Raw genomic sequence first — 144,179 nt, forward strand, 5'->3', positions numbered from 1 at the left:
AAAAGTGAAAGTGTACGACAACATCTCTGGGATTAGATCCCGCAGGGGGTTTAGGGGCCAAAGATCTGTGTGCTCGATCGAGACGCCTATTGATGTCCGGTATATGGGGTGTGAGAGTGACAAAAAGACCCAGAAGGTATGGGCGCAGTTCCTTATCAGTAACCGTCTCGGGCACCCCCCTCATCCTTAGGTTCTGGCGTCTTTCCCTATTCTCCAAATCCTCCTGCTGTAATTGGAGTTGGGACAGAGAATGTTTCATGGCTGCATTATCATCTTCCAGCACATGCACATATTGGGTCAGTTCATCTAACTTATTTTCAAGTGTGTCCGTGCGCTCTCCTATCTGGTCAATTTCCCTCCTGAGCTCCTGAGAAATTTTACCCACCTCCTTTGCGATGTTATGGGTCAGGTCCTGTAGAAGTGCCTGCAGCTTATGATCCAGTACGTCCACCGTGACCACATCCAAGCTTTCAGGTGGTAGAGCCTACTGGGATCTGTTGTCCGCTGGCGGGGCTGTTATTGCCGCTGATCGGGAGTCGGCGTGATCCGGCGGGGCGCCCGCACTACTCGAGGCCGGGGATTGCGGCCTGTATAGGAAGCGATCCATGTCGCGGTTAGGCCTCGTGGGCGGCAGCGGGGCGAATCCTCTATACACGGCTTTTTGAAAGCCGATTTTGCCCATAAGGTGGTAGGGGGAGTTCGGGCAGGTGCCGAGAGTGCTCCTGGAGATTTAGTGGCTGCAGATGCTGTGCAGGAGCGGTGGATGGCGAGACGGGGACTGGAGCTCTTCCTCTACACGTCCGCCATCTTCAGAAGCCGCGCATGCGCCCGTCATTTTTGATTTTATCTTGAATCTATTGTTGCGCTCTAAAATATTGAAGTATCGATGTTGTTCTCTAAAATATTGAAGTATTGATGTTTTTCTCTAAAATATTGAAGTATTACATATTTTGCAATTGTGATTTTTTTCTCATTAATCAATAACTGGTGTATTTTTCACTAAAGAGTACATTTTTCATTATATTTTTCTTTTTGCATAGTTCCAATTTTAGTGACAAAACAAACGTTCAATTTATTTCACATTGTTAACCACTTACTTACCTGCAGTATAGTAATGGCTGGACGTGTGAAATAGACATTCTGTTTCATTGTCATTTACACAAGGTTATTGAAGCAAATTGAGAATATATCATGGCACAAATGTCAAATGTACTGTATGCCCATATTTTGGGGGTATTTTTATTGATTTTCAAGTTGTTCATGTAACGCAACTGGTATTTTAATTTCATGTAAATATTCATATTTTTGTCAACCAATAAATGTAGCTATTTTGTATGATCATACGTCTCCATGAATAAGTTTCATATTATAGACTATGTCATATAGATTGACTTGTATTCAAAAATATCTTCATTAAAAAGAATTCAAAATAAATACTGTGCGGGCAAATTGATGTCCCTGGGACGTCCTCGACTTTGTGCGGTGATATCTGAATGATGCCTGCAGCTACAGGCATCATTCAGATATCGCCGTCTTCAGCCGCTGATTCTGTTCACGATAAGAATGATCAAAGCGGGGATCCCACCACTTGATCGTTATTATAGGCAGCGGGAGGGGACGTCCCCCCCTCCCGCCGCCATCCGGTGCTTCTCCGGGCTCTTCCGTGCCATCAGGGGGCCCGGAGAGCGAATCGGTCGGTGGTGCTGGAAAGCATAGAGATGACTGGTGACCAGATGGTCACCAGTCATCTCTATGACTGTCGGAGGCCCGGGAGTGACATTATGACATCACGCCCGGTACCCGGAAGTAAACAAAGCCGCAATCGCGGCTGTCGGCATTTTATCACCGATTTCATGCTTGTAAGCCTGGAGGAGAGATGTGGGGTCTCTCCATAAAGAGGACCTGTCACACTGATTCCTATTACAAGGGATGTTTACATTCCTTGTAATAGGAATAAAAGTGATCAAAAAAATGTAAAAAAAAGTGTAAAAATAAAAAGAATATAGTCAAATAAAAATATATATTTTTTTTTTTCAAAACGCCCCTGTCCCTGTTATCTTGCACGCAGAAGCGAACACGCATGCAGGTCCCGCCCACATATGTAAACGCCCTTCAAACCCCACATGTGAGGTATCGTTGCGTGCGTTAGAGCGAGAGCAACAATTCTAGCACTAGTCCCCCTTTGTAACTCAAAAATAGTAACCTGTAAAAAATGTTAAAGCGTCACCTATGGAGATTTTTAAGTACTGAAGTTTGGCGCTATTCCATGAGTGTGCGCAATTTTAAAGCGTGACATTTTAGGTATCTATTTACTCAGCATAACATCATCTTTCACATTATACAAAAAAATTAGGGCTAACTTTACTGTTTTGTTATTTTTTAATTCATGAAACCATTTTTTTCCCAAAAACAGGCGTTTGAAAAATTATTGCGCAAAAAAAGTTGCAATGACCGCCATTTTATTCGCTAGAGTGTCTGCTAAAAAAAATATATATACTATTTTGGGGTTCTGATTAATTTTCTAGCAAAAAAATTTAGATTTTTACATGAAGGAGAGAAGTGCCAAAATTGGCCAGGTGGTAAAGTGGTTAAAAAAGCACAACATATAGCATTGAAGAACATATTTAGCCGGATTCAGAAAGCACTTACTCTGACGTATCTTTATATATGCCGCGTAAGTGCACTGATGCGCCGTCGTATCTATGCGCCTGATTCTTGAAATTAGATACGCCTGAATTTTGGCTCCATCCAACCGACGTAAGTCTCCTACACCATCGTATCTTGGGCGCATATTTACGCTGGCCGCAAGGGGCGCTCCCATTGATTTACGATTCGAATATGCAAATGAGTGATATACGCCGATTCACGAATGTACTTGCGCCTGGCGCATTAATATACGCGGTTTACGTAAGTCGTACGTCCGGTGTACAGTTACGACTCATAAAGCAGGTGTAAGTCAGCAGCATCAATGCAAATGGCTGCACCAGGGAACACAGCCGTCGTTATTTACTGTGTTTATGTAGTACGTGAATAGGGTTGGGCGTAGGTTACGTTCACGTCGTAGGCAGTGATTCGACGTATCTTAGGGAGTATTTTCAACGTGATTCTGAGCATGCGCACTGAGATGTGTCCACAGGACGGCGCATGTTCGGCCCATCATTTGCATGGGGTCACGCTACATTTAAATGGATCACGCCCACTTCCACCTACTTTGAATTAGGCTGGCTTACGCCTACGAATTTACGTTACGCTGGCGCAACATTGGGAGAATTTGCTTTGTGAATTCCATGCTTGCCTCTCTGCATTGCGTCGATGTAGCGTAAAAGTGATACGCTATGGCGGCATATATATGCACCGATGTATGTGAATCCAGGCCATTCAGTTTGCAACACCTATGAAAAAAAGTCTTGTTTTATTGATGACCAAATTCCACAAAATAAATAATGTCACATTTTCATACACAGAAAAGTGTCAATGTGGAGGAGCAATCTGAAAGCCCTGTGTCGATGATCCCCACACTACCTCCTGTGGCCAAAAGAACCAGGAAAAACAAGAACCTGGAGAATGCTGCTACTTCCTTTTTAACCCATGCCTCTAGAGCCCTCCAACATAATCCCGATGAGGCCAATTCTTTTGGATCCCTGACCGCAAACAAATTGCTCCAGATGATGGAGGACCAATGGCAGATGTGTGAGGCCATCATACTCCAGGTGCACAACAAGGGGATCAAAGGGCAAATGACCAACAACACCCACCTGTCAGACTACCAGCCTCCATCTCCATCTCCACAGCCACCACAGCAGCATGCCACTCAGTAGCAATATCAGCCACGTGATCCCCACCCAGCATGGTTTCAAGACTATCATTATTTCCACTTATAATTTATATTAATTTAGGATTTGTTATTTTTACGTTTTCTATTGTGTTTATTTTATTAATTTTTTTTGAGCATGGAATGCACTTTTTGTTACTGTAAAATATGATTACATTTCTGACAGAGAATCTGGAAGTTTCTTTATGTTATTTTTTTTTCTATAAAATTGTGAATTAATTTACATTACAAGGAGTACACATGCCTTTTTAAATATGTTTTTGTAAAGACATCAGCATAACCAGCAGCAGCATAATTCTTATCACATTCACTAAAAAATTATAATGTGCTGGATTTCGTAATTTCATTTGCCACAAGATGAATATTCTTTCTTGATTCCAATTGCTAGTTTACACACCCAAATTCTTACAGGTTCTTTGGTTCCGATCATGCGTGTTTGTATTTTTGAGTTTGGCTTTTGTGATGATTTCTGTACTGACTATCCGAAAATTGGATTATATAGTCTGCACATCAGGATTTTATCGGACGAAAGGTCTGAATCGATTGTCGAAAGAACCATACTAACGGTAAGATTTCCGGACGATAAGTCCTTGTACCACAGTTTATGTACAAATTTTGCATTGTGTGTATGGGCCTTAAGACTTCCTTGACTAATTGGTCTAGGTAGGATTTTAATATTTTCCTCTTGAATTTTATAATCGGGACAATCTTGAAATGGTTCTTGTATATAGTTTCAATATCATTTTCCAACAGAGCAATACGTTTTCTATATTCTTCCATGAGTAATTTCATCATGGTCTTGCTACATTGTTGTAGGTTATTTTCCCACCTTTTTTTGAACATATCATCAGTATTCTCGAATCTCGGGAATATTTGGATACACAACCCAAAAGTGTTGATCTCCTCCCTGATGTAGTGTTTAAAGCCTTCTATGTGCCAAAAGAGAGAGGATTCCTTTCAACCAGCTTAAGAAACTGGGAAAAAAGGGCCACCGTCTCAGATTATTGTGCTTCCTTTTTTCCTTGCTCCCTATATTTGGTCATGAGGCTCTCAAAGTCCCTACTCTTGAACGTGGTAATGGCCTCACCAAAAGGAGTGGCACACAACAAATAGATGGTGTAGAAAATCAGTAGTAACATGTACAGTTTTAGAAAACCAGATGCCGATTTAATGGTAGACCATTATGTGATACTGTATTTGTCTGTCCAGTAAGACCAGCAGTTGTCAAATTTAATGCAGCTCAGCGAGTTGATCTGTAGCAGTCTTTCATATGTGTGGTTAAGGTGTACAGTACTGATAACCACCGATATGTTTAAAGTATAAAAAGGATGATTGCTGCGCTGCTAATATGGTAGGTGTGTGTAAATCATTACTGACATGATAAAGTGAACAATTATACACATCACAAGAAAAGTGCTTATGTGCTAATAAATACAAAAGTGAAATAGTGCACAGAAATATATAAAGTCCATATAGCTGTGGTCAGCTAGAGGTTGATTGAACGTGACAAATCTTCATATAAGCACCGAGTTGTGTTGGAAAGAAAATCCACAATGAGTGAAAAACAGCTGATTGAAGCACCTCCACCTTAGGTAAAATTTTCTGCTTACCGAACACCAATTAATAAATCGCATGTAGTACTGATAGGTAACCTCCGTTCCCCAGCTAGGTTCTTCCACACCAGATGAAAACAATGGGTAGTCCTTAGCCAGAACGCACTCATGCGTTAAACCCAGGAGTGAAGACAAGAAGGGCAAACATAGAGTAGTACTGCTAACACAGCGATTTATTGAAAAAATAAAGTTTATGCACTCACATGTCCAAAATAGTAAGTTGGCGTGTATTTAAAAATGTAAAAGCCGGCCGGCTTGTATAATCCGCTCGTTCCTTCCGGATGGTCGCGGGCAAACAATGATGACGTCAGGACGCCGTTCCTCCCTACGCCGTTTCGTCAGTAGAATGACATCTTCCAGGGGCATCTATGTTTGCCCTTCTTGTCTTCACTCCTGGGTTTAACGCATGAGTGCGTTCTGGCTAAGGACTACCCATTGTTTTCATCTGGTGTGGAAGAACCTAGCTGGGGAACGGAGGTTACCTATCAGTACTACATGCGATTTATTAATTGGTGTTCGGTAAGCAGAAAATTTTACCTAAGGTGGAGGTGCTTCAATCAGCTGTTTTTCACTCATTGTGGATTTTCTTTCCAACACAACTCGGTGCTTATATGAAGATTTGTCACGTTCAATCAACCTCTAGCTGACCACAGCTATATGGACTTTATATATTTCTGTGCACTATTTCACTTTTGTATTTATTAGCACATAAGCACTTTTCTTGTGATGTGTATAATTGTTCACTTTATCATGTCAGTAATGATTTACACACACCTACCATATTAGCAGCGCAGCAATCATCCTTTTTATACTTTATACCATTTGTTCATCTAACATTTTTTTGCTGCAGCAGCTATACACTAATAGATTTTGACATCACGTCATCATTTATTACATTTATAGACCTGCGCTGTACTCTTCACATACATTGCACATTATTTAGATATGTTTAAAGTATCTTGAGAATTCCATTTCTTAAGAATAGTATTACGTGCTGCTAGTAGTATATGAATCACCACTTGTCTCATGAGGGTTGGATATGTGTGTATTCTTAGACTTAAGGTAGCAAGTCCCACATTGGGAGGGCTGAGTATTACAGTAATTGAGAATAGTAGGTGGAATATTTGTCTCCAGAAGCTGGTAAGACTTGGGCATCCCCACAGGTTATGCAGTCGGTTGCCTACTTGCCCACAATTGCAGTTGGGGGATTTTTAGGGCAAAATTTGGCTAGCTTATATAATGCTTGTATAATGTCGTCTGTGTGTGATTTTAAGCATAATTTCCCAATGATAACTGCATTTTGAAAATGTGTTTGTCGAATGGAGGGCTATTTACCACTGTTTTAGAGGGTAGGATTTGTTCGGGTCATTTTCATAGGGGAGGGTGCTTTTGGAGAGAATTCATGTCATGCAATATGTTGTAGAAAAGGGAGATACCTTTTTGCTGGGGTATGTGGAAGGAGAGAAATTTCCAAGCTTCAGGGGGAATATGTATTTTTGGTTAGGGTTGTTTGCATAGGAAGTGCAGGATGCAGAAACAGGCAAAATGGGTGTCACTAGGAAGATGGAATTCTTCCCTCAGGTGTTCCCAAGTTTTAGGCTTGGCATTGGAGAAGAAGAAATTATTCAGGCTGTTTAATTGGAGTGGTTTTGTATACAAGAAGTGGATAATGGTTTCTATTGCTTGGATAGGTAGTGTTAGCAATGTTATCTGTGTGGGATTTTTAGCCAGTTTAAGTAGGAATCACCATGCCTGTATGGACACTGCCATTGGAGGGGGTAGGAAAGATGTGTCCCATGGCCTCCAGGAGTAAAAAATCAGTAGAGAGACAAGGTCAGGTGTAGGCGATAGAGCTGTCTTGATGTCCAATCATAGTGGTTCATCATCCTTTCTAAACCGATATTGCAATTATTGTTCTAATAGTGTTGCCCAGTAGTGATGTCGTGAACCTAAAATTTCGCGTTCGCGAACGCCGATTGCGAACTTGCGCATATGTTCGCGAATGCGCGAACCGCCATAGACTTTAATGGGCAGGCGAATTTTAAAACGCACAGGGACTCTTTCCGGCCACAATAATGATGGAAAAGTTGTTTTAAGGGGACTAACACCTGGACTGTGGCATGCCGGAGGGGGATCCATGGCAAAACTCCAATGGAAAATTACGTAGTTGTCGCAGAGTCCGTTTTTAATCCATAAAGGGTATAAATCACCTAACATTCAGAAATTGTTTGGAATAACATGCTCTAAAACATCAAGTATGATGTTATATCGATCAGGTAGTGTAAGGGTTAGGGTTAGGGTTAGGGTTAGGGTTAGAGATAGGGTTAGGGTTAGGATAACAGATAGCTTTAGGGTTACAGATAGGGTTAGGGCAACAGATAGGGTTACAGTTAGGGTTAGGGTTAGAGATAGGGTTAGGATAACAGATAGCGTTAGGGTTAGGGTTAGGGTTACAGACAGGGTTAGGGTTACAGACAGGGTTAGGGTTACAGTCTGTAACCCTAACCCTATCTGTAACCCTAACCCTATCTGTAACCCTAACCCTATCTGTAACCCTAACCCTATCTTTAACCCTAACCCTAACCCTATCTGTAACCCTAACCCTATCTGCAACCCTAACCCTCTCTTTAACCCTAACCCTAACCCTATCTGTAACCCTAACCCTATCTTTAACCCTAACCCTATCTGTAACCCTAACCCAAACCCTATCTGTAACCCTATCTGTAACCCTAACCCTGTCTGTAATAGGTTTAGGGTTCACAGTGACAGACCAAACTCTGACAGATCAAACTCCCCGTTTAACGCACCGCAAACACCTGCAAACAGTCCATTTGCACAACCGCAAACTCCCCATTTACACAAGGTTGGATATCAAGCTAGCCATGTCCCGTTCCTTGTCCTCACTGACGTCAATGAACGTTTTTGAGATTGCAGGCGATGGGGGGTTTTCAAAGCCTATGGTAGTTCAGTGACAGTTAAGTGACCCAGAAAACAATGATTCTGCAGTGTGGGCCCATTGTTGGCCTAGTAGGCTTTAATGATCACCTTAGATGATCACAAATAAATTTAATGGTTTTTCTATGCAAAATTATCCAGCTGATCGCTTTTGGTCTGATCACAATGAAGCAACGACCTTATCATCTGGGGTGTGCCAGCATTGTCATTGCCAACACACTCATAGAGGTGGCCGCTTCATTGTGATACGCAAGCCCCTTCACCACAACAAGGTAGCGATCACGAAGGGGAATTGACACATGTTTGTGCCTTTTTTTTGTTTTGTTTTTGCAGCCACAGTGCAGCACCAGAGGCCAGAAAAATTAGGCATGTACACATGTCTAAAAAATTAGGTATTGTTGCAGCTGCTGCTGTAGCAGCGGCCAGAAAAATTGACGTTTTCCAGGCAGAAAGTGCACTAAAACATTGAGGCTTGAACCCTAGTTGGTGGCGGATAAGCCACGCAAGTCATCCGGCAGAGATAAAATACAGCAGCGTGTGGACCATTTGTAGCCCAATGAAGCTCATCTCATCAGGCCTTTAGTCAAATGTATCGCCCACTGTCAGTCCCTTCGGGATCCATGCCTCATTCATCTTAATAAAGGTGAGGTAATCTAGACTTTTTTGAAACTAGGCGACTTCTCTTCTCAGTGACAATACCTCCTGCTGCACTGAAGGTCCTTTCTGAAAGGACACTTGAAGCGGGGCAGGACAGAAGTTCTATCGCAAATTGGGATAGCTCAGGCCACAGGTCAAGCCTGCACACCCAGTAGTCAAGGGGTTCATCGCTCCTCAGAGTGTCGATATCTGCAGTTAAGGCGAGGTAGTCTGCTACCTGTCGGTCGATTCGTTCTCTGAGGGTGGACCCCGAAGGTCTGTGGCGACGCGTAGGGCTGAAAAAGCTCCGCATGTCCTCCATCAACAACACGTCTGTAAAGCGTCCTGTCCTTGCCGGCATGGTCATGGTAGGAGGAGGATTACTTTCACCTCTTCCCCTGTTAGATTCCCGTTGTGCTGTGACATCACCCTTGTATGCTGTGTAAAGCATACTTTTTAATTTATTTTGGAACTGCTGCATCCTTTCTGACTTCCGGTAATTCGGTAACATTTCAGGCACTTTCTGCTTATACCGGGGGTCTAGTAGTGTGGCCACCCAGTACAGGTCGTTCTCCTTCAGCCTTTTTATACGAGGGTCCCTCAACAGGCACGACAGCATGAAAGACCCCATTTGCACAAGGTTGCATGCCGAGCTACTCATGTCCCGTTCCTCGTCCTCACTGATCTCACTGAAGGTCTGTTCTTCCTCCCAGCCACGTACAACACCACGGTACCAGATAGGTGACAATGAGCACCCTGGGATGCCTGCTGTGGTTGGTCTTCCTCCTCCTCAAAGCCACATTCCTCCTCTGACTCCTCTTCCTCACACTCCTCTTCCAGCGTTTCTGCAGGTTCAGCAAGCGATGCTGATAAGGCTGTTTCTGGTGGTGGTGATGGTGACCACAACTCTTCCTCTTCCTCTCACTCATCTACGGCCTGATCCAGCACTCTTCGCAGCGCACGTTCCAGGAAGAAAACAAATGGGATGATGTCGCTGATGCTGCCTTCAGTGTGACTGACTAGGTTTGTCACCTCCTCAAAAGGACGCATGAGCCTACAGGCATTGCGCATGAGCGTCCAGTAACGTGGCAAAACAATTCCCAGCTGCGCAGAGGCTGTCCTAGCACCCCGGTCATACAAATACTCATTGACGGCTTTTTCTTGTTGGAGCAGGCGGTCGAACATTAGGAGTGTTGAATTCCAACGTGTCGGGCTGTCGCAAATCAGTCGCCTCACTGGTATGTTGTTTCGCCGCTGGATATCTGAAAAGTGCGCCATGGCCGTGTAGGAACGCCTGAAATGGCCACACACCTTCCTGGCCTGCTTGAGCACATCCTGTAAGTCTGGGTACTTATGCACAAAGCGTTGTACAATCAGATTCATCACATGTGCCATGCACGGGACATGTGTCAACTTGCCCAAATTCAATGCTGCCAACAAATTGCTTCTGTTGTCACACACCACTTTGCCGATCTCCAGTTGGTGCGGAGTCAGCCACTGATCCACCTGTGTGTTCAGGGCGGACAGGAGTGCTGGTCCGGTGTGACTCTCTGCTTTCAGGCAAGTCAACCCCAAGACGGCGTGACACTGTCGTATGCGTGATGTGGAATAGCCCCTGGGGAGCTGGGGGGGTGAAGTTGATGTGGAGCAAGACGCAGCAGCAGAAGACGACTCAGCCGAGGAGGTTATCAAAGAGGATGGAGTAGGAGGAGTTGAGGAGGTGGCAGCAGACCTGCCTGCAAGTCGTGGCAGTGTCACCAACTCCTCTGCAGAGCCACGCATTACATGCTTGTCAGCCGTCAGCAGGTTTACCCAATGCGCAGTGTAGGTGATATACCTGCCCTGACCATGCTTTGCAGACCAGGTGTCAGTGGTCAGATGGACCCTTGCCCCAACACTGTGTGCCAAGGATGCCATGACTTCCTTTTGCACAATAGAGTACAGGTTGGGGATTGCCTTTTGTGAAAAGAAATCTCGGCCGGGTACCTTCCACCGGGTGTCCCAATAGCTACAAATTTTTTGAAGGCCTCAGACTCCACCAGCTTGTATGGTAAAAGCTGGCGGGCTAAGATTTCCGACAAGCCAGCTGTCAGACGCCGGGCAAGGGGGTGACTCTGTGACATTGGCTTCTTACGCTCAAACATGTCCTTGACAGACACAAAACTGTGGGCAGATGAGCAGGAACTGCTCAAGGTGAGAGATGGAGTGGCGGATGGTTGAGAGGGGGCAAGGAGGACAGCAATGGTTGATGTGACTGAAGATGCTGCAGCAGGAGGAGGATGGTGGCTTTGAGCTTGTGTGCTGCTTGTACTCTTCATCATGTGTTGATCCCATAGGCGTTTGTGATGTGTGATCATGTGCCTTCGCAAAGCAGTTGTACCTAGGTGGGTGTTGGATTTCCCATGACTCAGTTTCTTTTGGCACAGGTTGCAAATGGCATCACTGTTATCAGAGGCAGACACACAAAAAAAATGCCACACTGCTGAGCTTTGCAATGTCGGCATTCTGGTGGTGGCAACAGCATGTGTTGATTGGCATGCTGTCTGGCTGACCCTGGGTGCCGATACATGCTGTCAGACTGTGCCACTAGCTCCCTGCGATGACCTCCCCCTGCTTCCAACTCGTCTCCTCCTCCTCTCTGTCTCCCCATCTGAACTTTCCCCCTCTTCTTCTTCTCTTCGAGCGGGCACCCACGTGACATCCCCGGACACATCGTCATCATCAACCGCTTCACTTGTATCTGACAACTCAGCAAAGGAAGCAGCAGCGGGTACATCATCATCACACCATACGTCCATGTGTGTAATGCTGCCTGACTGAGTCATATCCCTTTTATCTACAACCTCTGGCAATAATGGTTGCGCATCACTCATTTCTTCCAACTGATGTGTAAATAACTCCTCTGACGGATCAAGTGAAGCAGCTGTGATGCTAGTGTTGGTGGTGGCGGCATGCGGGCGAGTGGTAACTTGAGAGGTGCCGAAGCTGAGCTGGAGGAGGATGGTGTGTCAAGGTTATGAGCAGAAGCTGTAGAAGATTGGGTGTCCTGTGTTAGCCAGTCAACTATGTCCTCAGAACTTTTCGAGTTCAGGGTACGTGGCCTCTGAACACTCGGCATTATTCTAGGGCCAAAGGGAATCACAGCACCACGACCACGATAGCCCCTGCGGGGTGGCCTGCCTCTGCCAGTCATTTTTTATTATTTGTTTAGTTGTACTATGCGTGCAAGCTACTGTGACACCAGATATGAGTGGCACTGTGCACTGGCAGAAGTTGGCAGAGTAGACGCTGTAGGCCTGACACACGCCTGCAGACAATTAACTGCTATTCTATTGCAGTCAAAATTTTGTTTTTTCTTTTTAAATTTAATATACTATGCCACCAGATATATGAGTGGTGGCACTGGGCAAGTGAGCACAGTTTACACTATGAGCCTGACACACGCTGGCAACTGACTACAATTCTATTGCAGTACATTTTAGGGGGTTTTTAAATGTTATGTACTGTGCCACCAAGACAGATGGGTGGTGGGTGGCACTGGGCACAGTGTACGCTGTACCCTGACACACGCTGGCAGACAGGCAACTGACTACAATTATATTGCAGTAATAAAATTGTTTATTTTTAAATGTTATCGACTATGCCACCAAGACAGATGGGTGGTGGGTGGCACGGGCACAGTGTACGCTGTACCCTGACACACGCTGGCAGACAGGCAACTGACTACAATTATATTGCAGTAATAAAAAAAAATATTTTTAAATGTTATCGACTGTGCCACCAAGACAGATGGGTGGTGGGTGGCACTGGGCACAGTGTACGCTGTACCCTGACACACGCTGGCAGACAGGCAACTGACTGCAATTAAATTGCAGTAATAATTTTTTTTAAATGTTATCGACTGTGCCACCAAGACAGATGGGTGGTGGGTGGCACTGGGCACAGTGTACGCTGTACCCTGACGCACGCTGGCAGACAGGCAACTGACTACAATTATATTGCAGTAATAATTTTTTTTTTTTTAATGTTATCGACTGTGCCATCAAGACAGATGGGTGGTGGGTGGCACTGGGCACAGTGTACGCTGTACCCTGACACACGCTGGCAGACAGGCAACTGACTACAATTATATTGCAGTAATAAAAATATTTTTTTTAAATGTTATCGACTGTGCCACCAAGACAGATGGGTGGTGGGTGGCACTGGGCACAGTGTACGCTGTACCCTGACGCACGCTGGCAGACAGGCAACTGACTACAATTATATTGCAGTAATAATATTTTTTTTTTATGTTATCGACTGTGCCACCAAGACAGATGGGTGGTGGGTGGCACTGGGCACAGTGTACGCTGTACCCTGACACACGCTGGCAGACAGGCAACTGACTACAATTATATTGCAGTAATAAAAATATTTTTTTTAAATTTTATCGACTGTGCCACCAAGACAGATGGGTGGTGGGTGGCACTGGGCACAGTGTACGCTATACCCTGACCCACGCTGGCAGACAGGCAACTGACTGCAATTATATTGCAGTAATAATTTTTTTTTTTTTATGTTATCTACTGTGCCAAGAAAGATAGATGAGTGGTGTATGGCACTGGGCACAGTTTACGCTGTGATCCTGACACACACAGGCTGCCTTCCTAGCAGGCAACTGCAATGAGATTACAGAGAAAAAAAAGCCACCAAGATAGATGAGTGGTGGATGGCACTGGGCACAGTTTACGCTGTGATCCTGACACAAACAGCTGCCTTCCTAGCAGGCAACTGCAATGAGATTACAGAGAAAAAAAAGCCACCAAGATAGATGAGTGGTGGATGGCACTGGGCACAGTGTACGCTGTGATCCTGACACACACAGGCTGCCTTCCTAGCAGGCAACTGCAATGAGATTACAGAGAAAAAAAAGCCACCAAGATAGATGAGTGGTGGATGGCACTGGGCAGTGTACGCTGTGATCCTGACACAGACACAGGCTGCCTTCCTAGCAGGCAACTGCAATGAGATAATATTACAGAGAAAAAAAAGCAGACTGATATACCAGCCCTAAAAAGGGCTTTTTGGGGTTACCAGCCCTAAAAAGGGCTTTTTGGGGTGCTGTCCTTACAGCAGAGATCAGATGAGTCGTTCAGGACACTGAAAACACTACTCTAGCTATTCTTTCCCTATCAATTCAGCAGCAGCAGCACTATCCCTCCTCTCACTAAGAATGCAGGTTCGGAATGAATCTAAAATGGATGCTGCCCTAGAGGTGGGAGGGTCAGGGAGGGAGGGTATGCTGCTGATTGGCTGGAATGTGTCTGCTGACTGTGAAATTGAGGGTCAAAGTTTGCTCAATGAAAAATAATAGGAGGCGGATCGAACATCGCATATGTTCGCGCGCATCGGCGAACGCGCAAAATTTGCCGCGATTTATTCGCCGGCGAACAGTTCTGTACATCTCTATTGCCCAGTAATATTCATGGATGTCAATCATCCCTATACCCCCAGCAGATTTATGTTTAACTAAGTTTGTGTGGGCTCATCTCAGCTTTTTGTTTTTCCAGAAAAAGTAGACCTTCCTGGGAATTTAGGTCTTGTGCTGGGACAAGGATCGGGAGAACCCTGAAATTGTATAACAATTGGGGTAGAATCATCATTTTAACACAGCTAGCCTTCCTGCCCATGGTGAGACATGTGTTGAAGTTGGCTTTTAATTTTTGGGGTCAGGGGAGTATAGTAAGCCTGAATTGGGGAGGCCATTGAGGCTGTCAGGGTTATACCCTTGTTGGAAAAAGATTTTGGCACATACTTTTAAATCATCTATATGTGTGATGCAAAGAGAGACTGCTATGAAGACCCTGATGTTATGGTACAGGACCCATGAAATTTTACATCATCATGATCCTACGGTTTCCTCATGTTGTCAGCTCTGTGGCACCTCCATTGGCTCACATTTCCATATTTTTTGGCAATATCCACAGATACAAACTTTCTGGGCCAATGTGCTTTCAAACCCTGTTCAATGTCTCCCTACCGTTACACCCACTACACTATTTATTGGGCCTCCCTTTCCCAGGTCTCAAAACAGACCAATCAATTGCTTTCTCACATCTTATTGGTCACACGGAGAGCTATCCCTATGTGTTGGTTGTCGGGAGAGGGAGAGGGAGACCCACCCACCCCGTCCCTTTATCTGAACACTATAACTGAGTGATCTATCTAAATATGAATCTGATTCTCCTACTCCTGATATTTTGTATGCTCCCTATGTCTCCTTCTTGGGCAATCCCTTTTGTTCCCCTGAGGGTTACTTAGATCCCCCCCACTCTACCCCACTCACTCTATGTTATCACATACTGTTTTTGTCATATTTTTACTATTCCCACTCTCTCATGTTTTAATTACTTTCACTGTCACTGTACTATGAATATGTTTGGCCTGACATTGTTTGTCAATTTCCTTTTGACTTTGCTTATTATTGTCCTCATTAATGCTTTGAATATGCATATTTCTCTGTATGATTTTTTCTATCATACTTGTAAAACTCTATTCTATGTCTCCTGTTTTGGAAAACTATTTAATAAAAACAAAATTATGGAAAAAAAAATCCAAATAAACTACCAACCTGGAAGCCTAATCCAAAGGGGAAAAGCCTAGGTTCTTCCCAGTTAACTTGAAAGCAAAAATAAATTCAAATTCAGTAATTTTCTGTAATAGAGAATTAATTGACTCATTGTAATCAGCGAAATAAACTGGGGTGTCATCAGCATAGAAAGAAATGTGTTCCTCTATTGTACTAATGGTGAGACTTGTAATGGTGGGGGAGTTACGGATAGCAAGAGGCTCTATCACAAGGGCAAATAAATGGGGAGACATTGGGCATTCCTGATTGACATGTTACTGTAATTCTGGCCACAGGATTAGTGTACAAGAGACATGTCCAAGCTATCATACAAGGTCCAAAACCATAAAGTTGTGGTATACAAAAGAGATATGGCCACTCAACACTGTAAAATGCTTTACAAGTGTACAGGGTAACAATAACATGAGTGGATGGCCAATCATGAGGGTATTGTATGTTATGAAACAGTCTGCAAATATTAATTTAAGTTGAATGACCAGGTATAAAACCTCTTTGATCTTCTCTCACCAACCGTGCAAGCAACTTGCTCCAAAACATTTGCTAGGATTTTTGCCAAAATTCTAATGTCTACATTAATTAAAGAAATAGGTCTATAGGAATTGCATTTAAGAGGATCTTAAGAGAACTTTTCTGCATGGACGGGGAGAGATTGCACACCTCAAGGCAGGGCCATTCAGGGAATGTACAGAGATGAAAATGTCTCAATTATTTTTTAAATGCAGCATACCATTCAAATTGAAAGCCATTGAGAATTTTTTGAGCAGGTAGATGCAAAATGGCAAGCTCAATTGCCTCAATGGAGATAGTTGCATCCAGGTCCCCACTCCTACAATGGAAGGGAGGAACAAATTAGCCAGATAGACAGATAATTGTTCATCAAAGGACTCAACCATTGAAGCATATAGCATGGAATAAAATGACATAAAAGATTCCAGAACCTTGAAGGGCAGCACTAACTTGACCAGTAGAGTAGGCAATTAGATATGGGGAATAGAAGTAGAAACAAAATCCTGCCTGGCTTAATATGCCAGCTTTGTTACCATGTTCAAAAAGTTTTTGAGTAGTATAAAGCATCTTTTTTTCAAAAGATCCAAAAGCGGTAGTTCATATTTTATATACTTGTAAAGCCATTCCATCCAGTAATGTGGAGAGTAGAGATGAGTCAAACACCCCCCCCCCCAGTCAGTTTTGTGCCAGAACTCTTGAACAACACAAAAGTTTGGACCCGAACAATGAACCCCATTGAAGTATTTGGGACCCGAACAGGAACAATTAAAAGTCCTGGGGGACCTGAACCAATGCAAAAAAAAAAACTTTAAGAAAAGATCATTTTGAAAAGAGCAGTGAATTTAATGATGCTTAAAGTGAAACAATAAGAAAAAAAAGCATAGTTTGACCTCCGCGGAATATGGCCGCTTAACTTGTGAGCTCCCGCTATCACAAGGATCTATCCCGGCTCTTTAGGAGGCTTTCACCACGCAACTTCACTCTAAACATGGGGACCTCTTCCCATGGCTCCTCCGCCACATGATTTCGCCCCCCCCCCCCCGCGAGTCTAACAGCGGGCTGAGCCAGAGTTTCCCAGAGATGTTCCGGACACAGCAGAGCAGCATTGCGGCATCACAGGGCTCTCCCGCTCCATCAGGTTCCGGCTGCTATGGCTCTAGCTACTGCCCGCTCGTCTCCCCCCAGTGTGGAGCTTCACCTAGCCCTGCAGCAGGAAACCAATCTGTCTGACCTCCACACAATTGCAGCAGACATTAAAGATGCCTTAATGGCTGCTATGGCTGACCTCCACATGGATATCCAAGTGATTACAGGCAAGGTGCAGGAGGTGGAGAAGGTTACTGCACACCAGGGTATGGCCATACGCCATATTCATCATGCTGTCGACACTCACACCCTGCAGCTCAGAGATATCCACAGACATATGGAGAATCTGGAGAATCGTAGAAGGTGACATAACCTGAATGTCAGAGATCTCCCAGAATCCATCGATGCTGAGCAGCTGCTACCTGCGGTTATGGGCCTTTTCAACAATCTATTAGATAGGCCTCCATCCACACCCATAAAGATGGAACGTATCCACTGTGTGCTCAGACCACGAGGCAGGGAGTCAGACCCGCGAGATGTGGTTTTCTGTTTGAACGATTTCAAGTTGTAGGAAGAGATCCTGAGAAAGGCGTGCAACAGAACCCGAATATCCCATGGCAGCAACGAAATCCACATATTCGAAGATCTTTCAACCGTCATTCTTCAACACCGCAAGGATCTATGTCCTCTACTAGAAGTCCTCCACACCAAGGGAATCCACTATAAGTGGAACCTCCTCTTCGGCCTATCAGCCTCAACCCAAGGATGCACTGCACTCCTCAGGGTCCCAAAGGACCTACAACATTTTTGTGACATTCCAAATTGGTACCCCGATTTTTGTCCGAAAAAAAAACTACAACCGACCAAATCCCAGAAGTGAACACATGGATACCCAAGAACAGAGATACTGCAGACATTGATCACCCTCTTCTCAGCAACTTCACCCACCTTTTCTGGGTCTGTAACAGGGCTCCAGCCACACGAAAGCACCACAACCGAGAAGAGCTTGCCGAGACTACTAATCAGTCTCAGGGACTCCACCAAAACCTCAGATGAGCAAACACCATTTCCTTTCTAACTTCCACCCTGGCCAGACCACCCTATCCCTGTTCCCCTGGCCTGAGTTCACTAAGGGCCCTACACAGCCCTTTTCCAATATGACACGAGTTCCGGCATCTGACTTTGAACTCAGGACTAATATCTCCATCACAGCCGGTAACACATCTCCCCTCCTCTCACTCCCATATTTTCTCCACATGGCTCTGAATAATTCCCCCTCGAGAAAGGCCAACATTCCAACCCTTATCTGGGAATGTCGTTTCTAGCCCTCTTCAGATGGGACTCATCCCTACATTACTAGCTTATCATGACCTGGCTCTCAATGGTCACTATTAATGTTGACACCACTATAGCTCCAAAGCTGAACTATACAACCAGACCCCTTCATCCATATTCATACTTGCTAGGAAAAAACAGGAGACATGATCTCAACATTGGATTTAACTGACCCACCAGCTTATCTGCAGAACGTTCTCCTTCTAATCCACCCTCCTTCTGCAGTGTATGTCTGTTCGATCCCCCGCTTTATAAACCACCTGTTTTAGATAGTACTGCTTCACATGATACTTGTTTTTTTTTGTTCTGTTTTACTTGTTTTAGGCATTACTAAATTTCTGGGGACATTGCATAGATGGGCGGGCATGTTACTCTTTACCCAGGCTACACTGTGTGGGGCTACCAGCTATAGAATAAAACAAAAGGTATAACACCTCCAGAACCATTATGGTGCAGGATGGCTTCATTTCAGCTACCAGAAACCCTATGACACACTAGTAATCAATTCGCTAACTACCCAAGTGTCCTAAGCTGCACAACGTGCATTAGACCTCCACCAATATAGTGTCCTCTACCAATCCATGATCCACACCGCAGAGGCGTCTACCGAGAAATATGTATGTCTAATGCACTCTTCATATTGATGTGAAACAAACAATTAACCTAAAATTATCAGGGTACATACAGGAGGGCTTGTGAAATCTCATAATCTTGCAGGAATCAACTAAAACACTACCATGATCCAGCTATAAACCGAATCTAAAAACTTGGAGTAGTGCAAAATTCCAGCATTGTTAATGCTCAGGAAATTTAACTGACTCATTTGAACCACTTCCTTGCCTACACAAAATGACACAAGCTAGATTCTCTCTGAAAGCACTGCAGCAGACTAGAGCAGATCTACTGGAAGAATTAAACAAAAAAATAAAACTTAATTACGTACTGTCCCAAAAAATATTCTACAAATAAGCCAATAAGTCAAGTAAACTCCTGGCCAGATCTCTTCAATCCAAAAAAGCACCTCTGACTGACCCTTAAGGAAATAAAGTGGTATCTAATGAAAGCATAGCAAACCAATTCATAAGCTACTATACCCAACGTTATAACCTTTCCGCTCCACACCCTAACAGGAAAGAAACCCCCAGATAACAAGTAATCACAGATTTCCTACAAAAATATAGCCCTGAAGCACTGACTATGCCGGAAGCGGAAAAATTAGAACTCACTCTTTATACTGAAGAAGCTACCATAGCACTAAAAGAGATGAAAGTGGGTAAAAGCCCAGGCCAGGATGGCTTGACATTTGGATATTTAAAATCGTTTTCAGACACTCTCCTATGCTGCTTTCTAAAAGCCTTCAATTCACTATCTTCCCAAACTCCACCTTCTCGCGACCTATTAGAAGCCCACATAACCGTGATTCCCAAACCTGGAATAGACCATTCACTAGTCACCAACTACAGGACAATCTCTCTACTAAATGTAGATCTGAAACTCTACCCCAAAATATTAGCCAACTGTCTTTTACCACTACTTCCTAAATGATTATCCCTAGACCAAGTAGGATTCATACCCGGCAGAGAGGCAAGAGACAACACCACAAAAGCAATTAACATTCACCATTGGATGACCTCAACAAAACAACCTGGGTTTTTCATGTCCTTGGACGCAGAGAAGGCATTCGATAGGGTGGCTTGGGACTATATGTCAGCGGTACTCAAAGCCATAGGCATCGGAAACCGTATGCTACACTTCATACTAGCACTATACTCCGCTCCTACTGTCAAAGTCAGGGTCAACGGCCACCTATCGAATGCCTTCTCAATCTCCATTGGGACAAGACAGGGATGCCCTCTCTTGCCCTTAATTTTCAACCTCACCCTAGAACCCTTGTTCCGCGACCTCAGATCAAAACACAACATCAAGGGCGTCTCTGTTTCCCAGCACTTTTACAAATTAGATATGCAAGTGTAGAAAATATAATCAGCGCAATAAAACACGTAAAAAACAAGCAGCTGAACACTGGGATTCAATTAATAAAATTCCTGAGAGTAAATAAAAAATAGGTAGTGCAGCGCTTAAAAGTCCAATAGTAGAAAGTCCATATAGAATCTTTTCTAAAAGATAGGGCCCCTGCTGTAAGACCTTTTATCATTGCTGGATTTCCCCTGTTTTGGAGATACCCTTATGGGAATGCTGTTTATGACCCTATCTAACAGAGGGTCATATCTGTGAGGTGAGCGGCCATTACTACCATTGGTGGAGGTGTTTCTACTTATTTCCACGCTACAGCACCTGCATGATTTTCTACTCATCACCAGTCTCTTTAGAAAAGATTCTATATGGACTTTCTACTATTGGACTTTTAAGCGCTGCACTACCTATTTTTTACTTTTACAAATTAGCAGCATTTGCAGACAACATTATTTTCTTTCTTTCAGAACCCCTTACCACGATCCCTAATCTACTCAAAGATTTCACTACATTTAAAACTCTAACCAACCTATAGATAAACTTTACGAAATCCCATGCACTGAACATATCCCTGGATAAAGAAACACTGAAACAATTTTGAGCGAACATCCTATTCAGTTGTAATGAAAACTCCATCACATACCTTGGAATCCAACTCCCCTCCAAACTTTCTGACCTCTATGCAACAAAATATCTCTCGGTTCTGCAAAATATCCAGCACGATCTTAAGTCATGGTCTAGGGGCCTTAATTATTGGTTTGCCCGAGCATCAATAATCAAGACAAATGTTCTGCCCAGATTACTGTATATAATGCAAACAGTGCTTATTAGATTACCTCCGACCTTCTTTTCAGCCTATCACGGAGCCTACATAGAGTTTATATGGGGCAAATCACTCCCAAGATTAAGCTTTGATAGACTAACAATTCCCAAAGGGAGGCATTAGCCTTCCAGACCTAATTAAATACCAATGGTTTTGCCAACTAACAAGAATCGCTGAAACATTCATTCGCAGGTCAAGGCCTAAATCTAGCTCGAACACTCAATGTCCACTCTACCCCTATACCATACGGAGTGAACAAGTCCCTCTTGAGACGAAACGTCGGGAGGCGGCGCTTCAACGTCACCGCGTTACACGTGTGAGGACCCGGAAGTCTCGGGGCACACGCTCCAAACCCAGGCCGGCCGGCTGTTTTACGCTTTTTATACTTCAGATTGATGTAAGTGCACAATCTTTTTTATTAAATAAATCATCATACAGTGTTACACTATGAGCTCTCCTTGATTTTTTTCATACTCTGGAGCTCTGCATCGGGCTGCTAATTGGGAGAGTCTCTTATTGCTGTGGTGTTTACTAAGTGGATGGATGCTTGAACCTGTTCCTGCTGAGGAGAGTGAAGGCTTATTCTATTTTGCTGTTTTACATTTTATCTCTGGTAAGAGTCAGTGTTACTCGTGGGTGGTGGTCTCCCGTCCGTCATCAATCACTGCGTTGTGGATTTGTCCAGCACACTTGGGACTCACTGTTTCTTTACCATTTACATCGGACTGTGTTAATTTTTCTATTCCTGTGTTCTATGTATATATATATTTATATTTTTATGGACTGTTTTGATGCACCTATTCACAAAGATTTAGTCCATGCCAATTAAGTGTATTTATTATTTGTCACACTGAACCTTTATTCCTAGGGTTACAGTTTACGCCATATAGGTGTTTACACATCCTGTTTGCTGAAGGGGTATGGTTCATGCCACACAGGTGTTCACATTTATTATTCATATTATTTAGCGCGACACCTTTTTTCTTTATAATATCCCATTGGCCTGCAAATCACACCCCTTAATAGGCTTCACATTACACATTTAGAAAAATGCGTGTAAAAAAAATTAAGATTTCTTCTTCGCCAGGTCCACTAACCCCCATACAATCGGGACTTTACCACAGGTCTATCGGAATCATTCCTCCGTGACATTTGGCCTCATTCCACCATCCATGCCCAAGCAATTCTTTGCTAAGTATGTAGATTCCTAATACTCTCCTCACTATACAAGTTGTCAGCGAACCAATCCTTCCCCTTCCCACTCAATTTGGTCTTGACAACACACCCTTATGCACAAGGATGGAACTTTAAAGAAATTTATTTTCAGATGTTTATGCCATCCTATTTTCTGACTACAACCCCAAATCCAACATAGCCTCTCGCAAATGGGAACAGGAGCTATCTGTGGACCTGACAGAAGAAGACTGGATGCACATCTATACATGCATTCATAAGGGCACTATCGATGTTTCGGCACAAGAGAATGGCTTCAAACTATTTTCCAGATGGTACAAAACACCTCTATGTTTGCATAAGATCTCTCCAACAATTTCCCACATATGTTGGCGATGCTCGCAAGAAATAGTCTCCCTTGTCCACATATGGTGGTCTTGCTCCCTTATCCAACCCTTCTGGAAAGAGATCCACCACCTCACAACCAAAATAACGTCTTTTCCAATGGATTGCTCCCCAGCCCAACTACTCTTACATCACTCTTCCACCTCTAGATCAGCATATATTAGGTCACTGGCTATGCATATGTTAAATGCAGCCAAGATGTGCATTCCTGCCTGTTGAAGATCACCCAATCCTCCTAAAATAACAGATTGGATCAACCGCATAAACAAGTTTGCCAAGATGGAGAAGCTTGTTCATTCAGCCAAGGAGACAACTTCAATTTTTTTTTAAATTTGGTCTTGCTGGCACCATTTTACGACAACAACTGAATACTCCCAGCTGATGACCTGATTAGATGCCAGAAAGATCTAGGGTGTCTTCCCCCAATCGATCCTTCTCCTCCCTTCTACTCCATTCTCTATTATCCCTTTTCTTCCTCTTTTGTGTTTCTTTATTTCTATTTATTTCCGTTTATTGGTTTTATTATTTTTCACTATCACAATAAATTTTTTGGTCAGCCAACATACCGGATCCCCCGGAACCCACCTTTAACCTTTTAGTTGCTAGGGGCCTGTTGGCCGTAACTGCACGGGGAGAGCCCGTCCCCCACACAACAGGCTGACCGATCTTGATAAGAAAGCAGGGAAAGTTGGACTGAGGCCATCCCTACAAATTTACCACACTGTTACATGAGATACCAAACTGAAGTATTCTTGCATACTTAGGCCCGGATTTAGAAAGGAGTTACGTCGGCGTATCTCCAGATACGACATCGTAACTCCGAATGCGGGCCGTCGCATCTCGGTGCCTGATTAATAGAATCAGATGCGCCTCAATGTTGCCTAGATATGAGCAGGTTTGTATCTTAGGGTGCATATTTACGCTGGCCGCTAGGTGGAGCTTCCGTTGATTTCCGTGTAGAATATGCAAATGAGCTAGATACGCCGATTCAGAAACGTACGTGCGCCCGGCGCATTTTTTTTACGTCGTTTACGTAAGGCTTTTTCCGGCGTAAAGTTACCCCTGCTATATGAGGCGTAGCCAATGTTAAGTATGGACGTCAGGCCAGCGTCGAATTTTGCGTTGTTTACTTTGTTTGCGTAAGTCGTACGCGAATAGGGCTGTGCGTAAGTTACGTTCACGTCTAAAGCATTGACTATTTGCGGCGTAATTTGGAGCATGCGCACTGGGATATTTTCACAGACGGCGCATGCGCCGTTCGTTAAGAACATCAATTACGTGGGGTCACGGCTAATTAGCATACAACACCCCCCCTACCAGCCTATTTTGAATTACGTGGGCTTACGCCGGCCAATATACGCTACGCCGCTGTAACTTTAGGCGCAAGTTCTTTCTGAATACAGGACTTGCCTCTCAAAGTTATGGTGGCATAGCGTATATGAGATACGATACGCCCGCCTAAAGATAGGCAGATGTTTCTGAATCCGGGCCTTAGACTATATTTCTATAATGTTATGACTATGTTAATGTTATACACACAATTCAAACAAGAACCAGGGGCCAGATTCTCGTACCTGCGGCGCAACGTAACGTAACCCGTTTACGTTACACCGCCGCAAGTTTTCAGTCTAAGTGCCCGATCCACAAAGCACTTACCTGTAAACTTGCGGCTGTGTATCGTAAACACGTCCGGCGCAAGGCAGACCAATTCAAATGGGGCAGGTACCATTTAAATTAGGCGCGCTCCCGCGCCGGACGTACTGCGCATGCTCCGTTCGCAAATTTCCCGACGTGCTTTGCGCGAAATTACGACGCACCGACGTGTTGAGAATCGCGACGTGCGTAACGTACTTATGCCGGGAAAACAAAAAAATTCAAAAGCGACGCGGGAAAGACGGCATACTTTAACATGGTGGAGTAATTTTTCACCATGTTAAAGTACCCCTAACTTTGTGACGGGAAACTAAGACGCCCAGGGCATAAATAGGCCCTGACATACGCCCGTCCATTGCAAAAGTACATCCATTTGTTTCCCCCCCTGAAGCAAGGTGCTTTTGTTCTGTTGTCTGTTGCTGTTTGTAGGTTTGTGTCGTGTCGGTATGTTTTTTGGATCGTGTGCTTTTGAGAGATGTCAGAGAGGAAGAGGAAGTTGAACTACTCCCTGCGGGAGAAGGCCATTATTGTGAGGGCCATGACCCAATTTGGTCAGTTTCTGCATGGGCCTGAGAGTGCCAACACCACCAAGGCCAGGAGGAGGGAGATCCTGCAGATTATTGCAGACGATGTTAATGCGTTGGGGGGTGAGACCAGGACCCCCAATGAGATAATAAAAAAGATCATGGATCTCAGGCACGTGGTCCGTGCGAAGCTGGCAAAGATTTCAGCTCATGCCAGGGGCACTGGAGGGGGACCTGCATCCACTATCAGGCTCACTGATGAGGAGCGGGTGGTTGCCCAGTGCCTTCACAGGCAGCAAGTGGAGGGACTGCCTGGCTTTGACTCCATTGAGGAGGTCTTGAGGACAGGTAAGTGTTTTTTTTTCTATCTGGTGTGTAGCATGTGTGGGGGGAAGGGAATATGTGACAAGTGTGTGGATCCTCCAACCTGTGAATGTTTTGTGCCATCCACAGATGTGCAGGAGGGTGCTAGGCCATCTGGCCAGTCCGCACCATCCCCTGGACATGAGTCTGATGCAGACCCCCAGGCAAGCCCGGAGTCCTCTGTGCAGGGGAGTGGCCCCAGCTCTCCTCATGAGGAGGTTGAGGAGGAGGAGGTAATGTCGGGGAATGAGGTACTTCTCCATTTGGAGGAGTCTCCCCCTAGGGCTGGCAGCAGTCAGACCTCCATCAGGGCTAGCCCCTCCCACTCCTCCCCCAACAGGGCTTCCCCCCCAAGGGGCTCCCCTTCTCCCAGGCCACAAGCCTCATCAGGAGGCAGGAAGGCGACCCGCAAGACAAGGGGGGTGGCAGAGGTTCTGCCGGAAAATCTAAGGAGGGACCAGGCCCGTCAGACCCGCCATCTGGGTCAGGTCACCCAGACTTTGGACCGGATGGAGGAGAGCCTGGCCTCCATCAAGGAGTCCGTGCAGGACATGAGTTGCAACTCCCTGGCTCTGATTACCTGCTTCAACGACCTGCAACATGGCAGCCCTCAATGTGGGCCTCATGCGCATCGCCCTGGCCTTGGAGAGCAGGCCGCCAGGTGGGAAGAGACCAGGGGATGCTCCTCCTTCCCCCCTATGAGTCTCCCCTGAGGAGCCGGTGCCGTGGCCGTGGCCACCCCAGGCGTGGGTCACGCCAGCGCAGTTAGGTTTTTGTCTTTTTTTTGTTTTGTTTGTTATTTTACTGTGATTATGATTTTTTTTATTTTTGTGAATGATGTTTGATTGTGGGGGAATTATACCTGCCGGAAAAGGGGTGTCACCCTCGGTTGTGGTGGAGAAGGGATCCCCAGGACCAGGGAGAAGTGATCCCCAGGTCCGTGTGAATGGTGTATGAATGTAGTGACATAATTGGAGCCTTGGCATGGCGTTGCTTTTCCCAAGTCCTGCATGGTGGGCTTGTGCTAATCCAATTTGATGAGGATGTGATGTGTGTGTGCTAGGGACCACAGTGGTGTTCGTGCATTCTCCTTGTGCCATGATTGATGTGTGGGTTTAACGTGCAAAAATGCCTACTGCGAGGCATCTCCTGACTGCTCTTCCCTCAAGAGACAGGGGAACCTCGGTCAAGGGGAGATTGTCTGGTTTGGGGGTCAGGTCATCACGTATGTCAATCTCCAGGCCCCTTCTCACGGCGAAGTTGTGCAGCATGCAACATGCAGCGATGATCTGGCACACAAAGTTTGGGGAATACAACGGGGTACCCCCAGACTTATCCAGGCATCGGAAACGGGACTTCAGGAGGCCAAAGGTGCATTCCACCACTCCACGGGTACGTGCGTGTGCTTCATTGTATCTTTCCTCTCCTGGGGTTTGGGGATTCCGGAATGGAGTCATGAGATGGGGTCCAAGTGCATATGCAGAGTCACCTGAAAGGAAAAGACAGGAGGATGTTAGTCATGCATGTGCCCCTCGTGATGTCTGCATCATGGGGGCGGACAGTCATGCCTGACACCCATGTCACTCACCAACCAGGCAGCTGACCCCATACACTTTCTGTTCGAATTCCATTGGGATGGGGCTCTGATGGTATATGTAGCTGTCATGGCTGGACCCTGGGTGTTTGGCACGTACGTGCCATATGAGGCATTGGGCATCGGCTATCACCTGTACGTTGATGGAATGCCAGTGCTTCCGATTACGGTATATGTGCTCTGTCTCACGGGGGGGCCGTAGTGCCACATGTGTGCAATCAATGGCCCCCACGGTGCGTGGGAATCTGGCAATTCTGTAGAAATCATGCATTGCCTTCACCCGCAGGTCCTCCTGGGTGGGTCTGATGATTTGGTTGGCCATGCGTCTGAGGATTGCGGGGATAACCTGGTTCACACATCTGCTAATGGAGGATTGTGCCATCCCAGCCACCACTCCACTTGTACGCTAAAAAGAGCCACTGGCAAGGAAATGGAGTGTTGCCAGGACCTTGACCAGTGGCTCCACTTCATGTGAGCGATGTGTCTGGCTGGTGATGTCATCTTTCAGGGTTGTGGTTAATTCCATGATGGCAGTAGGGGTGAATCTGAAGATGCGATACACCTCAGAATCACACATGCCAAAGACGTTTATGCGCGGTCGGTATATCCTCTCCCGTGCCCTCCTCCTCCTCCATGCCCTCCTCCTTCTGCGCGCATCTAAAGACAGTAGTATAGCTATGACCATGGATGCCCCTGGCATGCAGATTGTTGTCCTGCAAGTGTGGCTGCTCAGCTCGTCCCTAACGGTGTTGCTTTAGCTGACCTGCACACGTCTGGTGCAAAGTTAAAGCTGCTTTTATGAGGGGTAACTTTAGACCGAACATACAGCTTACGCACACAGCACCAGTGCCGGACAAACTTACTTTTGTGGATTGCCGTATCTCCCTCATGGTGCGTCTAGCGTATTTTTGCGCCCACGATGCGCCGGTGTAAAAAAATTACGTCGGTCCGAAAAATCTAGTTTTCAGGCGTATCTCGTTTTGGGGATACGGCGCATAGATACGCCGGCGCATAGTAACCCTTACGCCACGCATCTCGAGATACGCCGGCGTAAGTGCTTTGTGGATCTGCCCCGAGATCTACAAAAGTAATAAGTGCAACAAAAGCAACAAAAATGATAGAACCTAAAGTAGCGAGGGAAAGTCTTAATACAAGTAATATACAAAAATACTTAACAAATGAAAGCAGTTCTACGAGCCGTATACCTGGAAAACCGCAGGCAACTAAAGAAAAAAAAGGAAGAGCTGGCGAAAAAAAAGGGAAAAGCACAGGAAAAAGCTAAGGTAAATACTAAGATGGAGAGCGGTTATAGGAGAACAAAGCATACAAATTCAAACTAGAAATAGTGGAAATGTTCGAAGGACTGGAAAGGAGACTTGAAAACTCCTTTAACCACTTCCCGCCCGGTCAATAGTAAATTGACATCCGGGAAGTGGTTCTGTAATCCTGACTGGACGTCTATTGACGTCCTGCAGGATTACATGCCAGGCGAGCGCCCGTGGGGGTGTGCAGCGTGGCAATCGGTGATGCAGGGTGTCAGTCTGACACCCTGCATCTCCGGTCTCGGTAAAGAGCCCTGACAGGGGGGGCTCTCCAGACAGGGGGGGTTCGCGCTGATTGTTTATCAGCGCAGCCCCCCCTCGGATGCCCACACTGGACCACCCGGTGCCCAATAGAGAAATAATAGGCAAAAAAAAAGCACAATTGATGCCAATCAGTGCCCACAAATGGGCACTGACTGGCAACATGGGCACTGACTGAAGTGATGCCCAGCAATGCCATCAGTGCCACCCCTCAGTGTCCATCAGTGCCACCCCTCAGTGTCCATCAGTGCCACCTCTCAGTGCCCATCTATGCCCAGTGCCCACCTATCAGTGCCCATCTGTGCCACCCATAAGTAACCATCAGTGCCGCCAAAGAGTGCCCATCAGTGCCGCCTATGAGTGCCCATCAGTGCCACCTATGAGTGCCCATCAGTGCTGCCTATGAGTGCCCATCAGTGCCGCCTATGAGTGCCCATCAGTGTCGCATACCAGTGCCACCTATCAGTGCCCATCAGTGCCGCCTATCAGTGCCCATCAGTGCCGCCTCATTGGTGCCCATCAGTGCCGCCTCATCGGTGCCTATCAGTGCCGCCTCATCGTGCCCATCAGTGCTGCCATATTAGTGCCCGTAATTGAAGAAGAAAACTTACTTATTTACAAAAAAAACCCCATAAAAAATAAAAACTAAGGGCCAGATTCACAAAAGGGATACGACGGCGTATCTCCTGATACGCCATCGTATCTCTGTTTCTATCTATGCGACTGATTCATAGAATCAGTTACGCATAGATATCCATAAGATCCGACAGGTGTAATTGTTTTACACTGTCAGATCTTAGGATGCAGTACAGCGGCCGCCGCTGGGGGGAGTTTGCATCGTAAACCAGCGTCGGGTATGCAAATTAGGAGTTACGGCGATCCACAACGGATTTTCGCATTCGCTACGTTGCCGCTAGTCTAGTTTCCCGTCGCAAAGTTAGTCGTCGTTTTGGGTGCCCTAACTTAAGTCAGCAATCATATTGCTGTCTAAAGTATGGCCGTCGTTCTCGCATCAAAATTAAAAATGTAACGTCGTTTGCGTAACACGTCCGGGAATACAGAAGTACGCTACGCGCGTCGCCGTTCGAAAAAATGACGTCACGGCGCGCAAAGCACGACGGGAATTGCGAAACGGAGCATGCGCAGTAGGTCCGGCGCGGGAGCGCGCCTAATTTAAATGGCACATGCCCATTTGAATTGGCCCGCCTTGCGCCGGAGGCTGCCAGCGTAGTTTTCATCGCAAGTGCTTTGTGAATCAGGCACTTGCGATGAAAACTTGCGGCGATGTAACGTATCTACGATACGTTGCGCCGCCGCTCACCTACGTGAATCTGGCCCTATATTTTTTTCAAAATTTTCGGTCTTTTTTATTTGTTGCGCAAAAAAATAAAAATTGCAGAGGTGAAAAAATACCACCAAAAGAAAGCTCTATTTGTGGGAACAAAATGATAAAAAATTGGAAGTGGTTAAGACAGAAATCGCAACAATGCGAGCAGATTTGGGACATCTCCTTAAAAGGGTGGAGGATTCAGAGTATAAGAACGATAAACAAGCACTCGAAATACAAGAGTTAAAAATACAAATCAAATCATGGGCGACGAATATTGAATAAATGAATAACCTGGATATCCTGGGGGGTGAGCAGCCGCTCTCTCCCCCCACTGCCCACCCAGTGAGAGGAGGTGGGCAGAGGGGGGATAGGCAACACCCCGGGAAAAATATAGCTTGTGGAGGGAAAATGGAGGAGGTTTCCAAACACGAGCCAGGAACCAGTAAGGCCTTGTACACACGGCCGTTCCAAACTGATGAGAATGGTCTGACAGGCCATTTCCATCGGTTCACCGCTGAAGTTGCCTGATGGCCTGATATGCGTAGACACCATCAGTTCAAATTCCAATCAGGTCAGAACACGGTGACGTAAAACACACAACGTGCTGAATAAAACGAAGTTCAATGCTTCCAAGCATGCGTCGACTTGATTCTGAGCAGGCGCGGGTTTTGAACCGATGCTTTTGTGTACTAACCATCGGTTTGGACCGATCGGGCAGCGGTCCATCGGTTCCATTTTAAAGCATGTTTTAAAATTTTGGACCGAAGGACAACAGACCGATAGGCCATACACACGGTCGGTTTGGACCGATGAAACTGAACTTCGGTCCATTCTCACCGGTTTGGAACGACCGTGTGTACACGGCCTAAGAGGTGGAGGGGAGGGAGCGGGAGTGGGGGGTACGGGGGGAGGGGGCGAAGGCAAGATAGGGGGGTGGGTGAAGTGGGAGAGGATGGGATAGGTGAGGGGGAGGGTATTGGAAGGGGCTACTTATGGAAATATAGGGCCAGACTCACGTAGCGCAGTGGATCTATAGATCCGCTCGTTCTACGTGAATTAAGATCCGCTCCCGCAAGTTTAGGAGGCAAGTGGCTAATTCACAAACAACTTACCTCCAAACTTGTGACAGGGGATCCTAAATCCCCCGGCGGAATTCAAATTCCGCGGCTAGGGGAGTGTACTATTTAAATCAGGCGCGTTCCCGCGCCGATTTAAATGCGCAGGCGCCGTCCGCGAAATTTTCCGGCGTGCATTGCTCCCACTGACATCGCTAGGACGTCAGTGGTTGCGACGCTTACGTAAACGACGTCCGTCCGTATTCGAGAACGACTTACGCAAACGACGTTAAAAAATTTAAATTCGACGCGGGAACGTCGGCTATACTTAACATTGGCTGCGCCTGATAAAAGAAGGGGTAAGTATACGACGGAAAACCGCTATGGAAACGACGTAAGAACACTGCGACGGGTCCGCGTACGTTCGTGAATTTGCGTATCTCGCTGATTTACATATTATTTATCGTAAATCAGCGGGAACGCCCCCGGCGCCATTTTTAAATTGAAAAAAAGATCCGACAGTGTAACACATTGTAACACTGTCGGATCTAGCCCTATCTATGCGTATCTGATTCTATGAATCAGGCGCATAGATAGGACCAGTTTACATCAGAGATACGATGGTGTATCTGTAGATACACCGTCGTATCTCTTTGTGAATCTGGCCCATACTATTTTTCTTCTAATACAGAATGTGTATAACCCATCTTGGCGAAAAAAGGGCTCAAAAACTAGCCAATCATGACTACTGTTGAATTTTTGACCCATAATGTACGAGGGCTGAACACACCTACAAAAAGGCATAAGACTCTCAAAGAGATTGAGCATCATCGGGCAGGAGTGATCTTCTTACAAGAGACCCACCTGTCATATGAGACAAATGTGAGGTTGTATTCCCATCGGTTTCCAATCTGGTATTATGGAGATTCAATGACAAAGAAGGCAAAGGGAGTTGCAATTGGAATAGGCAGAGAAATGGATCCAAAACAAGATAGTTTGTCACATGTACAGGGGACAAGGAACGCTCAGTTGAAGGCAATAAAACAAAAACTACACAACCACCAATTTACATAAGGGGAGAAGGTTCGGGACTTTGAATGAGGCACATAGGTGGAGCAATGGATCAGTTTGAAAAAAACAATTTTAATAAAATGAACACAGGTTATACAAATATCTTAGAAAATAAAGAAAAAGTTGCGCTAAACTTAAAAAACAGATGTAGGAATATAGCAGCCAGCATCAACAATGGACAGTGTTGTGTGCAGAAACAAAAAAGGAAAAAAGTGCAGCGCTAAATACGATCTGGAGTGAAACCAAATATATGATCAAGGTATTCAAATCAGGTGCCCCAATTAAGGGGCAGGTATAAGAATATATAAAATTGCACTAGACCAATACGTGTAAATATCAAATAATGTGCAAGAAAAATTTAAATACTGAAAAATAAAAATCAAAGTAAGTGTGATACCAAATGGTACCACCAGGGTACTTCACACTCAAGTGAAAATGGATATGTATCACAAATAAATATCCCACGAAGATACGTCCAAAGATATATGATCAAAGGACAATGCTAATAGATGTTATAAATAGCAATGTACATAAAACAATCCAAAGAAACCAAGGAATGGAAACTTTGATGATAAAAAGTCCCAATGTAAAAATGAACAGAATCACATTAAGGCAAACTGAATTGCAAAAACGTGTAGAGTAAGTCCATCAACACAGGAATCGGATACTTCAGTGATTTAAACAGGTAGTAAAAGCCCCATCGGCGGATCTCATAGGATCCACAACAAAATCCAATCGATACAGATAAAAGTTGGGTACTCTTACCGGATGGCGTGGACACACACGTCAGCGACGGTGTGTCAATCAAGCGTGTACAAACTCCTGGAAAACGATGATGTCAATGGGAGACCTTTGAGCCAATAGACAGTCGATCATCAGAAGCCGAGTGGATCCAAATGTGAGAGAAAATCCTTCAGGGGAAACTCATGGATAATGGCATTGTAGCAGGTAGACCCATCATAGAATCATGTAAGGAAAGAAAACACACACAACTTCGCATAGTGTGGTTACTTCCAGTAAAAAAGCCTTTATTAGGCATAAAATGGTATACAGAAAAATGGGCAAAAAATAAATAAAAAATAGGATAAAAAGTACAAGACTGCGGAAAGACTAGTACAGGTGATCACATGGATAAAGTAGCGTGGTAAGCAAATAGCGTATGGGCTTATGTACCCGACGTGTTTCGAGCCAGTAGCTCTTCAACTGGGGCAATGATTTTCTCTCACATTTGGATCCACTCGGCTTCTGATGATCGACTGTCTATTGGCTCAAAGGTCTCCCATTGACATCATCGTTTTCCAGGAGTTCGTACACGCTCGATTGACACACCGTCGCTGACGTGTGTGTCCACGCCATCCGGTAAGAGTACCCAACTTTTATCTGTATCGATTGGATTTTGTTGTGGATCCTATGAGATTGACCGCCGATGGGGCTTTTACTACCTGTTTAAATCACTGAAGTATCCGATTCCTGTGTTGATGGACTTTTTACTCTACACGTTTTTGCAATTCAGTTTGCCTTAATGTGATTCTGTTCATTTTTACATTGGGACTTTTTATCATCAAAGTTTCCATTCCTTGGTTTCTTTGGATTGTTTTATGTACATTGCTATTTATAACATCTATTAGCATTGTCCTTTGATCATATATCTTTGGACGTATGTTCGTGGGATATTTATTTGTGATACATATCCATTTTCACTTGAGTGTGAAGTACCCTGGTGGTACCATTTGGTATCACACTTACTTTGATTTTTATTTTTCAGTATTTAAATTTTTCTTGCACATTATTTGATATTTACACGTATTGGTCTAGTGCAATTTTATATATTCTTATACTGTACCTGCCCCTTAATTGGGGCACCTGATTTGAATACCTTGATCATATATTTGGTTTCACTCCAGATAGTATTTAGCGCTGCACTTTTCTCCTTTTTTTTTTATACAAATATCTTGGCCAGCAGGCTCCATGTAAAGACATAAGTTAACATCAAATATAAAACATTTTTTTTTTACTAGATCTCATCATATATAACGTAATGCATCTAGGATGGCCTATAGATAAAAGTGGCCCGTTGACCGCCTCATCAGGAACGATGCCTATAATCTGAAAGAAATATTATGGGGTAGATTCACGTACCTTTAGGTGGGCGTAGCGTATCTCCTATACGCTACGCCGCTGTAACTTTGAGAGGCTAGTTTGGTATTTTCAAAGATTTTGCCGCCAAAGTTACGGCGGCGTAGCGTATTAGGGCCGGCGTAAGCCCGCCTAATTCAAATGTTGAAGCTGTGGGCATGTTTTATGTATATTAAAGGTGACCCCACGTAAATGACGTTTGGATCGAACGGCGCATGCGCCGTCTGTGGACGTATGCCAGTGCGCATGCTCCAAATGACATCGGAAAATAGTCATGCTTTCGACGTGAACGTAAATTACGGCCAGCCCCATTCACGGACGAGTTACGCAAACAACGTAAAATTTGAAAAATTTACGTGGTTCCGACGTCCATACTTAACATTGGCTGCGCCATGTTTTTGGTAGTTTATCTTTTCGCCTGAAAACCCCTTACGTAAACGGCGTATCTTTACTGCGACGGCCGGGCGTACGTTCGTGAATAGGCCCCTAGCGGCCAGTGTAAATATGCAGTTAAGATACAACGGCGTAGGAGACTTACGCCGGTCGTATCTTAGCAATATTTAAGCGTATCTCAGTTTGAAAATACACTTAAATATACAACGGCGGGGATTCGGACTTACGACGCCGTATCTACTGATACGCCCGTCGTAAGTTTTTATGAATCTACCCCTATGTTTGTATGAGGGCCAATAAAATGTTTTTAAGACTCACTAATTGGGGTATAAAAAAATATTGGGGGAGAAAAACAAATGAAGGATATGGAGAAAGGAGATAATCCTGCCTCATACTTACACATTAGAGCACTCAATGTGCTGGTGGCGCCATACCGGAGGAAATCATCCTGCATCCCACCCGGGAGGTGAGGGGACGAAGAGCCCCAAAGAAAACCGGACCCCAACATTGAACCTCCAACAAAATGGTAAACCCCACACTGGCACTGTAGATGATGCTGGGAAGTGGCCTTGGAAATGTTTGGGGAAATATGAGGGAAGAAAATGTGGGGAAGGTAAAAGGTGTACAATTATATAAGCTCAAAGTGATGAGCATTGTAATGTAAGGTGAACTAAAAGTTGTATAATGTTGTATTGAGCAGTTCTGGGAGTAAATGAAGGTTATTGAGGTGTAGAGTGAAGGCATCTTGTTATGTGAGGAGCACCTAAATATAATATATGTGTTGAAAGAAGAGTCGTAAAATAAAAGTAAAAATGGAGCCACTGTCTCCAACTGAATTACAAAGGAATTACCTGATAAGTGTCAGAACCATACTCCGAATGGTGAAGTGTAGTGGGGAACCAGGCATCAGCAAACAGCGGACAGTGATGATGCTCAGACCACGTGGGGAGCTATGAGGGATTCCACAGTTATTAAATTATCAATGAAAATCATAATATAAGCTTTCTTGTATGAGTACAGAAATTAAAAAAAAATAAACATTTATCGGATATCCACCCATGTGCCTCCATTCCTAATTGGGTATTCATAGAGCAAAAAAGTGTGGGACTTTAAATGAGACACCCTAGATAAGTGTCTCCATCCCTGAATCAGTTTACATAAGGGGAGAAGGTTCGGGACTTTGAATGAGGCACAATGAGGTGGAGCAATGGATCAGTTTGAAAAAACAATTTTAATAAAATGAACACAGGTTATACAAATATCTTGGCCAGCAGGCTCCATGTAAAGACATAAGTTAACATCAAATATAAAACATTTTTTTTACTAGATCTCATCATATATGATAATGTAATGCATCTAGGATGGCCTATAGATAAAAGTGGCCCGTTGGCTCGATGCGTTTCGGCGACTATATCGCCTCATCAGAAGCGATGCATATAATCTGAAAGAAATATTATGTGTGTATGAGGGCCAATAAAATGTTTTTAAGACTCACTAATTGGTGGACATGTGGAGAATACAACACCCTAGGGTACAAGACTTCACGTTCTACTCCCCTGTACATGGGATGTACACCAGGATAGATTATTGGATGGTGTTACATAGGATGTAGGGATGAGCCGAACACCCCCCCGTTCGGTTCGCACCAGAACCATCGAACAGACCGAACGTTCGCGCGAACATTTAGAACCCCATTGACGTCAATGGGACTCGAACGTTCAAATTCAAAAGTGCTAATTTTAAAGCCCAATATGCAAGTTATTGTCAGAAAACGTCTTTGAGAACCTGGGTCTTGCCCCAGGGAACATGTATCAATGGAAAAAAAAAGTTTTTAAAATGGTCGTTTTTCTGGAGCAGCGATTTTAATGATGCTTAAAGTGAAAAAAAAAATGAAAAATTCCTTTAAATATCATACCTGCTGGGTGTCTATAGTAGTGTTTACAACTGTCCCTGTACAAAATGAGATTACTGTAAGAAAAAAGTAATTTAAGACTGCTTGCAGCTTTAATGTAATGTCTGGTCCCTGCAATATGGATAAAAATCACTAAAAATAGTATGGGTTTCTTTAGGTGCAAACTACAGAGCACAAGTGCAGTACACACCAAGTAACATTAGGTGCAAACTACAGAGCACAAGTGCAGTACACACCAAGTAACTTTAGGTGCAAACTACAGAGCACAAGTGCAGTACTGTACACACAAAGTAACTTTAGGTGCAAACTACAGAGCATAAGTGCAGTACACACAAAGTAACATTAGGTGCAAACTACAGAGCACAAGTGCAGTACTGGTACACACAAAGTAACTTTAGGTGCAAACTACAGAGCACACGGGCAATACGCCACGTGAGAGTACTGCAGCTAGCACAATCAACTGATAGACAGTAAATTAGGATAGGAATTACTGATCTAGCTAAACTATACAGTGTATAAATATATGTACAACACCTGGGATGTATATATATCCTCTACACACTGCAACTTTAACTAAACTGACTAGCCTGCCTGCTCTATCTATCTATCTAGAAAAAAAGACACTGTCTCTCTCTCTAGGACTGATCTATTCACTGCAGGCAGCCTTTTATAGTGTTTTTTGCGCGCTGTGATTGGCCAAGCATGCGGGTCATAGTGCATACTTGGCCAATCATCAGTGCGCAATGCCGCAGTGAATTATGGGCCGTGGCGCGTCAATCAAATTTGGCCTGATCGACCCGTTTTGTTCTTATTTCGACGAACGGTCGAACAGACGATGTTCGAGTCGAACATACGTTCGAATCGAACGTGGAGCTCATCCCTAATAGGATGTTAGACTCAGTGATATCTACAAATATTGAAATAACTACCTTATCCCACCATGCACCATTGATTATGAAATGTAAAATACCTGAAACCCAGAGACAAACATATTCCTGGAGATTGAACAAAGAGCTTTCAGATAAACAAGGGGAGGAGTTGGTAAACAAAGAATTAGACCAATACTTAATTTTAAACGGAACCAGTGAGATCGCAGATGACACCATGTGGGAGGCCCACAAAGCCTACATAAGGGGAATCCTGATCTCAATAGGTGCACGGAAAAAGCGAGAAAGAATAAAAAAGAGGGAAAAGGTCATAGAAGAAATATATCTATTAGAACAGAGGCATAAAAAGGGTGGTGGACAAGAACAGGAACTGCGACAAAAGCTAGTAATAAAAAGGGATGAGCTAAAGGAATTATTAGAATATGAAATAAGGAAAACCTATAATAAGATCACCAAGGAAAGATATCAATGGGGAAATAAGAACAGCAGGTGTCTAGCAAGGATGCTAAGGAAAATAAAATCAGTGAATTTCATAGACAAAATACAAAATAAAAAGAGGGAAATGGTACATAATACAAAAGACATAGCGGGGGTCTACCATGAGTTATATGAACAACTATATTCAGTAAGACAGAGTGGTCTAGGTAAAGAGGGGCAAAAAGAAAGGATAAAAGAATATTTGATAAAAGCTAGGATAGCAGAAGAACGAGCCCTATCTCTTGAAATGCCCATAACAGAAGATGACTAGCATTAAAGGAGTCCGCATTGGGTAAAAGTCCAGGCCCAGATGGGTATACGATACTTTATTTGAAAAAGTTTAGAGAATTTTTGAAATGTAAATATATGAATGGCTTGGGTATAAGGTATGAAATGAGTAAAAAAGCTCTATTGGCATCAATCATGATTATTGCAAAAGAGGGTAAAGATGACACCAAATGTTCCAATTATAGGCCAATATCACTCTCGAATGCAGACACAAAACTATTTGCAAAAATCTTAGCAACTAGAATAAAAGAGTTCATGACGAAACTGGTCCATCCGGACCAGGTCGGCTTTGTCCCAAGTAGATAACGGGGTAAGAACGCTCCTGCTACTACAAAAGATCAGAGAGGGTGGGATCAGCGATCAATGCTGAAAAGGGTAGACTGGGGATTTATGATGAATACATTATAAAGCATTGGGTTAGGCCCTAGAATAATGCAGTGGATAAAAACATTATATAAAGGGCCTACAATCATGGTAAAAGTCAATGGAACATTATCACCCCCCTTTGAGATAAAAATGGGAAGAGACAGTGGTCTCCGCTCCTGTTCGTACTAGCATTGGAACCACTCCTGGCAACGGTTTGGGGGGATGTGGACATAGGAGGCTTTAGAGTGGGGGAAGAGGAACATAAGTTAGCTGTGTTTTTAGAGGACATCCTATTTTACATATCTAACCCCCACATTACGATGCCTAAACTTTTGAAAGTATTAAAAGAATACAGAGAACTTTCCAATTTCAAGATTAATCCAAACAAATTGGAGATATTAAACATTAATATGAAAACAAAAAAGAGGAAAAACACTTACAACAAGAAATCTAATTTCCATGGAGAAAGATGGAAATAAAATATTTAGGGATTAAATTAACGGCTTCACCTAAGAAATTATACCAAGCTAATTTTATCCCACTATTGGAGGAAATTAAAACAGAAATAAAGAGAACAGAAGTACAGGGCGTACTTATGGATAGGTAGGATTAATGCCTTAAAAATGTAAATACTTCCAAAGATCATGTACAAGTTTCAGATGCTTCCCATATATATATACCCCCAACATACTTTAGAATAATAAAAACACTAACTACAAAATTAATATGGCACAATAAAAAAACTAGAGTAGCACTAATGACACTGCAGAAAACAAAAAATCAAGAGGGACTGAGTGTGCCCGATTTTCAAAAATATTATGAGGCAGTCTTGCTAACACGGGTGGTAGAATGGGCGAAAATAACAAATGAGAAAAGATGGGTCAACATAGAACACACAATGGCTAACACACAATTAGGTAGGGACATATGGAGACCTCCACAATATAGGATATTGGGAGATAATACTCATACACTGACACAGATAGTTTTGAAAACATTGGATAAGGTGCATAAGAAAAACAAATGGAAATATAACTCACCACTGATAGCACTAAAGGAAAATAACTATTTTGCACCGGGGAAAAATTTAATGAGAGGGAACTGGATTAAAAAAGAAAATGCACAACTACGAAAAATAATGCAAGGGGGAAAAATATGCACCATACAAGAACTAAAAATAAAAAAGGATTTGATGGATATAAATGAATGGAGGTATTTCCAGCTTAGACACTTCATGGCCGCACTCCCTCACCCGTTAAGGGAAGGAGGCGACTTAACATCAATGGAACGTCTATGTAATATAGAAACAACTCGCAGGAATATATCCCAAATATATAACATTTTGATGGAAGTGGAGAGGCTGGAGGTGGCAACGTTCATAAAAAATTGGGAGAGGAAATTGGGGAAACAAGAAAGGAATCAAGAAGCGAGTAGAATTCTGAAACTTGTACATGGCGCATCAGTAAACAACAAGATGATGGAAATGAACTACAAATGTATAACTAGGTGGTATAGAACCCCTGATATCTTAGGGAAGTACCAAGTAGACCAAACAACGGAGTGTTGGCAGAGGTGTGGTCAGATGGGAACAATTGTCCACATATGGTGGCAATGCCCTAAGATAGGAATCTATTGGAAGGAAGTGCTAAGCTATATTAAAGAGATCACTAAGGTAGACCTACCTATGGAACCTTGGACATGTTTATTTCACGGAGTAAATATTCTGTTAAAGGAATACAAAAACTCAATGGTAATAAATGTGATGAATGCAGCAAAAATTTTGATACCGAAAAATTGGAAAGAAGTAGAAAGCCCAAAGATAGGTGAATGGTTGGATAGGATAGAAGAGATATGGAATATTTAGGATGCTGCCATGAATATACAAGAGAGGCGTTAGCCAAGAGATGGGAAGAGTGGAAAAAGTATAAATCAACAAAGAGATATGGTGAAATCAAGAGTATGTAGCGGAGTATAGGAATGGGGTACTGGGGGGAGGGGGAGAAAGAGGGAGGGGATAGTTTTGGGGAGGGGATGGGGGCAAGTGGGCTACGAAAGGTATGGGTAAATACATATTGTTTGTATTATTTATGTGTAAATTAAAACTCAATAAAATATAAAGTAAAAAAAAAAATTACGTGTTTCAATCTTCTTCATCTCCTTGACCAACAAGACCCATTGTTAGTGGGAATTTAACCTAGCAGAACATCTTTGGAATGTGGGAGGAAAGCCACAGAGGCAGAGGGAGTACAAGCAAACTCCATGCAGGTAGTGCCATGGCTGGGATGTGGAAGTGCTAACCACATAGCCACTGTGTTGCCCACATTATAATTTGTGTGCTTATTATTCATACGCCTTAAGTGCCAAAGCCATTAATGCAGTGAATCCTAATTTTTGTAAGCTTCAACACCTGGAAAATGATAATGTGTTTTAAAACTGTATGACAACTTTTTTATTCCTGTAAAGCAGTACACTGTCATTTTACAATAAAATTATTCAAAATTCCTAAAAAAAAAATGTTATTATGCAAAATCTGCCCTAGATTTCCTTTTTTACTTTGAGCCTTTTTTGTCATGTAAGTCAGACCCAGTGACACTTGCTACACCATATCTCATAGTTGACAATATTTTGCCATAAAATCATAATTGAAAAAAAAAATATGATTACACATCTTAGGCTACAAGTGAAACATTATGTCAGAACATACCACTAAGAAGGCAAAATTTCTAATGACCAAAGAAAATAACCTGACATGAACTAAAAAAAAATAGAAAATGGAGCAGGATTGTTAAATATTGCTCTGTATTTTAAAGAACATTTAATGGAAAATAAAATGTTATCATTACAATAATAGAAAACCAAGTGATTAAAACTTGAATGTCAATTATCATAAAATTCATCATTGTAATTCTTATTAAAACTCAGTGTTTAGTTAGGTAATGATTTTATAATTTGGCAATTTGCATAAGGAGCCCTGAGATGGCTTATTATTTCAATCCTATACAATTACAGTTCCAGCTCCATACATCAGAGCTCTTAGCAATGTAAAATCACTGCACTAATTAATAAGCCATTTACTGACTGCAGCTAGTTATGGTGGTCCTGCAGCTGACCTTATGGAAGATGAGCGATCTCTGATGTGCCTGTGTTTAACTACAAACATAATGATGGGCCAGGAGGGAATCATTAAAAATAATTTACACCAGCCTTCATTTACAAGATCTTTTGATAGCATGCTTCTCTGCTGTTTAAATCCACAGTGCAGTCTCAATCATTTGGAAAGGGCCAAACAGGAGAGTGAAGGACGATACCTAAGTGGTTAATTAGGAGGCATTCAGACTCCACAAGAGCCTCCTGAAAAATCCCTCTGATCTCTGTTATGTCAAATGTCTCTCACAGGCAAAGCCACAAGAGGTAGGTAATATAGCAGGCTAATTATTTGGGACTAAGAGCAGCTGAGAATGGCCTGTCACTGAGCCCTCACTGTGAGCACCCAAACCACAGACTGGAAGCTTTTTTTTTTTCTGTGGCTGGATAACAAAAACATTAAACTAATAAATTTGAAGACAAGTGAAAAACGCAAGCAGGTAAGCTTGGCCATGAGGAATTTTTGTATTTGCAGAGCAAATTTATTACTACCTTCTTGAATGAAATCTCCTATGCGTGAGTCAGTAAGTATACACAGGTACCCCAAATGTTTTATATTTTGTTTTGCTGTATTAAAGAGCTATACTAAGGTGAGCAGCCCTTATTTGATTGTATGGAAACATTGTTTCACTGTGCAGTTTTTGTATTTGCTAAACAACAAAATAGGTAAAAGTTGCAAGATTTAATCCTAATGATAAGGACGTTATTAGACTTTGAATGGAATGGTAAACACATGTTTTGTTTCCTCACTGCTTTGATCATTTAAACTTTTTATTTTACCATTTTTTTTATATATATATATATATACAAATAAACATTTTACATATTTTTTATTTTTCATTTAAAATAAATAAATATAACTTTACTCTTAATTAAAACATACATAATAGGTCTAATCCATTCTAAATCAGTTTACCCCAATATATAAAATATTTGATCGTATAATGTACATGCAGATTACTTGGTGGCATGCTGGCATTTCTACTGGCAAAATCAAAGACATCAAATTAGACAGATGTAATTGAGTTTCAAGTGATAAACTAAACTGTGATCATGTTGAAAGATACTCAGTTAACATGCAACACAAAATAAAATGTTGCACGTAGAATTGTTACACTTGCAATGTAAAATGTGTGTATGTGTGTGTTTGTGTATATGTGATGAGAATACCCCCCCCCCCCGGGTTGTTTTTATTTTATTTATTTATTTTTGCAGGATTATAAATCTGTTTGTCCCCAACATGTTTACATTCATTTACTGTTGATTGACTCACAGCCTCTGCTGAAAGTCTGTTCCAAGCATACACCACTCTCTTGTTAAAATAATATATTCTAAGGTTTGTGTTTTTACTTCCAGACCTGGCATGTTCCTGATCTTGGCTTCACAATAAAATACTAGCCTTATGAACCTTATTCACATACCAAATACCATTAAAGCTTCAATAATATCACTCTTTTCCCTTCTTTCTTCTAGACTGTACAAATTATGAAGGCATTACTGGATAACACACAAGTTAACCATATTTCAGATTTGAATAATAAGCAGTTTTATTAAAAAAAAAAAAAAAAAAAAGCATGCATGGCCATGTTCCCTTACATACTGTTGCTCTTTACAATGGCTTTTTTAATATTGGGAGCAGTACTGTTACTTAAAAAAGAAAAAAAAAAGAAAAAGCTTTAATTAAATGCAAGCAAACCCTCCTTTTTATTTTATTATCTAGTGAGTGTAAAAGGAAGATACTGAAATTACTGTATATCAAGATCAGGTTACTGTTATAAGTAATGTACATCAAATTTGCATTTTAAACTTTCTGTCAAAACTGAATCTAAATTTCAGTCGGTAAAATAGTTCTAAGACTATCACCATCAGGAATCACATATAGTATCCCTTGTATTTGAGATAAGGTTTAATAGACAAGTTTGAAAAGCCTAGCAAAAACTTACCATGGTATTTATATTTTGTATCCCTATTTCATAAAAAAGGCACATATCCTGCAAGTTCTGGACATTCGAACTGTTGGTCAGCAAGTCTAACATGCCCACACTTGAATTACCACCACTGCGCTAATAGATAATAATCTAAATTAGAGCTGCCACTTAAGGCGATTATGAAAATGTAAAAAGTATTATAAATGGAAAAATAGTGGCGCTAATATCACAATCTTTTAGTGAATCAAATACTAAAACAATATAATTTTATATAACTACAATAACACCATGTGATAAGAGAAATTATAGAAATAAACAAACTATAAATGAATCAAACAAAATCATTAAAATTGAAGTCCATAAAATAGTTATAAACTCCAAGTAATAAATCTTCTATGGAAAATATTAAATAGATTCTCTTCCACCACACCGTTTGTGACAGCGATTCCACTCCCCTTAAAAAAACACACTCACCAAATTTAAATGCCTTGCACTCTCATGCTCGGCATAAACACTTTAAACCCCCTATCCAACGTGCACAACATAAGAGAATTTCTCCAAATTAAAATAAGTGCTTCTAGTTGTGTAATAAACTTGCATCAATCCAATCACAACCAGCATAAAAAGGCAAAGCTGGTGTTAGCATTCTGTAGAGGTGTATTGTGACCATGGTGGAACCTTAAGTCTCAGGCTGCGTACACACGACCGGTCCATCCAATGAGAATGGTCCGACGGACCGTTTTCATCGGTTCACCACTGAATCGGCCTGATGGTCTGATGTGCGTACACACCATCAGTTCAAAATCCGATCTGGTCAGAACACGGTGACGTAAAACACAACGACGTGCTGAAAAAAATGAAGTTTAATGCTTGCAATCATGCGTCAACTTGATTCTGAGCATGTGCGGGTTTTGAACCGATGCTTTTGTGTACTAAACATCGGTTTGGACCTATCAGTCAGTGGTCCATCGGTTCGATTTTAAAGCAAGTTCTCTAACTTTTGTCCGAAGGACAAAAGACCGATGGGGCGGACACATGGAAGGTTTGGACCGATGAAACTGAAGTTCGGTCCGTTTTTATCGGTTTTAACCAATCGTGTGTACGCGGCCTCACCCTCACTCTCTCATCAGTATCGATACGTCACATACGGTGAGCATTAAACGTCACAGAATGTTGCTGTACAGCCACGCCCCGAAATGTTTTATCATCACGACATCATGATAAAATGTATCTTAACATTATCACTACCAAAGTTCCTTGTATAAATGCCCCTAATTCATTTATATATTTCCTTTATGGCAAATCTCATTACACGAATCGGTGTGTGTATATATAAATTGAAACATAAAATCACTTCTACAAAATGATGGCTAGAAAATAAAAAACAATTAGTGTCTATATTAATTGGTAACTAAAATCTCCTATCACTATGTGGACAGATCTGGGGGGGCACTTTTATATCCAGTCAGATAACATCCAAAGACATATGGACTCTGATCAAATTTAACTAATGGTCATACATCATCTGTCCATATTAACAGATCATTTCATAAATCCCTCAGAGCAAATTAGAAATAATTTCCAATAATGAATTAAAAAAAAAATCATAAAAAAATATCAAATTTATTGACCAATATCCAATTAATTAATCAGTCAATTAAAAAGATATTCCTACACTATCAAAATCAATTTTAAAAAATGATTAATAAAACATAAAAAACTCTCGGGAAGAGACTTTTTAAAAGGAAGATCCACCTAGTTTCCCTTTGGGATAAATCCCTTACCCAATTTGATCCCCTCCAAGACGGCAAAACGCAGTCAATTCCACAAAACTGGAGCAATGTGGGATCTTGACTGTGCTTTTCTTTGAAGTGTAGGGACACAATATGATGTCTGAATCCCTTTTTTATATTAGCCAAATGCTCAGCTTTCCGAATTTTAAGGAGTCCTTTCATTCTCCCCACATAGTACAAACCACACGGGCACCATAATAGATACACAACATGTGAAGTTATATGTAATTTGTCTATAGCGAATGTTTCATGGTCAATATTCGTGATATTAGTTATGCCTCTGTTGCTAACATTAACTGTTCAACAACATATATGCATTTTCTACAGGAGTAAAAACCCTTTAAGTAAATTTTCATTGTTTGTTGGCCAGGTGGATCCAGAATCTTTCTTACCACCTGGTCACCAACATTTGGGGCTCTCCTGTATATAGATTTAGGTTGATTCGGTAAGACATCCCCCAGTTGTCTAACCCTACATAATGTGCCAATATTGTTTAAAAATCCTTTCAATTTCCTTATATTGGTAATGGAGATTAGAAATGAATCCCCATTGGTATTGGTCATTTGGTATACAGGCCTCCTTTTTCATCAAACATTGTTCTCTCTGTATATTTGCTATTTCTAAAATTGTTTCATCCAACATCTCCTCCCTATATCCTTTTTGTATAAACTTATATTTGAGTATATCGGCCTGTGCATAATAATCTTCTTGTTTAGTGCAATTTAACTTAACCCTAAGCATCTGTTCTTTATCCAAGCAGGGTGATGTCCACTCATGATGGATAAATAGCTATTTCTATCCGTTGGCTTGAAATAAACCTTGGTGCTTATTTTTTTCTGAGTTTTCATAATGGTCACATCCAAAAAGTTGACCGTTACATCACTTATTTGGTACTCCAACACAATATTATTTGTGTTGCTATTTAAGTGTGTCAAAAATTCTACTGCAGATTCCTCAGATCCCTCCCAAATGAACATGAGATCATCTATAAACCTGCAGTAGAATTTTAGCTGGGGTCTACATCTATTAAAAGACATGCCTATCTTCCCATTCAGCCATGAACAGGTTGGCTAGGCTGGGAGCAAATTTTGTTCTCATCGGCACCCCAACCTGTTGAGAGAAAAACTGGCCATGGTACAAAAAATAATTATGCAACATGCAAAAATCCAGTACCTTCCCCAGAAAACACTTCTGCATGTGTGGAATTTCTTCCCTTTTACTTAAGGCCCAGTAGTCAAGTGCTAACAGTGCATCAGCATGCTGTATGATGGTATACAGAGAAGATACATCTGCAGTTACGAGATAGGCCGTAGAAGCAGAATTTAGCTTTAGCTAATTCCAGCAACTGCAGAAGATCTGTTGTATCCTTAAGATATGCTTTAGTTGTTTTTACACTCAGTTGGAGAAGTACTCTCCCAGTCTTGCAGTTACCGACCCAATACCATTAACAATTGGTCGGGCTGGTGGTTGTTGTGAATTTTAGGTAACGTGTAAATTACTGGAATTCTGCAAGCACTGGGATTAAGATATTTCCTTTCTTTTCGATTCAAAGCATTGTTTCTAAAGCCCTACTCAACTAATAAGTTTACTTGTGCTTTATAGGGTTCAGTTGAATCAGATGTCAGTCTTTTATATGTGGATTGATCTCCCAATAATTCCAATAGTTGATTGTGATAAAAGGATTTATCAAGCACCACCTTTATCAGCTGGCCGAACTATAATATTTTTTTCTCTAAGTGTCTTCCAGGGCAGTCCATGAGACCTAGGGCTCCTCCTACCAGGACAGGAAACATGTTACCACCACCGGATAAAAGGGTCCTGACTAATGCTGACATGGGTCCTCCAGGCCCCATGTCAGTATTAGTGTTTCCTCCGGACGGGGTAACATGTTTCCTGAAACTGGTTCCCCTAAGTCTCATGAGCGTGGATCCTGCGGCAATGGGGTGTTATTCCTACCTTTTTCCCTTAGTCCCAGAGTGGCACATCCACTGGGGAGTAGGTTTGTGGCTGCTGTCCCTGATTCTCAGTGCATGGGGAATGCCAGCACCGTGATGTTCGTCTGAGCTCATGCCCGCAAGCCGCATGGTGGCAGTCAGCTTATTTTCCTGACTGGAGTGTGCAGTGGAAGGAGAAAGCCGCGCGTATGGGGGGGCAGAACCTGCATTCCCAGCTGGTCTACAGGAAGTACCCGGAGGGGTTACTTTCGGGGCGTGTGATGTAATTGGTGGGCACCGGCTAGTTCAGGTCTCTAAACAGCGCAAATAGGGACGCTGGGAGGCTGTCCTCACAGGTAAGCCTGAAGTATTTTCTACTTGCTTGCACATCCTGTGAGTGTCTTTCCCCTTGTAACTAGTAGGGACTAGGTGAAGGGGGCACATTTTTTCCTTTCCTCCTGCACGTGGTGTGATGGAGTGTATGTGGCAGAAAACTTGCTGGGGTCATTTGTTCTCTTGCAGGCCAAGAGTCAGGACAAGGCCCAAGCGCAGCCACCAAAAAGGAAATGTGCGGTTTGCAAAAGCAAACTGAGCTCCTGATGGAGTAAAGCAGTTTGCTGCACCTGTATAGAAGGCCTAGTTAAGGATGACCCAGTATTCTCCTGTCAGAAAATGCTGACTTCCGTTAGAGATGAGCTTACATCTACCTTTAGCTCATTTAAAACTCTAATTGACAAGTTTCAGGTTCCCGCAGAGGGTCCATCTCCAATTAGGACTTTAGTCGGTAGCGCTCCACAACAGAGTGCAGAGAGTGAAGACTCTGAGGCTAAAGTCAGATCTACCCGGTCTTCTCTGGAAGAATCAGAGTCAGATACAGGGCCCAGGTATAGAGAATCCTCAAGGGTCTCGAGGTTTAAGTTATATTTAGAAGAAGTAGATGACTTATTAAAGGCTATCTATACAACACTTGAGATGGAAAAGGTGGAGGTAGAAATGTCAAAACATGACCTTACAGTACCTGCCCGCGAGAATGTGCCTCCAGCGCAATTGCATAGGGTTCTCGGCTACAGGGTGCTGTACATGTCGCGCTGGCTGCAATAGGAAATCACATTACAGCGAGTGCGAGAAAGAAGCGATGGGGATCCGACTTGCATTCCCGCCAATTCCAGACACTGTGTTTGGTATGAATCATGAGGGGGAACTTCACGCCAAATTTTAAATAAAAAACTGGCATGGGTTCCCCTCCAGGAGCATACCAGACCCTTAGGTCTGGTATAGATTGTAAGGAGAACCCCCCTACTCTGAAAAAACGGCATGGGGTTCCCCCAAAATCCATACCAGACCCTTATCCGAGCACGCCGCCAGCACTGGCTCCCACAACGGGGCTCGTAGGTGGTAAATCTCGACGATAAACGCAGTGAGATTGACACAATATTGCGGTCACCTACTGTTTGCACAAAAGTTTGCATAAGAAGAAGTCTAGAGTTTTTCCAGTGCATAGTTCCCTTCTGGATACTATCAAACTGGAGTGGGAAAGTGGAGAGAAGACCTTTCTTTTCTGGTAACCTAAATAAAAGGTTTCCATTTGATGAGGACACAGCACAGCCCTGGAGCAAAAATCAAGAAAAAAGGCCTTTCCAGAAAATAAGAAAAAGACGACAGCCAGAAAGTGTTTTTGTGTCCAACGTAGGCAGCAAGGTCCTAGAGAAAAGGACAATGAGCCCAAAAAACATTGGACAGGGCACAAAGGCAAAGGTATAGGGGGCATCATGTTTAATCCTCCTCAACAACCTGCCAAGCCACAGTGACTTGTGTCTCCCAGTGGAAGGAAGATTGAGGGCCTTTCTCCCACAGTGGGCAGCAGTCGCCTCAAGTCCATTCATCCTGGACCTAGTGACCAATGGGTACAGGCTGGAATTTTCTTGCCAACCACCAGAGCAATTATTGGTCACCTTCCCTCCCCCGAGATCGGGAAAAAGCGAGTGCTCTGGGTCTCCAAATTGGAGACTTGTTAGATCAGAAAGTCCTGATCCCTGTTCCACGGTCAGATCAAGGCAAGGGGTTTATTCCCATATATTTGTCATCAGAAAACCTTCAGGAAAGTATTGGCTTATCCTGAACCTTCGGTCTCTAAACCGTTCAATCAGATACAAGCACTTTTGTATGGAGACGGTGTTAACAATCAAAAACCTGCTTTACCCAAACTGCTTCATGGCCACTTTGGATTTGAGGGATGCTTATCTGCACATTACTACCCATCCAGCCTTCCAAAGATTCTTGAGAATAGCAGTCAAGATGGGAACAGAGATTCGGCACTTTAAATTAAAAAAAAAAACAGAAATGGAAGGCACGCACACCTAGTGCATTACAAGAGATAATTTAGTAATACATTTTTGTGTAAAAGTGGATACTCACAAAATGAAACTGACAAAAGGCCATAATTACAGTGCATAGACATGCACAGAACACAGGGTACAGCTAACTCGTTTCGGGGGGCACCCCCTTCCTCAGACCTTGATTCATATCAACCTTTAACACCAAATATAGGGCTATTTCTAAAATTATTTATAAGTATTTTAATATTCTCAAACTAGATACAATTTTGCCTCTTTTGCTCCTCTCAACACCCAGATAACTTTTAGAAAATCCTGCACCACTAGAAATACCATCGCTCCAAGTAAGTTGGTAAATACTAACAACAGACGTCCACTTCATATTCGAGCTTAGTTCGACATTAGGACTGGTATCTTCCAGTGTTGTAAAAGAGGGTGTTTGATGTGCCAATCAATCACCCATGGGCGCCCAGAGATTGTTACCAATAAAGGTTCAAGCTTTCAGATAAAACAGTTCATTACTTGCTCAACTGAATATGTGGTTTACTTTCTGCGGTGTCCCTGCAAACTTTTGTATGTAGGACGCACAATTCGCACCCTTAGTCAGGTAATGAATAAAATAATTGCTTATCTCTCCCTTTTTTTCAATCCCTGTAGCATTATGTCAACATTTTAGTCATATGGCTATTCTTTTATGTATGCCTTTTGATAACGGGCAACGATCTTTTTATCTAGGTACGCTAATGTATGTTGTATGGTCACTTATTTCGATACCATGCAACTTTATTAATCGCTAGGGGTAATATTTATATTTATACTATTAACCGTCAGGGTTGATACATGTGTATGCGTCTATACAGTTATGGTTGTATTTGTTCTTTTCATTTCCCTTCGTAGTATATACATTGCCACTACCCCTTGTCATTGCTTTTGGTTATTTTTACATAGTTTCGTCTGTGTGTATATGTTTGTAATTCAATTTTCTTCATTATTCTTTTTTTAGGTGTTCTGCAATTTTGTATTTTAATAACCACTTGCTGCCCGTCAATGACAGATTGACGGCGGCAAAGTGGCTGCTTAATCCTGACTGGACGTCATATGACGTCCTCAGGATATTGAGCCGCTGCGCGCCCCCACGGAGACACTTTACCACGTGATCAGCCATGTCCAATTACGGCTGATCACGATGTAAACAGGAAGAGCCGTTGATGACTCTTCCTCACTCGCGTCTGACAGACGCGAGTAGAGGAGAGCCGATCAGCGGCTCTCCTGACAGGAGGGGTTCGCGCTGATTTTTTATCAGCACAGCCCCCCTCGGATCGCCACACTGGACCACCAGGGAATTAAAAAAAAAATGGGCAAAAAAAAATAGTCAAAAAAATATAAAGAAAAAAAAGACAGTAAAAAAAATGCCAATCAGTGCCCACAAATGGGCACTGATTGGCAACATGGATCCATCAGTGCCACCCCTCAGTGTCCATCAGTGCCACCCCTCAGTGTCCATAAGTGCCACCCCACAGTGCCAATCCATGCCCAGTGCCCACCTATCAGTGCCCATCTGTGCCACACATAAGTACCCATCAGTGCAACCCATAAGTACCCATCAGTGCCACCCATAAGTAGTGCCCATAGGAGTGCCCATCAGTGCCGCCTATGAGTGCCCATCAGTGCCGCATACCAGCGCCCATCAGTGCCACATACCAGCGCCGCCTATCAGTGTCACCTCATCAGTGCCCATCAGTGCCACCTCATCGGTGCCCATAATTTAAAAAGAAAACGTACTTATTTACAAAAAAAATAACAGAAAAAAATAAAAACTTTATTTTTTTTCAAAATTTTCAGTATTTTTTTAGTTGTTGCGCAAAAAAAAAATCGCAGAGGTGATCAAATACCACCAAAATAAATCTCTATTTGTGGGGGAAAAAAGGACGCAAATTTTGTTTGGGTACAGTGTAGCATGACCGCGCAATTGTCATTCAAAGTGCGACATGGCTGAAAGCTGAAAATTGGCTTGGATGGGAAGGTGCGTAAGTGCCTTGTATGGAAGTGGTTAACTATGCTTGTGAGTTCACATGTGCTTTTTATTGGTTAAGAGGAGGGTTAACATCAGATCTTGCTTTTATTGATTTGGCCCCTCCTCTCTCATTCCATTGCTGTTATGCATAAATTGATGGGGTTGCCGCACTTTTTGTGACTTTGAAAAAGCGCTGCAGCGCGAAACATGTTATTCACGGCTTCCCCCTTGAGCTAACGACCCACTACTGCACCAGAGTCCTGTCTCCTTCTGTTTACTCCTATTGCCACGACAACATTAACACTCACGCTGATGTCATACTAGTGTGCCTGGCTCCCTGTCGGCTTGTTTCTTCACCTGCGGCACCTCCACTACGGAGGCTCCTGCATGGCGCAGTAACACCTACTGTCTTCCGCACAGCTTGGGTCCTCGAGCGGTCCTCTACAGTGCTGTTTGCCGCATCCACCACTGGGACCATACAATCGTGCCCATACATTTGTTGACCGGCGGATTCTTAACATCAGCGGCACACCTGAGTAGTCACACCGCACTTTCCTCAATCCATACGGGTCCCAATAGCTACTTGGAGTCGTGATAGTTCTACTTAAGGGACTTATGCTTGCCAATGGTCTGATTTTTAACCCTTCCTACCTTGGACTCTACAGTGGTATCGTTTTAAACTTTTATACCCCATTATCTACTAGCTACATACTCCCATGACTGTATGTATTTACATTTTCATGTAGCGATATTGTTTTATAATTCAGTGCAATACTTAATTGATTTTGTATTTATTTCAAGACTATAACATTTTAATACTAATTCCATTGAGCGCTGCTTTTTATGTTTTTTGTGCTTGGTTAATAAACAAAGAGAAGACTTCCTTAATTCCAGCCCAGAAGGTGACGTATCTGGGGTACAACTTTTGCTCAGTAGACCAAAAAGTTTTTCTTGCGCAGTTTTTCTCATCTCAAAAATGATGCAAACAATGTCAGCCTTACAGACCAATCAATTGGTCTTGCTGAGAGAGGTTTCAAGAGCAGTGGGTCTGATGACCTCGTGCTTTCCTGCAGTACCATGGGCAATATTCCATCAACGCCTGTTACAACTGTTTATATTAAGGAACTGGGATGGAGACGCAAGGTCCCTGGAGTCAAGGGTCTTGTTACCTGCCAGGGTAAAAAGAAGCTTCACCTAACAAGAGGTCTACCATGGTCCATTCCTATATCCCAGAGGATCACTACGGATGTGAGTTCCTGGGGATGGGGAGTCCACCTCAGCAACACAGTGGCACAGGGAGAATGGTCCTTGAGAGAAGCAAGAGCTTAATCGAACCAGAGAGAGCTTCTAGCAGTTCAGAGAGCCTTGCAGTTATTTCATACGGAAATCAGGGGTCACAATCTCCAGATTCAGTCGGACAATATTGTGATGGTTGCATACCTCAACAAACGGGGAGGTACGAGGAGTTGGATACTTCAATCTATTGCCCAGGAGATTTTATCATGGGCAAAAGGGAATCTAGCCTTAATTACAGCAGTGCACCTGAAGGGACACAAAACTGTCTGGCCGACTATCTCATCCGCTAAAGGGTAGATCAAAACAATTGTTTACTTCATCCCAAAGTCTTTGCGTATCTCACCGACAGATGGGGATGTCCCGAAGCAGACCTGTTCGCAAATCAGAACAGCAAGACAGAGGAGTTCTTTTCTCTGAACCCAGCAGATTGATCAGTGGGGATCGATGCTCTGGCGAATCCATGACCATTCGGCCTCTGTTACGCCTTCCCGCTGATCAGACTTACTCCGGAAATCCTCCCGAAGTTTCTTCTAGAAGAAACAGATCTTATCCTGATTGCTCCTTTCTGGCCCAAGAGGCCATGGTTTTCCCTGCTACAGACTCTGGTCTCTGAGCCTCCACTGAAGCTTCCGAAGAGAGAACACATACTACCGCAGGGTCCAGTGTCACACTCACATGTGGTTTCCTTAAACTTGATGGCTTGGTATCTAAAGAAAAGATACTAAGTGCCCAGGGAACATTCTCTGACAAAGTAATCAAGACCCTGGTAAATTGCAGAAAATCAGTCACTAGAGACATTTATTCCAAGGTTTGGAAAAAGTTTAACTCGTGGTTATCTGAAAATCAAAGATTGAAGGGTCACTAAAGGAAAAAATATTTTTTGCTGAAATGACTGTTTACAGGGTATAGAGACATAATAGTTAACTGATTCGTGATAAAAATGATTAAAAATAGATAAAAATCAATCATATAATGTACCTGTAGTTTTTTAGTTTAGTTTTTGCATGTTCTGCTGTATCTGTGCTGGACAGTGCCATAGAGCAGTATTGGTTTAAAAACGAAACTAAAATCTCCCAGTACTGTGGGGATCAGGAAACAGACAACCAGGAAGTGTCATTAAAAGACAAGAATTACAGCAACATCAGAGCAAAAACTAACAATGAGGACATGAAACCAGGACTGCAGTAAGGTAAAGGAAGCTATTTAGCTAAAAAAAAAATCATTTAGTGACCCTTTAACTCATGATGTTCCTTCAATTTTGGAATTTTTTCAAGAGGGTGTCGACAAAGGTTTTTCAGTTTGTACCTTAAAGGTACCGGCAGCAACTAACAGTGTTTTCCTCCAGTTTTCTCTCCTGGAAAATCCCACTATAGTTAGATTTTACAAATCAATTTCTAGGGCCAGGCCAATAGTGGTGAGAAGTTGTCCAACCTGGGACCTGTCCCTGGTGCTTCAAACTCTGGTAGAATTTCCTTTTGAGCCCCTAGAGGATATTTCAGTTAAGTTACTTTGCATTAAAAACAATTTTTCTTGTAGCAATTACCTCAGCTCAAAGTGAGTTACAGGCCTTATCGGTGAGGGAGCCTTTCCTTGCGATTTTTGAGGATTGTGTTTTGAGAACTGATCCAGGTTTTTTGCCTAAGGTGGCGAGTACATTCCACAGATCTCAGGACATTGTACTGCCAATCTTTTGCAGTTCGCCACAGGGTGACCATGAAAGAAAGTTTAGTTTTTTTAGATGTGAGAAGGATTCTCCTTGTCTATCTTGAGGTCACCAAAGCCTTTAGGAAAACAGACACATTGTTTGTCATTTTCTCAGGAGAACACAAGGGTAAGAGTGCATCTAAAGCCACATTAGCTAGATGGATAAAGCAAGCTATCTCTGAAGCTTACAAAATTAGAAAAGTTCCTTTGTCACTGTGCATTCAACAAGAGCCTTGTCTGCGTCTTGGGCTAAGAGGGCTGGTGCCTCACTGGAACAAATTTGCAGGGCTGCCACATGGTCCAGTTATTTGACCTTCATTAAAAAAATTGCCTGGATCTCCTATCTGCTCAAGAGCAGGCGTTTGGTCATAAGGTCCTTCAGGCAGTTGTCCCTCCCTAGACTGGTAAGTTCTGGCTCATCATCTCATGGGCTGTCCTGGAAGACGCTAAGAGAAAAACTGAGTTAGACTTACCGGTAACTTCTTTTCTGAGAGTCTTCCTGGACATCCGGGTTCCCACCTGGAAGTTATGTGTATTATGCATCTGTTTTTCAGGGACGTCCTACAGTTCTCGAGAAGACTGACATGGGGCCTGGAGGACTGCCCTTTTATCCGGTGGGGGTAACGTGTTTCCTGTCCTGGTAGGAGGAGCCCTAGGTCTCATGGGCTGTCCTGGAAGACTATCATTAAAGGAGTTACCGGTAAGTCTATCTTCTAGAGACCTAGGGCCAGATTCACAGTGGAGATACGACGGCGTATCTGCTGATACGCCGTCGTATCTCTGTTTCTATCTATGCGATTGATTCATAGAATCAGTTACGCATAGATAGCCAGAAGATCCGACAGGTGTAATTGTTTTACACTGTCGGATCTTAGGATGCAATACTGCGGCCGCCGCTGGGGGGAGCTTGCGTCGTAAACCAGCGTCGGGTATGCAAATTAGGAGTTACGGCGATTCACGACAGATTTTCGCGTTCGCTACGTCGCTGCTAGTCTAGTTTCCCGTCGCAAAGTTAGTCGTCGTTTTAGGTGCCCTAACTTTAGTCAGCAAGCGTATTTCTGTCTAAAGTATGGCCGTCGTTCCTGCGTCGAAATTTAAAAATCAACATTGTTTGCGTAAGCCGTCCGGGAATCCGGAATTACGATACGCGCGTCGCCGTTCAAAAAAATGACGTCGCGGCGCGCAATGCACGACGAGAGTTCGGAAATGGAGCATGCGCGGTAGGTCCGGCGCGGGAGCACGCCTAATTTAAATGGCACACGCCCATTTAAATTGGCCCGCCTTGCGCCGGAGGCCGCCGGCGTAGGTTTTCATCGCAAGCGCTTGGTGAATCAGGCACTTGCGATGAAAAATTGCGGCGGTGTAACGTATCTACGATACGTTACGCCGCCGCTCTTCTATGTGAATCTGGCCCCCTAATCCCTTCTCTGATATACTCCGGATTCACTCTTTTTTTTTTTTTCGGGGTTAATTCCTCAATATCTTTTAGCACCATATTCTTAAACACCTCAATATAATGATTATTTGCATTTTGAGGGTTAAATATTGTTTTATTTTGTAAGCCTCCATCTATTTTCTCTAAATTGCTGACTGCTCTCTTAGATAAATCTGTTGGATGACTATTTTTTTTTTCATATTTAAAGTCCTTACAAATTTGTGTGTATCTATGTACACCTCAAAATGTATTCATTGTTTTCTTAGGTACACATTCCAAACCCAAGTTCAGTATGTTTAACTCTTCTTGATTGCGTTCAACCTCACTTATGTTATAAATGCCAGTATTTGTGTCCCTCCTTCTTTTTATTGGATTGTTTACATCTCCCTGCCCTGTACACCCTCTCCTTCTCTTCGAAAGGGCACCATATCCCTGTTTGGGTAATAAGGGGTGCATTTCTCCCCCCTTCCTCTGTTGTTCATTGGATGGGTGCTCCTTCTCATTGTTCCCCCTCCCCGCCCTCCATTCCCACATTGTTCTAAAAAAGAATCCTGTTGCTGTAAATTTTTGTTATACTTATCATACATTAGAGGTTGATATCTATGTTGTATATATAAAATAGTGCTGAGCTGTTGTGGATGACTATAAAGTCCAAATAAAGTGCAATGTGCAGAGTGCTTATTTGTCAAAAAAACACACAATGACCAATAAACAATATTCTGGATCCTTAGTGTACTAGCAGTACTAAAAAAGTTATTGCACAAAGGAATGCAGATGTATACAAATAGGCAAATCTTAATATACTGCCTGAATTAGTAAGATATTTTGCCCTATCAGCAAGTACTGTAGCAACGTTAAAGAGCAAAATGTGCAAATAGATCAAATCAGCAAATATTGAAGCAACGTTAACCACTTCAGCCCCGGACCATTTTGTTGGTCAATGACCGGGCCACTTTTTGCGATTCAGCACTGCGTCGCTTTAACTGACAATTGAAACGTGGCTCCCAAACAAAATTGGTGTCCTTTTTTCCCCACAAATAGAGCTTCCATTTGGTGGCATTTGATCACCTCAGCGTTTTTTATTTTTTGCGCTAAAAACAAAAATAGAGCGGCAATTTTGATTGGTTTGCGCAAAAGTTATAGCGTCTACAAAATAGGGGATAGATTTATGGCATTTTTATTAATATTTTTTTTTTACTAGTAATGGCGGCGATCTGCGATTTTTATCAGTACTGTGACCTTATGGCGAACACTTCGGACACTTTTGACACTTTTTTGGGACCATTGGCCTTTTTGTAGCGATCAGTGCTATAAAAATACATTGATTACTGTATGGCACTGGCAGGGAAGGGTTTGACACTAGGGGGCAAGGGAGGGGTTAATTATGTTCCCTGTGTGTGTTCTAACTGAAGGGGGGTGGGACTGACTAGGGGAAATGACAGATCGCTGTTCATACATTGTATGAACATGCGATCAGTCATTTCTCCCCCTGAAAGGACCGGGAGCTGTATGTTTACACAGCTCCCGGTTCTCGCTCTGTAACAAGCGATCGTGGGTGCCCGGCGGGGATCGCGCCGGCCAGGCAACCGCATTGGCACCAAGGGCGCGCGCCCCTAGTGGCTGAAATGCAAAATCACTTCATATTATGTGATTTTGTGCAGCCGAGCCGACCTTCCGCCGCAAAACTACGGTGGGCGGCCGGCAAGCGGTTAAAGTGCAAAATGTGCACATAAACAAATCCTTGATGTACATATGCTGAAGTATTTGTATAGTGCAAAATGAACATGCAAATCATAAGTGACAGTACTAAAAACGTATAGGATTGAAAACTTAATTTCTTATATAGTGAACATGCAGATTAAAGTCCAAAGTGGCAAATAAATAAATGTTGATTATTTCCATGCCGTGGGTGACCCTCCAGTAATGGTGAATAGGTGGCCCCTTAACTCACTGCTGTGAGGTTACAGCATATATATCAAATCCGGCCTGTTGCTGCATGGATGGTTCCTTAGAGCATGGGGATATGTTGCCTGGATGTGGCCTGGATGTATGGAGCAAATCGCCTATTCCTGGGGTATGGGGCCTCCAAATCTCGGGTGAGTGAGTGAGTAAGAAACTTATATAGCGCAACACATGCAAACTGAATCGCCTCTGGGCGCTTAGTATCCTTTCCCTACTGTCCTTTTGCCCTCAGAAAAGATGGGTTTTGAGTTTTTTTTCTGAAGGCCAGGTGATTCACCTCCAACCGGATGCTGGTTGGTAGAATGTTCCATAGTCTTTGGATTCCAAATCTTTGTTCTCCTTTGGACTTGTATCTGGCTTTGGGTATCTGAAGTAGATTTTAGTTGGTGGATCACAGAACGCGATTGGGGTTGTGACATTTTAATTTTTCACATATATATTGGGGGGGCATTTCCTTGAACACACTTATGTGTCAGACAGAGTGCCTTAAAAGCGATACTGTCTTTTACTGACAACCAATGAAGGGATAAAGGTGAAGGGGAGATTGATTCCCATGTTTTTTTCCCAGTCACAAGTTGAGCGGCCGTATTTTGAACGACTTGCAGACGAGTGATTTGGTATTTTGGGAGTCTGAGGTAGAGGGCATTTGCATAGTCGAGTCTGGAGTTGATAATTGTACCCACCACGACTGCTATGTCTTCTTTCGGGATAAAACTGGGGGGATCTGTAGTGAAGGATCTGGGGGTTTTAGTTGATCATAAGCTCAATAATGGCATGCAATGCCAAGCTGCGGTTTCCAAAGCGAGCAAAGTCCTTTCTTGTATTAAGAGAGGTATGGACTCCAGAGACAGAGATATAATTTTGCCCCTGTACAAATCATTAGTAAGACCTCATCTGGAATATGCAGTTCAGTTTTGGGCACCAGTTCTCAAAAAGGACATCGGAGAACTGGAGAAAGTGCAGAGAAGGGCAACCAAACTGATAAGAGGCATGGAGGAGCTCAGCTATGAGGAAAGATTAGAGGAACTGAATTTATTCACTCTTGAGAAGAGAATAATAAGGGGGGATATGATCAACATGTACAAATATATAAGAGGTCCATACAGTGAACTTGGTGTTGAGTTATTCACTTTACGGTCAACACTGAGGACAAGGGGGCACTCTTTACGTCTAGAGGAAAAGAGATTTCACCTCCAAATACGGAAAGGTTTCTTCACAGTAAGAGCTGTGAAAATGTGGAACAGACTCCCTCCAGAGGTGGTTCTGGCCAGCTCAGTAGATTGCTTTAAGAAAGGCCTGGATTCTTTCCTAAATGTACAGAATATAACTTGAGTATTAAGATTTGTAGGTAAAGTTGATCCAGGGTAAATCCGATTGCCTCTCGGGGGATCAGGAAGGAATTTTTTCCCCTGCTGTAGCAAATTGGATCATGCTCTGCTGGGGTTTTTTGCCTTCCTCTGGATCAACTGTGGGAATGGAGTTGGGTGTATAGGATTTTACTGTGTTTTTTATTTTTGTTTTTTTATTTTTTGTGGTTGAACTGGATGGACTTGTGTCTTTTTTCAACCTGACTAACTATGTAACTATGTAAAGGGAATGAGTGTACGTAGCAGGCGCAGCAGATGGTGGCATCCGCTGACTACTGACCCTATTTGTGTATCCATTGTCATGTGGGTGTCAAAAATTACTCCGAAACTTTTGACTTTGGTGCTAGGGGTGATGGTTTGTCCCAGAATGGACGGCGGTGTCCATATTGCTGTTTGGGTGGTAAGTGTGAGCCTGATTAAAAACGTTTACAACTTTATTTATACTTACTGTTTGCTTAAAAACGCATCTCATCTAAAGTCCCAAAATCTCCCCTCTTTTTTGTATTCAACAGGGATGGAGGCGTACGTTTTTCATATGCCTCATTTAAAGTCCCAATGCTAGTTTTCTTTATATTGGTGCGGGAAGTCTCTTTCGGTTGGCGTGAAAGAGGAGAAGTTCTGTTTTTCAGCCGTTGAGTTTAAGGTAACTCTCCGTCATCCAATTTTCTATCAAAGTAAGGCATTTCTCTAGTCCGAGATAATGATCCTTATTGTTGCAGATGCGAAAATATAGTTGCGTGTCATCTGCTTAGGAGTGGTAGAGTAACTTCTGGTTACTGATGATTTCAAAAAGAGGGCGGCGATAGATATTGAATAGTACGGGCGACAAGGGGGATCCCTGAGGGACTCCGCATGACACCGTGCGTTTTTCAGAAGTGAAAGGACCCAGTTTCAGCGAGACAGTGACTCTAGCTACTTCAGCTAGGTGAGTCAGCAATAATTTGTGGTCTACAGTATCAAATGCTGCGCTTAGGTCCAACAGTATCAGAAGACAAGATTGTCCTTTGTCTGCTGCTTCGAGAGCGTCATCCCATATTTTGAGAAGTGCTGTTTCAGTTTTGTGACCAGGACGGAAACCAGATTGGAATGGATCAAGTAATTTGTGGGTGTCTAAATGCTGTTGTAGCTGTTGTACAACTTCTTTCTCCATAACCTTGGAGAAGACATTTAGGCCTGTAATGGGTCGATGATTGTTTGGGTCTTTGGGGTCAAGGGTGTTTTTTTTTTTTTTAGAATTGGTTTAATTATGCCTTGTTTCAGCAAAGTTGGCACCATGCCTTCCTTGAATGACTGGTTTATGAAATACATGATCGCCGGTGCCACAATATCGGCACATTCTTTCAGCAGTTTGGTGGGGATAATATCATTAGGCGCTGTGCTGTCTAGAGAGTACTAATGATTTTTTTTAGTGGTGTCGATGGAGATGGGGTTAAGAGTGAATTTAGTTTGATTGTGGCATATTTGTGTGGATATTAGCTTCTTGGTTTAAAGGGTAGTCGATGGGGGATCTATTTTGCTGAATAATTTCACAGATGTTTTTTAATTTTGTTAATGAAGTAATCCGATAATTCGTTGCAAAATTTTAGTGATTCAAAATTCGGAGCCTCTATGCAGGCTGGGTTCATGGACTGAGCGACTAAATTAAAGAGTTCAGGGCATTTGCGATGATATTAGAAAAATTATCTTTTTGGGCCTTAAAGATCTCTTTGTGATATTTCTTAGTTATTACCTTGTAAATAATGTGGTTTTCCTCTATAGAGCTTCTTCTCCAGGCTGCTTCCGCTCTTCTGTGCTTCTGCTTCAACAACAGCTGGTCGTTAAACCAGCTGGAGTTGTTTTTCCGGATGCGCGTTCTGCGTTTTGGCGCTACTATGTCTGCTGTCTGTATTAGAGCCTTATTGATGGAGTTGAGTGTTTCTGTCGCTGTTTGATGTCGATCAATTGTTTTTATTTTGTTGTGCAATGTAGTTTTGAAGAGTTCCGAATGGAGCTTCTTCTTGGATCTTGCCCAGTGTGTTGTCAAAGTTTTTTTTTTTTTTTAAGGGGGCGTTTGTAGTGACTTTAAATTTTAGTGCATGGTGATCTGTCCATGGTAAGGGCTGATTTCCCAATATGTTAATCTTCAAATCTTGTCTGAAGATAAGATCGAGCGTGTGGCCTGAAATATGTGTGGGTCCACATACCAGTTGCTGCAGACCTAATCCTTCCAAATGGTCAATGCAGGCATCAGCGACGGGATCCAGTGAGGAGTTGGCCCAGAGGTTGAAATCCCCAAGTAGCAGGAAATGATTGATATTAAAGGTATAGGTGGAGATGAATTCTGTCAATAACGTGAGGAGGTGCGTTTTTGTTCCTGGTGGTCTATAGCAGAGTAGTATGTGAACGGTGTCCTGGGGATTTGTTTGGAATTGCAGAGTGAGGGTTTCCATGAATGAAAGTGAGGTCTGAAGGTCTGGTTTAGTGACCGAGATGTGAGCCTTGTAGATCACCGCCAGGCCTCCTCCTCTTTGCCCCACTCTGTTTTCTGTGAGAATGCGATAATTCTCTGGCACCAATTCTCCAAGAATGGTGTTACAGTCGGTTGTTAGCCAGCTTTCTGTGATAAAGAGGCAGTCAATGTTGGTGTGTTAACAAGGGAAAAGTGAAGGAATCCCAATAGTGTAGTATTTTGATGAAAAGACGGGTTTTCTATATAAAAAGTTGTTACTCACATTTAAAATAATAATACAGACATGTAAAATATGAGCGCCAAGCTTGTCCGCGTCACCTCCGGTGCTTGTAGCGTCCCTACGCGTATTGTCATTGACCACGTGACTTCATCAGGACTATTTTCTATATACTTTTTCTCACATAGGGTATGGTTTTACCTTTTTCCAGTGTTTTGTAGCAGTTGACTCATTGTTCCAATCATCTTTTAGTAGCGCGGAAATATTTTTTGTACAATTGATATTTATTTTGTGTTGATATTTGGGTTCTCGGGTCAGGGAATTGGCTTGGGGGATATTGGTGCCATTGATGGTGATTTGGTTGGGCATTATAATTGTATTAATAATTCCTATTTTGTTGAGGGGTCTAGGGGATGGATAGTTCCCACCATAGAATCCATCCGCTGAAAAATCTCAGCGGATCGTTTTCAGCGGAATGATTCTATGGTGTGTACATTCCTGCGGATATTTATCAGCGGAAATTTCCCAATTCCAGCAGATAAAAATTTGTAGACATGTCTACAAATCTATCCGCTTGAATTGGCTCCCGCGGATCGATCCGGTGGTCTGTACAGACTCACCGGATCGATCCGTCCGAAGGGATCCCCCGCATGCGTCGACGCATGCGTGGAATGTAATGATTCGACGCATGCGTGGAATTCCTTTTTATGACAGCGTCGCGCACGTCGCCGCGTCATCATCGCAGCGACGGCGCGACACGTCATCGCAAGGGGATTTCGGCGCGGATTTCGATCCGATGGTGAGTACACTCCATCGGATCCAAATCCGTGGAAATCCTCGAGAGGATTTATCCGCGGATACGGTCCATTGGACTGTATCCGCGGATAAATCCTCTTGTGTGTACTAGGCCTATTTGTTTGGCCTTTCTCAACTACATTTTTCCCTTGACCAGTTATGGGAAAGGTATTTATTGTAGCTTCTTCCTTATTATCATTTGTAGTATCAAATTCTGCCATATATTGTTGTATTCTAGCCATCATTTTGTGTTTTTTTTTTGTATGATTCAATTTATATATACACATACCGATTTGTGTAATGAGATTTACCATAAAGGTTAATATATAAATGAAATAGGGGCGTTTACAAGAGGAATTTTGATAGTGGCAATGTTAAGATATACTGTAATTTACACACGTGCTGCTGAAATGTATGTTATGTTCCCAGTTCCATTGAGAGCCGTGTATTGGCTGGTCTATTGTGGTTACAGGGACACGGGGTGTGTGCATACAAATAATTTCCACCAGTAATTGACGTGATGATTATAAAAAGAGTGGTTTCCGTGCCGTACAGCCAATCCCATGAATAAGTCTTGATGATGAAACATGTCGGGTGTGGCTATACGACAACTTTCTGTGAGGTTTTGCGCTCACCAGATGTGACATGTAGATACTGACGAGCGAGTGAGGGTGAGACTCCGTCGTGACCACAATAAACCGCTACAAAATGCTAACAGGAGCTTTGCCTTTTTATGCTGGTTTTGATCGGATTGATGTAAGTTGAATGGTTGAAGATTTTGTTTTTTTCATTAATTTTACGTTATTACACTATTGGAAGCACTTATTTTCATTTACATGTGGAGAAATCCTCTTCTGTTGTGCACAGTTGTATATCGAAATTACTTTTAACCCAGGGGAGTTTAAAGTGTTGATGCCAAGCATGAGAGTGCAAGGCATTTAAATTAGGTGAGTGCATTTTTCTTAAGGGGAGTGGAATCACTGTCACAAATGGTGTGGTGGAAGAGAGTATATTTAAAGTGGAGGTTCACCCAAAAAATTTAACATTAGATTGAGGCTATTTAAGGGGAGCAGAAACGGGTATTTTTTTTAAAATCAATGCCGTACTTACCGTTTTCGAGATAGATGTTCTCCCGCCGCTTCCGGGTATGGGCTGCAGGACTGGGCGTTCCTATTTGATTGACAGCCTTCCGACCGTCGCATACAGCGCGTCACGATTTTCCGAAAGTAGCCTAAACGTAGGTGCGCAGGCGCCGTATAGAGCCGCACCAACTTACCCGTTTCTGCTCCCCTTAATTAGCCTCAATCTAATGGTAAAAAAAAAATTCGGGTGAACTCCCGCTTTAAGATATTTTCCATAGAAGATTTATCACCAAGTCAATCACTTGGAGTTTATCACTATTTTATGGACTTTAATTTTAATAATTTTTTTATTAAATCATTGTTTGTTTATTTCTATAATTTCACTTATCACATAGTGTTATTGTAGTTCTATAAATTATATTGTTTTAGTATTTGATTCACTATAAGATTGTTATATAAGCTCCACTATTTTTTTCATTTAAAATACTTTTTACAAGTTCTGGACTTTTTTTTTCTCAATAATCCACAAGGCCTGATTCACACCTATGCAGTTTGCATATTGCAAGTGCATTTTGCATTTTTTCAATTCATGCTTTTGATACATTGAAGTCTATGGAACTAAAAAACATGAAAAAATAGTCCCTGGCTCTTTCCATAAAATGCACAGATGTGAACTAAATCCGTGGGAAACCATGTTAAATGGACTGTAGTCAGGGCCATCTTAATAGCATCATGGGCCCCTGGGCAAAGTAATGCTCTGGGGCCCCTACAGTGATGACAGTGCAGGTAAACAGACATCAAGAAGGTAGGAGGCAGACTGCCTCCCCTGTGTATCTATCACTCTCGGTACCATCATGGGGGCGCCCAATTTTGGGGCAGCGTGGGTTCAAGCCAGGTCCAGCTGCTTTGGGGAAAGTGCAGGGGCCCCCCATGCAGCCGGGGCCCCTGGGCAGTGCCCAGGTGTGCCCTCTCATTAAGACAGCCCTGACTGTAGTGTGTTTCTGCAAAATTGAAAACACACAAAAAAATGCATAGGTGTGAACCAGGCCTAATATTCCACTGAATACATAAGACACAATTAGGTAGATTCAGAAAGAGTTAGGCTGGCTTATCAGTAGATAAGCCGACCTAACTCAGAATCTACGCCGACTTATGTTTAAGTGTATTCTCAATCAGAGATACACTTAAACATATCTAAGATACGACGGCTTGCGCCGTCCTATCTTAGGTTGCAATATTTCGGTTGGCCGCTAGGTGGCGCTTCCATTGCGGTCCGCGTAGAATATGTAAATTAGTAGATACGCCGATTCACGAACGTAAGCCCCGTCCGACGCAGTACATTTACGCCGTTTACGTTAGAGATAGTCCGCCTAAAGTTAGAGCTAGGCCCTAGTTGGAATAGTAATGTTAAGTATGGCTGCCGTTCCTGCGTCGAAATTCAAAATTTTTACGTAATTTTCGCAAGTCGTCCGTGAATCGGGATTTACGTCGTTTACGTCCACGTCTAAATCAATAGGCCCGTGCGGCGTACTTAGCCGCAATGCACACTGGGAAATGTAGGCGCATGCGCAGTAAAAAAAAACGTCAAAAACTTAAGGTCAAGCCCCATTAACATAAAGCACGCCCCCTTACACAGATTTGAATTAGGCGCCCTTACACCCGCCCGCTTTAGGCTACGCCGCCGTAACTTAGCAGGCAAGTACATTGTGAATCATGTACTTGCCTTGCTAACTTACGGCGGCGTAGCTTTAATGCCTTAAGCTACGCCGCCGCAAAGTTGCGGCAATGTATGTGAATCTAGGCACTTAACTAGAAGCCCAGGCAACTTGAAATTGTGGCAAAGGTAATTTAGGAATTGTAATTATGAAAGTATCATAAAATATACATTGTATTGGTTTTTTTTTTTATGTTTAAAGATTTTTATTGAACATTTTTTCCATAACAAAATGGCAGAAGACAATGACACATGAAAGTACTGAGCCAAGTCCATCCAGTGTAACAGAGCTAGTAAATCATTCTCCCATAGGACATGCTAACATAGCAAACTAAATCATCCAATCTATAACACCAGTGGTGGTAAAACCAACCCTGTGGATGCTTATATAATACCGCCGCGCAGGTCCCGCGACTCTCGGCTCCCCGGACACCCCTAAAGGGGTCACACTGCATCCCGGGAGACAAGGCCACGGAGCCCCGCGCCGCAATGATCAGCAGCACCCATCCTACATGGAGAAGGAAGTCTGCCTGTATCAGAGCAAGCAGCAAATATTTGAGCATGTCACAAAACAATCTAATAATCACGACAACACTACACAACACCAAGAAAGGTGCAAGAGGAGAAAAGAGAGAGAGAAACGTGGGATGGAGGGAAAGAGAGGAGGGTCAGAGAAACGCAGTTAAGAATGGATTGGAGTGATCCCGCTTCCAGGCTGGACCCCAGGTAGGAGAGACACATTGCAGTAGGTATCCTAGGGTTCACATGTGGATCTGAATTTTTCCGATTGGTCCGCCCATTTAGCAACGATTTGCTCCTGTGACATTATCCAGGAGACTTTTCTCCTAAATACCAGGAAGGAAACTGAAGGTTTCTTCCACGACTTGGCTATGGTCATTTTAGCCCCCAACAATATGAAAAATTATAAGATCTGGGATTGTTTAGAAAGGCCAGGGATACACTGGTTCAGCAGCGCCACATTAGGCTGCGGAGGTACCACTGTCCCCAGCAAAGATCCGATGGTGCGAAAAACCTTCTTCCAGAAGGATCTAATGCGGGGGCAGGACCACCACGTGTGGAACATGGTGCCCTCCAGCTCGCATCCCCAAAAACATTGTGGAGAGGACCCTGGAAAGATTCTTGCCAGCCTGGAAGGAACGTAATACCACCTAAGCATGAGTTTAAGACTTGCTTTTACGAGACATATATTAAGAATACCTTTATACGCCCGATTCAATGCTCTGTACCATACCGCAGTGGTCCATGAGGTGTTCAAGTCCTCCTCCCAGGCCCATGCATAAGATGGCTTATCTGTCTGAGACATCAGAGCTATATATATCAAGGAAATTCCACCCCTCTGATCTATTGTGTTTGCACACCAGTGTTCGTAGGGAGTTATATTGAGGGGCACCGACTTGATCGTCCAAATAGAATGGAGAAAGTGGGAAATTTGGGAGAACCTAAAGAGTTCATCATTGGGCATGTCCAGTTATTTCCTGCAGTGTGAAAGGGAAAGCGTGCCCGCCGGGGAGAGAAAGTCTCCTATCCTGTATAGGTCTTTATCCGTCCACCACCGAAATGCCCTGATATCCAACCCTGGTGGGTAAGTCGGGATTATGAAATAAATGCGTTAGAGGTTTCAGAGGGGAAATCAGGGTGCGAAGGCAAAATAGTTTGGAGCAGAGGGCTATGGAGTGGGAGACAAAATGGCTGGTCTGCGTTTGGGGTCGCACCCCAAAATGTAATCAATGGTGTTTAACGGGATAGCTTGTCGTTCCATTGCAAACCAATCAGGTTTAGGTCCCTTCAAGAAAACTGTCGACATTTGTGTCAGCTGAGCCGCTTGATAGTACCCCCATAGGTTAGGAAGCCCCAGACCACCCTGCGTTTTTAAGCGAAAGAGTATGCTCGAGGGACATCTATTACCCATTTTTCCCCCAGACAAATCGGACAATCTCCGATTAAAATTTGCTGAGGAATTGTTTCTTCACCGGGATTGGGAGAGCGCGGAATAAATACAGAAGACGTGGGAGAAGTGTCATTTTAACCGCATTCACTTTACCCAACCAAGACAACCCACACTTGGCCCACCGCTCAATATCCCCTTTACATCTAAGGATCAGAGGAGCGTAGTTTGAATTAAAGAGGTCGTTCATTTCGGGTGTTAATTTGATTCCTAGGTATGGAATTTGGGGAGGGAGCCCAAGTGAAGGTAAAGTTACTGGAAAGCTGTTTAAGCAAATCCGGGGGGACGGAGATATTCATAGCTAGAGATTTACCCACATTAACCTGCAATCCAGAAATCTCACTGAAGACCCGTTGTGTCTTAGGTATAATTGGATTGGATATTAGGGGAGATGTGACGAAGAGCAAGAGGTCGTCAGCGTATAGTGCGCATTTGTTTTCCTGTGGCCCACAGGTTACCCCCTTGATGTCAGTATTCGATCTCAGTGCCACTGCCAACGTCTCGATGGCCTCCGCGAAGAGGAGAGGGGAGAGTGGACAACCCTGTCTGGTTCCCCTGCCTATGGGTAAGGATTCTGAGTATCTGCCCATCAGGTGTACCTGTGCAAAGGGGCTCGAGTAAAGCGACCTGATGAGGCTAAGGAAGCTAGGGCCGAATCCCCACCTTCCCAGAACACCCATCAAGTACTCCCAATCTATAGAATCAAAGGCCTTATGTAGGTCTATAGACAGCAAGAAACCCTTCTGTGGTGATCCCCCATCCCATTGCGATTTAAGTAGGGAGATGACATCAATGGCTTGTCTGATCTGATCCGTCCCCTGTCTCCCAGGGATGAAGCCCACCTGATCTTTGTGAACATATGAGGAGATGAAACTTGACAATCTGTTAGCTAATATTTTTGTCATCATTTTAACGTCATTGTTAATCAGAGAAATTGGGCGATAATTACACACCTCGCTGGGATCCTTATATGGTTTCGGAATGACCGAGATATAAGCAGAATTTAAGTCTGCCCCCAGACGGGCTCCATCCCTGAGAGAGTTGAACAGTCGCGTCAAGACATGCGCCAAATTTCTTACAGTAACCGGTGGAGAAGCCATCCGGTCCTGGGGAGGAGCCTAGTTTAAGCCTTAGTGGTCGACAACACCTCATCCTGAGTGAAAGGGCATTCCATGAGATCCCTATGATCCTCAGACAGACGGTAATCGGAGGTCGTCCAGAAATTCTTTCCCTGTCGGGCTGGGAGGAAAACGGGCAGGTTTGTATAGGTCCGAGTAGAACCGTAAGAAAGCGTCCATAATTTTAGTCGGGTTCTGTGTCAGTTCCCCTGTGGCCGCCCGGATTTTAGTGAACGCTGTTTAGGACTCAGCTTGGTGGCCAAACGGGAGCCCATCCTGTCGGTCTGGGAGTAAAACTTAGCCCCGGTCCACCGAAGGTGTTGTTCGGCCGCAGTCGTCAGGGAGAGGTTAAGAAGTGCTCAAGCTTCGTCCAGTCGGGCGAGTGAATCGGTCGTGGGCTGTCGTTTGTGAATTTTCATCAACGTGCAAAATTCCTCTGTGGGTTTAAGAGTGTCTGCCCTGTGTTCCGCCCTAAGTTTAGCAGCCAACTGAATCAGTTTCCCCCTGATGACCATCTTGTGCGCCGCCCAGACAGTGGAAGGGGACATCTCGCTTGTCACATTGATAAGGAAGTTTTCCTTAATGGCCTCCTCCAATAAGGAACATTGTATCGGGTCGCTCAAAAGTGACTCTTTCAGGCGCCAGCGAGGCGGATTTCTAGATCCCGTTGGCCTCTGAGTTAGCAGAGTGACCATGGAGGGTCTGAAAGGGGGAGTGTACGATCCTGGAGTTGCATAATCGAGGAATTGTCATGGCGTGGGTGAATATGTGGTCTATCCTGGCATAGGAGTTGTGGGGGGCAGAAAAATGTGTGTAGTCCTTTGTGCGTAGGTTGGCTTCTCGCCAAACATCCACTAACCCTACAGTGTGAAGGATTTTGGCTATTTTGGAACTCTGTTTGGAAGGGCGCTTAGGTTTAGACGTTTATCCAGCGAAAAGTCAAAAGCTGTGTTAGAGTCCCCTCCCATGAAGACAAAACCCTTAAAGTGAGGTTGTAGCTTGCGTAGCAAAGATTCAAAGAAGGATCTTTGTCCCTTATTAGGAGTATAGTAAGAAACAAAAGTGTATAGTTCCCCGTCTATGTGGCCCGAGACCAGGACATAGCGACCCTGAGGGTCAACTATCGATTCCACCAGGGAGAGGTTGATGTGTCTAGCAAAACAGATGGCCACCCCCTTCGTTTTGTTTTCTGCCGATGATAGAAAAAACTGGGGGTAATGCTGATGGAGGAACGTGGGTTTGTAGGAGGATGGGAAATGTGTCTCCTGAATCAGAAGGACATCCGCGTGCCTAGAGTGGTAGAGTTGGAGAAGTTTCCTGCATTTGACGGGGGAATTTAGGCCATAAGCATTATGGGAGATGAGCTTAAGGGTTGGTGGGGGAGAATGTGTGTCAGTCATGGATCAGAGGTGCGAAAACTATACCAGACAAGAGCAGCCTACCTTGGTCCAGCCGAGAATACTCCCTGCAGAATTCGGGCAAACCGGAGCGCTCTGGACCCGGGACCTGGGACGAAGGACTGGAATCCACCGTGGAACCTACGAACACTCCAAGAGTCATGAGACGAAAGCAGAAACAAAAGAAATGAAAAGGAGAAAGATGAGAAAAGAGAGAACATTATGACTGTATAACTGCAGCAAAGCAAATAAAAGCATACAAAAAGGAAACAGTGCATAATCTGAACCTGGGGGTCCCCCGACCCCTTCCCACCCCGGGGTGAAGTGGGCAAGCCTGCCCCTACCCCAAAATCGTTAGAGATCCGGAGATCCCCTAAAACCGGGAGACCGGAAACGGATCTAGCTGCACCAATGGTGCTCCTGATCCAATGGAGGTGCACTGGGTCCACCACAGCCCCGTCACCACTAAACCATAACTTAAGGCTAACTATGAGCCTATGATTCCCAGAAACTGAACGCCCCAACCGAGTAGGTAAAACCCATAAAGAGATAAAGAGTAACTAAAAACAAAAATGAAGATAAAGCTAACTCACCAGGAGCCCTAAGAAGGACCTACCCCCCCCCAGACCCCAAATACAGAGGAGCTAGGGGGACAAGCAGATCCCACCCAGGGAATTAACTATGATTAATAAGATAGAACCGTGGATGGCACCCCCCCATCAAGAATTCTCAGACTAAACCGAAACGTTCACCTAATCTGCTAGGAAAAGGCCGTAAGACATGGAAATAAACCTAAACCAGATATAACGTTGAAAAATAAGGATTCCCCAGGAGCACAGGGGCTTCAGACACCCCCCCCCCACGAGTCCAAGTCAATTGCCCCAGTTCCAAGGGAAAAACAAAAAAAACAAAACCAAACCCCAGAGGCTTAAAAAAAGGCGTTCAGACCATGAAACAAGTAACCTGTTCCCACAAGGCAATCACTGGGAAAAAGGAGAGGGGGCCCCCACTCCACTCAGGGAAGGGACAACCCTCTAGGGTCAGGACCCTGGCAGGACAAGAAGGACTGCAGAGTTCGATCCTCAGGTCTGAAAATTCTCTTTGGGACGCTTATGGGTCTGTTTCAGCCAGGTTTGTTGCAGCGGGCTTGCAGGCGAAGGCCTCTTCGTGGAAGCGGGAGTTCCCCTGCTGGTCTGTGAAGCTGGAGGGTCCAGGGTGATCAGTCCCAGGTGAATCAGCAGGCGCTCCCCCTCTGCGAAAGATGAAAATCCAAAGCTTTTGTTTCTGTAGGAAAAATTTACACGGAGCGGGAAGGAACATCTGTATGTGATTTCCTTCTCCATAAGGACCTGCAGCAACGGTTTAAGGGCGCTCAGCTTCTGCACTGTATAAGGAGACAGGTCAGCAAAGATTTGAATTCTGTGGCCGTTCAAAGTGAGATTGTCAGCGCGCCTAGCCCTTTTCATAACCTCCTCTTTGACCGCATAGTAGTGCGGTTTTACAATGATGTCTCTGGGCAATCCATCCGATCGGGGAGATTGCAAGGCTCTGTGTGCCCTGTCTAGCTCCAGACGGTGCTCAGCAATATCAGGGATGAGGCTTTAAATGAGGGATTTCACCGCCACTTGTACCTCCTTGTCTGATTCCGGGAGCCCCCATACCCTAAAGTTATAGCGTCTTGATTGGTTCTCAAGGTCGTCGATCTTAGCAAAGGCCGTCTCCAATTGGTCCTGTACCTCTTGCAACCTGGCGGAATTCTGATTAATCCATACCACCGCTTGGTCAGCCTTCTGTCCATCCTCATTCCCAAATGCAGCAAGTCCGCATGGATGGATGATGTAATCTGTTCAGCGTTTAACACCAGGCTCTTGGACAACATTTGGGAGAAAGCAGCCATCATTGTAGGAAAGTCTGTGGGGATGGGGGCCTCCTCCTGCACCTCACATACAGAAAGCAGCAGGCCTGTATTAGGATCTATCATGGGGGTAGTGGAGAATCCAGCCCCCACCCTGTTCAGCAGTGATTCAGTGGAGGAAGGTGATGCTGCTACAGTCAAGGGGGGGAAGTCAGTACCTGGAGACTGCGGGGGGAGTAGGTCCTGATCAGCTATGGAGTCCCCAGGCCGTTCCGCTGCAGGCAGGCCTCGTGGAGCCGCCATCTTGGCATAGCTGAGGGGGCCAGGAGACGCCGCCATCTGACCAGATAAGTCCCTCCGGGCAGGCGGTAATGACATCCGCGGGATCGGGGGTGCCTCCCCTACCTGATGGTCCCGGTTAGAGGGCTGCGGGGGCGCTCATTCAGCTCCAGTGAGAATCGTTAGGTCGTGGTGGAGCGGAGCTTTAGATGCCGGCGACCATCATGAAAGCTGCCGCGCATGCGCCTCGCACATTGTATTGTTCTTTTGTGATATTGTGCACTCAATGTGCTTTAAAAATTACATATTTTTTCAGTTCCTGTATCCAAAGACAGGAGTCACAGGTCCCTACATGTTTGGAACTGGACTTCTTGTTTACCTCTTGTCTAAAGAAATATATGTAATTATTCATGAAACCGTTTCCATGGTTTCCTTTGGACTTGTTACTGTGTATGCTATCAAGAAGTTTGGACCTCAAGTAGGAGAGTTTATAGACCGGCTTAATGAAGAGAAAATTGCTAAGGCTTAGGCTGTGAAAGATACTGCAGTCAAAGAACTGGCAGCTGGAGTTGAGGCAGAAAAGAAAGAACGGTGGAGAGTTGAAGGCCGGCATTACCTTTTTGATGCTAAAAGGAACAATGTGGCAATGGCAATGATTTTGGAAACTAACTACAAGGAGAGACTATTGAATGTCTACAATGAGGTGAAGAAACGTCTGGACTACCAGGTGGCTTTACAGCATCTTCTGCGCCGCAAGGAACAGGAACACATGATTAACTGGGTGGAAAATAATGTGGTGAAAAGCATTACTCCACAGCAGCAAAAAGAAAGTATTGCTAAATACATCAGTGACTTGAAACTTCTATCCAAGAGAGTGCAAGCAATAGCTTGAGTTTTTTAAAGCAGAAGATTTGTACAGCAGAGCTTCCAGCTGTTCAGACCTGCCCTGTACCATACCTTGTAACGCCTAAATAAATATTTCTACCTAAAAAAAAAAAAAAAAAAAAATTATTAATTTAATGCAATTTTATTTATGCATACCCTTCACTTTCACAAATGAAGAAAGGGAAAAAATTGGGCTGGGTTCACACTGCTGTGTGCAGTGGCTCACAGCGGAGGTCTGGTGCATCCCTGTTCTCCTTTCAGGGATGAATCTGGCACAAACTTTGGCTGGATTCAGACCTAAATAGGACCAGAAGAAGCAGAGGACTCTTCTGCAAACCATTAAGCAGTCATCCCAGGGCTGTGTGAACTGGCTCCATTAGGGGGCCGCTCACATTCTCCTGGACATGCAAATTGAATGCGAGGAAATCCGCATCCAATTCGCATAAGTGTGAACTCAGCCTGATGGACAGGTAAACAGGATCCTTTAAGTTGAACTCCATCTTTCTGTCACTTTTAAGATAGTTTGGACTAAGCTGGTCTAAAAGAACTATTACCTTAAAGAGGTTGTAAAGGTTTGTCTTTTATTTTCTAAATTGGTTCCTTTAAGCTAGTGCATTGTTGGTTCACTTACCTTTTCCTTCGATTTCCCTTCTGAATGTTTTTTTTCTTTGTTTGAATTTCTCACTTCCTGTTTCTCCTCAGTAAGCTTTCCACCATCATCCGAGCGGTGGAAAGTAATTTAGAACAGCTAACTGAACACCTTACTGAGGAGGAACAGGAACAGGAAGTGAGAAATTCAGACAAAGAAAACAAAGAAAAAAAACATTTAGAAGGAAAATCGAAGGAAAAGAGAACCAGCAATGCACTAGCTTAAAGTAACCTATTTAGAAAATAAAAAACAAAAACCTTTACAACCCCTTTAAGTACCAGGTGTTCCAGCTGGGAGAGCTGTATAAACTGTATGTAGCATCAGCTAAGTACAGTATACAGTGCTGTCTTCTGCCAATAGGACAGAGACTTTCCATCTCTCTCCCTGATCCACCCCCTCCCCCAAAAATCCATACCAGAAACTTATCTGAGCATGCAGTCAGCAGGACAGGAAAGGGAGGGAAGAGTGAGCCCCCCTCCTGAAACATACCAGACCGCATGCTCTCAACATGGGGTAGAGCAAAGCACTTTGTCCCCATGGTGATAGGGACAAGGGCCTCATCCCTACAACCCTGGTCAGTGGTTGTCGGGGTCTGCAGGCGGGTGGATTTTCAGAATCTGTAAGCCCCCTTTTAACAAGGGGGGCCCCCAGAGCCCAGCCTCCCCCCTATGTGAATGAGCCCAGCCTCCCCCTATGTACCCCTACCCATTCACCAAAAAAGTAGTGTAATGTGAAAAAATACAGTAGAGAGATTTTGACAAGTCTTTTATTAAAAATATCTTCTTCCTCCCTCTTCTCCTTCCCCAATTCTTTCTCCTCTGGGATTGTCCTTCTCCTGCTTCTTTGTCTAGTGTGCTTCTTCCTCTGCCGCCAATGACCCTCCTCCGATGCTGTGTCCCGCTGATATGTCCCCACTGATGTCAATCATTTCTTAGATAACAATGGGGGCGTGGCATCGGATGACGTCACTCAGAGGCCTCACCCCCTGATTACATCACATACCCATAATGCCCCTGGCGGTGATGTCACAGGCGGGCGGGGCCTCTGAATGACGTTGATGGGCACACCCCTATCATTATCTAAGAAATGCTTGACATCAGTGCGGACAGATCAGAGGGACGCAGCATAGAAGGAGGGTCGTTGTCGGGGGCGGCGGCAGAGGAAGGAGCACACCGGACAAAGAAACGGGAGAAGTGTGGAGGAGGAAGAAGTGGGGAAGGAGCAGATGGAGGAAGACCAGAAGAAGACAGTTTTTGACCAGTCTTTTATTAAAAATATCTACTGTATTTTTTTTCACACCATTTCTTTTTTTTTCTTTGGTGAATAGGTAGGGATACAATTTACCCCATACTCATTCACATGGCGGGGGAGGCCGTGATATGGGGACCCCCTTGTTAAGGGGGGGGGTCTCCAGAGAGGGCCTGTGGCCAAGAGAGCCATGTGCAATAGGTTGGTAATGGTGGAGTGGGTGTTCACCCTCAAATTAGTAATAACGAGCAGTCAAAGCCTAGAGGTAGGCAGTGTTCGATCCATGGGTTCCAAAGTTTCTAAAATTTGGACGCTTTTTTGGAAAAATTTGGGCATGGATCATTGCCTACACATTACTCTTTGTTTTAACTGATAGAGTACATAGTGAAGTGGATTTCTATGCTTTTGCTATGGGTTGTTTCGCTGCAGTGGTGACAAAGAGCATGAGTTTGAAATGACAGTGTGTTTATAATTTTTTTTTTATAATTTGCCACTGCGTTGCTTTAACTGACAATTGTCAGTTAAAGCAACGCAGTGCCAAATTATAAAAAAATGTCATGCAATGCTGTACTCAAACAACATTTGCGTCCTTTTTTTCCCACAAATAGAGATTTCTTTTGGTGGTATTTGTTCACTTCTGCAGGTTTTTTTTTTTGCAATATTAAACAGAGCGACATTTTGAAATAAAAAAAAAAAAAAACAATCTTTTTGCTATAATATCCCCCAATTAAAAAAAAAAATTCTTCATCAGTTTAGGCCAATATATATTCTTCTACATATTTTTGGTAAAAAAAATTGCAATAGGTGTATATTGATTGGTTTTGCGCAAAAGTTATAGTGTCTACAAACTATAGGAAAGATTTATGGCATTTTTTTTCTAGTAATGGCAGTGATCTGCAATTTTTAGCGGTATTGCGACAGACATATCAGACAATTTTTACACATTTTTGGGACCATTGACATTTGTATAGCAATCAGTGAAATAAATATACACTGTGTAAATGTCACTGGTAGGGAAGGGGTTAACATTAGGGGGGCGATCAAGGGGTTAAATGTGTGCTCCCTATATGTGTTCTAAATGTATGGGGATAGGACTGACTGGGGAAGGAGATATATCGTTGTTCCTACTTGGTAGGAACAAACAATATGTCTCCTCTCCCCTGACAGAACAAGGATTTGTGTGTTTACACACACCAAAATCCCCATGCCGGCTCTCGTGCACATGATCGCGCCCACTGGCCATGTGCATCGGGTCCCCGCGGTGCAGTGGGCGCATGTGTGGCTCTTAAAGGGGACCCCATATGGGGTTTTGCGCAGCGGTGCCATTGTGATGCAGTCAGGAACCAGTTAAATAATATATTGCAGGTGCCTCATGTCCCTTCTCCCTTGAAAGGTACATGTAGGTGGCTCCTTGTAAGTACTCTGAGTTTTTTTGGGGCTTACCCGAATGGTGTGGGAACAGCACATGGAGATTTCAGGATCACTGAAATTGATTTTTTTTTAAGTAAAACTCTGTTTATGGGACACATTCCTTCTTGTCCACTCATTGATAGTAAATACATCACTATGTACATGGTGAAATACTTTATGCATGATAAAAAATGTTATGATTTTTTAAAAAAAAAAAATATTTTTGATATATCTCCTTAGAATAAAAAAATTGCCTGAAGAAGACCATGACTGTAAGGGTCGAAACGCATTTTGGTAGTACTATGGATGGCAATGTTGTAATGTAAAAAGGCCCCACTTTGTGTGTCTAATTGTTGGGGGTAATGGAGTAAGTTGTTTATATGTCAGAAACCAGAGCTAATTTTTTTAACTCATTGTGAAATTCTATTCCACTTTTTTGATACAGTAAAAGATTTTAAATAAAAATAAATTCTTTATTGATTCAATTATTTTTGCTGCTACAAAACCCCATGGGGGAACTTTCCCATTTTACATATTTGGGGTGTGCAGCTCCGCTGATTCTCATACATGTGTTTTTTCTCTCTTGTAGAAGAGGTAACCTGTGGACAGGGGAAAGAAGAGAAGCAGATGTGAGCTGTGCATGGGGGATGCAGAGGCAAGCAACAATGTGCAAAGTTGAGCATTTGATGGTTACTTTGGAGGGGGGGTAGGGGCATACTTGAGGGGAAAACGGACATTTGCTGGGAGATAGTAAAGCATACAGAATATGTACAGGTGCAGTGGTGAGAATTGTGTAACATATTTTGTATAGACACGTGCAATTCGTTTAGTTTCTAATTTGTTTTTTAACGGAAATTCAGAATTTTCGTATTAACAAATTTTTATTTCCGAATTTTCGTATTTCGTAATTTTTCAATTTCCGAATTTTCGGACTTCCGAAATTTCGAATTTCAAAATGTTTTAATCTCCGAATTTCCTTCTTTTTATTTTTCGAATATTCAAATTTTCGAATTTTCAAATTGCGAATTTTCAAATTTAGAATATATGAATTTTCGAATTTTTCATTTTCGAATTTTCAATTTTTTTATATTTCGAATTTTTCAATTTTCTAATTTTTCATTTTCGAATTTTCGAAAATTCGAAAAATAAAAAAAATATCGAAAAATAAAAACGTCAATCACGTCGGGTCACGAGTCATTTACATAAAACACGCCCCCCTGTTACTCATTTGAATTAGGCGCGCTTAGGCCGGCCCATTTACGCTACGCCGCCGTAACTTAGGAGGCAAGTGCTTTGTGAATACAGCACTTGCCTCTCTGACTTACGGCGGCGTAGCGTATATGCGATACGCTACGCCGCCTCAAAATTAAGCCAGTGTATCTGAATCTAGCTATATATTTGCAATCCGGCTTCCTGGTACTTCTCCCGTGGGAGTAGGCGTTTCCAAGCTGAGCCGCAATGTAATCTGGGCGTTCGCCCAGATGATTAATGTCTATCAGAAAATGTCCCCCCCCGGCGGATAAGGCCCCGCCCCCCATATTGCGTAGGCGCGTCACAGAGTTTCCGAAAGGAGCCGAACAGGTAAAGCTGCGAGTCGGCTCTATAAGGCGCAGTCAGCTCTACACGACTCCTAGTCGGTGCACAGGCACCGTGTAGAGCCGACTCACCCCTTTACATGTTTAACTCCTTTTGGAAACTCCGTGACCCGCCTACGCAATACAGGGGGCAGGACCTTATCCGCCAGGGGGAACATTTTCTGATAGACATCAATCATCCCAGAGCCCAGGTTACATTGGAAACGCCTACTCCCGCGGGAGAAGTACCCGGAAGCCGGATTGCAAATATATAGCTATATTCAGATACACTGGCTTAAAGGAACACTAAAGGTTCTTTTTTTATTAGATCAATTGATTGCTGTAAGCTAGAGCATTTAAATATCACTTACCTTGTTTTTCTTTTTGACCTCCAAAATACAGTAATCCAGGTTTGAAAATGCCATTTCCTGTCACTCCTCTTCTTGCTTTCCACCAGCATCTGAGCCGTTTTGCACGGTGGAAAGCAGAATATGCTCACCCCCTCCCTATGACTACAGCCCTGCGTGAAGATGCTCTCTTATCCCTTACAGGCATGGAGGCTAAGCCTAATGGGAACTGTGGTTCCCATTAGGCCGTGATGTAGCAAGAATGAATGCGCACCGCAAACCAGGAAGTCAGTGAGAATAATGATTCAGGAGTGACGGAGGTGAATAAAACAGCTCGATTTCAACAGGTATCAAACTAGTTCTAATGCAAAACATTACTTTTTACTTTATCAGCTACTGTCAGACTTTAATTTAAGAGGAAAATATTTTTGTCTTTACAACCCCTTTAATTTTGAGGCAGCGTAGCGTATCGCATATACGCTACATGTACAGCCTAAAAAAAACAAAAAAAAAACAAACAAAAAAAACAAAACAAAAAAAATTATATATATATATATATCCACTGGGCACTTAACCTATGGGCCACTGACATGGCAAAAATGGGGCACTGTAGAGCACTGCTGGGCACAGATATGCACTGATGGGTATCAGCATTTAACCATTTGCCGACCACCTTATGCAAAGAGACGTTGTAAAAGTGGTTTCAATATCCTGAGTAGACATCATATGACGTCCTCAGGATATTGAGCCGCTGCGCGCATCGCAGAGATTGTTGTTGCAGGGTGTCAGTCCGACACCCCACAACACCGATCTAGGTAAAGAGTCTCTGATAGAGACTCTTTACCACGTGATCAGCCGTGTCCAATCACGGCTGATCACGTTATAAACAGGAAAAGCCGGTAACCTCAAAACACAGGTATGCCACCCTAGACCACCAGGGATGACAATGACAGAAAAAATGCATGCCAATCAGTGCCCGCAATGGATGCCAATCAGTGCCCACAATGGGCATCACTGATTGGCAGGCAGTGTTTGGCACTGATTGGCATCCATTAGTACAACACCTACGTTAGTGCCACCTATCAGTAGAGATGTACAGAACTGTTCACCAGCGAAAAGTTCGCAGCGATTTTCGCTTGTTCGCGTTCGCCTCCGCGGGCAATCATATGCGATGTTCGATCCGCCTCCTATTAATTAACATTGAGCAAACTTTGACCCTCTACCTCACAGTCAGCAGACACATTCCAGCCAATCAGCAGCATACCCTCCCTCCCTAACCCTCCCACCTCTCGGGCAGCATCCATTTTAGATTCATTCTGAACTTGCATTCTTAGTGAGAGGAGGGACAGTGTTGCTGCTGCAGATTTCATAGGGAAAGCGCTAGCTAGGGCATTGTACTCCAGTCCCGAAAGACTCATCTGATCTCTGCTGTTAGAACAGCACCCCAAACAGCCCTTGTTAGGGCTAATCAATCAGTCTGCTTTTTTTTTCCTCTGTAATCTGTGCTGCGTGTTTTACAGAGAGAGACATAGAGAGAGAGAGAGAGAGAGAGAGTGTAATTTTTTGGAGTTAGATAGAGCAGGCAGGCTAGTCAGTTAATGTTACAGTGTGTAGAGGATATATATATATACACACATCACCAGGAGTTGTATATATATATTCATACACTGTATAGTTTAGTTAGATTAGAGGTGCAAGCTGCTGTGTAATATAAAGGGGTCCAGTGGTGCTGGGTGATATGTAGAGGGGCCCAGAAATGTGGGGCGCTGTGTAATGTAAGGGGCCCAGTGGTGCAAGCTGCTCTGTAATATAAAGGGGACCAGTGGTGCTGGGTGCTATGTAGAGGGGCCCAGAGCTGTGGGGTGCTGTGTAATGTAAGGGGCCCAGGCTCACAGGGTAAACTATGCCCACCTGCCTGCCAGTGCCACATCTCATCTATATTGTGTTGGCACAGTTGATAAGATATAAAAACAAAATTCACTGCAGTACTAAATAGTAGTCTTTTGTCTGCCACCGTGTCTTTGCCTCACAGGGTAAATTCTGCCCACCTGCCTGCCAGTGCCACATCTCATCTATATTGTGTTGGCACAGTTGATAAGATATAAAAACAAAATTCACTGCAATACTAAATAGTAGTCTTTTGTCTGCCAGGGTGTCTTTGCCTCACAGGGTAAACTCTGCCCACCTGCCTGCCAGTGCCACATCTCATCTATATTGTGTTGGCACAGTAGCTTGCACGCATAGTACAACTAAACTAATCTAAAAAAAAATGACAGGCAGAGGCAGGCCACCCCGCAGGGGCCGTCGTGGTTTATGGTGCTGTGATTCCCTTTGGCCCTAGAATAATGCACAGTGTTCAGAGGCCACGTACCCTGAACTCGAAAAGTTCTGAAGACATAGTTGACTGGCTAACACAGGACACCCAATCTTCTACAGCTTCCGCTCGAAACCTTGACGCACCATCCTATTCCCACTCAGCTTCGGGCACCTCTCAAGTTACCACTCGCCCGCCTGCCGCCACCACCAACACTAGCATCACAGCTGCTTCACTTGATCTGTCAGAGGAGTTGTTTACACATAAGTTGGAAGAAATGAGTGATGCGCAACCATTATTGCCAGAGGATGTAGATAAAAGGCATATGACTCAGTCAGGCAGCATTACACACATGAACGTATGGTGTGATGATGATGTACCCGATGCTGCTTCCTTTGCTGAGTTGTCAGATACAAGTGAAGCAGTTGATGATGACGATGTGTCCGGGGATGTCACGTGGGTGCCCGCTCGAAGAGAAGAAGTACAGGGGGAAAGTTCAGATGGGGAGACAGAGAGGAGGAGGAGACGAGTTGGATGCAGGGGGAGGTTGTCGCAAGGAGCTAGTCGCACAGTCAGACAGCATGTATCGGAACCCGGGGTCAGCCAGACAGCATGCCAATCAACGCATGCTGTTGCCACCACCAGAATGCCATCATTGCAAAGCTCAGCAGTGTGGCATTTTCTTGGTGTGTCTGCCTCTGATAACAGTGATGCCATTTGCAACCTGTGCCAAAAGAAACTGAGTCGTGGGAAATCCAACATCCACCTAGGTACAACTGCTTTGCGAAGGCACATGATCGCACATCACAAACGCCTATGGGATCAACACATGATGACGAGTACATGCAGCACACAAGCTAAAAGCCACCATCCTCCTCCTGGTGCAGCATCTTCAGTCACGTCAACCACTGTTGTCCTCCTTGCCCCCTCTCAACCATCCGCCACTCCATCTCTCACCTTGAGCAGTTCCTGCTCATCTGCCCACAAGCTGGTGGAGTCTGAGGCCTTCAAAAAATTTGTAGCTATTGGGACACCGCAGTGGAAGGTACCCGGCCGAAATTTCTTTTCACAAAAGGCAATCCCCAACCTGTACTCTATTGTGCAAAAGGAAGTCATGGCATCCCTGGCACACAGTGTTGGGGCAAGGGTCCATCTGACCACTGATACCTGGTCTGCAAGGCATGGTCAGGGCAGGTATATCACCTACACTGCGCATTGGGTAAACCTGATGACGGCTGCCAAGCATGTAATGCGTGGCTCTGCAGAGGAGTTGGTGCACCGTCACGACTTGCAGGCAGGTCTGCTGCCACCTCCTCTACTCCTCCAACTCTAGCCTCTTCGATAACCTCCTCGGCTGAGTCCTCTTCTGCTGCTGCGTCTTGCTCTACATCAACTGCACCCCCCCAGCTCCCCAGGGGCTATTCCACATCACGGATATGACAGTGTCACGCTGTCTTGGGGTAGACTTGCCTGAAAGCAGAGAGTCACACTGGACCAGCACTCCTGTCTGCCCTGAATGCACAGGTAGATCAGTGGCTGACTCCGCACCAACTGGAGATCGGCAAAGTGGTGTGTGACAATTTGTTGGCAGCATTGAATTTGGGCAAGTTGACACATGTCCCGTGCATGGCACATGTGATGAATCTGATTGTACAACGCTTTGTGCATAAGTACCCAGACTTACAGGACGTCCTCAAGCAGGCCAGGAAGGTGTGTGGCCATTTCAGGCGTTCCTACACGGCCATTGCGCACTTTTCAGATATCCAGCGGCGAAACAACATGCCAGTGAGGCGCTTGATTTTCGACAGCCCGACACGTTGGAATTCAACACTCCTAATGTTCGACCACCTGCTCCAACAATAAAAAGCCGTCAACGAGTATTTGTATGACCGGGGTGCTAGGACAGCCTCTGCGCAGCTGGGAATTGTTTTGCCACGTTACTGGACGCTCATGCGCAATGCCTGTAGGCTCATGCATCCTTTTGAGGAGGTGACGAACCTAGTCAGTCTCACTGAAGGCAGCATCAGCGACATCATCCCATTTGTTTTCTTCCTGGAACGTGCCCTGCAAAGAGTGCTGGATCAGGCCGTAGATGAGCGTGAAGAGGAAGAGTTGTGGTCACCATCACCACCAGAAACAGCCTTATCGGCATCACTTGCTGGACCTGCAGAAACGCTGGAAGAGGAGTGTGAGAAAGAGGAGTCAGAGGAGGAATGTGGCTTTGAGGAGGAGGAAGACTAACCACAGCAGGCATCCCAGGGTGCTCGTTGTCACCTATCTGGTACCCGTGGTGTTGTACGTGGCTGGGAGGAAGAACAGACCTTCAGTGAGATCAGTGAGGACGAGGAATGGGACATGAGTAGCTCGGCATCCAACCTTGTGCAAATGGGGTCTTTCATGCTGTCATTCCTGTTGAGGGACCCTCGTATAAAAAGGCTGAAGGAGATTGACCTGTACTGGGTGGCCACGCTACTAGACCCCCGGTATAAGCAGAAAGTACATGAAATGTTACCAAATTACCAGAAGTCGGAAAGGATGCAGCAGTTCCAAAATAAATTAAAAAGTATGCTTTACACAGCATACAAGGGTGATGTCACAGCACAATGGGAATCTAACAGTGGAAGAGGTAAAAGTAATCCTCCTCCTACCATGACCACGCCGGCAAGGACAGGACGCTTTACAGACGTGTTGTTGATGGAGGACATGCAGAGCTTTTTCAGTCCTACGCATCGCCACAGCCCTTCGGGGTCCACCCTCAGAGACCGACTCGACCGACAGGTAGCAGACTACCTCGCCTTAACTGCAGATATCGACACTCTGAGGAGCGATGAACCCCTTGACTACTGGGTGTGCAGGCTTGACCTGTGGCTTGAGCTATCCCAATTTGCGATAGAACTTCTGGCCTGCCCCGCTTCAAATGTCCTTTCAGAAAGGAATTTCAGTGCAGCAGGAGGTATTGTCACTGAGAAGAGAAGTCGCCTAGGTCAAAAAAGTCTAGATTGCCTCACCTTTATTAAGATGAATGAGGCATGGATCCCGAAGGGACTGACAGTGGGCGATACATTTGACTAAAGGCCTGATGAGATGAGCTTCCTTGGGCTAAAAATGGTCCACACACTGCTGTATTTTATCTCTGCATGCCGGTTGACTTGCGTGACTTATCCGCCACCAAATAGGGTTCAAGCCGAAATGTTTTAGTGCACTTTCTGCCTAGAAAACATACATTTTTCAGGCCGCTGCTACAGCAGCAGCTGCAACAATACCTACTTTTTCAGGCATGTGTACATGCCTAATTTTTCTGGCCTCTGGGCTGCAAAAACAAAACCAAAAAAAAGGCACATACATGTGTCAATTCCCCTTCGTGATCATTACCTTGTTGTGGTGAAGGGGCTTGCGTATCACAATGAAGCGACCACCTCTATGAGTGTGTTGGCAATGGCAATGTTTGCACACCCCAGATGATAAGGTCGTTGCTTCATTGTGAACAGACCAAAAGCGAACGGCTGGATAATTTTGCATAGAAAAAACATTAATTTTCTTTGTGATCATCTAAGGTGATCATTAAAGCCTACTAGGCCAACAATGGGCCCACACTTCAGAATCATTGTTTTCTGGGTCACTTAACTGTCACTGAACTACCTCAGCACGACCATAGGCTTTGAAAAACCCCCATCGCCTGCAATCTCCAAAACGTTCATTGACGTCAGTGACAAGGAACGGGACATGGCTAGCTTGGTATCCAACCTTGTGTAAATGGGGAGTTTGCGGTTCTGCAAATGGACTGTTTGCAGGTGTTTGCAGTGCGTTAAACGGGGAGTTTGGTCTGTCAGAGTTTGGTCTGTCACTGTGAACCCTAACCCTATTACAGACAGGGTTAGGGTTACAGATAGGGTTAGGGTTACAGATAGGGTTAGGGTTATAGACAGGGTTAGGGTTACAGACTGTAACCCTAACCCTAACCCTGTCTGTAACCCTAAACCTATCTGTAACCCTAACCCTGTCCGTAACCCTAACCCTAACCCTTACACTACCTGATCGATACAACACCATACCTGATGTTTTTTTTGTTTACAAACTTTTTTATTTGGTACAAAATGGTGGTACAAAAAGCAAAATGGCATACAAAAAAAGAGTACACATAAGAAAATGTCCAGGAGTCAAAAAATAGACAATAGTAAACTATACAAATCTTATGTAACATTAATAAAACATAGTTCTAAAGAGTAGAGAATTAAGATGAGGGTCAAAAAGTAGATATAAAACCATAAGTGTTATTAGGATAAACAGATCAGCAAAAGGAATTATGCGATTTAGATGGGATTAAAGAAAGTAGCAGAATGTTCAAACCATGGGTCCCATTTTTTATTATATATATGGATCGAATTTTGAACAATGTGATAGATTTTTTCCATACGGTTTATATTGTTAATTCTCGTTTTCAATTGATCTAATGGAACTGTGGGGGATTTCCAGTGAAAAGCAAACAGCCAGTGGATCGCAACACAGATTGTGTGGATTAGTCTCATGTGCTGTATGGTGAGGCCTATAATAGGGGAGAACAGAAGACAGTTCTGAACTGTCAGTTTGACATTGTAGTTTGAAATCTTAGAGGCAAATTTCTCAAGTTGTTTCCATATATATGTGATTCTATCACAGTCCCAGAAAGTGTGTGAGAATGAACCAATGGAGTTGCAGTTTCTGAAGCATAGTTGTGAAACGGTAGGAAATATTACATGTAGTTTAACTGGGGTATAGTACCATCTGGTGAATAGTTTCAGTGCAGTTTCCTTAATAGCAATTGATCTAGTGCATTTGTGAAGGTTGTTGATAGATTCTTCCCAGTCATCTGGGGAATAAGAGAAGGATATCTCCTGTTCCCATTTCTGCATGTAAGAAAGTTTTGGAGAATCTGTGTTATTAATGAGATTGGGGTACACCTCAGAAATAAAGCCACGTTTTCTAGGGGATTTCAGACAAAGTTTTTCAAAAAAGGAAGGTGGGTTTGTGTCTGTAGTCTGAAAGTATGTGTTAAAGAAGTGTCTAATCTGTAGAAAGTTGTGAAATTCTGTATTGGGAATTTGATATTTAGATTTCAACGAGGAGAAGGGAATGAAGTTATTGTTTTCTAGAAAATTGAATAGGGAAGTCTGATTATTACTGATCCACCAAGAAAAGTCTCCCAAGCCCTTGGTGTATTGATGAAATTTCGGGTCACCAATGAAGGATGCATGTGGGGAGATTTAGTGATGAGATGGTATTTTCCACTGTATAATTTCCATAATTGGTATGATTGTGACACTATATGGTTAAGGGATTCTATAGCGTGATTAGGAATTTTATTTCCCCAAAGGATGCCGGAAATAGAATAGGGAAGGATCGAATCTCTCTCGAATGCCATACCTGATGTTTTAAAGCACGTTATTCCAAACAATTTATGAATTTTAGGTGATTTATGCCCTTTATGGACTAAAAACGGACTCTGCAACAACTACGTAATTTTTCATGGGAGTTTTGCCATGAATCCCCCTCCGGCATGCCACAGTCCAGGTGTTGGTCCCCTTGAAACAACTTTTCCATCACTATTGTGGCCAGAAAGAGTCCCTGTGGGTTTTAAAATTCGCCTGCCCATTGAAATCTATGGCGGTTCGCCCGGTTCACCCCTTCGCGAACATTTGCGGAAGTTCGCGTTCGCCATTCGCGAACCAAAAATTTTAGGTTTGCGACATCACTACCTATCAGTGCCCATCTATGCCCATCCGTGCCACCTATCAGTGCCCATCCATGCCGCCTATCAGTGCCCATCCATGCCGCCTATCCATGCCCATCCACGCTGCCTATGTGTGCCCATCCATGCACCTGTCCGTGCCCATCCATGCCGTATATCAGTGCCCATCCATGCCCCCTATCAGTGCCGCATATTGGTGCCCATCATCAGTGCCCATCAATGCCACCACATCAGTGGCACCTCATCTGTGCCCATCAGTGCCGCTTTATCAGTGCCCGCCAGTGCAGTACCATCAGTGCCCATCAGTGAAGGAGAAAACTTACTGATTTACAATGTTTTATAACCAAAACAAAAAAAAATTTTATTTTTTCAAAATTTGCGGTCATTTTTTATTTTTTTTGCAGAAAATAAAAATCCCAGAGGTGATCAAATACCATCAAAAGAAAGCTCTATTTGTGGGTACAAAGTGATAAAAAATTTGTTTGGGTACAGTGTAGCACGACCGCGCAATTGTCATTCAAAGTGAAAGGGCACTGAAAGCTAAAAATTGGTCTGGGCGGAAGGTGTATAAGTGCCCTTTATGGAAGTGGTTAAACTTTACAAAGAATGCAACAAGAAATGTAAGGGTGCAATTAGGACGGCTACGATAGAACACGAAAGACACATAGTGGAGGAGAGCAAAAAACAAACCCAATAAATTCTTTAAGTCTATAAACATTAAAATAGGGAGGACAGGCCATATTAGCCCCATAAAGAATGAGGAAGGGAATCCTGGTTACAAAGAATGGTGAAATAGCTAAGGTATTGAATTTATTCTTCTCCCCAGTCTTCACAAGAGAATTGGGGGGGGGGGGTTCAGTAACCAAAACTGTAGTTATTCCACTGCATAGCTTGGTGTCATCTGCATAGTTACATAGTTAGTCAGGTTGAAAAAAGACACAAGTCCATCCAGTTCAACCACAAAAAATAAAAAAACAAAATAAAAAACACAGTACAATCCTATACACCCAACTCCATACCCACAGTTTATCCAGAGGAAGGCAAAAAAAAAAACAGCAGAGCATGATCCAATTTGCTACAGCAGGGGAAAAAATTCCTTCCTGATCCCCCGAGAGGCAATCGGATTTACCCTGGATCAACTTTACCTACAAATCTTAGTACTCAGTTATATTCTGTACATTTAGGAAAGAATCCAGGCCTTTCTTAAAGCAATCTACTGAGCTGGCCAGAACCACCTCTGGAGGGAGTCTGTTCCACATTTTCACAGCTCTTACTGTGAAAAAACCTTTCCGTATTTGGAGGTGAAATCTCTTTTGCTCTAGATGTAAAGAGTGCCCCCTTGTCCTCAGTGTTGACCGTAAAGTGAATAACTCAACACCAAGTTCACTGTATGGACCTCTTATATATTTGTACATGTTGATCATATCCCCCCTTGTAGTGTTTATCCTCATGACACATCACAGGAAGCACCCCCATGGCTAATAGAGAACTAAAATAGGAATAGACTTGAAAAAAATAGCATTAATAACTCTCCAGGACCAGATGGCTTAAGTCAGCAGCTACAAATACGGGACCAGATGGCTTGCACCTGAGGGTCCTTAGGAAACTCAAAGTAAATGCCAGACCATTGTTCCTAGTTTTTACTGACTGGAATGGTACCAACTAAATGGAGAAAAGCCAATGTTGCACCAATATTTTAAAGAAAATGCCAAAACAAGTGACAAGAAGGGTTGGGGGAGGAGGGACTGACCAAGATGGCTGCAGAGTGAGGTAGCTCCTTCAAGCTCCTTGATATCCCAGGGATTCAGCCAAAATAGCCTCCACTTCTCCCCACTTACCCTGTACCTGCACCTGCACTCACGCAGCACACCATTGCGATAAGCAATCTAAAGCATTGAGACACAGGAAGACAGGAGGGAGAGTAGGAACGGCAGGCAGCATAATGGGAAAGCACAAGTACAAGCCAAGCGGAGCGCTGGAAGACAAACCCTGCAGACAGTCAGGCCGACAGACTCTTTCCATCTGCACGACTTCCTCACGCTGGATAGTGCAGATGCAGGGACATACCCCTGCATACTACTGGGGCCCGCCTGAGCCTGTAGCCAGTCTGGAACCTGCTACAATCGCAAATCTCTCTCCACCATATGATTATAGGTAAGTGGCACGAGACAATTCCTGAGCTGTGCTGGGAAAACAGAACAAATCCACGGGGCCAAATGTATTCAACCCCCCCTCCTGCTATACACAACGCAAGGAGTTGAGGTAAGATGCTACAGAGAGTGTAAAGACCAGACAGGAAAAACTCCACAGAGGGGTATATGCGTGGGCAGCAATAAAGAGGATTAAGGTGAGACATATGGTTCTATACTCAGATAAACTATAGTAATTACAGTGAATGCAATATGCCACCAAAGGGGTCTCAAGCTAATAAAATGAAACAAGGATCTACAGGGGGAACAGTTAAAAGTGCCCCCAAAATGCAATCAGCACAAACTGACATTAAAGGGTTTCTGCAATGTCCACAGATGCCAGGTTGCAAAGATTCTTCAAATATAACAGAATTAAATATTCCATCCTCAATAGGAGAGGCAGACCTAGATAAATCGAACAGCAGCCCCCCTTCAAAATATGCAAAACCCCATAACAGGAGCAGGGATCAGTGGAGGGGAGTCCTGGACATGCAGGCCTATATTCAATCCCTGCCAACCAGAGAGGATATGGACAAATATGTGTTCAGATTAGAGACCTCATACAAAGCTGAACTTCAGCAAGTGAAAACATCCCTTGCAGACACTCAAGATAAGATGGACACTATAGAAACTAAGGTCTCCCTTATGAAATAGAGATTACTTAAGGCAGAGATGTGAAACCAAGAACAGGAACAAAGTTTAAAATATGCCATTGATGACCTTGAGAACAGAAATCGCTGAAATAACATAAGGATCAGAGGGATGCCAGAAGTAGCAGGCCCAAAAGATTTAATATCAGTATTACAGGGCATGTTTAACGCACTGATGAAAAATCCAGCTACAGCGGAATTAGAAATTGATAGAGTGCACCAGCATTGTGCCCTAAAAATCCTGATGCTTCAAAGCCTAGAGACATCATTTGTAGAATACATTACTTCCACATTAAGGAACGGATCATGGCAGCGGCACGACAACAAAGGACCGTAGATATTGACGAAGCACAAATAATCCTGCTACAGGACTTATCTAAATATACCCTGGCCCTAAGAAAGGCAGTTAAACCTCTTTAACCTCTCTATTCCCCATGAGACAGGGAAGAGTAGCCATTTACTGTTATTAGTTTAGATGTGGGTCTTTTTTTTTATGGAAGTAATTTTTTGAGTATATATATATTGTACAGGACGCCAGGGTTGGGTCCTGGACGGGTGCTATACAGCACCACTATTTGGGCTATGGTCCCTTTAAATAGCGGTGAGAGTGTACATGGGGTCACCCAAAGTGGGTGAAGGATTCCAGGCGTGAGAGTTAATCCAGAGAGGACTGGCTCGCATCCCTCTCTGTCTTGATAGAATCATTTGGGGCCTGGAATTCTGGAGGCTCTAAAGCGCTATTTGGGTGGGAAAGAGCCTCCACTCCTAAACACTGGGAGCCAGCACACAAGGAGTTAACACTTCCAGAGAACCACCCATAAAACAGGAAGTGGTGCTGGAGGTGTGTGAAGGAGTATGGAGATTGCACCTGTGAAGATGAGCTGCGAGTCTGCTAGCTGCTGTTAGGAATTCAGTGAGGACTTTTGAAATTCGGGGGGCGAAGACCCATCTACAACTAAACCGTTTGTGTTTTGCCTTGACTAATTTTGTGCTGAAGAAAAGCAGACTTTTTATTTGATGCCGAAGCCAAGTGGACTTTTCTGTTATAGTTTTTCCTTGTGTGCTGAGCAAAGCCTTATTTTTGGTTTGTCTGGGAAAAAAAGTATTTTTTGTTCCCCCCAAATGGTTTATGCACTTAATCCCGCCGAGCTATAGCCCCTAAACTTTACAATATATATATATATATATATATATATATATATATATATATATATATATATATATATATATATGTAATCACCTGCACTTATGCCATATAGATATACACAAATCATTCCAATGGATACTAAGGGTGATGAAGAAGTAGTGAATAAGAAGGTTTTGGGAAATGGGGAGGAGGTGGGGGGAGGGATGATGTATAGGTAGAATTAATGTATCACAATATACAATTACTCGACAGACACTTTATATTATGTTGGTTATACATTATACATGAGAGAATAAGGTGTGGGTACTTGTCTTCTGCTTTCCCTTTTTTTTTTTCTTTTTTTTTTTCCTCTCGCCTTTCTCTCCCCTCGCTTCTTCCTCCCTCTTTTCTTGGTCTTTTCTCCTTTCATTCCTCTCTTATCTCTATTTTTCTCTCTTTTTTTTTTCCTTTTTGGTTGTTTCCTTGTTTTTTTTCCTCTTTATTAGGGATGAGCTTGTCGTTCGACTCGAACGTATGTTCGACTCGAACATCGTCTGTTCGTACGATCAACGAATTTCGAACAAAACGGGTCATTTGCGCCAAATTCGAGTGACGCGCGTCGGCCCATAATTCACTGCGGCATTGCGCGCTGATGATTGGTCAAGCATGCACCATGACCCTGCATGCTTGGCCAATCACAGCACGCAAAAAACGAAGAACCATAATTGGCCAAAGCCAGGGTGGCTTTGGCCAATTATGGCTCAGGGGGTTTAGTACGTGTAGTGTGTTCCGGCATTGTTAACCACTTCCATACCGGGCCTATTTTGGCACTTCTCTCCTACATGCATAAATCATAATTTTTTTGTTAGAAAATTACTCAGAACCCCCAAACACTATAGATGTTTTTTTAGCAGACACCCTAGGGAATAAAATGCCAGCCATTGCAACTTTTTATCTCGCACAGTATTTGCACAATCATTTTTCAAACGCCTTTTTTTTGGGAAAAAAACGGTTTTGTGAATTAAAAAATAACAAAACAGTAAAGTTAGCCCAATTTTTTTGTATAATGTGAAAGATGAATTTACGCCGAGTAAATAGATACCTAACAACATGTCACCCTTTAAAATTGCGCACACTTGTGGAATGGCGCCAAACGTCAATACTTAAAAATCTCCATAGGCGTCGCTTTTTTTTTTTTACAAGTTACAAATTTAGAGTTAGAGGAGGTCTAGTGCTAGAATAGTTGCTGGCGCTTTAATGCCGGGTACAGACGAGAGGATTGATCCGCGGATACGGTCCGCCGGACCGTATCCGCGGATAAATCCTCTGGCGGATTTTGATCTCCTGGTTGTACTAACCAGGTGATCAAAATCCCCACGGAATTCCGTCCGTGGTGACGTGTCGCGCCGTCACCGCGATGATGACGCTTCTTCCTACGGACGTAGTTTCTCTCCGCCGGCGCATTTAATGGGCATTTTTACGCTGTGCGCATCTTGCGCTCCCATTGTTTTTTCCCTCAGCAAATATGCAAATGAGGAACAAACGCTGATTCACAAACCTGCGCGTGTCAGCCGCAGTTTGCGCACAAAGAGTGCAAGCTGTACGGCCAGGGCAAACTTGCTCCTCATAAAAGCAGGGGCAACTTAGCAACAGACGTCCACAGGTCAGCTGGAGAGCAACTACAGCAGCACCAATACGGACGAGCTGAGCAAGCAGAGCACCCACACTTGCAGGACATCACATCTGTGTGCCAACATGCCAGGGGCAGCCATGGTTCTAGCAATACTACTGAGTGACCCGAATCGTAGGAGGGCACGGGAGAGGATATACCGAGTGCGCAAGAACGTCTTTCCCATGGGGGATTCGGAGGTGTTTCGCATGTTTAGATTCAGCCCTGAAGTCATCCTGGAATTAGTCACAATCCTGCATGATGACATCACCAGCAAGACACATCGTGGACATGCAGTGGAGCCACTGGTCAAGGTAGTGGCAACACTGCATTTCCTGGCAAGTGGATCTTTTCAGCGTACAAGTGGAATTGTGGCTGGGATGTCACAATCCTCCATGAGCAGATGTGTGCACCAGGTTGTCCCTGCAATCCTCAGACGCATGTCCCACCACTTCATCAAACCCACCCAGGAGGACCTGCGGCAGAAGGCAGTGACAGATTTCTACCAAATTGCCAGATTCCCACGCACCGTGGGGGCCATTGATTGCACACATGTGGCACTACGCCCCCCCCCCCCCCCCCCCGTGAGACAGAGCACATATACTGCAATCGGAAGCATTGGCATTCCATCAACGTCCAGGTGATAGTCGATGCCCAAGGTCTCATATGGCACGTCCGTGCCAAACACCCTGGGTCCTGCCATGACAGCTTCATACATCGTCAAAGCCCCATCTCCACAGAATTTGAACAGAACGTGTATGGGGACAACTGGCTGGATGGTGAGTGACATGGGTGTCAGGTATGACTGCCCCCCCCCCCATGATGCAGACATCACGAGGGGCACATGCATGACTAACATCCTCCTGTCTTTTCCCTTCCAGGTGACGCGGCATATGCACTTGGACCCCATCTCATGACTCCATTCTGGACTCTCCAAACCCCAGGAGAGGAAAGATACAATGAAGCACACGCACGTACCCGTGGAGTGGTGGAACGCACCTTTGGCCTCCTGAAGTCCCGTTTCCGATGCCTGGATAAGTCTGGGGGTACCCTGATGTATTCCCCAAACTTTGTGTGCCAGATCATCGGGGCATGTTGCATTCTGCACAACTTTGCCATGAGAAAGGGCCTGGAGATTTACATATGTGATGACCTGACCCCCGAACCACGCAATCCCCCCCTAACCAACTCTACCCAGTCTACTGAGGGAACGGCAATCAGGAATTGTCTCGTGGAACGCCTCTTTGCACGTTAAACCCACACATTAATCATGTCACAAGTAGAATGCACGCGTGCACACCACTGTGGTCCCTAGCACACACACCCCACATCCACGAAAAATTGGATTAGACCCAAGGATACCGCACGGTATTAGGGAGCAGCAACGCCGCGCCAAGGCTCCAATTATGTTGCTGTACATTCATACACCTTTCACACGGCAGAGGGTGACTCCCCTTTTCCAGCAGGAGTGACACCCCCCCATTCACACACCAGTCACACTGTAGTATACACTCCTCACCGTGTGTAGGGACTACAAAATAAACAAGAAAACTCATAATCTGAGCATATAAATAATAAAAAAAATCTCATAATCTGAGCATATAAATAATAAAAAAAAGCTCATAATCTGAGCATAGAAATTAGAAAAAAAAGCTCATAAACTGAGCATAGAAATTAGAAAAAAAACTCATAATCTGAGCAGAAATCTCGAATCCAAAAATAATTCTGAGCCGCAGGAAAATCCTCATCTTTTCCTTTTGGCCATCCTGGTGCCAAGGGTGCCCCGGCTCTGGCTCCTCAGTCGGCGTGGTGGAACCTGGGCTGAGGATGGAGCCTGGGGTGGGGATGGAGCATGGGGTGGGGATAGAGGGGGGGGAGGAGCAGCATCCCCTACTTGCTCACTCCTGGCAGGTGGTGCCTGCCTGCCCTCCATGGCGTTGGCCAGGCGGGTGAGCACAGAGTTAGTCTGTGCCAGCATCCGAAGCTGCCAGGTGGTATTATGCTGCTGGTGCCACCGGGTTAGTCTCCCCTCCTCCCGCACAGCGGCAGTGTTGCCCTCTACCGCCCCTGCCAACCTGCTCACCTCCGCTGTGAGCAAGGCTGTGGCGGCCTGCTGCTCCACCATGCAGGTGACCAACACCACAGTGTTTAAGCTTACTTCCTGCAAGCTCTCTGTATCTTTTTTGGCCAGCTCCGCATGCAGGGTGAGGGCCTGCTGTACTGAGGAGGAGGAGGCCAGGCTGTCCACCACCCGCCTCAAGTCTCCCACCATGGCCCCTATATGGCGGGTCTGCCGGCCCTGTTCCTCCTGCAGCCCTTCTTGTAGGCCTGAGGGTACACCCCTCGTTTTGTATGGAGCCTTCCTGGGAGGAGAGGCTGGGGCCCGTACTGAGGAAGAAGACGGGGAGGGGGCTGCCCTGGAGGGGGCGACACTGGTGGGAGGGACACTGGAGAGGGCGCCACTGGTGGGAGGGACACTGGAGGGGGCGACACTGGTGGGAGGGACACTGGAGGGGGCAACACTGGTGGGAGGGACACTGGAGGGGGCCACACTGGAGGGGGATGACGTGATGGTCGGGGAGGTGGTGGGGAGGTCAGGGATGGTGGGATCCTCCTGGAGGTAGATGGAGTCCCCCTGGTGGAGGTCAATAGACTCCTCCACAACTACCTCCTCCATAGTTGGCCTATGGGCGCTCTCCTCCTCCACCAACATGCCCAGTATTTGCATGGGGGTTGACTGGACCCCATGATGATGTGGGGATGGCGTGGGTCGCCCTGCAGCCGACGACGGCCCAGCTTTATCCTCAACATCTGGGGATTACACAAAATAACACATGTTGGTGGAGCCACACACTTGGCACATGTTCCCTTCTACCCCCTCCCATGATACACACCAAAAATGAGATAAAACACACTTACCTGTCCCCAAGTCCCTAACAGTGGAGTCATATCCTGGGACTCCCTCCACCTGCTCCTTCGCCAAACATTGCGCTATAACCTCCTCCTCCGCAGTTAAACGCAATGGGCAGGCTGGTCTTCCTCCCGTGCCCCTGGCATGTTTGCGGATTAGGACAAGTTTGTCACGGACCCGACACTGCATGTCATTCAGTTTCTTCTGAATCTCCTCCCATGTCCTCTCCTCATTGCCAACGGCATTTATGTCCAGGGTGATGGATTCATATATTGCCCTCCTTTGGGCTGTGCTGGTATTTTTCCGCTGGGCACCATACAGGGCAGCATCATACTTAGTCAGTGCCGCCAGCATGACCTCCATCTCCGTGGAATTAAAATTATTCTTCCTCTTTTTTACCCTCTGAGGAGGTGCCATAGCAAATTTGGGGCAAAATTACCTTGCTCAGGGGGGGTGAAAAAAGCAGGATGTAATTTTGTGCAGGATGTGCGCATGTCTGCCCCTATTTATGTGCTCAGCATTAGCAGGTGGGCCGGCGTAGCCCAGGAAGTAGGACAGGCGTAGTTGCACGCATGCGCACATGGAAGCGTTCGCTCTGCGCATGCTCCGTCGAGGATACGCCGGGCGTAAGCCACTGCTGAACGGTCAGCCCATCATTTGCATAGGGGCACACCCACTTTCACTTGCGCCCTCAAATTTACCTTACGCCGGCGCAAAGTAATGCGAAAAGACATCCTGAATCAGGTGACAACCTCACACGGTTGCGCCGGCGTAGCGCAATTGAGATGCGCTGCGCATGCATAAGAATGCGCAAATCTATCTGAATCTACCCCAGTGTATTTTCTACCAGATAGATAGATAGATAGAGCAGGCAGGCTAGTCAGTTTAGTTAAATTTACAGTGTGTAGAGGATGTATATACATCCTAGCGTTGTACATATATTTATACACTGTATAGCTTAGCTAGATCAGCTATTCCTATTGTTAGGCAGTAGATTGTGCTAGATGCAGTGCTCTAACGTGTTGTATTGCCTGCATAGTGTTTAGTTTACACCTAAACATAGTACTCAGTGTTAGTGGACGTGTGCTATATAATTGCACATACACGCAGTTGCTGTTACTGCATGTGTGCTATATAATTGCACATAAACGCATTAGCTGTTATTGCACGTTTGCTGTGTTTATGGCCATAAACGCAGTTGCTGTTCGTGCACGTTTGCTGTGTTTTTGGCCATAAACGCAGTCGCTCTTACTGCACGTTTGCTGTGTTTTTGGCCATAAACGCAGTCGCTCTTACTGCACATTTGCTGTGTTTATGGCCATAAACGCAGTTGCTGTTCGTGCACGTTTGCTGTGTTTTTGGCCATAAACGCAGTCGCTCTTACTGCACGTTTGCTGTGTTTTTGCCCATAAACGCAGTTGCTCTTACTGCACATTTGCTGTGTTTTTGCCCATAAACACAGTCGCTGTTAGTGCACATTTGCTGTGTTTTCGGCCATAAACGCAGTCGCTCTTACTGCACGTTTGCTGTGTTTTTGCCCATAAACACAGTCGCTGTTAGTGCACGTTTGCTGTGTTTTTGCCCATGAACGCAGTCGCTCTTACTGCACGTTTGCTGTGTTTTTGCCGATAAACGCAGTCGCTGTTAGCGCACGTTTGCTGTGTTTTTGCCCATAAACGCAGTCGCTCTTACTGCACGTTTGCTGTGTTTTTGCCCATAAATGCAGTCGCTGCTAGTGCACGTTTGCCGTGTTTTTACCCATAAACGCAGTCGCTCTTACTGCATGTTTGCTGTGTTTTTGCCCATAAACGCAGTCGCTCTTACTGCATGTTTGCTGTGTTTTTACCCATAAACGCAGTCGCTCTTACTGCATGTTTGCTGTGTTTTTGCCCATAAACGCAGTCGCTCTTACTGCATGTTTGCTGTGTTTTTGCCCATAAACGCAGTCATTGTTAGTGCACGTTTGCTGTGTTTTTGGCCATAAACGCAGTCGCTCTTACTGCACGTTTGCTGTGTTTTTGCCCATAAATGCAGTCGCTGCTAGTGCACGTTTGCCGTGTTTTTACCCATAAACGCAGTCGCTCTTACTGCATGTTTGCTGTGTTTTTGCCCATAAACGCAGTCGCTGTTAGTGCACGTTTGCCGTGTTTTTGCCCATAAACGCAGTCGCTCTTACTGCATGTTTGCTGTGTTTTTGCCCATAAACGCAGTCACTGTTAGTGCACGTTTGCTGTGTTTTTGCCCATGAACGCAGTCGCTATTACTGCACGTTTGCTGTGTTTTTGCCCATAAACGCAGTTGCTGTTAGTGCAAGTTTGCTGTGTTTTTGCCCATTAACGCAGTCGCTCTTACTGCATGTTTGCTGTGTTTTTGCCCATAAATGCAGTTGCTGTTAGTGCAAGTTTGCTGTGTTTTTGCCCATAAATGCAGTTGCTGTTAGTGCAAGTTTGCTGTGTTTTTGCCCATATACGCAGTCGCTGTTAGTGCACGTTTGCTGTGTTTTTGCCCATAAACGCAGTTGCTCTTATTGCATGTTTGCTGTGTTTTTGGCCATAAACACAGTCGCTCTTACTGCACATTTGCTGTGTCTTTGCCCAAAAAAAAGCAGTCGCTGTGAGTGAACGTTTGCTGTGTTTTTGCCCATAAACGCAGTCGCTCTTACTGCACGTTTGCTGTGTTTTTGCCCATAAATGCAGTCGCTCTTACTGCACGTTTGCTGTGTTTTTGGCCATAAACGCAGTCGCTCTTACTGCACATTTGCTGTGTTTATGGCCATAAACGCAGTTGCTGTTCATGCACGTTTGCTGTGTTTTTGGCCATAAACGCAGTCGCTCTTACTGCACGTTTGCTGTGTTTTTGCCCATAAACGCAGTTGCTCTTACTGCACATTTGCTGTGTTTTTGCCCATAAACACAGTCGCTGTTAGTGCACATTTGCTGTGTTTTCGGCCATAAACGCAGTCGCTCTTACTGCACGTTTGCTGTGTTTTTGCCCATAAATGCAGTCGCTCTTACTGCACGTTTGCTGTGTTTTTGCCCATAAACACAGTCGCTGTTAGTGCACGTTTGCTGTGTTTTTGCCCATGAACGCAGTCGCTCTTACTGCACGTTTGCTGTGTTTTTGCCGATAAACGCAGTCGCTGTTAGCGCACGTTTGCTGTGTTTTTGCCCATAAACGCAGTCGCTCTTACTGCACGTTTGCTGTGTTTTTGCCCATAAATGCAGTCGCTGCTAGTGCACGTTTGCCGTGTTTTTACCCATAAACGCAGTCGCTCTTACTGCATGTTTGCTGTGTTTTTGCCCATAAACGCAGTCGCTCTTACTGCATGTTTGCTGTGTTTTTACCCATAAACGCAGTCGCTCTTACTGCATGTTTGCTGTGTTTTTGCCCATAAACGCAGTCACTCTTACTGCATGTTTGCTGTGTTTTTGCCCATAAACGCAGTCATTGTTAGTGCACGTTTGCTGTGTTTTTGGCCATAAACGCAGTCGCTCTTACTGCACGTTTGCTGTGTTTTTGCCCATAAATGCAGTCGCTGCTAGTGCACGTTTGCCGTGTTTTTACCCATAAACGCAGTCGCTCTTACTGCATGTTTGCTGTGTTTTTGCCCATAAACGCAGTCGCTGTTAGTGCACGTTTGCCGTGTTTTTGCCCATAAACGCAGTCGCTCTTACTGCATGTTTGCTGTGTTTTTGCCCATAAACGCAGTCACTGTTAGTGCACGTTTGCTGTGTTTTTGCCCATGAACGCAGTCGCTATTACTGCACGTTTGCTGTGTTTTTGCCCATAAACGCAGTTGCTGTTAGTGCAAGTTTGCTGTGTTTTTGCCCATTAACGCAGTCGCTCTTACTGCATGTTTGCTGTGTTTTTGCCCATAAATGCAGTTGCTGTTAGTGCAAGTTTGCTGTGTTTTTGCCCATAAATGCAGTTGCTGTTAGTGCAAGTTTGCTGTGTTTTTGCCCATATACGCAGTCGCTGTTAGTGCACGTTTGCTGTGTTTTTGCCCATAAACGCAGTTGCTCTTATTGCATGTTTGCTGTGTTTTTGGCCATAAACACAGTCGCTCTTACTGCACATTTGCTGTGTCTTTGCCCAAAAAAAAGCAGTCGCTGTGAGTGAACGTTTGCTGTGTTTTTGCCCATAAACGCAGTCGCTCTTACTGCACGTTTGCTGTGTTTTTGCCCATAAATGCAGTCGCTCTTACTGCACGTTTGCTGTGTTTTTGCCCATAAATGCAGTCGCTGTTAGTGCATGTTTGCCGTGTTTTTACCCATAAACGCAGCCGCTCTTACTGCATGTTTGCTGTGTTTTTGCCCATAAATGCAGTCGCTGTTAGTGCACGTTTGCCGTGTTTTTGCCCATAAACGCAGTCGCTCTTACTGCATGTTTGCTGTGTTTTTGCCCATAAACGCAGTTGCTCTTACTGCACATTTGCTGTGTTTTTGCCCATAAACACAGTCGCTGTTAGTGCACATTTGCTGGGTTTTCGGCCATAAACGCAGTCGCTCTTACTGCACATTTGCTGTGTTTTTGCCCATAAATGCAGTCGCTCTTACTGCACGTTTGCTGTGTTTTTGCCCATAAACACAGTCGCTGTTAGTGCACGTTTGCTGTGTTTTTGCCCATAAACGCAGTCGCTCTTACTGCACGTTTGCTGTGTTTTTGCCGATAAACACAGTCGCTGTTAGCGCACGTTTGCTGTGATTTTGCCCATAAACGCAGTCGCTCTTACTGCATGTTTGCTGTGTTTTTGCCCATAAACGCAGTCGCTGTTAGTGCACGTCTGCCGTGTTTTTGCCCATAAACGCAGTCGCTCTTACTGCATGTTTGCTGTGTTTTTGCCCATAAACGCAGTCACTGTTAGTGCACGTTTGCTGTGTTTTTGCCCATGAACGCAGTCGCTCTTACTGCACGTTTGCTGTGTTTTTGCCCATAAACGCAGTCGCTGTTAGCGCACGTTTGCTGTGTTTTTGCCCATAAACGCAGTTGCTCTTACTGCACGTTTGCTGTGTTTTTGCCCATAAATGCAGTCGCTGCTAGTGCACGTTTGCCGTGTTTTTACCCATAAACGCAGTCGCTCTTAGTGCATGTTTGCTGTGTTTTTGCCCATAAACGCAGTCACTGTTAGTGCACGTTTGCTGTGTTTTTGCCCATAAACGCAGTCGCTATTACTGCACGTTTGCTGTGTTTTTGCCCATAAACGCAGTTGCTGTTAGTGCAAGTTTGCTGTGTTTTTGCCCATTAACGCAGTCGCTCTTACTGCACGTTTGCTGTGTTTTTGCCCATAAATGCAGTTGCTGTTAGTGCAAGTTTGCTGTGTTTTTGCCCATAAATGCAGTTGCTGTTAGTGCAAGTTTGCTGTGTTTTTGCCCATATACGCAGTCGCTGTTAGTGCACGTTTGCTGTGTTTTTGCCCATAAACGCAGTAGCTCTTATTGCATGTTTGCTGTGTTTTTGGCCATAAACACAGTCGCTCTTACTGCACATTTGCTGTGTCTTTGCCCAAAAAAAAGCAGTCGCTGTGAGTGAACGTTTGCTGTGTTTTTGCCCATAAACGCAGTCGCTCTTACTGCACGTTTGCCGTGTTTTTGCCCATAAACGCAGTCGCTCTTACTGCATGTTTGCTGTGTTTTTGCCCATAAACGCAGTCACTGTTAGTGCATGTTTGCTGTGTTTTTGCCCATAAACGCAGTCGCTATTACTGCACGTTTGCTGTGTTTTTGCCCATAAACGCAGTTGCTGTTAGTGCAAGTTTGCTGTGTTTTTGCCCATTAACACAGTCGCTCTTACTGCACGTTTGCTGTGTTTTTGCCCATAAACGCAGTTGCTGTTAGTGCAAGTTTGCTGTGTTTTTGCCCATTAACGCAGTCGCTCTTACTGCACGTTTGCTGTGTTTTTGCCCATAAATGCAGTTGCTGTTAGTGCAAGTTTGCTGTGTTTTTGCCCATAAACGCAGTCGCGCTGACTGCACGTTTGCTGTGTTTTTGGCCATAAACGCAGTCGCTCTTACTGCACGTTTGCTGTGTCTTTGCCCAAAAAAAGCAGTCGCTGTGAGTGAACGTTTGCTGTGTTTTTGCCCATAAACGCAGTCGCTATTACTGCACGTTTGCTGTGTTTTTGCCCATAAACGCAGTCGTTGTTAGTGCACATTTGCTGTGTTTTTGCCCATAAACTCAGTCGCTCTTACTGCATGTTTGCTGTGTTTTTGCCCATAAACGCAGTTGCTGTTAGTGCATTCGTGAGTGATATTCTGTGTACTGTGAAACGCCAGTATCCTATCGTTACAGTATCACACTATTGGTCTTCTTTCTCTCTTTTTTCCCCTGCATATCCCTGCATATCTGAGTACTGAATATCTGGTGGAAAGCACACCCTGACTTAACTGTCTGATTGTTTGACTGCTACAAATCATCAAGTCGGTTAACCCATACATGGTGTATGTGTGGTTTGGGAATGTGTTGCTGAGCTGTCCTATGATTGCAGCGTTAAGGGAACTATATATCAATGAACTGTGGAACTCATTGCTCTGATTATATTGTTTTCTTTCTCCAGTATTTCTTTGGTGTGATGACACTTCACATGATCAGTTGATTTATCGCATTATATATATATATATATATATATATATATATATATATATACATATATATATATATATATATATATATATATATATATATATATACATATATATATATATATATATATATATATATATATATATATATATATATATATATATTCTTGTTTTGGTTTAGTTCACTGTTTATAATTGCAGCTTTATCATTTATTTATTGATTGCGTATTATAATTATTTAATCACTAGTAGCGCTGTAGCACCTATCTACACATTTTTTTGCAATTTTACTTTTCTACTACATTAGCAGCCACTATGGGCATTTTTAGTTATATGGAAAATCGCACAGTAGATCTCAATGATGTATTTACAATTAAAATTCACAGGGGATTTGGACACTAATTTTCGTAAGTTTGGGCACTTAATGGAGAAAAAGATCAGTGTGTGGTGGAATCTCACCACACATGAACAATATATCAAGGAAGGGATAGTCCCTAGAAGATTAAGATGGGATGTTCCCATTAACGATGGATTAATGGACGTGGACTCCATTGAGGAGTGGTACAAATTTTTTAATGAGAAGGGGTTGGAACTAATGCAGGTTTTGGTCAAGCGGAAACAACGTAAGCTGACTGCTATTAATAAGGAATTAGCTGAATTTAAAGTATCTTTGGAAAGTTTTAAAGATACCCCCCCTTTTGAATCACTCACGAACCAATTAAATAAAGTTCTGGAGAATAAGGATGTTGAAATCAAGCAACGCAAAAAGAGGAAATATTGGAGAGACACCAATGTCTACCGTCTACACCACACATTTAAATGGCAATTGAAATTAAAAGAGGGAGCAAGAGGCTCAGTATCATCATCCCCAGATAAAGAGGTACGGATCATCACTCCACCTGTGATGAATAGACTGAGATCACCACAAGGTGGTAGATCTAATGGGGATGATTACCATAGACCTCCCAACCCCTACCCATACGATCAGACTAGACCCAATAGAGGTGAGGCGAATGAGCCAAGAACCCCAAAGCCTTGGCGGAAAAACAACAAGAAATCCCCCAGACAACCAGCCTGGAAAAATAAGAACACTCATCAAGTGTATTACCCCCCTAATCAAACAGGGAATCAAGGAGTATGATTTAACCTTTTAACATTGAGAAAATACAATTAAATAGAAAGTGTACCATTGTCCTAATATTCAAGTAAAGAATAGGGGGTCCCAGGGAATCCCTACAAACCCTGAGACTCCAAGAGGAGAAGAGGTGGGCGGGGAGGACTATACAGGTACTTTGAAAATTGGTTGCACACAACCAGAGTGAGTCACATTAAGTAAATGGTAGAAAAATGTATTCACATGAATACATTAGACAGCATAAAAAATTCATGACATTTTAAAAAACAACAAAAATACAAACATGTTTGACCACAATTGAATCACCGGTCGTGCAATCCCTTATACATAAACAAGGGGGGGTGGCGGTGAGAAAGTTGGAGTCATGAGACAAAGTCTCTGGTCTCTACTAGTTTCGCGAACTCAATTTTCGCTTCGTCAGGAGACAGTCTAAAATATAATACAAAACAGAAATAAAACATGTATTAAAATAACATAAAACAGAATTTACTGCCTAGGGGTGTAAGGGGAACACCCCCCGGGTACCAATAACAATCATGATAAGGGAATTTGTCAAAATTATCTCATACCTAGCGGCACAGCGTTCTCTGGCCCCCAGAAAATCCAAGGCAGATAAAGGGTTAAAGGCTCACAAGGTGAGCCAAGAAAATATCTTGGGGCAAACCTAATGATAGGGATGAGTATTAATGTTGTGAACATTAGATATTTAAAAAAGGAGGGGGGGGGTGTTTTGGAGGAAAAAAAGGGGGAAAAAAGGGAAAGGGAGGGGAGGGAAAGGAAGGGGGGGTTGGGGAGGGAAGGAAGGAAAGGAAGAAAAGAGGGGGAGGACAAGGAGGATAGGGGAAGGGAAAGAGGGGAGGGGGGGGGGAGGAAAACGACAGCTCGTGCACAAATAGTTATGCATGGACAGACACAAGGAAAATGAAAAGCACACCGGAAGAATAGTAACCGGGTGAAGGAGAACCCATGTGGAGATTGTGAACAGCTGATTGAAATAAAGTGAACACCATCACAATGCGTGACTCGTAAGTGAAATTATGGTATTACCCAAGTGCCTTAACAGGGGAGTCCCAAAAATAAATTGGGATTGTTCAGGTGACACAATAAATGCACCTGCAAATGTCCGGGTTGTACACAGAGGCGCATAAATTACCAATCTCCTGCTGGTAGCAGTGCTGGTTCCTATTGAGTAAAGAAATGAATTGAAATGAGACAAAACAAATGCTATATTCAATACAATGCAGAGGGAATAAGTGTGATGACTCAGGGAAAAAGGAGGTCAGAATAGACCATGACAGGATCAGCTACTCACTTGTGATGTGTATGATAATACACGTGTCCTGGGACCCAGCTCCGGTGCGTGCAGCGTCGGGTGAACTGGGTTTAAATACCCCCATTATCAATCGGCATGCACGCCGCCATTGATAGGTGGGCGTGCTTATGCCACGCATAAAGTTACTCTGTGTACAACCCGGACATTTGCAGGTGCATTTATTGTGTCACCTGAACAATCCCAATTTATTTTTGGGACTCCCCTGTCCTGGGACCTCTACTCCCTTTATCGTTGTATGCCTGTTAAGGCACTTGGGTAATACCATAATTTCACTTACGAGTCACGCATTTGCATGGTGTGATGGTGTTCACTTTATTTCAATCAGCTGTTCACAATCTCCACATGGGTTCTCCTTCACCCGGTTACTATTCTTCCGGTGTGCTTTTCATTTTCCTTGTGTCTGTCCATGCATAACTATTTGTGCACGAGCTGTCGTTTTCCTTTTTTTCCCCCCTCCCCTCTTTCCCTTCCCCTATCCTCCTTGTCCTCCCCCTCTTTTCTTCCTTTCCTTCCTTCCCTCCCCCCCCCTTCCTCCCCCCCTCCCTTTCCCTTTTTCCCCCTTTTTTTCCTCCAAAACACCCCCAACCCCCCCTCCCCCCCTAATTTTTTTAATATCTAATGTTCACAACATTAATACTCATCCCTATCATTAGGTTTGCCCCAAGATATTTTCTTGGCTCACCTTGTGAGCCTTTAACCCTTTATCTGCCTTGGATTTTCTGGGGGCCAGAGAACGCTGTGCCGCTAGGTATGAGACAATTTTGACAAATTCCCTTATCATGATTGTTATTGGTACCCGGGGGGTGTTCCCCTTACACCCCTTGGCAGTAAATTCTGTTTTATGTTATTTTAATACATGTTTTATTTCTGTTTTGTATTATATTTTAGACTGTCTCCTGACGAAGCGAAAATTGAGTTCGCGAAACTAGTAGAGACCAGAGACTTTGTCTCATGACTCCAACTTTCTCACCGCCCCCCCCTCTTGTTTATGTATAAGGGATTGCACGACCAGTGATTCAATTGTGGTCAAACATGTTTGTATTTTTGTTGTTTTTTAAAATGTCATGTATTTTTTATGCTGTCTAATGTATTCATGTGAATACATTTTTCTACCATTTACTTAATGTGACTCACTCTGGTTGTGTGCAACCAATTTTCAAAGTACCGGTATAGTCCTCCCCGCCCACCTCTTCTCCTGTTGGAGTCTCAGGGTTTGTAGGGATTCCCTGGGACCCCCTATTCTTTACAGGGAATCAAGGAGGACATATGCAAGGTCCCCAACATAACACCAATCACTACAATCAGGACCCCCGAGATGTGAGCGATGCATATCAGTATCAAAATCAGGGATCATACTCCAACCAACAAGGTGGACCATCTAATCGTGACTACCATCAACAAGACTATAGAAAAAGTCCGGTTCACACACAAAACAAGTATGAACCTTTAGTTAATTATATTGAAGAAACATATTCCCGGTCTTTTTTAGATCATCGCCGGAACGACAGATCTCCACCCCGGGGGGCAGAATCAATGTATGCTCGCTGTCCAGACGAAAGAGAGGATGCAGGGGGGGACAAGGGCTCAAAAAGAAGAAAGGTCCAATAGGGTAAGGAATCATCAATCTGAGTGGGGTTGAGCTTACTACTCCTGAGCTGGCCCTACTAGATAAGGGCTTGAAATTTGCACCTAAGAAAAATCTGAATAAATTAGATGTGTACGTCGATATCCAGAAATACACAAGGAAACTAAATATCAAAAAATACATGCTTAGCCAACCTGTAAAAAGTGAAATTGGTGGAAACTTACCAGGAAGAATTCAACATAGTGCTTTAAGAAACAAATCCCTTTTCAACCCCCAAGTACACAACAACCAGCACATGGAAGTATTTAACAAAATGGTGCTAAAGGATTTGGAAAAACTCAAAATAAAAAAAACTACCAGATCCCAAAGTTATCCACAAGGGTATTAAAGAATTGGAGAATAATAAGCAAGTAATAATACGACCGGCAGACAAAGGTGGAGCAATAGTGCTGCTGTCCAAAGATTATTACTATGAGGAACTGGACAAACCAGCTGAAAGATCCTAACACGTACATTAAACTTACAAGCAACCCAACGGGAGAGTACAAGGAAGAATTGGCTGTGCTCATACAAAAGGGCAAAGATAAAGGAATATTATCGAAGAGAGAAAGTAAATATCTGAATCCAGATATGTGTCGAGTTCCTATCATTTATACGGTACCGAAAGTACATAAGGATCCGCCAAAACCGCCTGGAAGAACAATTATTAACGGTATTCAGTCGATTAATTTACGTCTAGGAGAATATGTGGATAAGTTTATCCAGCCATTGGTGCCTCACACCAAGGCTTATCTCAGAGATACTAAACATCTTATCCAGTTATTGGAATCTGTAGTAATCTCCCCACAGAATAAGTTCCTGATAGTGACAGCTGACGTAGCATCGCTGTACACCAATATCAACCATGAGGAAGCGATTGGTGCCACTAAGTGGGCGATGAATAACTTCAACCAACTCATCTCAAGACAGAAAAAGTTTATTTTGAGATGTCTAGCTTATGGTTTACAGCATAATTATTTTTGGCACCAATCCCAGTACTACAGGCAACTTAATGGCATAGGAATGGGAGAAAAATATGCACCCAGAGTGGCAAACGTATTTATGTCAGAGTGGGAGGAGGGGGCAATTTATAACAATATGCCTACCCAGCTGATATTATACAAAAGATTCATAGATGACTGTATTGTCATCTGGGATGGTGATGAACAGTCTCTAACAACATTTTTTGAGAAATTTAATCTAAATCAAAAAAATATTTCTTTGACGTACACAACATGAATCCCAGAGTAGTATATCGAAAAGCACTGACTCTGAGGGATCTAGTAGCTAAAAATGTTCCTGACCCTCCAATAAGGAATAATGCACTTTCTTTCTTTTAGGGAAAGGGATTTTTTCCATGTAAGAGGTGTTTTGCATCTAATGTCACGAAGAAGGAGTACACCATTGATGACTTAATCACCTGCAGAACAGAGGGCGTCGCGTATGTTCTGGAGTGTCCGTGCTTTCTACAATATATAGGTCGTACCAAACATCCTTTATGGAAACGACTAAGAGAGCATGTTCAGAATATTCTAAAGGCATTTCCAAAACATAGTGTTTCCCGTCATTTTGAACTATGCCATCAAAAAAACCCGAAGGGAATGAAATTTTGGGGTATTCAGAAATATAGCCCCCACTGGAGAGGAAGCCATAAGGTGAGAGAGATCAGTAAGGCTAAATCCAGATGGATTCATGAGATGAGATCGCTCTTGCCTAATGGCCTTAACATTGATTTTGATCTCAACTGTTTCATTTCTGATTATTAATTTAATATTTTGGTATGTTTTTTTTTACTATTACTAATATTATAGACTTTTTAATAATTTTATAATAATTTTTATTATATTTTTATTTCTATTTTTCAAATGTGGTCCCATGTGGACAGTAGTGATTGTTCGCACATGTTTTGGGGTGTATCACTCTATAAGTATTTGTAGTGGTGCGGTACACACCTAAATATGTGTATCATAATAGTCTTTTGTATGCTTATGGTAACATATGTATTTTTAAAGGGATTTCTACGGGATAGGACTATGAGCATGTGTACATATGTAAGAATGAACACTGATTCCTTTTAACATATTGGGGTCCATCAGCGCAATGTGCGCGGTATTAGGATTCAGTGTTTGTTTCGTTTTTTTGGTTCCATCTGCACCCTATGGCCCATGTGTGTGTCACTGGGTGGCAGATGTTCACATGCTGGCCAGAATGGCTAAGACCTGTGTTGTATGGATTGCATGTTTACATTAGTAATAATACCCCCTGGCAAGATCGTTTTTAAGTTATAGCTTTTAAAGTTTTTTACTGATTAAAATTGTTATGTATCTATTGTTATATTGTAAATAACAATTGCTTTGTCGTTGTGGTGTTGCTTGCAATGATGTAGTCACTGGTGCCTCCCCATTGGTCCGTTCCCGCTTCTGCGGGCGTGTGATTGGCTATTTATAGCCTCAGTCAGCTTCAGTCACACATTGACCCATGAATAAGTCACGTGACTAGTGACGATACGCGTGGGGGAGGAGCTTGAGTGACGGGACGCACGGAGGTGCCGGATGAGGAGCCTGACAAGCTGAGCAGCACATACGCACACTACGTTGCAGCCTTATATCCATTGAGGATTCATGAGTGATATTCTGTGTACTGTGAAACGCCAGTATCCTATCATTACAGTATCACACCATTGATCTTCTTTCTCTCTTTTTTTTCCCTGCATATCCCTGCATATCTGAGTACTGAATATCTGGTGGAAACTGACTTAACTGTCTGATTGTCTGACTGCTACAAATCATCAAGTCGGTTAACCCATACATGGTGTATGTGTGGTTTGGGAATGTGTTGCTGAGCTGTCCTATGATTGCAGCATTAAGGGAACTATATATCAATGAACTGTGGAACCTATTGCTCTGATAATAATGTTTTCTTTCTCCAGTATTTCTTTGGTGTGATGACACTTCACATGATCAGTTGATTTAGCGCTATATATATATATATATATATATATATATATATATATATATATATATATATATATATTTTCTTGTTTTGGTTTAGTTCACTGTTTATAATTGCAGCTTTATCATTTATTTATTGATTGTGTATTATAATTAATTAATCACTAGTAGCGCTGTAGCACCTATCTACACAGTCTTCAAGGGATCACTTAGAGTCCCAAGGAACACGTGGACTTTTACGTGGCTGGGATGAGGTGGCTGTGGATCCTGTCATCCTCAGTGACCCAGAGGACTGTGCCCCGAATGCCTCAGCAAACCTACGCTGCATGGCCTCCCTGATCCTGCAAAGCCTGCGTAAGGATCCTCGTGTTCGTGGTATCAAGGAGAGGGATCATTACTGGCTGGCAACTCTCCTTGATCCACGTTACAAGAGTAAGGTTGCGGAGCTTATCTTGCCGTCGCAGAGGGAGCAAAAGATGAAACCTCTTCAGGAGGCCTTGCAGAAGGGTCTGTGCAACGCGTTCCCAGAACCTGGGGGATTACCAAACCTGTTCCTGGACAACGTGTTGCTGAGGCTTCGGTGAGTCACAGAAGGAGCGGTGGAGAAGGTGGCCGTCTGACCGATGCGTTCAGACAATTTTTTAGTCCGCAGCCCCAAGGTATGACCGGTTGCAGCAACCATCGCCAGCGTTTGGTTTACATGGTGCTTGAATACCTAGGGGCAAGATCAGACTTGGACACCTTCCCCACCGAAAATCCTCTGGCTTACTGGGTCTTGAGGATGGATCACTGGCCAGAGCTTGCACAGTACGCAATTGAGCTACTGGCTTGCCCTGCATCCAGCGTTCTTTCAGAAGGCACATTCAGTGCTGCTGGAGGCTTTGTGACCGATCACAGGGTGCGTCTCTCCACCGACTCGGTCGATCGACTGACCTTCATAATAATGAATCAGGCTTGGATCAACACCAGCTACCAAGCACCTGATGCAGATATAACTGAATAATTTTTTGGAAGTGTCAGATCCCTTGGAGACTGCCTATGCTGATGCTGAGTGACTGTTGTGCTGCTGACTGAATATCCTTTTCCTCCTCACTGATCTTGCTGATAGCTAATTAGAAAATGTTTGTTTCTGGGCTCCTCCACCAGTGCCTAAGGCCCAATTTTTCAGCCCCTGTTTAACAGGGGTGTCTAATAACAATTTTTGATGCAATACTTTGCATGTGGCTCTTTGTTGCTCTCCAATTACAGTATCTGAGGGGTTGCAGTATTGTGTTGTGCCTAAGGCCCAATTTTTTAGCCCCTGTTTAACAGGGGCGTCTAATAACAATTTTTGATGCATTACTTTGCATGTGGCTCTTTGCTGCGCCCCAATTACAGTATCTGAGGGGTTGTAGTGTTGTGTTGTGCCTAAGGCCCAATTTTTCTGCCCCTGTTTAACAGGGGCGTCTAATAACAATTTTTGATGCAATACTTTGCATGTGGCTCTTTGCTGCGCTCCAATTACAGTATCTGTGAGGGGTTGCAGTGTTGTGACACCGCCACCAGTGCCTAAGGCCCAATTTTTCTGCCCCTGTTCTAGTACTTTTCTTTGTTTGATTATTTTCTAATTTGGGTTCATTCTAGCTTTCTCCTACGTTATCATAGTGTCATGTTTATTTTCCTGTACTAAATACCCATCATTGTCAATGTAAACACCACAAATCTAGATTTGTTCTTTTAGGCAGCATTGATATAATAAGAAGCCACACATTGTTGAGTATCCATAAATATTTATTGTATCACACTTAAAATGTGTAATTTTCATTTTTTCAAAAAATATCTTAATATAAATTGTAAATTTTTTTTTTAGGACTATATTTTTGCTTTTAAATACTTGTCTACGTCTATTTACTTATTTTTTTAAACCCTCCCCAGAACATCAATCAGATTCTTCAGGTTTTGGTCCACCTTTCGGTTGTTCTTTATGATCTTCTCGAGGGCGAGGTTTGTGTCCTCTATTTCTGCCCTGCAGGACATGATCTCCCCAATGAGCACCTGGGCACTGTAGGTGTCTAAGCCGCCCCCAACAGCTCGAACAACTCCTGAAATTTGGAAAAAAACATGTATGAAAATTATGCAGGACTACATGTATTACCTGAAGCTGTGCTGTATGACACTGACCTGATGTGGTGGCATTTTGCACTTCCTGCACATCCGGCGAGGGTGGGGCTTGGCTCTGTGTGGGGTTGGTCGGCTCCACTGCTGCAGCTTGATTTCGGCCTATGAGATTGTAAAAAAAGGGATAGATGAATCAAAAAGATTATAGGCCTGAAAGAGGAATGTCAATCATTCTTTTTAAAAAGTGTGGTACAATTGTCTGTTTTTACAATCCTTCTAAGCTTAACACAGGATTTTATCCATTACCAAAGCTGCTGCATTTCTCTATCTTTGGATACATGGAAAAACAACAAGTATACACTGGATCACCTCTGTGTGACACCCTAACTAGGTTGTTCTTGTGACCAACACTCAGTGCCGATCCTGACCTCCCTGGGGCCCGAAGCAAAATGACATGGCACATTAAAAATGAGAAGCGGGGGGGGGGGCGCTGACGACTGTGATATGTCACATTAAAGAAAGTTGAGAAGTGGGGGGAGGGGGTGTTCTGCTGTCGGAAATTACATCTTACATTAAATTGAGAAGCAAGGGGTGCTGACTTCTTGCCTCTTCTCCCATGCAGCCAGCGAGTTGAGAAGCCTTCAGAGAACAGGAGTTCTTCACAGAATTTGTTCAAAGGGGGGCCCGGATGGCAACCCCCCTTTTTTCTAGAATTTTTCTTTACCCAAAAAAAAAATTATTGAGCCAAGATCTGGCATTGTAATGCCCCCCCACCCCTAAAATAATCGACATATTGTTGCCACACAGCATGTGCACTTTGGGGGCCAAGCCTGCATGGACATTCTCACGGGCCACCACCACTGGAACATCAGTGGCCTCATCAGGCACAAGTGTCATGTAGTTTGTTGAGGGTCTCTTTAGGAAATTGTGCAATATGCAGCAGCAAAGTTTGACATGGTTCAGATTCTTCTTAACAAACCTACAGTCCTACAGCCTGTATACTGCTGTTCAAAGTATATAGAGCCAAAGGGTCTTGTCAGGGCCGATCCTCCCTATAGGCTCACTATGCAAGCCGCTGAGGCCTCGTACACACGACTGGATCTATCCGCTGGGATTTATCCGCAGATCAGTTCCAGCGGATAGATCCGGTGGTGTGTACGTCCGAGCGGACATTTATCGGCGGAAAAAATTCCAGCCGATGGATTTCCAGCGGATAAAAATTTCTTAGCATGCTAAGAAATCTATCCGCTGGAATCCTGTCCAGCGGATTGATCCGGTGGTCTGTACAGACTCACCGGATCAATCCGTCCGCTCCTCTCCCTCGCATGCATCGTAATGATTCGACGCATGCGTGGAAGTCTTTATCTTCCAGCTTCGCGCACGTCGCCGCATCATCATCGCGGCGACGGCGCGACACGTCACCGCGGATGGATTTCGCATGGATTTCGATCTGATGATTAGTACAACCATCAGATCAAAATCCGCCAGAGGATTTATCCGCTGGAACGGTCCGGTCATGTGTACGTGGCCTTAGGGCCCCGCAAAGCTGCAAAGGGCCCCCCAAATTACTAGAGGCCCCCGCCTGGTGAGAAGTAATTTTCACCCCCTCACCCCGCTTCTAAACTCGCTGGCTGAGTCATTTCCGACAGCATTACACCCCCTCCCCCCGCTTCTCAACTTTCTTTAATGTGACATGTCACTGTTGTCAGCGCCCCCTGCTTCTCATTTTTAGTGTGCCATGTCATTTTGCTTAGGGCCCCAGGGAGGTCAGGATTGGCACTGGGTCTTGTAATGACCTGGGGGGAGTGGTGGCGGGGAAACTCATGCTATTTTTTTCCACAATTTGTATCCATATTGCAGGGACCAAACATTACATTAAAGCCGCAAGCAGTATTAAATTACTTTTTTCTGAGAGTAATCTCATGTTGTGCAGGGACATTTCTAAACACGTGCCACTACCATAGACACACAGCAGGTACAATATTTAAAGGAATTTTTGTTTTTGTTTTTTTGACTTTAAGCATCATTAAAATCTTTTTTCATAGCCGGGCACCCCTTCCATAGACTCCAATGTTAAATGGTAATTTCTCTGGTGAATTTGGGGACCTGGTACCGGACAATCGTAGGCCGTCTGGACCCAGAAATTGGCACACATATAGCCCCATTTCTCCTCTACAAGTGTGCAAAGTTTGTTGTCTAGGGGACCTACGGCTGGGGAGCACTCATTTTTCAAACCCGGGTACTCCTTTTATAGACTCCCATGTTAAACGTCAGTCTAGGCATGGGCACAGTGAGGCATGGGCACATGGACACAGTGAGGCAAAGTGATGCACAGTGAGGCTTGCAGGTGGACACCCTAGGCTTATACTCGAGTCAATAAGTTTTTTCCCATTTTTTGTGGTAAAATTAGGTGCCTCGGCTTATATTCGGGTCGGCTTATACTCGAGTATATACGGTAGTTAGTAAAGGGGTAGACTTGGTGTTGTAGTCCCCCCCCTTTTTTTCCCTATTTGTATTTTCCTTTACCATCCCTTTCCCTAGACATGAATTCAATAAAAATATGCTCTTTCGATGTGAGGGGGCTGAACCCCCCCCATCAAAAAGATTTTACACAGATTTTATATTTTCTACATAAACAAAAAGTTAGCATTGTCCTTTTCCAGGAGACACGTTTTCACTCAGACTGCATTCCTAATATACAGAATAGATACTATTCTACTTGGTAGCATGATTCCTTTGCTTACTCCAAGTCTAGAGGGGTATAGGAATACATAAATCTTTAATAATCTTTTAAATAATAGTTAGTTATAACTTATACTTACCAAATCAAGATCAGATTAAGATAGGTGCCCAAAAGCTGACAGACCTCATGGAAAGAGCAGAGGGGGCGACTCTGGTAGGAGGGGATTTTAATGTTGTACTTAACAGGGACCTGGATACCACCGTTCCTCAAATATTTCAAGTGACAGACCAAATGAACAGATTTAAAGCTATACTGAATAGATTTCATCTGATAGATATTTGGAGGGTACTCCACCCACTGGACAGGGATTACTCATTCCATTCCAAGGTACATGGTACCTATCATAGATTAGATTTCTTTCTTATAAATCAAATAGGAATGGCAGCTATATCTTCAGCGGACATTGGGAGCTTAGCTATAGCTAAGCTATAAAGCACAGTGCCAGGCTGAAAAAAGAAAGAGAAAGTAACATATCTTCACTGCTTAAAGAGATCCCTAAGCTTGAAAATAGACAAACAAAATCAGATCCCAATGAATTTAGTAGAACTATCCGATAAACTGATAGAACTACAGAGATTGTTAAATGAACAAACTTTACTCCTTAGAGATAAGATCCGCACACTTTTTTATCAACATGGTAATTAACTGTGTCGGCTATTCGCTAGGGAATTAACACAAAGAACATCTATGACCCCTATAATAAAAATTAAAACCACAATGGGAGAAATGACACACAACCCTGAAGAAATCTCAACATTTTTCCACTTATTCTATTCTAAATAGGGATGAGCTTCGCGTTCGACTCAAACCCATGTTCGACTGATGATTGGCCAAGCATGCACTATGAGCCGCATGCTTGGCCAATCACAGCGCGCAAAAAACGGAGAGCCATAATTGGCCAAAGCCAGGGTGGCTTTGGCCAATTATGGTTCAGGGCTTTAGCACACGCCCCACACTATAAAAGGCAGCCTGCAAGGCGGCCTTGAGTAGTGTGTTGCGGCGTTGTTAATGAAAAGATCAGTCAGTCAGAGAGAGAGAGAGAGAGAGAGACAGTGGGCCAGATTCACATAGATTAGCCGATCTTAAGATCCGCGTAATCTATGTGATTTACGATCCACCGGTGAACTTTTGGGAGGCTAGTGCTGTATTCACAAAGCACTTACCTCAAAACTTGCACCGGCGGATCGTAACTCCCCCGGCGGTATTCAAATTCCGCGGCCTGGGGGAGTGTAGTATTTAAATCAGGCGCGTCCCCGCGCTGATTTAAATGTGCATGCGCCGCCGGCTAAATTTCCCAGCGTGCATTGCTCACACTGACGTCGCTATGACGTCAGTGGTTTCGGCGTGAGCGTAACCTGCGTCGGGCCGAATTCTGAATCGACATACGCAAACGACGTTAAAATTTAAAACTCGGCGCGGGAACGACGGCCATACTAAACATAGGAAACGCCGCAGTTACCCCTGCTATAGCAGGGGTAACTATCCGCCGGAAAAAGCCGAACGCAACCGACGTGAAAAAAAGCGACGGGCGGGCGTTTGTTACTGAATCGGCAGTTCTCCTCATTTGCATATCCGACGCGTAAAAGACCGAGGCGACACCTAGCGGCCGGCGGGAGATTGCAGCCTAAGATCCGACGGTGTAAGTCACTTACACCAGTCGGATCTAAGGGAGATCTATGCGGAACTGATTCTTATGAATTAGTCGCATAGATCCGACCGTCGGATCTCAGAGATACGACGGCGGATCAGGAGATACGCCGTCGTATCTCTTGATGAATCTGGCCCAGTGTCTTTTTTACTAGATAGATAGAGCAGGCAGGCTAGTCAGTTTAGTTGAATTTACAGTGTGTAGAGGATATATATACATCCCAGGAGTTGTACATATATTTATACACTGTATAGTTTAGCTAGATCAGCTATTCCTATTTGTCAGGCAGTAGATTGTGCTAGCTGCAGTGTTCTAACGTGTTGTATTGCCCGTGTGCTGTATAGTTTGCACCTAAACATACTTGGTGTTACTGCACTTGTGCTGTTTAGTTTGCACCTAAACGTACTTGGTGTTACTGCACGTGTGCTGTTTAGTTTGCACAGAGTTCCAGACACACACACACACACGCACGCACACACACACACACACACACACACACACACACACACACACACAGAGTCTGTCAGCATTGGGGCCCTTTAAATCCTGTGTTTAAGTACTCAGACTTTTGTGAAGTAATATTTGTAATCCACAGAATGGAAAGGGGTATCTTCGCAAAGTGTCACAAAGATTAACAGATGTGGTGATCCACCTTCAGATTGAGCTGCAATAACGGTAGGACCTAGTAGGATTAAGCAAGATCCACTTACACAAGGATGGCAGAAGATCTCTCACCATTAGATGCACTTGATATATCTTCCTTCCAGCAATTGGTAGATTGATCGCTGTCTCAGTTGACTGGATGGTGATGGGAGCAACACATGCCACAGAAACCTCCAAACAGGATAATGATGATGAATGCTGCAGGACTGAAATTTGTCTCTAGATTTCACTGCACTGTTAGCACATCTTCAGTAATCAGGCAGAATAACACACTGCAAACTCCACTCTCAGGCCCTGTACACACGATCAGTCCAAACTGATGAAAACGGACTGAAAGTCCGTTTCATCGGTTAACCGATGAAGCTGACTGATGGTCTGATGTGCCTACACACCATCAGTTCATAAACCGATCGAGTCCAACAGGTGACGTAAAACACAACGACGTGCAGAGAAAAATGAAGTTCAATGCTTCCAAGCATGCGTCGACTTGATTCTGAGCATGCGTGGGTTTGGAACCGATGCTTTTGCATACTAACCATCGGTTTTGACGATCGGTTAGGCATCCATCAGTCAAATTTTAAAGCAAGTTCTATTTTTTTTGACCGAAGGATAACTGACCGATGGCGCCCACACACGGTCGGTTTGGACCGATGAAATGGATCTGTTTTCATCAGTTTGGACTGATCTGTGTACAGGGCCTCAAGTGTGCACCTCCCTTTGTGAGAATCACATACAGCCTCACATGCTATGGAAGTGCTCAGGAGACAAGCACATGGGATACCTTTTCTGTCTGGCTGCCACAATGCCAGTCTGTCTCTCCTCCTGTCTTCTTCTCTCTCTCCCCCAATCACAGCTTTCCTGGGCTGCTATCGAATCCTGTCCTTCCTTGTTTTTGTTGTTAAGGGTGGGCTTCCTTCTTAGCTATAGCAGGACCCAATCTACCTTCAATCCTGCAGCTGTACCCAATAGAGTCTCTCCTCCTGCTATCAGTTTAGCCAGAAAATGCAATGCAATGTTTCAGAGAGCAATACTCTGCATATATTACAGAGGCAATACTAAGCCGTGCTACATCTAAGACCTCATGTACACTGCTGCTGCTAATTGGAAATTTAGGAGCAGTCAGGCATTTTTTTCAACTGCTCCTGAACTCTCTTTTATGTTATCCTATCAGTACATGTACATAGGTTCATTTACAGTAATTTCTAGGCAGTTGAGTTTAGAGTCTTTTTTCGGGAACAACAAAAAAAATGGTTTTAAGTTTAGAGGTATTTCAAGCGCCAAACGCTATTAAAAATGTGGCTAAATGCGGTAACTCGCATTTAGCTGTGTTTCATTTACACAAATTTTCATTTCTTTATTTTTATTTAACGCTTCTAAACGCAAACGTGATCAATACGCCTCCACACACGGCATGTATACACGGAAAAACTGACGTTTAAAACGTGGGCTATTTTCTGTCATGTTAAATCATTCAGGAGAGGTTGTAAAAACCTCCCGTGTAGATAAAGCCTGAATGTCAGTTTTGCTGCAGCAGGTTCTATACACGGTACAGATTAAGGGGACCCCCCAGGCATTATAAGGGGACACAAACGTATGCAAGTGGGTGATCTATAGTGATATATGTGAAAGGCTGGCTGCTATATCAAAAAGTGACCTATAATTGCCACTAGGGTGCACCATGCAGCCACCTCAAAATCCCTCAGCAGTCATAGTGATGGTGATTTAAAAGAAAAACAAACAAAAACCAAAAACAAAAACAAAAGACACTTGAGTGAGTGAGAAACTTATATAGTGCTGCACATGCAAACTGAATCGCCTCTGGGCACTTGTTTGACCATTTCTCCTTTGACCTTAGAAGAGATGGGTTTTGATCTTTCTCCTAAAGGTCAAGTGGTTCTCCTCCAACCCAATGGAGGTTGGTAAAGTGTTTCAAAGTCGAGGGCCTTGGACAGCAAATCTTCTTTCTCCTTTGGACTTGTATCTGGTTTTGGGGATTTGGGATTTGGAGTAGATTTTGGTTGGAGGATCGCAGAACGCGATTGGGGTTGTAAGAGTTTCGTTTTTCGCATAGATATTTGGGGGCATTTCCAGAAATACATTTATGCCTCAGACAGAGTGCTTTGAAAGTGATTCTGTCTTTCACCGGCAGCCAGTGAAGGCTTCTCAGTGAGGGGGAGATTGATTCCCAAGGTTTTTTCCCAGTCACAAGTCACGCGGCCGTATCCTGAACGACCTGCAGGCGAGTGATTTGGTACTTTGGGAGTCCGAGGTAAAGGGCATTTGCATAGTCAAGTCTGGAGTTAACAATCGTTCCCACCACGACTGCTATGTCTTCTTTAGGAATAAATGGAATCAGTCTGCGCAGCAGATGGTGCAAACCGCTGACTACTGACCCTATTTGTGCATCCATTGTCATGTAGGTGTCGAAGATGACTTTTGACTTTGGAGCTAGGGGTGATGATTTTTCCCAGAATGGGCAGAGGTGTCCAGGTGGTTGCCAGTTGATTCTTTTGATTGGCGTGAAACAGGAGAAGTTCTGTTTTCGAACCGTTGAGTTTAAGATAACTCTTTGTCATCCAGTTCTCTATCAAAGAGAGGCATTTCTTTAGACCGAGATGACGATCCTTTTTGTTGCTGATGCGAAAGTACAATTGTGTGTCATCCACATAAGAGTGGTAGAGCAGCTTTTGGCTGCTGATGATTTCAAAAAGAGGGCGAAGATAGATATTAAACAGCACTGGCGACAGAGGGGATCCATGAGGGACTCCGCATGATACCGTGCATTTTTCAGAGGTGAACGGTCCCAGTTTCACTACTTGTGATCGGTTTTCCAAAAAGGAGGAGAACCAGGATAAGTCACATTCTGAGACTCAGAATAGTTTGAGTCAGCTAGTTTGTGGTCTACCGTGTCAAAAGCTGCGCTAAGGTCCAACAGTACTAGAAGACAAGGTTCTCCTTCGTCTGCGGCCTCGAGAGCATCATCCCATATTTTGAGCAATGCGGTTTCCGTCCCGTGCCCCGGACGGAAACCCAATTGAAAAGGATCGTGCAAATTATGGGTGTCTAGATGCTGTTGCAGCTGTTGTACCACTACTTTCTCCATTACCTTGGAGAAGACGTTCAGGCATGTTATGGAACGACGGTGTTCAGGGTCTTTGGGGTCAAGGGTGGGTTTCTTTAAGATGATCTTGATTATATCTTGTTTCAACAGGGTGGGCACTATGCCCTCCCTGAATGATTGGTTAATCAGCTGCTTGATAGGTGGTGCCAGAATATCAGCACATTCCTTGAGCAGTTTGGTGGGGATAATATCATTGGGCGCTGTGCCATTTCGCAGGGCGCTGGTGATATTTTTTGTGGCCTCGATGGACATGGGTTTTAGAGTAAACATTGTTGATTGCGGCTGATTTCTGTGGGAGTTGGGCGGTTGACTAAGGGGGGGATTGAGGGGGGTACTGTTTTGCTGAATGCTTTCACGGATCCTTTCAATTTTGTTAACGAAATTATCCGATAATTCATTGCAAAATTCTTGGGTATCAGAATTGGGGGCTTCAAGACAGACTGGATTCATGGTCTGGGTGACAAACTTGAAGAGTTCACGGGGACGGTGCTTGATATCAGCTATTTTGGACATGTTTACAACCAATCTATAATGTGGCACAGATGCACGGGTGTTTGACATCTTACCTGCTATTTAATGGACTCTCTACTGTTCCATTTTTCTATTATAAGGGGACGGCAGACTAAGGGGACCCCCAGGCATTATATTTAAAGGAATTTGTCATTTTTATTGTTTCACTTTAGCAGTATTAAAATCACTTCTCACTTAAAATCAATTCTTTTTTACATTGGTACCATGTCCCTCAGTGCAGTACCTGGGCACCCATACCCTTTTTATGGTCAATAACTTGCATATAAACCTTCAAAATGGGGACTTTTGATTTTTCCTGTTTGGGTCCTATAGACTTCAATCAGGTTTGTCCTTCAGGTCTGAACTTTTGCGATGTTTGAGTGTTCTGGCTTAAGCCAATCCATGGGGGGTTCTTCCCATCCCTATGCAGGAGATTCAGGAGAAATTGATCAAGATTTTAAGGGAGGCTCGGGAATATTACAAAAAAGCTGCTGACAGACATCACAGATCATTCCTTATCTTTTCATGTGGGTGACAAAGTTTATCAACCAAAAATTTTTAAATGCACGCTCTATCTGCTAAGTTTGGTCTTTTTCTTTTTCTCTTTTTTTTCCCCCTTTCTCTTTTTCTCTTTCTCTTTCTCTTTTTTTTTTTTATCTTTTTTTTCTCTTTTTCTCATAATGGATGTGTAGCATCCCTGTCCATGTTAAGGGCATGTGGCCTAGTATGGTTCAAGATGGCACTGATGGGCACTGATAGTCAGCAAAGATAAACAGCACTGATAGGTATCACTGTTAGGCACTGGCAAGCAGTACTGTTGGGAACTGGCTGACAGCACTGATGGACACAGATTGGCAGCGTTGGTGGGAACTGATGTGGTTGTGATAATCGGGGCACTGATGATTAGTGCCCTGATTATCAGTGTAGATGTCCCATGTGTGAATTTGCCGGTTATCGACTCTCCTCACGTGCTGCCAGCAGATTTTGTTTACAGTGTGATCAGCTGTAATTGGACACAGCTCATCACATGGTAAAGAGCCGCTGTGATTGGCTCTTTACCCCAATCTGTGATAAACTGTGTTCGAATCACAGTCACAATCACAGATCCCTGCCAACGCATGCCACAGGGGGCCACGCGAGGATCACAATAACAGAAGGATGTCCATAGATGCCCTCCCGGCAATGTGCAACAACGCTGTAGCAGTCTTTCAGGTATAATGTGGTCATGAAGAGGTTAAGATGCTTGGCAATAGGGGTCAGTTGGGGAAAAAAATTCTGCTCCAGCAGCTGTAGAAGAGACAATTGAATGATAAAGGAAGCTGATTAAAGATGTGCAAAGCACTGAAAAATGAGGAGGAAGAATGTGGGCCTTCTGCTGCCGAATGTTAAATGTAGGGATAAGATTCAGACTGGGGTGAACATAAACCCAAAACAAGCCTTTTTGCATTTGGATGAACCTTCTAACAAACAATTTTGGATAGTTTTCTTGTGCAAATGCAAAAAAATCACAGTATTTCAGGCAAAGCCTTTGACCAAATATGGTCATTAGGAATGAACAAGTTTGTGTCAAGTCTTAAGAAAAAAAGGAAAATACGCGCTAACTCAAATTAGAAAAAAATACCTAAGGCATAAACTTGAGTGGGATAAGCACAAAACACAATGGCCCAGATTCAGGTACGACTTGCGCGGGAGCAAGTGTGATTTGCGCCGCGCAAGTACGGATTTGCTCCCAGGCAAATTTGCGGGTGACCCAGAAAGCAAGCTAAGCCTGAAATGTGCCATTTTTGCACGGAGGCAGTTTCTCTGCCCCGACGCAATTAAGGGGCAATTTTGCTCAGGGAGCAACTTGCGCTCTCATGGTTTTCCCTCAGCAAATATGCAAATGAGGAACTGCCACTGATTCATAAACTTGCGCGTGTGAGGAGCATTTTGCTCCCAAAGCGCGCAAGCTGTTTAGCCGGGGCAAATTTGCACTTTATAAAAGCAGGGGCAAGTTAGCAACAGATGGCCACAGGTCAGCTGGAGAGAAACTACAGCACACCTCACCGTGTGTAGGGACTACAAACAAAAACAAAAAAAAAAACTTTGAGCATAAACTAAATATAGAAAAGCTCCTAATCTGAGCAAAAAAAAAATATCCCCAAAAAAAAAATAATATAAGCATAATCAAAATAAATAGAAAAGGCTCATTTTTTTTTTGGACATCCTTGTGCCAAGGGTGCCCCGGCTCTGGCTCCTCAGTCTGCGTGGTTAAGCCTGTGGTGGGGATGGAGCCTGGGCTGAGGATGGAGCCTGTGGTGGGGATCGAGCATGGGGTGGGGATGGAGGGGGGGAGGAGCATCAACCCCTACTTCCTCACTCCTGGCAGGTGGTGCCTGCATGCCCTCCATGGCGTTGGCCAGGCGGGTGAGCACGCTGTTGGTTTGGGCCAACATCTGCAGCTGCTGGGTGGTATTGGTCCTCTGCTGCTGCCGGGTTAATCTCCCCTCCTCCCGCACAGCAGCAGTGTTGGCCTCCACCGCACCTGCCAACCTGCTCACCTCCGCTGTTAGCAAAGCGATGGCGCCCTGCTGCTCAACCATGCAGGTGACCATGGCTCCACAGTTGGCACTGACTTCCTCCAAGCTCTCAGTATCTCGTATCCCCCGGTCAGCATGCAGGGTGAGGGCCTGCTGCAGAGAGGAGGAGGTGGATGCCAGGCTGTCCGCCACCCACCTCAAGTCTCCCACCATGTCCCCTATATGGCGGGTCTGCCGGGCCTGCTCCTCCTGCAGACCTTCACGGAGGCTGGAGGGCACACCCCTCGTTTTACATAGAGCCTTTCTTGGAGGAGAGGCTGGGGCACGAACTGAGGGAGAAGAAGGGGAGTGGGCCACACTGGAGGGAGGGACACTGGAGGGGGGGACACTGGAGGGGGGACACTGGAGGGGGGGACACTGGAGGGGCTTGCCCTGGAGGGGGATGACGTGATGGTCGGGGGGGTGGTGGGGAGGTCAGGGATGGTGGGATCCTCCTGGAGGTACACAGATTAATCCAGGTTGAGGATAATGGACTCCTCCACCACTTCCTCCTCCCTAGATGGACTATGGGCGATATCCTCCTCCACCAACATGCCCAGGATCTGCAGGGGGCCTGACTGGACCCCATGATGTTCTGGGGATGGCGTGGGTCGCCCTACAGCCGACGATGGCCCAGCCTCATCATCAACATCTGTGGATGACACAAAAAAAATATGTTGCTGGAGCAACACACTTATCACATGTTCCCTTCTACCCCCTCCCATGATACACAGCGAATATGAGAAATAAAAACTTTTTACATCTTCCCTTCTACCCCCTCATATGTTCCCTTCTACCCTCTCCCATGATACACAGCAAATATGAGAAACAAAAACTTGTTACATCTTCCCTTCTACCCCTTCATATGTTCCCTTCTACCCCCTCCCATGATACACAGCAGATATGAGAAACAAAAACTTGTTACATGTTCCCTTCTACCCCCTCATATGTTCACTTCTACCCCCTCCCATGATACACAGCAAATATGAGAAAAAAAACTTACCAGTCCCCAAGTCCCCAACAGTGGAGTCATAGCCTGGGACTCCCTCCACCTGCTCCAGCGCTAGACTCTGAGAGATGACCTCCTCCTCCGGATTGAGTCACACAGAACAGGCTGGTCCTCCTCCCGTGCCCCTGCTATGCTTTCTGATTAGGACAATTTTGTCCCTGACTCGACGACGCATGTCAGTAAAATTTTTTTGGATGTCCTCCCAGGACCTCTCCTCAATGCCCAGGGCATTTATGTCCAATGTAATAGCCTCATATATTGCCCTCCTTTGGGCTACGGTGGTATTCTTCGGCTCTGAACCAAAAAGAACGGCAGTATGGCGCGTCAGTGCCGCAAGCAGTATATCCATCTCAGCGGAGACAAAATTTGCTTTTCTTTTTTTTTTCTTATCATGAGGTGCCATCTCAGAAAAAAGGGCAAAATTACCTTGCTCAGGGGGGGTGGAACAAGCAGGATGTAATTTTGCACAGGACCTGCGCAGGTCTGCCCTTATTTATTTTTGCTCAGTGCAAGCAGGTTGGCAAAATTTGCCCTGAAAATAGGCGCAAACCACTGCTGAGTGGAAAAAAGATCATTTGCATAGGGCACACCCACTTTCACTTGCGCTGCCTTAGGCCCTGATTTTTGCCTTACAAAGGAGCAAGTTAGCAGACAAAAGGAATCCTGAATCAGGTGGCAATCTTTCCAATTTGCCCCAGCGCAGAGCAAATCAGCTGCTCTTCACATGTGCAACTAAAGGGCAAATCTACCTGAATCTGGGCCATGAAATACAAGAAAGCTGCGCCAATATTTAAACTAGACTATTAACAAGCATCAGAGGATAAATATACTGGGCCAGATTCACAAAGGTTAGCGGATCTTTAGATCCGTGTAACCTATGTGTTTTAAGATCCGCCCTCGCAAGTTTGTGAGGAAAGTGTCAAATTCACAACACACTTACCTCCAAACTTGCGACGGCGGATCCTAACTCCCCCAGCGGAATTCAAATTCCGCGGCTAGGGGAGTGTCATATTTAAATCAGGCGCGCTCCCGCGCCGATTTAAATACGCATGCGTCGTCCGGGGAATTTCCCGGCGTGCATTGCTCCCACTGACGTCAATAGGACGTCAGTGGTTGCGACGTGAGCGGGACTTGCGACGCGTGTGTTCGTGAATCGGCGTATGCAAACGACGTAGAAAATTTCAAATTCGACGCGGGAACGACGGCCATACTTAACAATACTTACCCCTGCTTTTAGCAGGGGTAAGTATACGACGGGTACCGCGCTACAGAAACGATGTAAGAACACAGCGTCGGGTCCGCGTACGTTCGTGAATTTCGCGTATCTCGCTGATTTACATATTATTCAGTGTAAATCAGCGGGAACGCCCCCGGCGCCATTTTTAAATAAAAAAAAAGATCCGACAGTGTAACACAGTGTGACACTGTCGGATCTCAGCCCTATCTATGCGTATCTGATTCTATGAATCAGGTGCATAGATAGGACCAGTAAAAATCCGAGATACGATGGTGTATCTGAGATACTCCATCGTATCTCTTCTGTGAATCTGGCCCACTGGGTGTACTCATGGCAGAGTAAAAACAGTTCATTTCACAAGCTGGTCTTCTAAATAGTAGTTAGACAACACCACAGTGACTCCATACGCCACACATCAATGAGTGATAAGCCCACCACTGAATGAATGGCCGCTTACCAGAGGGCAAGCCTAGTGTGACAGTTGGCTATAACCCAGCCACGGCCATTACTCTCCGGGGAAGATAGGACGACAATATGGATTCACATGGGGTAAGCATTCAAGGACTGCGGATCCATACTCATCAGTTCATTAGATTAATGGTAACAGAGAGAAGGGAGACCATAGTATAATTCCGCGATAGTAACATTTATTAAAAAAGAGAAACGTACTTACAAAGTATCAAAGTAAAAACAACATCTAAAAATTGCCGGCCAGCATACACGGAGCCCTTCCTCCTCACTTCAGCGTGGTGACGTCCGCCCATACACCTTTCCTCATCAACAGATGTTATCAATGGGAATCCCGCAGCTGGGTTATAGCCGACTGTCACACTAGGCTTGTCCTCTGGTAAGCGGCCATTCATTCGGTGGTGGGCTTTTCACTCATTGATGTGTGGCGTATGGAGTCACTGTGGTGTTGTCTAACCACTATTTAGAAGACCAGCATGTGAAATTAACTGTTTTTACTCTGCCATGAGTACACCCAGTATATTTATCCTCTGATGCTTGTTAATTGTCTAGCTTAAATATTGGCACAGCTTTCTTGTATTTATTGTGTGAAGTTTTGGCTGTTTGGGCATTCGGACATATGCCCAAACATTTACCCATTCGGACATATGCCCAAACATTTACCCATTCAGTGGGGGCCAAACTCAAACTTCATGTATATTAATAACAGTATTGCTTCCACTATTATACTTGATAGCTTCTCGCTGTCAACGATCGTTAAGGACAGTCGATGCCTTAAAAACCAGTGACACCACTGTCACAATTCACTTACATGTGCCCAGTTATGTAGGCAAAGGGACAAGGGGATAGATAGATAGTTAAAAGATTGAGGTCTTCCTCAAAAATCTACATCAGACCCCCCAGAAAATAACTTTGGCACAGGCTATACTGTAGCATCATTACAGTAAGACAAATTAGGGGGTTGGGAAGCTACATGGCGTGTAATGTTCAATATTGAGAAATCTAGCATTATGCACTTGGGTTGAAAAAATATACATGCAAGACACACATTAGGAGGGGCTCCCCATGGAAGAAACCGGTGATGGAAAAGGATCTGGGAGTGCTTGTAGATCATAGACTTTGAAAGAGCATGCAATGCAAAGCCACAGCTAACAAAGCTAGCAAAATGTTTTAATGCATTTGAAAAGGGCATACATTCAAGTCATAAACCAATAATTCCACCTCTTTACAAAACACAGTCTCTCCTTCTTAATTGACCCCTATAGTATTTGGAGAAACAAAACATCTAGTATAAGAAATGTATTTCAAACATCTTCTTCAGGGCCACCCTCCTTGACTGACACCCTGACAATGCAATAACTGAAAGCAGACATAATGTAAGTCTTCTAATTATAGTAGAGTTTAAGAGCTTACAATATGATATTACATCTAATTAAGTGATTTTATGTGAATAGAAATTACATACCTTCTCAGGTTTCTTCTCTGGCCATCTAAGAATGATAAAAAGATAAAAAGTAACTTGATAAGTACTGGAACTTGTCAAGGGTATTTGTCTGAATGAAAGATTAACACATTTATCTGTTTCTTTAGTCAATGACGAGGCTAAAACAAATGCTACTTTTCAAGTTACAAGAACAAGCATGTTGCATAAAACCGCATAAATTATCTGCAAATGCAGGCGACGCCTGTCTGCATTACTTTATCCTCTTCTGCTTAACAGTAAAAAAAATAAAAAAAATAAACAGAAGCTCACATACACAACCATTGTTTCTTAATTGTACTTAATATTTTGATCTAATCTTTACTGTAACCATTACCCATATTGGCCTCAGAATCACAATGAAAAAAAATTATTTCAGGAAGAGCAACATCATTCATTTGTAAATAACAAAATAAGGAATTCTAACATATGTTGTACTTTAATACTAGCTCAGTCAGAGGTACACAAAGTATGCTAGACTAATTTAATAATGCTTGTATACAACAGTATGAATGCATGATACTGTTTTTCCATAATTACAATATTTACTAAGACAGGGCTTAACAAATTTTGCTTTAAATCTAGGAGCCAGCTAAAAAAAGTTAGGAGCCATTTTTTTTTCAACTAACAAATCTTACAGGTGGAACATGTAACATGTTCCAGAAGGTGAACTTATCTTTTAACCCTTTCACAGCTAGAGCTGTTTTTTTGCACATGTTTAAAAAAATAATTTGAGGTCTGAAGATTACATAAAACCCCAAATATTATATATTTTCGGAAAGTAGTCACCCTAGAGAATAAAACAGTGGTAGTTTCAATTTTTATACCACATGATTTTACCGCAAAAATTATAGTGTCTACAAAATGGGATAAAGATTTAGGGACTTTTCATTGTTTCATAAGTTGGGCCCCCTTGAACAAGAAAAGCAAAAATGTAACGCGAGCTGTAACAAAAGATGGGTATGGATTTAATTGTGCTGAATATAGGAGTGATCTAAAGGCGTACAGTTAAACAGAGTTTGAGACAATTAACATACAGAATGAGTCAGTGCAAATCAGAAAATATGTGGTCTATAACCAAATCCAAAAAAATAACTACAATTCTTACTCCACCACCAAGATTCCAATGACATGACTTGCATTAAATACTTAGCCATACGGCTCAACGTGATTGGCACTGCCCTGACAAGCCATTCACCTCTGCAGCTAGGGGTTCGGATCCCGGTCTTGGCTACATGTGAATTGAGTTTGGGGGTCTCAGCCCGGCTCCCGGTGGGTGTGCTATGCGAGGTAAGCCTGCGCTTAGTACGCCCACCCCCCTCCCACAAAAACCACCAAACTTACACGCACTCGAAATTGGGTTAACATGCACGCACTTTGACCATGCGGTCTCTAAAAAGAGAGGCGAAGGACTAACGGGGCTGGTTGAGTGGGCTAGATCCTCTCACTCCCTTATAGGGAGTCCCTCTGCCCTGGTGGGCTTCAAAGTGGAGCAGGTAGGTCGGGCTGTGTGAGAGGACCCCCTCACACACCCGCCATTGCCACCCGGGGCATGGAGAAATATGGCAGATTGCCTTTGGGGGAGGCCTGCCTACTCCCAACTCCTGCAGTCCCGCTCCTCTCTCGAGTACACACACAAAATACACTTTAAAAAAAAAGAAAAAAAATACTTAGCCATGATGTTCGTTAACACAGCTAAAATGTCTAGCCACTTCGATTTGCCCCCTTCCTGACCAGGCCATTGTTTGCAATACAGCACTGCGTCTCTTTAACTGTCAATTGCGCGGTTGTGCGAAGTTGTACCCAAACAAAATGTATGTCCTTTTTTCCAACAAATAGTTTTCTTTTGGTGGTATTTGATCACCTCTGTGTTTTTTTTATTTTTTGTGCTATAAACAAAGACAATTTTGAAAAAAACATATTTTTTACTTTCTGCAATACATATCCCAAAAAAATATATGAACAAATGTATTACCGTATTTATCGTGGTATAACGCGCTCCCGCGTATACCGCGCACCCCTAAAGTTGCCGTGAATCCTGTGGAAAAAATGTTTTTTTTGTACTTACAGTTTTGGTGTCTTGTGCGGCGTCCATCGGCGGCCTCGTCGTGTTCGGCGTCCGTCTGCGGCTTCGGGTGTCCTCTTCGTCGGGTCCGGTGTCCTTCTGCGGCTTCGGGTGTCCTCTTCGACGGGTCCGGCGTCCTTCTGCGGCTTCGGGTATCCTCTTCGTCGGGTCCGGCGTCCTTCTGCGGCATCCTCACGTCCTCCCCGCTCGTTTCCCGCGCCGAGTTTGAATACTGCGCCGACATATACCGAGCACAGTACACTCGTGTATCGTCGGGCAGGCTCGGAAACTCTCACGCTGATGTCCTGTACGCTCAGGACGTCAGCGCGAGAGGCGCCGAGACTGCCCGAAGATACACGAGTGTACTGCGCTCGGTATATGCCGGCACAGTATTCAAAGCGGGTATCGGCGTATACCGCGCACCCACAATTTTGCCCTGATTTTCAGGGCAAAATAGTGCGCAGTATACGGCGATAAATACGGTAATCAGTTTAGGCCAATATGTATACTGCTACATGTTTTTTGTAAAAATCACAACAAGCATATATTGGTTTGCGCAAAAATTATAGTGTCTACAAAATGTGGGAAAGATTTAGGGACTTTTAATTGTTTCATAAGTTGGGCCCCCTTGAACAAGAAAAGCAAAAATGTAACGCGAGCTGTAACAAAAGATGGGTATGGATTTAATTGTGCTGAATATAGGAGTGATCTAAAGGCGTGCAGTTAAACAGAGTTTGAGACAATTAACATACAGAATGAGTCAGTGCAAATCAGAAAATATGTGGTCTATAGCCAAATCAAAAAAATAACTACATAACCCCCTGAAATTCACACCGGAACAATTCTTACTCCACCACCAAGATTCCAATGACATGACTTGCCTTAAATCCTTAGCCATGATGTTCGTTAACACAGCTAAAATATCCATACCTATTCTATGGGGCACGCCCAAAGTCCCCTCCTTATCAGTCTGGTATAAATGGATAAATAAAAATCGCAGAAGTGGAGGAACTCTCAATCTCCTGAAACTTCCTGCATAAATTATCAACTCTATGGGCTTGCTGGACCCATTTTCAATCTTCCAAAGAATATCTGAAAACAATGAACCTCCTCTCCCCTAAACTACCCTTATCATACCATTGAGTCTAAGATAACTCCCACATTATCGTACGCTCAACCTTACCCACGCATACCAGTCTGCCATGCTGACACAATACCTCAAACGTAAAAAAATTACTTGTCCCTCTCACATCAAACATATACACACATATTCAGTGTCTCACCCAATAGTACATATACCACTACAGCCCACCACTTACCGCCCCTTTCAACCTTCCAAATTCCCTCCCACACCCCTCCTTTTATATATATCCCTCTCCCCTTTTTTTCCTGCAAACTTACCCCCACTCATACCCCCCTTCTGAATCCCTTAAACAAGATCAGACCTAACTACACTGGGTGTGCTGATCATACATATACACGTACAAGTAGACAATCTTTCTGCATTACCCACTCTTCCCACTGCCATAAACTAATCAGACCACATGATCGCTATGTACCATATCAGATGACGAGTAATAAAAGAGACAAAACCTCCCACGCCATCTCACTCTCTACTTATGAAACTGGTTTTATTTCCTGGTTAAAATCGTTATAATACAACTCACTGTTATTGATGCAATCTACTATTAATCTTAGTGTCATACTTGTCGCATATACAATCTGACCTTGTTTCTGTGAATATAACACAACTTTATAATGTTCTTGTACTTTTTTCTCTATTTTCAATAAAATGTTTGGAACAAAAAAAGTGTAGTGCATTGTACAGAATGAGGAGGTGTGAAATAGTCTCTAATGAAAAAAAGTGGGTGTCGAGGGGCGTGGCTTGTGAGCATTCGTGATGGCAGCCTAAGCTGAGAGCTCCAGACTGCTCAAACCCATCCAGGGACCAACGCTGACTATGTCCTGCAAACAAAAGGACAAGCAGTGCCCAAAGAAGCTCACCACATTCTTCCTCTGGTCTGCTCCAGGGAGAGAGAAATTCCAAGATAGCGCAGCCACCCAGGCCTCGCAATTTCCTTTATATAAAGACCTCTCTGATGCAGATCCAGAGGACCAAAATAATGGATTTGCACCCATCTTCCCTCACAAAGCCAGGATGCAGAAAGATTATCCTCACTAGGCAGGGGTCCAAAGTGAGTACAAAGTTCCAGCCAGGGCACACTCCATTACACCTGCAATCTTTCATAGCAGCCTCAGGACAGCCTGTCTTGTACACAACCATGAAGGACATACTATTCTCAATGCAATTCACGCTCATGGCTAACTTCTTCGTAATTAGCAAATTCACTTCTGATATGCAGTAAATGGGAGACAGGGTACAGTACATAGAAAATGGAGGAATGTTCTGATACAGTAAATTATTTAGTTGAGGCATACATGGAACAGAAAGATGATGCCATGCGGATTTAAGTGAAACTGGTTGATGTTGAAGATCACATTTAAAATGTGCGGTGTCCCTGAAACCACCCCACCCTCAGAACTGCAGGCATATGCTAGTAATCTGTTCTCCTCTCTATTACCTGAATTATCGCTGATAGAGCTTACTATCAATTGCATACATAGGATCCCTAATGCCACATACATACGATCGGAAATTCAGACAAGAAAAGTTTGATGTAAGCTTTTGGTCGGAAATTCCGACCGTATGTAGGCCCCATCGGATTTTTTCTGTCGGAATTTCCAATAGCAAAAATTTGAGAGCTGGTTCTCAAATTTTCCGACGGGAAAAGTTCTTGTCTGAAATTCCGATCGTCTCTATGCAATTCCAACGCTTAAAAATCCTACACGTGCTCGGAATCAATTTGATGCATGCTCGCAATCATTGAACTTAATTTTTCTCGGCTCGTCGTAGTGTTGTACGTCACCACGGTCTTGACGGTTGGAAATTTGTGTGACCGTGTGTATGCAACTCAAGTTTGAGCCAAAATTCAGTCGGAAAAAAATCCACGATTTTCTTGTCGAAATTTCTGATCGTGTGTATGTGGCATAAGCCACGTCACCTTGAGGACTTGATCCCCAGAGATGTCCTTATGAGGATCCACTTTTATCAGGTTAAAAAAAATTATATCAAAGGCCATCACTACCCTACCAGAATGTATGCAGAATCCAAATCTATGCTTATCTCTCAAAACATACTCTGCTAATGAGAAGACAACTGAAAACGGTGACCAAGGCTCTCAATAATCATAAGCTAGTCTAGAAATGGTGACACCCGGCCACCTTACTGGTCACCTGCAATGGTGCCTCTCATATCATTGACTGGAAGGGGTCTAGGTGTGGCACTTTTGCTCTAGAATTATGAAGGTACCTTATAACTATAAAATTATAGTAGGTTCTTGTTTTTCTTTTCTGCCGTACAGAAATACGTTTACAGCGGAGCTCGAGGTGGTAAGACCCTTTGTTGGAAACCTGTATATGTAAAAGGGGAAATAAATATCATAGAGGACAGAGAGGGCCAGATTCTCAAAGGCGTTACGACGGCGCAACACCATTAGCGCCGTCGTAACACCTCATCTGGCCCCGGGTATCTATGCGACTGATTCTCAGAATCAGTTGCGCATAGGTACCCATTAGATCTGACATGCGTAAGGCTGTTACGCTGTCAGATCTTAAAAGTAATTTTTTTTCCCGCCGCTAGGTGTCGCATCGTCGCTTTTCCCCGTCGTCTATGCAAATGAGGTAAGTACGGCGATTCCCGAACATACGCGAGGTCGACGCAGCGAATTAACGTCGTTTGCGTAGCGTACCCGACGCGTAAGGTTGCCCCTGCTAATTAGCAGGCGCAACCAATGTTAACGATGGCCGTCGTTCCCGCGTCGAATTCAATAAAAATTACGTCGTTTGCGTAAGATGTCCGTGAATGGCGCTGGACGTCATTTACGTATACATCTAGGCAAATGACGTCGGGGCGACGTCATTTAGCGCAATGCACGTCGGGTAATTTACCCGACGGAGCATGCGCAGTACGCTCGGCGCGGGAGCGCGCCTAATTTAAATGGTGCCCGCCCCATTTGAATTGGGCAGGCTTGCGCCGAGCAATCTAACGCTACACCGCCGCAAGTTTACAGGTAAGTGTTCTGAGAATCAGGATGTAAACCTGTAGACCTGCGGCGGTGTAACGTAGATCTCATATATTACGCTGCCCAGGAGCAGCGCGAATGTATGAGAATCTGGCCCAGAGAGTCTAGGAGACAGGAAGAGAATATTGCTGTTGAGTGGCAAGGGATTGTTAAGTGGTGTAGTTACCTGTAAGTTTGAAATGGCTTCAAATAAACCATGCACCAAAGCACAGAGTGTCACTCCTTGTTCTTCCCCTACATCAATGGCTGTAAAGACATCAGGGAAGCCAGCAACAAAAGCCCCAATAAAATTCCCAACAGAGACCATCATAGAGGAAGTAGTGACAGAGCGACCATCATCCGGCAAAGATATTATGGATGCTATTAAGATAAGTAGCGAGGCTCTTACAACCAAAATTGATGCCCTAGCAGCTGATGTCAGTTTAATGAGATATGAGTTCGACAGAATACAGCAAAGGACTCTAGAAAGGGAAACCTATATTGTAAAGGTAGAAGACAAACTAAAAACAGAGAATAGAGAATGGCATATATTGAAAAAACAAATTACAGCATTACAGGACAGAGCGATTGACACAGAAAGCCGTTTGAGAAGAAATAACATACAGATTGTGTGTCTACCAGAGCGGGTAGAAGGAGACAATGCAATTGATTTTTCAGAGAAATTACTGACGGATATACCTCATAAATAGGTCTCCAACATTTGTAATAGAGACAGCACATAGGATTTTGCTTTGTTCTCCAAAACAAGGGGTGTCTCCCCGCTCCTTTCTGATCCATCTACTCAGTTACAGGGACCAAGATCAAATTTTAACAGCAGTCAGGACAAAGATGAACGTACAATATGAAAATGCTAAATTGTTATTTTTCCGTGGTTATCCCCCGAAATACAACAGCAAGAAGAGCTTATACTGAAGCACAAAGAAAACTTAGGGAGGAGGGGTTAAAATGTAGTCTTCTACATCCCAGTAAACTAAAGGCCCATACAAACGATCTGACTTTTTGACAACAAACTTCAAAATAAGCAGGTTTTTATTTTATTTTTATTTTTTCTGGGGGTGTTGGGAGGTCTTACATGGAATAATGAACTAATAATTAATGAAAGCTATAACAGCACTGGAAAACAAATTATTTCTGTGGGCTGTGGTAATATGGAATGACATGTGGAAGTATATTATTTGCAGTAAATAGAAGATGTTGGATGAGTCACAAATACACTGGGGGGTGTATTATATATTATAGATCTATATAATAAGAACATTATATATTGATAAAATAATCTTATGGGGGTTTTCCCCCCTAATTTCTTTTATGTGGTATGGTTTCCCTTTACATACAGGACTATAGATCTATATTTCCATACTTCTGTTTTTTTTTAGTGTCTAAGGGGGATTGTCTATCAGAGAGATTGTGTTAAAAATTGAATAGAAGGTTGAGGGTTATAATATTGACAAGTACTGAGATATGGCATGAGGGGAATTAAGGATAGGTTGGGAGCAGGCTCCTATACCGTATATGGATGTCAAAATAATTAAGAAAGTGTTTAATGATGCATAATAACGTTTTTCTTTCCTTCCTTGATGGGGAAAAAGGAGAACCTAGATAAACGGGGTAAAATGACTAATAGATGGGGTGTCCTTAGGATCTATTGTTTATTATAGAGGTTTGCTTTTTTTCTTTGGGATTGAGTTAGGTTATGTTGGGTACTGAGTATAGAACAGATACTATGATCAGTAAAAAAGGGGATAGGGGAAGTGCCTCTCCACTCCTATCCATGAATGGATGGGGCTGTATACTAGAGAGGGGAGTGGAAAGGGATAGGGTGGGATAAGAGGAGGAAGGTGTAAGGAGGGAGTATGTATTGGATTTCCAATAGTGCAGTTTAAGGACCCTATGGATGCTTCCCGCAAAAAACAGGGGGCATAATAACTGGTGGAGGTATCTACTCCTCCAATTATCTTGGTATAATGTTAGGTACAAAAAAATAACTGTTATTTGGCACTATCCTGGAATGTTCGAGGATTAAACTCAAAGTTTAAACGAGCATTAATGTTTCAATATATAAGAAAATATATTCGCAAGCTGATTATACTTCAGGAGGCAAATTTAGAGGGAAAAAAAATAATAATGTTAAAAAAAGCTTGGATGCGAAAAGTATATCATGCCACTTATTCTTCCTATGCTAGAGGGGTATCGGTCCTTGTAAATAAATCATTTTCCTGGAGAAATAGAGAAGGCCTATATAGATACATAAGGAAAATATGTTATTCTGCTATATACGATTGGACAACAGAGGAAAATTACAGTGGCAGTATACATTCCACCTCCCGTTTTCTGTGGGAGTTTTGAATGAGATAATGGGGAAAAAATCATTCAATATCTTCCAGCAAAGTTATTGCTTATGGAAGATTTTCACTCGGTCCTATCTCCAGAATTGGATAGACCAAAACTTCCTAAGCAACATTCAGCAGATCTGTATAATTGAGTACAGGCGATAGGGGTAACAGAGATTTGGAGATGGAGGAACCCAGAAAAAGGAAATTACTACTGTTTCTCTACCTCCAATAAAACGGCGTCCATAATAGACCTAGCATTTGCGAATACCGCAATGTTAGCAGACATTGCAGAAGCCGTGAAAAAAAAAAGAAAAACTGCGCCAACATAAGTTAAAACAATCAAGTCCTTGTGAATAGATAAATAATAAATGTCCAATATATTGATTTGAATTGGGACAAACAACACCCCGGTGCACTTGAATTCCTTGTGAACCACCACCACATGGACAGCAGCTTACCAGAAGGTAAATTAACACCAGCAATAAACAAATTCCGCAGCGGGATAACTCAGGGATACAAAATCGCAGCACAGGATTGGATTCCAGATCACAGGTAGGAGAAACCAAAGCGAAATCCACAACAGGATAAATCCAGGATCATGGAGTCACAACGTGGATATATTCCTCAATAGTCGTATCATGCAGCCAATCCATACACCATATGCAATAAAGGAGACCGGATCATAGTGTAGTAACGTACAAAACGGTTTAATAAAAAAGATAAAACCTACTTACACACAGACGTGCAAAACAAGCGAGTAAAAACAAATTCCGGCCGGCATGAACAGGAGCCCTTCCTCGTAGCGTAGAACGTGGTGATGTCACTGCACGCCATCCCAGACACGTTTCGTCATATGTTGACGTTTTCAATGGGGATGGGCTCTGCAGTGATTCACCGATTTATATAACCAAGCCTCGCTTTGAACTCAAGGAACAGGAAATGTTCAGCAGTATGGATGACATCCTCCTCCCACCTGGCCATAAAAAGATTAGCCAGACTCGGGGCGTATTTGGCCCCCATGGCTACGCCAGTTTCTTGCTTATAGAATTTCCCATCGAACCAGAAATAATTTGAGGAAGTGGCAAACTTCAAAAGGGACACAATAAAGTCAACTTGGCCCCTAGGAAGGCCAGAGTCATGTGCCAAGTAAAATTGAACAGCCTCAAATCCAAGCTTGTGTGGAATAATAGTATAGAGTGATGTGACATCAATAGTGGCCATCCACATTCCACTCTTAGGGAAAAGGCCAGACAGCAGGTTGATAATGTGCCTAGAATCCTTCACATAAGATGGTATCTTCCTAACCAACGGTTGTAGGAAAAAATCCACATATCTACCCACCCGGGACGTCACCGAGTCTATCCCACTCACAATGGGACGTCCCAGGGGGCAAACAGGGTCTTTATGAAGTTTGGGTAAGTAATATATGGTAGGTGTGTGAGGGGCTAACGGAATCAGGTATCGCCTCTCCTTTGGGAAAATAATCCCTTCATAGAACCCTTTAGCTACCAGAGCTTCAAGTTCCCTTTTGTATTTATTTTTAGGGTCTGAAGGGAACAGTGTATAGGTATTAGAGTCCCCCACAATGTTATACATTTCTTTGAGGTAATCTGATCTATCCAACACCACAAAGCCCCCCCTTTGTCAGCTGGTCTAACCACCAACTCTTTATTATTGCAAAGTTGATCCAATCCCTCCTGCATGGTCTTATCCAGACAAGCTTTTTTAACCTCCATTTGATCTAAATCTCTTAGCAAAACGTTGCAAAACACTTTAAGAGAAGGTGTTAAGTTACCTGGAGGGTTAAAGAGGGATGCATTGGACAATCCCGAATGAGTGTAAATTCCCCGATTAACCTGATTGGAAAAAGTATTTGTGGCCATATACCGTTTAATATTCAGTTTTCTAACAAACTTATGGATATCCATAAAGGTATGGAATTTATCTAAACCCTTGGGTGGGGCAAATTTGAGTCCCTGATCCAAAATAAGTTGTTCAGGTTCAGTTAAAACCTTGGAACTTAAATTAAAAATACCCTGTCCTAATTTCACATTTTCGGCTGTTTTGGTAATTCTAATCCGCCTCCCTCCTCTGGTTCCTCTCCTCTTTCGCCCTGTCTTTTTTTGCCTTGGGTAGGCTTGTGAAAACCCCAACTAGCTTGGTCATTGGATGACAGGGGAACATGAGGGTTGGGTAGCTTGTTATAATTAAACTGTGGGTTTACATTATTAGCAGTAGTATACTGCTGGGACTGAGGGAAATGAGTAAAATCATAACTCCAGTCAACATCTGAACACTCTCTATCACTTAAAGGAAAGAAAGAATTCTGAACTAGCACACTATAATCCCATCCAGATGCACCTCCCACTTGATATGTGGAAGGAGACTGTGGACCCCAATTAGATCCTTGGCCCTGTCTCCAACCTTCTAAGTGGTCAGCGTGGGACCCCCTACCTCTTTGAGGATTAGGGTTCCAACCTGTACCACGAGTGTTATGTCCCCTTGGTCTAAAGGATGCACCTTGGTAAAGTGGTCCCGGAGCCTGATTAGAAAAGGGACCGATAGGAGCTGGAGGGCAACCTGGATGACCCTGTCCAGAACCCCCTCTGGGGGCACTGAACCCTCTTCTGGGGGACTGGTAAACGGGAAGCCGCAGATTTACAGAGTGGCCTCTCAGATTATTCTCCTTTATTTTTGTCGATACATATCCCTACTCCGAGAAATGCATTACAGTGGAGATTAACTCCACAGTGGGTGGTATACCCAGAAATAGCGGAAAAAATGACATCTATAATATCAAGATACTGAGAGAACAATGTGGGATCATCCTCGTTGATATTGTTTGGGATGCATTTAACCCCCCTGGCGGTATTCCCGAGTCTGGCTCGGGGTGGAATTTCAGAACCAAAAGCGGTAACCCCGAGCCAGACTTGGGATCGCCTCGCAGTGTCCACAGGCAGGGAGTTACTTACCTTGTCCCTGGATCCTGTGATGCCTCCCCGCTGTGTGATCGAGCTGTGTCCTCGCTCGATTCACACAGTGCATGTGTGCCGCTGAGCTCAGTTCCCTGCGACGTTACGAAAGCACGGGGGCGGAGATTGGCACCAAATTAAAAAAAGGAACTACACACAATACATACAGTATACTGTAATCTTATAGATTACAGTACTGTATGAAAAAAATACACCCCCCCTTTGTCCCTAGTGGTCTGCCCAGTGTCCTACATGCACTTTTATATAATAAAAACTGTTCTTTCTGCCTGGAAACTGGAAATTGTCCATAGCAACCAAAAAGTGTCCCTTTACATCAAAAGTGGATTTAGATCATCTAGAAAACATTGATAATAAATTAGAATCACTTGCAGAGTTGAGCGATAACGATTTGTGGGGAAATTCGTCATCAAACAATAAAAGTAATGACAGCGACAATTCTGCAACTGAGCAAATTTCAGTGTTTTTGACTACATTTTTGAATCATTTTTATTATAATTACATTATTATTTGTTATAATTATTTATAGTTATTTATTATATTATAATTTATGATTTTGTTTTTCAAACTTTATCATACTAGACTCTTGTTTGCACAGATTTAAGTGAGTTATTCCTTAGAATTACAGGTCTACAATATAAAACACCAAATTTCCATGCAAAATAATTGTACCGCTTATAGCACCTTAAATCTGAAATAATCATACGGCTAGGGAGGTTAACCACTAGCCGACCGCGCACCGCCGTTCTACGTCGGCAGGTCGGCTCGGCTGGGCGAGAGCACGTAGTATAACGTCCTCTCTCTCAGCCGCCACTAGGGGTGCGCGCGCCGCCCGCTCGTCCCCGACTCCCGTGCGTGTGCCCGGCGGGCACGATCGCCGCCGGGCACACGCGATCGCTCTGTACAGAGCGGGGATCGGGAGCTGTGTGTGTAAACACACAGCTCTCGGTCCTGTCAGCAGGGGAAATGCTGATCTTCTGTTCATACAATGTATGAACAGAAGATCAGTGTTTCCCCTAGTGAGGCCACCCCCCCCACAGTAAGAACACACCCAGGCATACTTAACCCCTTCCCCGCCCCCTAGTGTTAACCCCTTCACTGCCAGTGGCATTTTTATAGTAATCCAATGCATTTTTATAGCACTGATCGCTATAAAAATGCCAATGGTCCCAAAAATGTGTCAAAAGTGTCCGAAGTGTCCGCCATAATGTCGCAATACCGAAAAAAATCGATGATCGCCGCCATTACTAGTAAAAAATATATATTAATAAAAATGACATAAAAATACCCCCTATTTTGTAAACACTATAACTTTTGCGCAAACCAATCAATAAACGCTTATTGCGATTTTTTTTTATGAAAAATATGTAGAAGAATACGTATCGGCCTAAACTGAGGAAAAAAAATGTTTTTTTATATATTTTTGGGGGATATTTATTACAGCAAAAAGTAAAAAATATTCATTTTTTTCAAAATTGTCGCTCTATTTTTGTTTATAGCGCAAAAAATAAAAAACGCAGAGGTGATCAAATACCACCAAAAGAAAGCTCTATTTGTGGAAAAAAAAGGATGCCAATTTTGTTTGGGAGCCACGTCGCACGACCGCACAATTGTCTGTTAAAGCGACGCAGTCCCGAATCGCAAAAAGTACTCTGGTCTTTGGGCAGCAATATGGTCCGGGGGGTAAGTGGTTAAAGTGTATTTGCGAGGACAATATATTTCAAATATTTGAGCAGTTAATAAAAAACAGAAGGTTAGGATACAGGAGCTGCAAATGCAGATAGAACTTCAGAAGCGCGGAGGTCCCCCCAAATTCAATAACCAGACCCTTTAGATCTGGTATGGATATTAAAGGGAACCCCGCCGTCAATTTTAAAAACAAAATGATGTAGGGTTCCCCCTAAATATCCATAACCAGACCCTTCAGGTCTGGTGTGGATTTTAAGGGGAACTTCACCCCAAATGTAAAAAAAAATGGCGTGGAGTTACCCCTAAAATCCACACCAGACCCCTTATCCGAGCATATTGACCTGGCCGGCCGCAGAAAAGAGGGGGGGACAGAGTGCGCCCCCCCTCTCCTGAAACACACCAGGCCACATGCCCTCAACATTGGGAGGGTGCTTTGGGGTCAAGGGTCTCATTCCCACAACCCTTGCCCGGTGGACCCCCAGATCCTGCCCCCCCCCTGTGTGAAATGGTAATGGGGTACACTGTACCCCTACCATTTCACAAAGGAAGTGTAAATAGTAGTTTTCAGAAAAAAAACACACACCGTAGAACAAATTACTTTATTAATTAAACCAAATAAAAATCCAGCTGTGAAAATAGACGATCGATGCTGCTCCATCGTTGTCTCTATCCAGCGTCGGGTGATCTCTCCAGCGACGGGTGATGTCTCCAGCAATGAGAACATCCATCCATTCAGAGCACAGCTCAGCGAATGACGCGCCGATGCTTTGACGTTTATTTTAAAGGGGAGGCGGGCCACGCGTTACTTTGTTAATGTTGCTCAGCTTGCGTTGCTTCCTTTTAATGAGAAATTGCAGCACTTCCAGCCCTTTCTCATTAAAGAAATTTAACTCCCTAAGGAAGTCCTAACTGACCAGGGCACCCCGTTTATGTCTAGGGTGACTAGAGAACTTTGTAAACTCCTGAAAGTGACCCAATTACGTACATCAGTATATCACCCTCAAACAGACGGGTTAGTGGAAAGGTTTAATAAAACTTTAAAACAAATGTTGAGGAAGGTGGTGGATAAAGACAGAAAGAATTGGGATTATCTGCTCCCTTATCTGATGTTTGCCATAAGAGAGGTTCCCCAATCATCCACAGGGTTCTCTCCGTTTGAGTTACTGTATGGGAGGCACCCCCGGGGCCTACTGGACATTGCCAGGGAAACATGGGAGAGTGAGAGTTCCCCTAATCGAAGTGTGATTGAACATGTGGCACAAATGCAAGATAGAATTGCCCAAGTGATGCAGATTGTGAAGGAACATTTAGCCCAAGACCAGTTGGCTCAACAAAGGATTTACAATCATGGGGCCCAGGTCCGTTCCTTTGCACCTGGTGATAGGGTGTTGGTGCTGGTCCCCACATTCGAAAGTAAATTCCTAGCCAAATGGCAGGGTCCCTATGAAGTGTTGGAGAAAATGGGGGTGGTGAATTATAAAATTAGCCAAACTGGAAGACGAAAACCTGAGCAGCTCTATCACGTGAACTTGTTGAAACCATGGAAGGATAAAGAGTCCTTGGTCACTAAGACTACCCGATCTTCTGCTCCGTTTAACCTGGCTGTCCCTGAAGTTGGGATAGCGGAGACTCTGTCCAAAACTCAGCAACAGGAGGCTAAAGAGTTTGTGCTCCGAAATAGGGAGAAGTTTTCAGACTTGCCAGGTTGGGTCTCCGGAGTTGAACATGACATTATCACCACACCAGGGGATAAGGTCAAGTTGAAGCCTTATAGAATTCCAGAAGCCCGGCAAGAGGCAATTCGCCAGGAAGTAAAAAAAATGCTTGAGCTAGGGGTGATAGAAGAGTCAAATAGTGTTTGGTCCAGTCCCATAGTACCCAAACCAGATGGAAGTTGGCGGTTTTGTAATGATTTTCGCCGCCTGAAAAAAATCACTAAGTTTGACACCTATCCTATGCCCCGCATAGATGAACTGATTGATTGCCTAGGCACTGCCCAGTACATGACGACGTTAGACCTGACCAAGGGTTATTGACAAATTCCTCTCTTGGAGTTGGCCAGGGAAAAAACAGCATTTGTAACTCCAGAAGGATCTTTCCAATATCGGAGGATGCCTTTTGGGTTACAGAATGCTCCCGCCACGTTTCAACGCACCATGGATAAGACCCTTCGGCCTCATCGAGCCTATGCTGCTGCATAACTCGATGATGTGGTCATCCACAGGGAGGATTGGGACTCACACTTACCAAAAGTTCAGGCTGTGTTGGATTCCATCTGGGTTTACAGCCAATCCAAAAAAATGTACCCTTGGGTTAGAAGAGGCAAAGTATCTGGGGTAAACCATTGGAAGAGGTCTAATCAAGCCCCAGATAAACAAAGTTGAGGCTATTCAAGATTGGCCACGTTCCGCCAATAAGAAACAGGTTCACGCATTTTTGGGGATCGCGGGTTATTATTGCCGTTTTATCCCCCATTTTGCCTCACAGGCTGCTCCCCTGACCAATTTGACCAAAGGGAAGGAGTCTGTCATGACCAAATGGACTCCCGAAACAGAAACAGCTTTTCAGGCTTTAATACAGGCCTTATGTATTCAGCCAGTTTTAAATTTGCTTGATTTTTCATGGGACTTTGTGGTTCAGACAGATGCATCAAATGTGGGGTTAGGAGCTGTACTGTCCCAGATTATCAAGGGGGAGGAACACCCTGTTCTTTACCTCAGCCGAAAGTTGAAGGCCCATGAGGAGAATTATGCTACCACTGAGAAAGAGTGTTTGGCGGTGAAATGGGCTTTGGATTCTCTCTGGTACTACCTCGTGGGTAGACAGTTTGAACTGGTGACGGATCATGCCCCATTGAAGTGGATGACACAAAACAAGGAGACCAATAGGAGACTAAATAGGTGGTTCCTGGCCCTTCAGGAATTTAGTTTTGTGGTAACGCATTGCCCCGGTGTTAAAATGGGGAATGCAGATGGTTTGTCCCGAGTACATGCGTGCCTGGCAACCTGTGTCCCAACCCTAGGGTTGAAACAAGAGGGGGGGTATGTGACAGGAAGTCAGGTAAATCTGGGGGTGTTGTCACAGACGGGAGATACATTTCTGCCGTGTTTAGAAAATTCACCAATTACTATCAGGTGTCGGCTGCAGAGGTAGCCAGAAAGGTTTAAGGATGTTGGATAGCTTCAGCTGTTCAGAATGAGGAAATTAAGGCCTCTATAAGTTGTCCAGAGGATTACTGCTCAATGCTGCATCCTGAGGCTTGTTGAGTTAAAGAGAGCAGTGAGCGGAGGAAGACTTCTGAAGGTGAAGTGGTTGTTGATATTTTGCTGTGTGATAAGAAAATCAAAAATACTATTGTTTTCTGCTGAAGACCAGCAGTGTCTGCCCAACAGTAGGCTGTGCCAGACTCCATAGGTAGGTTCCTGTGTTGTGAAGGTAGATGGCCCAAGTGGCCAGGGTTTATTTTATGTTTTATTTTGTTTATGCTGTTTGGATGCTTGCACTTGTTTCCAGCAATATGGAAGAATAAACCATAACCCTTGTTTTTTCAACCACCCCCGGCTGCCTCTCTGTATAATTCAGTGTGTAGTGAACCCACTCAGGAGGTCACACCCCCCCCCCGCTACCGAGCTAACCCCTTACAATACCGACATGGAAAGAACAAGATATACTGAATAATAATCTAAATTGTGATGGAGCAGAAAACTTTGAATCTAAAATGTAACACAGGTAAATAAATGGTATATTATTATTATTATTGTTATTATTATACAGGTTTTATATAGCGCCAACAGTTTGCGCAACGCTTAACAAAATAAAGGCAGATATTACAGTTGCATTACAATTTGGTACAAGAGGTATATGTGATGATCTTCCAATACATGAGCTGAGATATATAATGTAATAAAATTGTACCTCACACATATGAAGATTATGTTATGTGAGACTGAATAAGCTGATCTAGTATAATGCATCAAATATATGTGTACCCAGGGGAATCTGGTCCTGCATGCAAATGACCATGAACCAGTTAAAAATAAAATAAAAAATCATTAATGAATCAATTTAGATAAAACTCTACATGCAATCCATGGGGTGTTAAGGAACATACACACAATCAGATTTTCCGACAGGAATTATGTGATGGCAGGCTGTTGTCAGAAAATCCAACTGTTTGTATACTCCATCGGAAAAAAAAATCGGAATTTCCACCAACAAATGTGGGATAGCATGCTTTAAAATATTCCGACAACAAATGTGTGTTGTCGGATTATCCGATCGCGTGTACAGAAGTCGTGTGTCGCAGAAGTTGCCCAAAGGGTGGCGCTAAAGAGCTGAAAAACCATGTAGATTTGTGTTTGTTGGCCAACAATTCTTTGCCATTTGTATGCAATAAAAGTTCACGGCCAACGCCCTTCGGACAAAATTCCAAGGCTTTGTCCGCGGAAAATCCGATTGTGTGTACGAGGCTTAAGAGTCAGCCAGTTAACATGGTTTGTTTACATTTATGACTGGATGTGATTAGACACAGCTGGTCATGTGGTAAAAAGACAATTTTATTGACTCTTTTCCCTGATTGGGAGTCGGCTGTTTCCGAGGGCCATGACTCACCCCCGATCACTTCAATGCGCACCTCGGGGGCACGCACGAGCGGGGAGAATGGGAAAATGTAATTTGACACCTGCCTGGAAGGATGAGAGGTTCCCGCCGGTGTCAATATGCAATACA

At 43.8% G+C, this 144,179-nt stretch overlaps 1 pseudogene; it reads left to right on the forward strand.

Annotated features, from left to right (window-relative positions):
* Positions 1-72,667: 72,667 nt before the first annotated feature.
* LOC120941171 lies at positions 72,668-73,389 on the forward strand (annotated as a pseudogene).
* Positions 73,390-144,179: the final 70,790 nt, after the last annotated feature.

This window comes from Rana temporaria, chromosome 5 (genome assembly GCF_905171775.1).
Source record: "Rana temporaria chromosome 5, aRanTem1.1, whole genome shotgun sequence".
NCBI lineage: Eukaryota > Metazoa > Chordata > Amphibia > Anura > Ranidae > Rana > Rana temporaria.